We start from the raw sequence: 105,711 nt of genomic DNA on the forward strand, positions 1-105,711 counted from the left end.
CGTACACCAAAGTAGGAAAAAGTTATTAGCGGCAGAAGACGGCAAAATGAAGATTTTTTTTTTGTAGAGGAGGTTTTAATTTTTGTAAATGTATGAAAACATTATAAAACCTTTACAAATTTGGTATCCCCGTGATCGTACTGAACCAAAGAATGAAGTAGACATGTACTTTGGGGCGCACAATGAAAGCTGTAAAATCCAAGCCCACAAGAAATGGCGCAAATGCGTTTTTTCATAATTTTCGCTGGATTCTGAATTTCTTTCCCGCTTCCCAGTATACGGCACTGAATATTAAATTCCACCACTATGAAGTGCAATTTGTTACGCAGAAAACAAGCCATCACACAGCTCTTTACATGGAAGATATTGTGTGACAGTGGCCTAAGGGCCTTTGGTTAGGGCTCTTGGTAAAAGTTTCCATGTCCCTGTGTGCTACACACTCAAAGAAGATCTTCACAAAAATAAAACCAACATTTTAAATAAAGGATATTTATTGCTGCACTTTGCGCTCCAAAATGTGTCACATTACTGGGTTTTATTTATTTATTTTTTCAAAAAGTATTCCAAAGGGAGATCAACAGAACACAGGAATAGGCCTGCAATGCATTGCCCAGCAAAGCGTTGGAGGCTTTTTACAAAACAGGCAAACTGAATACATTTGGTAACTGAATACGTCATCTGCAAAAATTTGTTTCACAGGAATTGGATAAAAGAAACAGATCTCTGGAAGCACTGTGATGGTTTACATCAGGATAAACATAATAAAAATACTACACTAAAAAAGTCACGAGAGGACAAGTGACCTAATAAAATCTGTACCTACAGTACATATCTAACACATACTCTGCAGTAACTATCCTAAAATTTGGCCACTTGAGATAATAAAATATAAAAGTACAGTCTGTAAGAAAAATATGTGTACAATAAAAAGACCTTCAGGGAAATAGAAACATTATTAAAGCAGTAAAAGAGGTCATTGCCATCAGGCTCATCAGCTATTAGCATTAGTCAGTGCATAAATATGTATATTAGTGCAAAGTGCCAGGATTGGGTATTTATACATGTATTAAATATTTGCTGATGTTGGTAGCACATGGTATTTTTTTAGAGTCATTCGAATGGAACCCAATTGCCGGTTGATCTTTTCCAAACGATCTTCTAAACTTTCCTGAAATAAACAGAAATGTTAAAGAAAACTGTAATAGTTGTTCATTCCAGTTAACACTAACAAGAAAAAGAAACCTTTTTACTTGAAATAAAGAATAAGAATGCAAGCACCATCTATAAAACAGATATACTAAGCACAAAGCGAACACTGCCATTGCCATACACTACAGTTTTTGTGAAGTTGAATGAAGTCTGCCACGTCTGTTTGTTTATTGTGTGCTACATGTTCGCATTTTGTTCTATTATGCTTGAATTGTATACATACACATACATACCTGTAGAACAAAATGCGAACATGTAGCACACAATAAACAAACAGACGTGGCAGACTTCATTCAACTTCACAAAAACTGTAGTGTCATGGCAATGGCAGTGTTCGATTTGTGCTTAGTATATCTGAACAATATGAGGCAATTGATAAAAATACAGTTTTTTTTCTATAAGATTAACATAAAATGGGTTTTTACATAAAAGTATGATCTCAATGACACTTCCAGCAAGACTCACAGTACAAGCCGATACCAGAAGTTATGATCACAGGGCAGCTTAGGGGAACTTCCACAACCCCAAGCAGTTACAAATGTATACACTATCCTGCAGATAGGAGATACATTTTGTTTATGGGAAAATGATAAAGAGTGGGATAGTAATGCATCACCTTTATAAGTTAGGAATAGGTTCAAAGAGGTCTTTCTTCTTGTTTTTTTTTTATCAAGGTCAAGTTATTGAATAATAAAAAAACGTGTCCTTTTAAGAAGCATTTGTAAATAATCCTAACCTATTTTTGGGCAACAAAACACAAGAAAAGACAGATAATGCAGAAACTTCAAACTTCAGTAAGAGAAGTAAAAAAAGGACTGTTTTTACTGTTTATGCTGTGCAATACATATATTTTAAAAGAAATGACTTGATTAAAAAAAACAAGATAAACAAAAGAAAAAACTACCTTTGTGGCTCTCATCTTCAGGCTCAGTCTCCGACCAGTGCCTGGCATTCTGCTAAGGGCAGCTTCAATCTGCGGCCAAAGGCAAAGTACATACGGTAAGTACATATCTAGAATGGCTAAGGATGTCTATAGGCACAAGATTTAATGATCACATTTTCACCCATCCTTAGCATAAAAAATTACCCTGCATAAAAAAAAATTTACCTTCTCAATTTTTTGTTTCTGTGTGACCCTTCTAAGTTACATTTCTAGAGGAGAACAGCTGCTTCCACAATTACAGAAGGATCAGCAAGCTCCCCTAATAGAACATGTGGAGAAGGCAAGAGCCAAAACCATTTTCATAGATTGTTGTGATAACTATCATTAGTCATCTATACAGTCCAGAAAATGGAGGGAACACAAATGAATGTGATTTTACTATGTAATCCAGTCACCAATGCTGGACATTTTATGTTAAAAAGTAACATAAAGCTAAAATACAGGAATGGGAGAAGATCAACAAAAACAGCCTTATAGAAGATCCATCAATACACCAAGCACTATACCTGTTTTTTCTCTTCTGTTAACTCGTCAAAAAGCCGTTCTGTATCAGAAATGGTTTTCATCCTCTCGTTGTATGTGATTTCAGTCTCAAATGGTGGTAATAATAGAGGAAACGGTGACTCACAGCTATTATTCGAATTAATGATAGTCTTTTGCTTCACTGGAAAAAAAAGAGACCACATGGAAAAAAAACCCCAATGCGTTTCAGTTACAATACACCTTTGTGCTCAGTATTGGAATATTCTTATTTTAAAAGTTGTTACCGTATATATATATGAAATATTTAATTGGAACCCGTTACCATGAAAACACATTGTTAGCTGATGGTAGCATGTTATATAGCAGAGAATCTGAGCAGACTGAAATAAAGTTTTGTGGAACATATACAATATTACCTGTATTTATCGCAGTTAACCCCTTCCCACATATTCATTTTTGCATGTACTGAGCTTTACAAGGGCTTGTTTTCTGTGTAATAAATTACTGTATATACTTGAATACAAGCCGACCCGAATATAAGCCGAGGCCCCTAATTTAGCCACAAAAAACTGTGAAAACCTATTGACTCAAGCATAAGCCTCAGGTGGGAAATGTATTGGTCACAGCCAGGATATATCTAGTCATTCCCCTTCCCCTCTAGTATATAGCCATCCAGCCCCTGCCCTCAGTATATAGCCAGCCCCCTGCCCCAGCAGTTAGCCAGCCCCCAGCCCCTGTGGCTGGCCAGCCCCCAGCCCCTGTGGCCGGCCAGCCCCCAGCCGCTGTGGTCGGCCAGCCCCCAGCCGCTGTGGTCGGCCAGCCCCCAGCCCCTGTGGCCGGCCAGCCCCCTGCCCCTGTGGTCAGCCAGCCCCCTACCCCTGTGGTCAGCCAGCCCCCTGCTCACACAAAGCACATTAAGCACATGTCATGAAAAAAAAAAGGAAATCTTGCTATGATATATAAACTTGTTCCAAAGAAGATATAATTTAAATAATAGCAGAACAGAACTGCAAAATTAGAAAGTTCTAAATTGGAACAGACATTTGTCATAAGGTTACCTTCTGGGTCTTCTAATGAAGAAAACTGCAGTCTCTTTCTTGGACTTTGATTTTTAGATGTTGGTGAATCAGCCCAAGAAACATCAAATCTGCTTTAAATAATATGTAAGAGGTTATGAAAATTGTTTTCAAGGTATAAGCAATGTATAAATTCAAAGTTTCAAAGAATCACCACCTTGTCACAGTGTTATCTTCACCGTGTAACAACTGGCTTAATCCTGGAGAGAGGTTTTCACTTGGAGAACGCTTTGGACTGTATGTTATAGACAACGGTGTTAACATTAATTCACGTTTTGCTGCAGAAAAATATGAATATGAATTAAAAATATTAGACATCCCTTTATTATTCCTATGCATACAATCTAAGAAAAAGGGAAATTCACTGAAATACCCTTACTTGGCGTGGTAACAGACTTGCGATTAGAAGGTGGAAGTGAAGAAGATCTTGGTCCATATGAAGACTGCCTCTGGCGTTCTTTACTTTTCTCAGGAGAACCTCGGGGGGTGCAATAACCACTAATACCCATAAGATGTCTTTTGGAAGATAGTTCTGTAATGTAATGTTCAAAGTGAGTCACATAATATCTCATAGAACATATGGAAATAGTGCTGTAATCAATTGATACCTTGCTGAATTGAAGGGGTTGTCCAAGAGTCAAAAAACAAACAAACAGCGAGGTGGCTGAAAAGGTGCGGTGAGAGGGGCTGAGGTGGCACAAAAATAAAATAAAAATGTATTTACCTTCTTGTTCCCTCCAGTTGTCCTGCGCCGCGGTCCATTTGTGCCCTGTCCCTGCTTGTTTACAGGGGCAAGGAAGCTCTGCTCAGACAGCACACCCACCCGAACCCTGTCCTAGAGCTGTATCATGCGCTGGGATATGGTGATGGATGGGCGTGCCCGGCCACCATCTGAGCAGAGCTTTCGTGCCCCTTTAAACAAACAGGGATAAGGCATGGAAGGACCGTGGAGTGGAACACTGGAAGGGCCCGAGGAGGTAGGTACATATTTATCTATGCAGCCTACCCCCCCACCTCGCTAATTTTTCTAGCTCTCTGACAACTCCTTTAACTTTACAGTCCTTTTTAATTACTTATGCACTTGAGAAATCCAAAATGGATATTGCAGATTTGATCATATTTTTCTCCCTTTCTTCCTGATTTTACCAGTGTGCATATATAAATCTTCCCTCCCTACTCACATAGACAGTGGATAGAAGAGGAGAAGCTAATCAAGCTATTTATTTAACTATTTTATACAGTCATATAATAAACTTATCTACTCGCAGAACTGAATTACCAAGTAGAATATTCTCCGATGCAGTAAGGAGTTAAAGGGGTATTCCCACAAAGACAAGTTTCTTATATGTACTCAGGATAACAAAATAACACATTCTCTAATTCACTGTTTGTTATTAACAAAAATGCAGCATTTCACAGATATAAGTCCAACCTTTCTCTATCAGTCCTGCTGTACACAATTTCAGTTGCCCCTAGAAACGACCCTGAAACTTCTCACTTAGGGTCGGGTGGCCACCATCTTGGATTCCTGTGTGAGATTGTGCAGCTAAGATTTCTGTTTCTTTCTGCTGTGTGCCTTTAGCCATGTCCCCTTGCTACAGAGACAGAGACACTCACTGATCACTTCCTGCCAGGAGAAGGTGAGCAGAGAGAGAGCCTGCAAACTACAAGCTACAAGGAGATAAGTGATCGGGGAAAGGGGGAGGCAGGCACATATCTGTGAGATGTAGCAGTGCTCACAGTGTAAGCCTCTGTGTAATCTCATGCATCTCTGATCTGTCTCATCTATGAAAGTGTATTTACACCTTATACCCTGATCATCTAACCACATTGTCACCCCACAGAACTAGATGGATCATGATGTGTCTGCTTTGAGAGACCCCATCCACACCCTGGAATATTGCACTGTGCAGCCGAGGGAGTAATAGGAGCTAAAACAGCAATACAATTGTAAAGTAAGGGGTTAAAATCATCTTTATTGTGTTAACATCACTAGGGGATTGAAATGTGAGAATTTTCTTTCATGAAAAAACCCTTTAAAGTTTATGCTCCTTGTCCTAATCTAAGGGAACAGAAGAAAATTTGATACTTAAGATTTTTCTTTTTTGAAGTATATTCCCAGTTTCAAATGCAATATTAATTTCTAAAATAATACATTGTTCTAAATAATTATAATGTTATATGGAGCATACATTAGCAAAGACTTACGATGAATAGCACCATCTTTGTTTGTAAGAGCACTCCAAATTTTCTCCTTTTCATAATCCCTCAAGGCTTTCAGAATAGGACTTTCCTCACTGTTGCTGTCTTCTGGTTTAGGTTTAGATGTCAAGATATCATGCACTGAAACCTTTTCTAAGGGTGAATGGTATCTTAATAAAAATGGAAAAATATGAGTCAGGGACTTGTGAAAAAAGAGAGAATAAACAAAACAGTATAATTTTATGTAACAAAACTATAATGAGCAATAACTTCAGAAACAAATTGTAGCCATAGAGCCGGAGCAAGACTATGAAGTGACAAGTACTTGTCAGATGTACTGCTCCAAGGTCCTCTCCTGTTCTGATCCCGGTAGTGTACAGCACCAGGTCCCAGCACAGAGAACAGGAGAGGAGCGATGAGATGTATTTTATCATTTGTTTGTCTGGTCAGGGGTCTGTATAATGTCTATTTTGGTTGATCTGGGATCTCCATTTTAATTTTATGTTTGTCTATATCTGCGGTCTCTATTATTATTCTTTATCTACTCTGGGGCTCCTATTATTATATTTATCTACCCAATTATTATTTGAGTCTTCATTACTACAAATGATCTGATTGGGGGGGGGGGGGAATTATTATTTATTGCCAGTCTGGGGTCTACATTAATATTTATTGTCTGTTCTGCAATCACTGACTGATTTGGCTGGTGTCTACATTATTATTAATTGTCTGCTCTTTCCTGATCATTGTTTGTTCCATATTTATAAGCACACCCAAAGTATGTATTATTTTTACTTGCCTGTTGAAGGATCTGCTTTAATATTAATAATCTGGTCTGGGCCTTTATTATTATTTATTGTCTGGTGCTAGGCCTGCATTGGTTATTGTTGGACTACAGAATTGTTATAGTGTTTTGGGGGGTTATTTATTTAATGGTCTTTTATTGAATTTTGAATTTAACAGTACACAAACCATTATAACATTGGACATAAGCACTCAAGATAAAGTAACAAGCACATCCATGGATCTCAGTGAAAGGAACTTAACTATGTAATACCATTAATATATTTCCCCAGGTAGTAAACTTCCCTAACTAAAAAGCATATCAACAAAAGACAAGGATACAACATAAAAAGAATGGAAGGGGTAGGGGTACAGGTACCACTAGCAGATCTCATTCACACAATATGTGTCAACGGTCAGCTTTGCGTCTCCAAAAGTCATCCCAAGGGGCCCAGATGAGGTCAAACTGTTCCAGTTTGTTACTCAGTACAGTTGTTAAGTGTTCCATATTACGGACGTCTGCCAGTGAGGGGGAGGCCGTTTGTTTCCACTTTGAGGAAATGAGACATTTTGCGGCTGCAAGGAGGTGTAGCAACGACCCCGTGGGGTGTTTACCTAAAGTTGTGGGGGTAGGTATTTTCTGGTTTAAAACCAACTCTATTACTGAGCTCACCATCTTCCAATAGCCAGGAAACATCAGCCCCCTGGAAACCACACCGCTGACAGGCGTCATTTGTGGCAGGGTAGATTCTATGAAGTAGAGTGGTAGTGTCGTACCACCACGTTAGTAACTTATATTAGTTGGGGTAGTGCCATAGAATTTTAAGCTCATAGGATAGCTATACAGTACCAGGACCAGGCATAGGATTAGCCTAATATATATATATATATATATATATATATATATATATATATATATATATATATATATATATATATATATACTAAGCCTCTTAGTATATCTGGTGGAATGTGGAGGTTAAGAGGAAAAGAGAGAGCTTGTGTATAATTCGTGGATTAATTTCCCCCTATGTATTTGACAAAAGGACAATAAATTCCAGCTACAAAACACTAACCTGTTTTGTGTATAAATAAGGTCTTGTTTTCTCTCCATCTCTTTGGCTTTATTGTCAAGCGGCTGGCCAGCAAAGATAGAACACTCTTCTTCAGAAGTCAAATCCTTACAAGCTTCCACACTGTATAAATTATCATACATACGTGTATGCAATATTTCATTACTTTAGAAATAAAAAAAAAAAACAACATGAGACAAAAAGTTCCCTGATATGACCAGTCTTCTATTTAAATGTGAACATGTTTTTGCTGCCCAAATTTTGGGGCTGTGTCTGTAATGTAGCTGCAAGTCAAAAATAAGCACTGCTTCTCTGTTTACTGACAAGGGGACTGCCAAAGATGGCTGATTGCAGAGTTCTACTATCTCTGAAATTCCAATGAAAAAGAATGAAAAGATCAACCCCCTCAAACCTGCTGCAAACCGATGTAATAGTACGCCGGCGTGTGGCAAGGGGTGTATGGAGTGGGTTCAAACACAAACACCTCTTGTTAACACCAAAGGGTGTTAAACCTTTACATGCAGCAGGCAAAGCTGCCAGCAGTATGTAACAACTGGTGGCGCATGAGCGCCCCCATCTTGGCTGTGATTGTCTCTTGGCTGTTATAAGATTTGTCATTTGTGCTGCCGCCTTTGTCATTTGGCAACTCATAAAAGTTTTAATAAAAAGTGATCAAAAGGTTGTACAGTCCCACAAATGCCATGAATGTTAACAACATCACACCCTGCAAAAAATGACACATTACACAACCCCAAAACCCCCAAAAAGCCAAAGTATGAAAAAGTTATTAGGGTCAGAATATGGCAATATGAAGAATTTTCTTTTCATAAAGAAAAAGGTTTTCATTTTTTTAAGGAATAAAACCTATATATACGTTTGGTAACCCCATAAATGTAGCTACCAAAAGAAAAAAGGTGAGGTGTCATTTTTAGCAGACTGTGAATGCCATAAAAACAGAGCCCACAAAAAAAAATGGTATAGAAGCTTTTTTTATCCCCTTTAAGTTCACTGCATTTGTATTTTTTTCCAGCTTCCTAGTACATGGCATGGAAAATTAAATACCACCAATAGGAAGTACAATTTTTTACACAGCAAACAAGTTCTGTACATGGGAAAGTTATAGATTTTTAAAGGGAAAGAAAAAATGAAAACTCAAAAATGAAATAGGGAATCGGTGGGAAGGGGTTAATTGCTCTTTGGAAAGCTGTACACTTGCATTTTAAACGTTTTCTTCAATTATATAAAACATACTAATCACTATATATTTACATTAACATGTACATATAGTGCATAACAAAGGTAAAAAGTACTTACTCTGGCCTGGATGACCACGGCTGATCTTCACTTATAGGATGACATTTTACGGTGTTATCATGCTCCAGTTGTTTAATTTCTGTTTCCAGCTTTGAAACTGTCCTGTTGCACCCAAAAAGAGAACAAGGTCACTCTAACAGAGATTTAGAGAGGTAGCAGTACATAGTCCCAACTGCTGTCACCTAAAGTTCCTAACAATTTGATAAAGATCTAATTTGTAGTGCTCAATGTAAAATGTACCTACACAATTTCTTTTTATTGTACAGGGTATTCCCATAAACTTCTTAACTTACAAAGAGAGCAATAAGCGCTCTCTACATCTGTACAACGATAACATTTTCCCAGCAATGTGTGATCCAGTAATGGTCAACAAATAACAATAACTAAAAACTTAAAGGGGGTCCTCCAGTAAGAACATAGGATGGGTGGGGCTTCATGGATCACAACAACAGGGTTCCTTTGTACTCTGAAATGAACAGAATGGTCCTGGCTTCTATACTTATCTCTATGATAAAGAGATACTGAGCTCAACTCCCTAGAGATGAATAGAAAAGACGCAGCTGGAGAAACCCTTAAAGGAAACCTACCACTTGAAGTGGCAGGTTGCAGATGGAAATACCGAGCACCAGCTCAGGGTGAGCTGGTGCCAGAGCTGTATCGCGGTTTAAAACACTTTTTAAACTTTATAGCCGGCGCAGGGAGGTACGCGCTCGGCGCTTACCATGCGCACGGCTCTCCTTCACTTCCTATGTAGCCGTGCGCACGGTCGCGCGCATGGTAAGCGCCAAGCGCGTACCTCCCTGCGCCGGCTATAAAGTTTAAAAAGTGTTTTAAACCGCGGTTTAAAACACTAACAAAAATAAGCTCCGGCACCAGCTCACCCTGAGCTGGTGCTCGGTATTTCCATCTGAAACCTGCCACTTCAAGTGGTAGGTTTCCTTTAAATAAAAATATGAGTAAAAACTTCAATAATTCCCATTGCGGACACTAATAAGACACTAATAACATGAAGTTTTCTTTTGTTGTTCTTTTTTCTTTTTTACCTTCTGAGCTTATTCACTTCATCATGTGCATCACATAATTTATTCTCTGTTATGCTTAGATTATCCTAAAAAGAAAACACCATACACATATAAATTTCACACTGTGTTAAAGCCGAATGTTGCAATTTTTACATGCTTTATGGCAGCAAAAAATTAAAAGAACCAGAGAAGACAAAAAAAGGGTATGCAATTTTACCAATTTTAAAGAGGTTTGATTTTATGGTATTCATTGGTAACCCCTTTCCGACATTTGGCGTAATAGTACTGCATGGCGGGAGGTGCGTTCCTGCAAAATGCAGTACTATTACGTCAAGCCGAAACCCGCCTCTAACACCCGCGATCGTAGATTTCTCCGATTGCGGGTGTTAAATCCTAACACGCCGAGGTCCATCTGTATTACACTGTGTAAGGTGAAGAATAGCTTGAACAAGCGATCAGTGGATCGCTTGTTCAAGCTTACATGTAAAAGTGATAAAAAAAAAGTTAAAAACATTTAATAAAAGCATTTTTTACTAAAAAGAATTAATTAAATAAAGTTAAAGTCCCCTAAACACAAGCAAATCGCCAACAAAAACCAAATATTTGGTATTGTTGCGTCCGTAACAATCCGTACAATAACTCAGAAACATTATTGGACCCGCTCGGTAAACACCGTAAAAACAAAACCCGAAAAACCTGCCAAAAATGTACATTTTTCATAAAATCTCTTCACAGAAATGTTCTAAAAAGTGATCAAAAAAAGTTATGTGCGCCAAATGGTATCAATTGGAAAGACAACTCACGTAAAAAATAAGCCCAACCAAAAAATATTAAAGTTACGTCTCCGAAAAGATGGCGATGCAAAAACAAATGAGATTTCCTCTATATTAGTTTTTTTCCAGTAAAATTGTAAAAATAAATGAAAAACTATATAAATGAGGTATCGTAATCGTAGTGACCTATAGAATAAAGATAATATAGTATTTTTAGTGTACGGTGTACGACCCCCAAAAAATACAAAAAGAAAGGAAACCAAAATTGACAATTTTCTTTTCACCCATACATTCAAGAGTTAATAAAATCTCATCAATAAGCTAATAACCCACTAAAATGAAGTATTTGTAAAGTGCATCTCATGTCGCAAAAAATAAGCCCTTATATGTCCAAATTGCCCAAAAAATAAAGATTGTATAGCCAATAAAAAGTGACAATGCATAATCTGCTCTGAATGGCGCAGCTTCCCTTCGATGCCCTGGCGTGTGCCCATACAGCAGGTTACCACCACATATGGGGTATTATTATACGCGGGAGGGATTGGGTATCAAATTTTGTGGAGCGTTTTGGTATTTTATCCACTGAGAATTTGTACATTTTTTGAAAAACACATTAATTTAGCCAAAACAAATGTTACTTTCAAAATTGTATCCGATTTTGTTTTAACCCCTGTAAAACAATTAAAGGGTTAACAAACTTCATAAAAGTTATTTTACATACATTGAGGGGTGAAGTTTCTATAATGGGGTAATTTATGGGGTTTTACTTTTATGTAGGCCTCTCAAAGTGATTTGAACCCTGAGCAGGTCCCTCAATAGCAGGATTTTGCGTTTTTTATGAAAATGTGAAAAATCGCACCTAACGTTCAAAGGCCCATAACATCCTACGAAAATAAGAGTATGCATAAAAAACCATGTCCACATAAAGTAGACATTCGGTTAATGTTAGTTATTACGTTTTTTTGCTGTTATGACTATGTATGGAAAAAGTAGAAATTTTTCCAAATTTTCACCAAATATCTGATTTTCTCATAAATAAATGCAAAACATACCACCAAAATTTTTCAACTAACATGAAGTGCAATGTGTCACGAGAAAACAATTTTAAAATCACTTGGATATGTTAAAGCGTTTCAAAGTTATAACCACTTATAGTGACACAGGGCAGATTTGAAAAAATGGGCCGTGTCAGGAAGGTGAAAAGTGGCTTTGGCGTTAAGGGGTTAAAGCCAACATTTCACAACACAAGTGTTTTTATATTTTTAGATTTCTTTTAGAGCTGTGTAAAGCCTTTTTGCGTGGGATACCTGTAGTTTATTGACCCCAAATTAATGTATGTATGACTTTTTATTGCTTTAAATTCAAGGCAACAAAAATATGTGACTAGGCCAACATCTTATCTGCCACATATGGTTTACTAGCTTAAATGTAATTTTTGTTAAAGGGATATTCCAGGCCCGATCTTTTATTTAACACACATTACTTGTTCGGAAGATAGTTAATATGTATCAAAAATGGTTAGGGGCATGTAAAAACCTTTAAAGATATATTTAGTAATATAAAGATTTGTAACTCTTTAGTTAGCATAAATAACTAGTTAGTATAAATAGGAGGAAAAAATCTGAAGTAGAAGTCTCTTGCCTTTACTCTCTCATGTTCCTTTCCAAGTGATTCATATTCCAATAAAAGCTGAAAAAAAAAAAAAAAAAATTAAATGGTCATCAAAAATCTATTTAAAAAAACTTAATTTGTTTGTGGCTAGCCATATGTCTAGGCATATGTCCCTAATTATATGGACAGATAGGCAACAGTTTAAAAAATTATAAGGGCTTAGAAAGGTTTCAGTTACGAGGAAAGATTAATAGAATTTTAATTTAGTCTAAAAAAAGAAGACATAGGTCTAGACACATGATGTGTATAAATATATGAATGGTCCACATAATAAATATGGTGGAAAGTTGTGCCAGGTTAAATCAAAAGACGAAAAATATGGTGGAAAGTTGTGCCAGAATAAATCAAAATCAGAAGACGAGGGACCACATCTACGCCTGGAGAAAAGAAGGTTTAAAGTGGTGGTCCGACTAATAAAAATGTAGGTGCCGGGTTGTGGAGGCCTTTTTAAAAAAAATAAATGTGTACTCACCTGCTCCGGTGCTCCTGGTGTCCAGGTGTATGTTTACCGGGGGACGGAAGCTCCCCTCCGACAACTTCCAGAAAGCCAAAGACAAACAGGGGCACAGCTCTGAATACACGTTTATTCATTTTTTTTTAAAAACCCTCCTCAACCTGGCACCTAAATTTTTATTAGAGTTCGACAATCCCTTTAATCTCTGGAGAGGACAAGGCTTCTTAACTGTAAGAACTGTGAATTTGTGCAATAGCCTGCCTCTGGCGCTGGTCACAGTAGGGACAGCAGAGAGGTTCAAGAAGGGTCCAGATGCCTTTACTGCTGGTTCTGCTATAATATAGGATGTTACAGGATTAATCTTTTAGTGGACCCACAGACGTCTTTGATCCTCATCAGGGAAAAAAATGTTTCATCATCAGTGAAAATATACGCCAAAGTGAAAACACCCATAGAAATTAGTGGCTATGTTAGGCATCCGTGGAAATCACTGAAACCACAGATGTGAAAAACAGAGCCAATGTGAAAGAACACTAAGAGTTTGATGTTTACCATGATTAATGCCAATTCACTGCAAAACAGCTCAGTTTACTACAATTAAGATCATGCAGCATAGCTGAGACCGCACATAAAATATAATGAATACATGTAGATGTCATGCTCTATATGTAAAGAAGAAGCAGCATGGAGACATAAGTGGAGACACAGGGAGAATGAACTGCACATGCGCCACCTGTACAGCACTGAACTACAGTATGGTGTATGTTTAACAACTAGCATGTGATTTTTGTGAGGTCTAAGCTGCACAATGTGACATTTTCAAAAATGACATGAGATGTCATATGTTCATATGAGATATTTATTATGGAGAGTTGGAGAATTGGGCTACTGTTTATACTTTCTTTGAATATTCATACATACATGAATATGAAAGTAACAACTTTTTTCAAACACCTTAAAAAGTATAAAAATTTCTGCAAAAAGAAAAATGACGACTTTCAAAGGAGAGGCTGATTTAACTTACATCCTGAAACATTTTATGCTCTTGTTTTATCCGTGCTTCTTTGTCATCTGACTGCCTTATAGTTTTCTGAAGAGATTCTTCAACTTCTTTGAGTCTGGACTGTAATCTGCTGACTGCATTTTCTTTTTCTTTGCTCCTTGCTCTCATTTCTTCAATTTGTTCTTGTAAATCCTTTGAATTGGCATTGGCTGTATGATACTTTTCCCTCCATTGTGCCTAAGAAATTGTTACACAATGTTTTTCAATAACCAATATATAAAAATAGTTTTTTTAAAGCTGTTTTAATTTGATTTTTTTTTTTTATTTTCCATTCATGATAATGGTTGCCATCTTTTCTGGTGATATGCTTTACAGCAGCAACAAGGATATAGTCATTAATGGTCTGGAGCTGACTCCAGGTCTATGGAAAGGTCTTAAAAAAAATCATAAAAAACTGTACATACCAGTGCTACCACACAGTGCTACCAACCCCTAGTGTCAAGCTGCTAGTTGAGGATAGCATAAAATGAAATTGGGTCGCATGTGGCACCCCGGCAGTATATTTTGAACCCCTGATTTTAATAATTTTGAGCCATTTGGATAAAGGCAAACAATTGAGGGAAAATACCATGGGTTATAATTAGAGATGAGCGAGCATTAAAATGCTCGAGTGCTCGTTACTCGGGTCGAACTTTTCCCGATGCTCGAGTGCTCGTATCGCATAACGAACCCCATTGAAGTCAATGGGAGACTCGAGAATTTTTCACTGAAAGAACACATTGAAAAAACACTAAAGAAGAACACATTGCAGATGTTTGCAGATGTTTTCACTGAAAGAACACATTGAAAGAACACAGTGAAGAACACATTGCAGATGTTCCGTACATCAGCTAACTTATCGGAAGACACGAGCGCCGAACGGTGTTCTTCACAATAATATGTGAAGAACATTATGTGTGAAGAACACATTGCAGATGATTGCAATGTGTTCTTCACACAGAATGTTCTTCACATACTATATCGTTATACATACATATCGTTATCGAGCCGGTGAGATACTCGTCCGAGCATCAAGCTCGGACGAGTATACTCGCTCATCTCTACTTATAATGATTTAAGTTTATTATTTTATGAAACAGTAGAGGAAGTATTAAGCCACTAAATAATTGTTAGGCTACGTTCTTTTATGAATACGTTTGTTGTATACATGAGGAAAGCTCCTGGCGTATACACTGAACATATCCATAGACATATTCCGGACAGATATCGCCCCCTTCTCCATCTGCTCCGTAAATGTCAGATTCTGCTGTGAAACACATTTTGGAAAGAGGCAGCATGATCTGTCTTTCCATCCTGCTTCCTCCTGCTGAGTGATATAAACACCCAGTGTAGGCCATAATAGGCTAAGGGGAGACAGATACAACAGTTTTGCATCCATCCCTGGCCTACACTGGCCATATGCTTAAAGAGGTTCCCAGTGATGTAACTGTCCATATAAGGACAGTTACATCACTGGGGAAACACCCTGAATATTGTCAGCCGCAGGGAGGGGGTTGAACTAGATGATGTATACAGTAGGATACTTCCTAACCCTCTGTTGTAAGGCGATATTGGGAATCCACTCAACATATCCTTACAACAGAGGGCTAAAACGCGGTGTTAATGTAGCCTAATGCTGTATGAAGATCTTGTACAACATAACTGGTTTCTTTTATATACTTACCACTTGTATTTCCAGTTCACTATTTTTGTTCTCAAGTACATGGATTCGTTTGCTTGCCTCTGTTAAAGCTCCTTCCATTTGGACACATCTATATAAATAAAGAAGCCCCATAGGTTAAATTTTACATACATATAACTAAGACTTAATAAAGGAATCACCAGCTTGTGATAGCACCATAGCAACAATTGGCTCCTAGATTTATGGTATAAAAAGATGTTTTTAAGATTCCTTAAATGTATTATTTGCTAATGTAAAATCTTTCTCTTGAGAAGCTAAAGTGTTCATGTAACAGTGACTTGGATTTTTACATTGTGCTTCTATGTATTAATATTTTGTATTGAAAAGTGAACCATCATCTAGTTAGGCAAACAGATGGAAATTATCATCAAAATAACATACTAGACAAAGTCATTACCGCTCAGTCAGACTGTTGATCTTCATAAGCTGTTCAGCTGAAGTGGATTTGTTACTGAGAGCAAGTTGTTGCTTTAGATTACTGATCTCCGATTCATAGTAGTCTCGTAAATCTGCCAAGTGTCTTGCATGCTTTTCCCTTAAACTTCGCCGTACACTAAGAACACAAACCAGCATTACAATGACCAAAAATATGTTTCTGATGTTCGACATCAAAATGCATAGCAAGAAATTGTGATTATTCCCGCGACCATGCCACCTCCACGCCATTTGGGGGAAGAGGGGGGTGTGAAGGGGCGTTGCAGCTGGCAGAGTGGGCCGGGACTGCCTGTTCCTGCACATTTTCTAAAAGCCTGAGAACATTCGCCCCTAAATGTTCGCAGGCTTTTACGCAAAACTACGCCAGGTCGGACCTGTGGTAGTTTTGTCTGCTGGTTCTGGTTGGCCATTATATACATTATGATGTCTAAGTTTCTGCTGTGGTGGCAGGGAGGAGGCTTTATCATATGCTGTTAAATCTCCTCCAATTTGTCTGAGACCAACAAAGATTCATCATATAATTTTCTTACATTTCTGAAAACATATGAATGTGTTTTCCTACACAATCAACAAATCTGTTGGGCTATCAACAAATGAAAGTACATGCTGCATTGGATTTCCCTGACGGACTCTTGTCCTCCTTTTTCCTTATTTTTTTCAATAAACAAAAGTAAATGAATATAAATTCAGCAAAATTTAGTGCTGAAAAAGCCCCACACGTACCCGAGAGTCCTCTTCTCCCCGTAGCACCTATTCGGTTCACTGGCACTTTGGTAGATGCACGTCTATATACGATCTGCAGGCACAGAAACTATGACACGGTAGTCTGATGTCGTCATACTTTGTGTGTCGGCAGATCCCATAGATGTGCATCTGTCGAAGCACCAGAGAGGTGCTACGAGGAGAAGAGGGGCGAGCGCCAGGGGTGAGCGCCGGAGAGTGAGTACTTTTTTAAGGGGGCATTCTGCTGTATGTTATATTAATTGGGGGCACTCTGCTGTATGTCATATTAATTGGGAGCACTCTGCTGGAAATTGTATTAATGGGGGCATTCTGCTGGACAATAAATTAATGGGCGCACTCTGCTGAACATTATTTTAATGGGGGCATGGTAGATTTATACTCGAATCAATACATTTTCCCATTTTTTTGTGGTAAAATTAGGTACCTCGGCTTACACTCAGGTTGGTTTATACTCGAGTTTGTATGGTAATAGAAATCTCAATCAAACCAGTATTTGGTGTGAGCAACCACAATAGCAGTGATTTCAACCACAATAGGTCTGTCCAGGACTACATGAAGCACCAGAAGTACTTCTTCAAGATGTTTGGAACAACCTTACTGCCAAGTTCCTCTAACACCTGTGTGCAAATCTACCTAGAAGAATTGATGCTGTTGAATGCTAAATTTTGCTTATTCACGTACCCACAAGTGAGTTTGGTCTAAAAACGACTTGATGTGTGCACTTGTGGGATTTTCTGGTCCAAAACTCAAATCATTGAACTGAAAGACATGTGCTGTGTTCTAATTTAGTGATTTGAGGGTGCGGTCACACATACCGCTTTGCTTCTGTTTAGAAACTGAATCAAAGCACACAGGGGCATGCCGTGGCCAGATCCCATATGCATTCCTGTATATATATATTATATATATATATGCATTTGAACGGTAACCAGCACCTGGTGTCTTGCATTTAGACAATACATGGAAACGCATATGCGATTGGGATGTGGTACACCCCGTGCGCTTAGATTCGGTTTCTAAATGGAATCAAAGCGGTACGCGTGACTCCACCCTAAGGCCCCATTCACAAGACCGTTGTGGGGATGTATATCTGGCTGCATATTTGCGACTGGATATGCATCCCCACAGATGGCTATGGTAATCCGGTGGTGGTGTGTCACCGTACTACACCGTATACAGGGAAAAGCTAGGGCATGCTCTATCTTTCTTCGTGTGTACGCCTGTGCAGTACCGTTTGCTATGGAGAGGGGAGGAGTGAGAAACACTCACCCCTCCTCCTCTACAGCGCGCCACTGTATGCTCACCCAGTGTGAATGCAGCCTTGGGCAAGAGCACAAAGCTAAGATTCTCAAACTTGTTTCAGGACAATAGGCTTTATTTACATAAACAAATAAAGATTTTCTCAAATAATTAGGACAACCATAAATCTCCAATTTGCATATTGTTTCAAAGCTACCCCTGCCATCGTTTATTGATATATCATTTACACTCACCGGCCACTTTATTAGGTACACCATGCTAGTAACGGGTTGGACCCCCTTTTGCCTTCAGAACTGCCTCAATTCTTCGTGGCATAGATTCAACAAGGTGCTGGAAGCATTCCTCACAGATTTTGGTCCATATTGACATGATGGCATCACACAGTTGCCGCAGATTTGTCGCCTGCACGTCCATGATGCGAATCTCCCGTTCCACCACATCCCAAAGATGCTCTATTGGATTGAGATCTGGTGACTGTGGAGGCCATTTGAGTACAGTGAACTCATTGTCATGTTCAAGAAACCAGTCTGAGATGATTCCAGGTTTATGACATGGCGCATTATCCTGCTGAAAGTAGCCATCAGATGTTGGGTACATTGTGGTCATAAAGGGATGGACATGGTCAGCAACAATACTCAGGTAGGCTGTGGCGTTGCAACGATGCTCAATTGGTACCAAGGGGCCAAAAGAGTGCCAAGAAAATATTCCCCACACCATGACACCACCACCACCAGCCTGAACCGTTGATACAAGGCAGGATGGATCCATGCTTTCATGTTGTTGACGCCAAATTCTGACCCTACCATCCGAATGTTGCAGCAAAAATCGAGACTCATCAGACCAGGCAACGTTTTTCCAATCTTCTACTGTCCAATTTCGATGAGCTTGTGCAAATTGTAGCCTCAGTTTCCTGATCTTAGCTGAAAGGAGTGGCACCCGGTGTGGTCTTCTGCTGCTGTAGCCCATCTGCCTCAAAGTTCGACGTACGGTGCATTCAGAGATGCTCTTCTGCCTACCTTGGTTGTAATGGGTGGCGATTTGAGTCACTGTTGCCTTTCTATCAGCTCGAACCAGTCTGCCCATTCTCCTCTGACCTCTGGCATCAACAAGGCATTTCTGCCCACAGAACTGCCGCTCACTGGATGTTTTTTCTTTTTCGGACCATTCTCTGTAAACCCTAGAGATGGTTGTGCGTGAAAATCCCAATAGATCAGCAGTTTCTGAAATACTCAGACCAGCCCGTCTGGCACCAACAACCATGCCACATTCAAAGGCACTCAAATCACCTTTCTTCCCCATACTGATGCTCAGTTTGAACTGCAGGAGATTGTCTTGACCATGTCTATTGCCTAAATGCACAGAGTTGCCGCCATGTGATTGGCTGATTAGAAATTAAGTGTTAACGAGCAGTTGGACAGGTGTACCTAATAAAGTGGCCGGTGAGTGTATAATACTATAACACCAAGAAATAGTATGGCAAGTTTTCTCTCACAAAAAATCACTTATGAGAATATATCTGGAGAAGCCTCACAGGTCTTCTCAAGGGAAAATATTCCCCTAAATCAAACAGATATAAAAACAGCGTTTCGGAATTTACAAAAAACATATAGACAATATGTAAAATCAATGTGGGAAGTAGCCAGTTTTGATACATATCTGAAACAAAACTTGGTACATAAACCATTTGAGGACCCAGTCAGATCTCTTTCCACAATTTGGGTTTCAGGACAATAGGCTTAAGACTTTATTTTTTAAAGCATTTTTACTTTTCAGAAACCTAAAACTTGTGCTCTGTACTGTACTGTTTCTCTGCAATAGATGATCTAGATGTATAATCCTCAGGCCGCTATTTGAAGATAAAGTATTTTTTGTATGAATTCAGTGAGAAAAAATTAAGGCATCAGAACTGATGAGTAATCAATTTGAATATACGAGTTTTTAATGCGTTTGGATCAATAAGCATTGTTTACAGTACATAAAACTTACTTGGAAAGCATGACAGGATGGTCCATTGGATAGACACCAGGGGAGCCAACCATATTATTCTCTGTGGCAGGTGAAGGCGATTGAGAAATTGGCGATGAAGCCAAACTGTTTGCTTCATCCTCAGTACAGTTCATAATTTCATCACTACAAGCATCTCCATGACACAGCTTGTAATTTATATTATTCTTCAATTTGTATCTGGTAGATTTCCAATGCTTATCACCTGCTGCCTGGGGAGACCTATTTGATGAATCACCCAACAATGATGAACCATTAGAAGCGGTCTCTTCATCATCCTGATGGCAAGGAGGATTTTCTAAAATGGAGTCAGGTGTCACAGGAACTGTGTAGTCCTCACTGCACGGAGTGCCATGTGTATAAACTACTGCAGAGTGGGGAGGTTTTCTGTGCAGCGTTGGATCCAATGTCAATACCTAATAAAAAAAACAAACAAAAACATGTAGGTCTTATATTCTAGATATAAAAACATCTTTTACTGCTTTTTTTTCTAACAAATATGTACATGCAAGTCATCGGGTCAGGGAAAAATTACAGAATGCAAAAGGCGTCCATTTTTGACAAAACATCAATAAGAAAAATTCAAAAATCATATGGTCTTTTTTTGGGGGGTACAAAACATATTTTTTGGAACTATCGATAAAAATCATGGAAAAATGGACATTAAAACAAATAACATTAATTAAAACATTGGAAAGTGAATGTGAATCAGAGATAATACTGAACCAAAATACATAAAGGCCCCTGAACATGGCAGATAATCAGGCAAACAAATATATGTAAATATGTACATTTAGCATGCACGGTTTACCATTTATATTAAAAAGTTGGTCATTGTTTACCAACAGTAACTGCATGAGGACATCCCAATAATAATAATAATAATTTGCTTTAAACCTGTGTTCTCTGAGGATATGTTCAAATGAGAAAAAAATAAAGACGGAAAACATCTGCCATGGCTGGTTGTAGGTTGGCACTCTGAGAAGCCTTATGCAATAGGCTAAATAGTGTGGCCACCCACCCTGGTTTCAGAGCCGTTTCAGACACTGAAACCTGAGCAAGAAGGAGTAGGATGCTTCATAGACTCTAATTAAAATCAGCAGAAAGCAGATTTGAGGAGTTTGGAGGCTTCTTTTTTAGTATTTTTTTTTCAACCAATAACAGGAATACATACCATATATACTCCAGTATAAGCCGAACGAGTATATGCTGAGACCCCTAATTTTAGCACAAAAAACTGGAAAAATCTATTGACTCGAGTATAAGCTGAGGGTGGTAAATGCATTTGTCACAGCCTCCGCAGTATATAGCCAGCAAGCCCCCTGTAGTATATAGCCAGCCAGCCCCCAGTAGTACATAGTCAGCCAGTCCCCAGTAGTATACAGCCTGCCTGTATACTGGCTGGGCTGTGCACACGGAGCTGTCGCGGACCTACAGCTGGCAGGAAGAAAGAAGAGGTGCTGCACACGGAGCTGACCTGCCGTGGACGTGAAAATGGAAGCGGAGCTGCCAGGGCCGTCGGAATGGTGAGTACTGAGTTTAATTTTTTTTTTTAAGGGCTGGCAGGCTATTTACTACTGTGGGTTGGCTGTAAACCACAAAGGGCTGGCAAGCTATATATTACACGGGGCTTGCAGCACAAAAATTGTGCTGAAAAACCCGGCTTATACTCGAGTATTTACGGTATTTCCTCCTTATATGCCACAAATATGATTCTTATGCTGCGACAACAACTACAATAATATTGCACTATACACAGACCTGCAAATGGGATTTTTACCTCAGGAGGATGAGTGTGCTCAGAGGGAGACAGAGGTTCCCAACCAGAGAACTGATCACGTCCTCTTTGTTTTTGATGATAAATATCCGTTAGAGATGGTATCCTCATTTCCTTAGCCTTAAACATTCACAACAATAAAATATTAAGATTAAAAAAAGTAAATCAATGGAATGCACTGACACATAATCTGAATAAAACAGACTTACCGTAAATAGGTTCATAAATATATTAGTGCAGCGGTATATGATGAACACCCCTCCAGCACCGCGGGGCAACTGCAGAATTAGACATTCACCGCAGCCTGCCAGCTTTCACTTATGAACGTTTGCTGCCTCTACCAAATGCAAACGGCAGGAATACCCTACACAGTCCAACTCTGCCCCTGCTGTATCCAATTTACTCCCACTCAGTTGTGCACTAGTAATTGCAATTATTTTGTGGTTTGCATGCCAGAAAAATGGCATAAAATCTTAAAAAATGTCCCCCATTGTATGTGTTTAGAATGACTATTTTATTATTTAGTTTTTTGTTTAATTTAGTTTTCTCTTAGTTCAAACTGTCTTGTAGTAAAAGCACTGCATTAAGGACATACTTTAAAATATCACAAATTTGTAAATGTATAACAATGATCAGCATATAAACCAGCAGTCATCATACGCTACACTTACCAAAGAACTCTCAAGTGTTGGTTTATGGAAAGTCATCAAGTCTCATTAGATATAAACTATAATATAGCAAAAGAGCACGTCCTTTGTTTCTTGCCCTGGTAGAAATCCTACCTGTGATCTAATATCTGTAAAAGGACACATGTGCCTGTGCTACATGTAATGGCATGATTTGGATCCCCATTAATTTTTTGATTCCTTAAAGGGGACCTACCACCACAAATCTACCTATAAAGGTAGATAGGGTGGTAGGTGGATCAATGGGGCGTGAGGATAGCCCTTTTAAGGGCTAATCCTCACGTCCCCACACTTTTTTGTTAACTTTTATTAAACTTTTATGCAAATTTACTTATGCGGCTACTGGGGCGTGGAGTAGCCGCATCTGAGGTTACACGAGGCGGCTACTCCACGCCCCGGTAGCCTCTTTTCCCCTCCTACGCACCATCTTCGGCGTGCAGCTCCGTGTAGATGGTGAGTAGGAGGGGAAAAGAGGCTACCGGGGCGTGGAGTAGCCGACTCGTGTAACCTCAGATGCGGCTACTCCACGCCCCAGTAGCCGCATAAGTAAATTTGCATACAAGTTTAATAAAAGTTAACAAAAAAGTGTGGGGACGTGAGGATTAGCCCTTAAAAGGGCTATCCTCACGTCCCATTGATCCACCTACCACCCAATCTACCTTTATAGGTAGATTTGTGGTGGTAGGTTCCCTTTAATTTTTATACAAAAAACTCAATTATTATAAAAGATTAGATCTGCACTTCAGAATTTTTAATTAATCCACTTTTCTCTCCAGGATACTGTATACAGATTACATACCTCTTTGGGAGAAAGCAGTTTTGAGAATCCAGTTTCAAAGTTTTCAGGTAAGGAATGGTACATCTCCTTTTCATCCATCATCCAGTATGTAAACCCTAGTAAGAGAGCAAATATTTAGTCTAAACTATTGCAATTTTGATTTCCCCCCAAAAAAGTACTTAAACATGCATCTAATTCAGTTCAGTGCCAATGACATATTTACCAGATCCAGCAGAAAATAAAGAATTTGCACTTTCTGTCCGATTGTTGAGGTAAAATGTATTTGAAGAAGCGTCTGTGTATTCAAGCTGAAAAAACATTAACACAATTAAGAGAAAAATCCAGAGTAGGGATAGGAAATATGCACATGTGACAAGAAAACATGTCATATACACTGCTAAAAAAATTAAGGGAACACTTAAACAACACAATATAACTCCAAGTACAGTAACTCAAACTTCTGGGAAATCAAACTGTCTACTTAGAAAGCAACACTGATTGATAATCAATTTTACAGGCAATTAGCAAGACACACTCAATAATGAGCTCCAGCAGCCACAAATGTGCATTATTCTGCACAAACGGTTGGAAACCGACTCCATGAGGATGGTATGAGGCCAACACTGTGCGGGATATATGGCATTTACCAAAAGATAACTTGCAAACTTGATACAACTGCATTTTTAGAAGAGACAATTTCGTAACATCTGCCCTGAAATAATCATGCCTCAGTGTTCTGCTACTTAGAAATGCTTTTTTAAAAAAGATTTTATTTATGCATTTTAGAATAAAGAACTATACAACAAAACAAGCAAATGGCAATGATTCATTGTACATATTGCAAAATAACACACATGTGCAACGAGAAAAAGACAGTACATTAATGGCAGCCAGTAGAAACTAAGGCAATAGCCCCAGTGGGGACAGATAGAATGCACCACCAATAAAAATACATAAACACACACAACAAAATTGTAATGTGTCATTACTGGATAATTTTTCTCCTGTTGTGTGGGTAGGTTGTGGGGAAGGTGTGTATGTATGTTTTGGTGAATGTGAAAGGGTGCGTTCACACGTTCAGTTTTTCAAATGCAGTTTTTGAAGCCAAAAGCTGGTGTGGATCACAATTGGTGAGAACATATCAATAAGTGAAGCTGCCCCTCCTCTTTTTTCAAGCCGCTCCTGGTTTGGACATCTAAAACTGCAGCAGAAAAACTGAACATGTGAATGCACCCTTACACATTCACCCAAACATACCTCCAGACCTTCTCCACAACCTGCCCACACGACAGGAGAGAAATTATCCAGCCGTCTCAGAGATCTTCAACCACCGTTTAGAAATAATTAAAAGTAATGACGCATAGAAATTTCTAGAACGTCAAAACTCTGAATGGTGCAGATAAAAGATTTTTAGAAGTATATTTCCTTAGTTATTAATAAAGCACTAAAGTGTATACTGTATATAATGAGCACAATGCTTTTCAACAAACGCGGCTCCTTCCTCTTTCTTTAAGTGTGTACACTGGTCTATATTTCGGAGTCTCTCACACTCCTAGCGATCACCATACATAAGTTAGACTTAGACCACCATCAAAATTCGTTTATAAATACTTTATAGTTTAGCAAAACATTAACAACGGTACATTTGGCATAGGTACTTCACCCCTCTTCGGTTACAGCATGCCGTAGTCCAGATAGAAAGTCGACACTTAATTTTCCATGGCTTCCACTGAGACGCTGAACGCCAGGTGAGTCCTGTGACGTTTCGGAGGGAAGTCTGAGGAAGGAGGCATGCTGTAACCGAAGAGGGGTGAAGTACCTATGCCAAATGTACCGTTGTTAATGTTTTGCTAAACTATAAAGTATTTATAAACGAATTTTGATGGTGGTCTAAGTCTAACTTATGTATAATGAGTACAATGAAATAAACAACTTACTTCTTGCTCAGAAGGTGATTGCAACTCAGCTGAATGAGATGGAATCTTCTCCATTTTGGTAAACTTTTTACAAGTGGTCCTTTTGACCTTCTGAGCCCAGGTTGTTAGTGATCTGAAAATATGAACAACAAAACACATTGAGACACCTGCAAAAAGGGTCTTCAGTAAATATGAATACAAATTGGCCCTGAAGAACAGACAAGAAGGCCATTGATGGACCATTAGCATATTCAGCAACTATCACAACTATAAGCTGCAGCCACACGTACAGGTTTTCAGATACAGTGTTTGACTGTTGATATTCTGGCGCTAATAACTTTTTAATACTTCAGTGTACGGAGCTGTGGTCATTTTGTTCGACTTTTGGTGATGTTTTCAATGCAGCCATTTTTAGGACTGTACGTCCTTTTGATCACATTTTATTGATTTTTTTATGTTTCTCAAAATGGCAAAAAAGTGTCATTTTCGACTTTGGACGCTATTTTCTGTTACGGGGTTAAACACAGTGAAAAAACGTTATTATATTTTAATAGATCGGGCATTTTCGGAAGCGTCGATGCCTAATATGTTTAGGAGTTTTACAGTTTATTTAGATTTATATCAGTTCTAGGGAAAGGGGGCTGATTTTATTTTTATTTTTTAAATGTAATTTTTTTTCTTAACTTTATTTTATTTTTACTATTTTTCAGACTCCTTCGGGTACTTTAAACCTTGGGTGTCTAATCTATGGCAGTATATGGGAATTTCCACCTCATTCATTAAAATGTGCAAATCGCACATTGTAATGAATGGGTTAAAACGAGGCAGCCTCGGGTCTCCGGTAGTAGTGCTATGATCCAGCATAGATACCGCTACTCCATAAAGACATTCATCTGAGCAGATACAAGCAAACATTACCATTGCTGCATTTCTTTTATGCGGTTGCCCGAGTCACCAACATCATCCATGTGAATGGAGCAGGGGCTGCACAGTTTTGCAGCACAAGGTTTTATAGCTCTTGCAGTAAATTCAAAGTTATCTGGGGAGCTTCAGCTGGATGCATGCATGATTCATTGTTCACATTCAGGGTGGGTTAACATGTGGCGTTTGGATGTGTCATAACGCGTGCAATGAAACACATACGTCAGGACAGGTGCAGCAGCACGCGTGCGTTTTTAAATGTTTCAATGCATTTGGCTACTCTTGAAGCGTTTTTCTTCATCGCTGTAAGTGAAAGCAGATGTGAAAATGTTTCCAGAGTAGCCAAACACTTTGTAACATTTAAAAACGCATACGTTTCGACGCACACAAAATGCCACGTCTGAACCCACCTGGAGGGATCTTTTCCTTTCATTTATGTGTGGAAAACTTTTATGCACCTGCTTAAGTTGCTTCCCTTCATGTGAGGAACTTCAGTGTTGAACTAACTGAAGTGTTATGTGTATACTTGATTTCCTGTACAATAATACATTGAAGCACAACCATAATGAGGCCCATAGTTCTCAACTTCTTATATGTTGGATCAGGATCCTACAAGAGTAGGATTCAGCACAAGCAGTAAAGGTCTGATAAATTCCCTAGTGCCGTGAAAGCATATTAACCCCTTTAACGCAGAAGCCACTTTTCACCTTCCTGACACGGCCCATTTTTTCAAATCTGCCCTGTGTCACTATAAGTGGTTATAACTTCGGAACGCTTTAACATATTTTAAAATTGTTTTCTCGTGACACATCGTACTTCAGGTTATTTGAAAAATTTTGGTGGTATGTTTTGCATTTATTTATGAGAAAATCAGATATTTGGTGAAAATTTGGAAAAATTTTAGATTTTTGAACTTCAAAATGTTCTACTTTTCCCATACATAGTCATAACCGCAAAAAAACGTAAAACTTCCATTCACTAAATGTCTAATTTATGTGGACATGGTTTTTTATGCATACTCTTATTTTTGTAAGATGTTATGGGCCTTTGAACGTTAGGTGCGATTTTTCACATTTTCATAAAAAACGCAAAATCCTGCTATTGTGGGACCTGCTCAGGTTTCAAATCACTTTGAGAGACCTAAATAAAAGTAAACCCCATAAATTACCCCATTATAGAAACTACGCCCCTCAACGTACGTGAAACAACTTTTATGAAGTTTGTTAACCCCTTGTTTTACAGGGGTTAAAACAAAATCGGATGCAATTTTGAAAGTAAAATTTTTTTGGCTAAATTAATATGTTTTTCAAAAAATGTACAAATTCTCAGTGGATAGAATACCAAAACGCTCCACAAAATTTGATACCCAATCTCTTCCGTGTATAATAGTACCCCATATGTGGTGATAACCTGCTGTATGGGCACACGCCAGGGCATCGAAGGGAAGCTGCGCCATTCAGAGCAGATTATGCATTGTCAATTTTTATTGGCTATACAATCTTTATTTTTTGGGCAATTTGGACATGTAAGGGCTTATTTTCTGCGACATGAGATGCACTTTACAAATACTTCATTTTAGTGGGTCATTAGCTTATTGATGAGATTTTATTAACTCTTGAATGTATGGGTGAAAAGAAAATTGTCAATTTTGGTTTACTTTCTTTTCGTATTTTTTGGGGGTCGTACACCGTATACTAAAAATATTATATTATCTTCATTCTATAGGTCACTACGATTACGGTGATACCTCATTTATATAGTTTTTCATTTATTTTTACAATTTTACTGGATAAAAACTAATATAGAGGAAATCTCATTTGTTTTTGCATCGCCATCTTTTCGGAGACGTAACTTTAATATTTTTTGGTTGACAGAGCTAGTTTAGGGCTTATTTTTTACGTGTTGAGTTGTTCTTTTCAGTGGTACCATTTTTGCGCACATAACTTTTTTAAATCACTTTTTAGAACATTTTTGTGTAGAGATTTTATGAAAAATGTACATTTTTGGTGTGTTTTTCGGGTTTTGTTTTTACGGCGTTCACCGAGCGGGTCCAATAATGTTTCTGAGTTATTGTACGGATTGTTACGGACGCGGCGATACCAAATATGTGGGGTTTTTTGGCGATTTTGTGTTTTTTTCACTTTATTGCATGTGTATAGGGAATATTTGTGTTTAGGGGACTCTAACTTTATTTAATTAATTATTTTTATTAAAAAATTATTTTATGCAATGTTTTTAACATTTTTATTAACTTTTACAGGTTAGCTTGAACAAGTGATCCACTGATCACTTGTTCAAGCTATTCTTCACATTACACAGTGTAATACAGATGTATTACACTGTGTAATGTAACACACTGAGCATGCTGCGCATGCTCAGTGTGTTACAGCCGGGTCCTGTCAGAAGGCAGGGACCCGGCTACAGGAAGGAGGATCGCGCAGCCCCGGGGTAAGCGCCGCGGGGGGGGGGGGGGGTTTCAGATTCTTCTGAAATGCCCCTTGCACGCCGCGGTCAGCGCGACCGCGGCATGTCAGGGGTTAACACCAGCGATCGGAGAAATCTCCGATCGCGTGTGTTAGAGGCAGATGTCGGCTATAATATATAGCTGACACCTGCAGCTTCTGGCGGAGCTCCTGAACGGAGCCGGTGCCAGAAGCATGACGTAATAGTACTGCATTTTGCGGGAACGCACCTCCCGCGATGCAGTACTAATACGTCAAATGTCGGGAAGGGGTTAACAAACAGTGTATATAACGGTTTTGTTTTTATTTGATTCTGGATGTGAATATTCATGTTCCTTATTTTCCTAAATAGATCTGCTCTGTTACACAGTCCTAATTCATTCTTTTAAATGTTTGGCATTTTGTGTTCTCACAAGTGCCATTTCTATGCAGGATCATATACATTGTAAATTGCACAGCATTTTTATTATGTACAATATTTATTAACATAAAAGCGATTAAAACCAGATGACATGCATGTGCACAACTTACCTGTTTGGCTGATTGCTGTTGCAGGTAGAACTTTTATCACAGTTTACAAGGGATTCTGAATTCTCTGACGAATGTCCCTGGGAGGGAATCAGATGACGTATTGCACCAGGTAGCAGCAAGGGTTTTTCACTTTCTGCATCAGCGTGCTTTACATTAAGGGAACCTATAGATTCAGTCCTGTTTTCATTCAAAGTCTGTACTGTAGGCAGCCTTGTCTCCCTTGAGGTATTTTGACTAAAGCTGCTCAAACCAGCGTTTGGCTCAGAGGCAGAATGTGTTCCATAGCCACTGCTGACGGATGTGTTCTCCAAAAACTGCTCCTGTGTAATGAAAGCTCTTTGACGAATATCAAGTTCTCTCAACAGATGGAATGGGTTGCTCAAGTTCTTCCCTCTTTCTTCCTCCTGTGTATGCAGCTCACCCTGAGGTTTTAAAGAACGGGTGTCATATGGTACAGGTAACACATCATTGGCAGTTCCACAACTCCTAGGAGAGTTGCCTCCTTGTAAATAGGCCAAGTGCTTAATTTCATCTCGAATTAGCTGAAAATAGATAGCAAAGTACAGAAAATATTACAGGAGAGTCAAAAATGCTTAAATGAAACACATACACAAAAGACATAGTCACAATAGTTTTTTCATGTCACATTAAATTAATTTTTCTGCTTTTTTTGTTTTACATTTTTCTGCATGTATTTACTTTAGAAATGTGAACAAAACTGCAAAGAATGCTGACAAGCCAAGAAAGAGGTCACTGAAGCAGAAAACTTAACCTTTCTATAATCACTTAAGTATAAATGAGCACAAACCAAAAGACTATACAGTGCCCAGTGGTCAGAAGAAAAAGGATGGAACAAAAAGAGTTTGTGGTTGTTCAGAAGAAGTGCACTTGAAAATGTCATATTATAGTAAAGCGGTTGGGCACAAATAAGAAAATTTACCAGGGTAAGGGTTACCCTTATTGTATTTACCCTGATAAACATTCCATTCCTGTCCGTCACAGCCATGGGTGAAGTGACCCACTGACAGCTAATTTCAGAACTTCCTGTGACCTCTTATGTTGTGTGAACTTCTGGTGGATCAGTGCACTCATTAATAATTGCATGCCCCTTCCGTGAACGTCACTGCTTAGAGAGACATGCAGATATCCTTGGAACAGGAAGTCCTGAAAGTGGATACCGGGGAGGTCACATTACCTGCGGCTCTGATGGGAATAAAGAGAAGTGTTTATTAGGGTACAATAAGGGTGACCATATTAGAGTATTATACTTACTTACTGGTAAACTTTCTTATTTATGCCCAAATCATTTAATGAGGACAAAATGCAAGATAGATTACTATGGAAGCCTGGAAAAATATTTTGTCTAACTGTAGGATGTTCTGTGTCACTATGCAATGGAAAGTGGGTGCTAATAAGCACAAAATTGTACATACTTAATGGATCCCTAGCGGACCTTGCTTCTAATAGGGAAAGAGTTCCAATTTTTTTCTATCACAGTCATCATCCTGGGGCAGGCTGTCTACATATGCCCTGCTAATATGTGTGATCTTTTGTAAGACTAACTCATCATCATATAAGTACTCTTTATTAATACAGGCCCTCTACACAGTGCAATGAAACCTTATATTGTTGCTTTGTGGCTATTTATAAATATCAAAATGTGAAATGGAAATCAAATTAAATGCAGCACTAAAATAACATTATAGTATCGCAGGTTTGTATCAACAATAATTTCAATAGCAAAAAGTAAAGTTCCTTACCTGTAGTTGATGGTTGAACTGCTCTTGTTGGGCATCTATCTGTTCTTGACACTGCCTTTCAACCAGCTGAAATAAATGCAACCATTGAGCCTAGAACAGAATTCAGAATACTGAATGTTCCTGATACAATGCTATATCAATGTATCATTAGATTCAATGCTATATCAGACGAGAGACAGCAGCAGGACAGGAGAGTGTTACAAACAGGGCCACGGCACTGAAGGGAGGAGGCACAGGACAATGGGAGCGCCAGAGGTAAGCATACGATTATTTTTACAAGCCCTTTAACACTCACAATAATAAAGTAAAGAATTTCTCTCCAGTTGAAAGCAGTGGAAAATTAATCTACTGTTACATGTAATGTGTGAACCAAGTGCACGCCAAGCAGTCTTTAAAAAGTGTTGGCCACTTTTCCAGGAATATCTACCATTCTACATGTGTTGGGGAGGGGGGTCAAGTTCCTTTGTTATCCCAACTCCTCAAACCACAAGCCATTCCATGTTCTTTGCAGCTTGCCTCCAGCATAAACAAATTGTATCTACCTGTATTCATGACACAAAAGTCCTTGTGACATCATTCCCTCCTATTTCCTAGCCTTAAAACTAATAATGATCTGTAGTTAAGAAACTAACTTAACCCCTTTAAATAGGAGGGGCATAATGAAGTTTAGAAGCCCCAGAACTCATGAGAACTTGGGACCCCTTATCCTCTTTCACTAGCAAAAGTAGTGAAATATATGGCTAGCTCCATGATACTCTGTGCTGCCAGTATATGTACAAATGGACCCTGTTTTTCCGATTGGTTGTGGTCCAGACAGTTATGGAATATCCTATATCTATAACATTTCTAATACCTCACAACTCTTCCTGGTTTCTGGATCTATCTGATCGCTGACAAACAAGTTTTTTGTGAACTCATCGCACTGTGGAGAACTTTCAGGCAGATTTGCTCCTTTGCTTGTTTCACTCCTAAACTCCAACAAAAAAAAAAGACAGAATAAATACTTTATTAATGACTGTATAAAACATATAGAACCATGTGCAAACATCATCACGCCTCCCAACACACCATTCATAATGCAAACAAACCAGATAAAATAACTGAACATAAATGGTAAAGCTACATTTGTAGCAGCCTATTTAATTATTACATTAATTAAAGGAAACCTATAAACAATTGTCTAGTGCAAGTAAAAGAACAATGCTGCAAGTGTCTGTATACTAGTTACTGGATTCAGTGTAGCTGGAAGCCTTAACATTAGTGAGTATTTGAGGTTTTAATCCTCCCATGCATGCCTGCAAATCCAGTACTTAAAGTCATAAGGGGCATTTCCATAAAAAAATGGAGTCAGGAACTAATCATTGAAGCAAATTCTGTAATGCTAAATGATAACCCTGTCACAGTTCATAAATCTTCTTCCTGTTCCCACAGTGATGACCCCAAGTAAGGCATAAGCATGCCTAACAAAAATAATAACGATAAGGCTCACAGTTATTCTAGCAGCATAAACGGATTCAGTGTATTGTCATCTGCAGCATTTATTTGCAAAAGTTGATGACAAGTTCACTTGGCACATCCAAATGCGCTTTCCCAGCCCAAACTACAGCTCCCTGCCCTGCACATGCCCGCTCTTCCCCCTCCACCAAACACCCCCGCTCCCCATTCCCCATACAACCTGCAGCAGAAAGCGAACTCTGCCCACCACGACCAAAAAAGCAAGTAACTTTATTTGTATTTGTGCATATATATATATATATGCTGTAGTGTAGTGTATATGGCGTGTATGTATAAATGTGTATATGGTGTGTATGGATATGTATTTATGTGTGTATGGATATGTATATATGTGTATATTTGCTGTATGTATGTGTACATGCTGTATGTATATGCTTTATATACTGTATGTATGTGTATATATTCTATATGTATTCGCAGTATTGGCGTAGAAGCCCTGAAATAATTGCAAATGCTAGTTTATAGCTAGCACTTGCGATTATTTTCCCCAATCCCCACCTTCACGCCAGTGGGGCGCGGCCAATGATGAGTGGACATCACCTGTCCCAGCGCATGTGCAATCCCTGCAGTTGGTGAATTTTCACATGTGAAAATTTGCCGCCTGCATTTATTTCTATGCCAGGCCCTGCCAAGGACCCCGCCTCTTGATGGCGCTGTAAGGCACAGTGTATGAACTGTGTCTCACCGCACCGAGAGCGAGCGGGCAGCTGTGCATCAAATTATAGAACAGGTCCTATTCCAGTCCCTTCCTGTCCCAATTTGTGGTGCAGCAGCTCATTTCATATGGACATGGGTAAGAAAATAAGGGTTCAATTTTCCCTGTTTGCAGCTTGTAATGCACACACAGTCATGCCCATGTATGGTAAAGTAGGGAAGCAGTCCTAAATGTACTGTTCAACTAGAACCTCATTTATACAACCTTGGAAATGGTCTAGTTTTTTTTTACAATTGTTGAATGCCATATATTACCCATTGGTGTGATTCTCAATGCTGTCTTTATCTGATGGCTCTGCAGATACTTGGGCTAATGCTGTAACATTTGAAGCTTCCATGTTCATGTTTCATTAATATTCAGGTACTGAACACTACAACAAAGTAAAAAAAAATCCAGATTTAAGCAGCAGGATCTAGAACAAAAGCTTTTTTTTTTACTTTACATTGTAATTGTTACCCAGTTCATAAAAATAATAATACAAAGAATACAAAGTGTTCCAAAATAATGAGGTCACAAAACAAAACCACAAAATACCAAAGTATCAGGAATTTCAAAGGGGTTCTGATGTGCAGACGGTTATTGATACATACAGCAAACATATTGTAGGGTGTATGATAAACTGCAACACAACTGCAAGGGCAAAACTACGGTATGTTTAATCAAGTGTATGCCTCTTGTGATGCATCCCATAATTTGATTTAGGCTTAAGTAGGGTCTAAAACATTGCAATCTAAAATAAATTTATGCAAGTTTCCATTGCAAGGAGTTTATGTTTTGCCTTCATCTTCATTGTAAAGCATTTCAGTGCATTTTCACTAACATTTTGTTGAAATTAAAACATATCGAAATAGATAACTTGAAAAAAGAAAAATCTCTGTTCACTCCTTAGTTACAGTGGATACTAAGTTTGGGAAAATTAAACTGCAGTCCACCTATTGGAAACTAAATTCTCATTGGATATCTACACTCACCGGCCACTTTATTAGGTACACCATGCTAGTAACGGGTTGGACCCCCTTTTGCCTGCAGAACTGCCTCAATTCTTCGTGGCATAGATTCAACAAGGTGCTGGAAGCTCCTCAGAGATTTTGGTCCATATTGACATGATGGCATCACACAGTTGCTGCAGAGTTGTCGGCTGCACATCCATGATGCGAATCTCCCGTTCCACCACATCCCAAAGATGCTCTATTGGATTGAGATCTGGTGACTGTGGAGGCCATTTGAGTACAGTGAACTCATTGTCATGTTAAAGAAACCAGTCTGAGATGATTCCAGCTTTATGACATGGCGCATTATCCTGCTGAAAGTAGCCATCAGATGTTGGGTACATTGTGGTCATAAAGGGATGGAAATGGTCAGCAACAATACTCAGGTAGGCTGTGGCGTTGCAACGATGCTCAATTGGTACCAAGGGGCCCAAAGAGTGCCAAGAAAATATTCCCCACACCATGACACCACCACCACCAGCCTGAACCGTTGATACAAGGCAAGATGGATCCATGCTTTCATGTTGTTGACGCCAAATTCTGACCCTACCATCCGAATGTTGCAGCAAAAATCGAGACTCGTCAGACCAGGCAACGTTTTTCCAATCTTCTACTGTCCAATTTCGATGAGCTTGTGCAAATTGTAGCCTCAGTTTCCTGTTCTTAGCTGAAAGGAGTGGCACCCGGTGTGGTCTTCTGCTGCTGTAGCCCATCTGCCTCAAAGTTCGACGTACTGTGCGTTCAGAGATGCTCTTCTGCCTACCTTGGTTGTAACGGGTGGCGATTTGAGTCACTGTTGCCTTTCTTTCAGCTCGAACCAGTCTGCCCATTCTCCTCTGACCTCTGGCATCAACAAGACATTTCCGCCCAAAGAACTGACGCTCACTGGATGTTTTTTCGGACCATTCTCTGTAAACCCTAGAGATGGTTGTGCGTGAAAATCCCCGTAGATCAGCAGTTTCTGAAATACTCAGACCAGCCCGTCTGGCACCAACAACCATGCCACGTTCAAAGGCACTCAAATCACCTTTCTTCCCCATACTGATGCTCGGTTTGAACTGCAGGAGATTGTCTTGACCATGTCTACATGCCTAAATGCACTGAGTTGCCGCCATGTGATTGGCTGATTAGAAATTAATTGTTAACGAGAAGTTGGACAGGTGTACCTAATAATGTGGCCGGTGAGTGTATAATTGATAATCAGATAGATACTTGCAATTTTTCCTGTAGTTATAGAAATTCTTTGTGACTTATTAAAGTCTACCCTGGGAGGCATTATTAACAGAGAAATAATTAGGAAAAAGGGTCTTTCGAATCCCCCAGTGATGTTAATAAATAAAGCTAATTTTTATACACTCAGGATAACAAAATAACACTCTAATAAAATATTAGCAAAATACAGGATTTTGCATATATAATTTTTAATGTGGCAGATTCTGCTCATGAAGTGTCCCTCTAAGCAGACACTTCATTATTCCTCTGTGCTATGAGATGCTGTGTTCTGACAATGTGCTTAGATTATCATATTACATGGTTAATTTGGATTTAGCTTCTGAACATTCTTCTAGCATCTGACACATAGAAAAAGAGAGATGAGAGATCCATGAGATAAAGAGCTTATCTTATCTATAGTTTGTACAGTAAACTCTGCACACTGCTTGCTGGCAGGAAGTGCCTGTGTCTGAGCTGGTCTTGTAACAGAGGAGGGAGTGCAGGATGCAGAGATCACTGCAGTGTGCAGAAAGGAGAAGCTATTCCTGCCCGACCATAGTCGAAAATTTACACCAGGACTGAAAGAGACAGGTTGAAATTATAAATGCGAAATGCTGTATTTTGTCAATATTGAATTAGAGAATGTTATTTTATTGTCCTGAGTATATTTAAGAATCTTGTCTTTGTGGGAATACCCGTTTAAGAGAATCTGAGGAGGTGGTGCTTTAAGAAGTTATATAATACACATTTTATTAATAAAGCACAGCAGTAGGTGTTCTTTCAGGAACACGTCCAGTTCTATGAATTAGGGAAATCGGAATAAAGACTGACATCAATTATTACAAATCATCAGGAGTATCAAAAAATATTGGCAATTAGAACAGGTAATGGGAAACAAATTGTGAAGTAAATTACAGATGAATTTGTTGTATGCAGTATTTTTCGGACTATAAGGAGCACCGGAGTATAAGGCGCACCATCAATAAATGCCTACTAAAACGTCTAGGTTCATATATAAGGCGCACAGGAGTATAAGGTGCACCTGATTATAAGGATGAATAACCAGCAGGTGGCATACCTGTGCACGGTTCAAGGCAGCTGTTGTCTGTAAGTATGGTTCATATATAAGGAGCACTGGACTATAAGGCGCACCTTTGATTTCTGAGAAAATCAAAGGATTTTTAGTAAGCCTTATAGTCCGAAACTTACAGTATTATAAAGAGATATATAGGTCACAATCGGGTGTCTCCAGTGATGAGATATATTAACTGGTTAGCGACCGCCCGCCGTGTTTTCACGGAGGCGGCCGGGTCCCCCTGCATGGAGAGGGCTCACGGGCTGAGCCCTCTCCATAGCCGGTAAGTCTTTGCTGCATATTGCAGCAAAGACTTACCGTGACACCCGCGATCGGTGCTAGCTAGGGTTAAAGTACCCTAGGGAGTCTGAAAAATTGTAAAAATAAAAAAAGGTTTAAAAAAAAAATTATAATTAAAAAAACTAAAAATTCAAATCACCCCCTCTTTCCCTAGAACTGAAATATAAATATAAATAAACAGTAAAAATAATAAACACATTAGGTATCGACGCGTCTGAAAATGCCCGATCTATCAAAATATATTAACGGTTTTTCACTGCGTTTAAGCCGTAACTGAAATTGCGCCCAAAGTCGAAAATGGCACTTTTTTGCCATTTTGAAAAATATTAAAAAATCTATAAAAAGTGATCAAAAGGTCGTACAGTCCTAAAAATGATATATTTGGAAATATTATTAAATGTCGCAAAAAATGACACCACCCACAGCTCCGTACAAAAAAGTATTAAAAAGTTATTAGCGCCAGAAGATGGCAAAATAAAAAAAAAAATTCTGCAGGAGGTTTTCATTTTTGTAAATGTATAAAAACATTATAAAACCTATACAAATTTGGTATCCCCGTAATCGTACCAACCCAAAGAATAAAGTAGACTTGTCATTTGGGGCGCTCAGTGAAAGCCGTAATATCCAAGCCCACAAAAAAATGGCACAAATGCATTTTTTCACCATTTTCACTGCCTTTGGAATTTTTTCCCCGCTTCCCAGTATGGCATGGAATATTCAATACCATCACTATGAAGTACAATTTGTTACGCAGAACAAGTCACACGTCTTTACGTGTAAAAATAAAAAAGTTATACATTTTTGAAGGTCGGGAGTGAAAAATGGAAATGGGCCGGGTCCTTAACCGGTTAAAGGCCCCTATTACAGCAACAGAGTTGGAGGAGACATTAACATTAATAATACTAAATTCCTCTTGAGGATTAGATGGTTTTCCAATAGTAGTTAATAGGAGATATAAGAATTTTTTCTTTCTTGTGAAGGTTGTGTTAAATGTGTAGATTTTGGAGGTTTATATTTATGTAGTTATTTATACTTTATAGAGCATTACAGGTGTATATGTTTTATATGCTGGTATGCGTATTGTGAAAAATCTAACAAAAATCTAAAAAAAATTAAAAAAAATGCCTAGCATAAGGATTTTAAGAGCTACAAAACTAATCTCTGTTTGGGGGTTAAATTAAATATAAGATTCCCCTTTAAACATGGTTTGAAAATAAGATTTAATGATCCTTTATATGGTCACTATTACCTTTATCTAGAAATACACACAGAAGCTCAATGTGGTGGTGCGGTTAAGATTTATTGTGGCAGCTATCTACGGTCCCGAATGCCAAAACATTAAATTACCTCCATTGATCTTCACAATGCGAATGTGGAAAAGGCCTTTAATAGCCTACTTTATTCTGTTCTTGGCTAAATATCTGATCCCCTCGAGACCTTTACAGGTCCATACGTAAGTTTTCATGTGTACACTGGACATCAAAGTTAGGGAACACCACACATTTTCCTAAATGTCAAGGTGAAATCCTATGTGAATATATCCTAATATGAGTAAAATAGCAGTATTTTAAGCTTAATTTACCCCTCACCGACATGTGACGTCACATTCTGGCTGCGGGGGTATGGAGAGGGCTAACGGGCTACGCCCTCTCCCTACAAGGTGGGCGTTTGCTGAATATTGCCCTGTAAATGTTAATCTTTTAAAGAACAACAAAAAAATATATATATTAGATAAATGAAAAAGAATAGTGATCAAAACTAGATAACACTTTCAAGTACCTGCAAGCTATTTTTGTTAATTTGGCACCGTTCCAAAGTGATGCTCAGGCAACAGGTTGTCAGGATGAAGCCCAATGGGGTTACTCTATCAGCCATGGCAAAATGGCCATGGTCAATCCAAGTTTGTGATTTCTAGACAATAGCATCTTTACAAAACCACAAACTGATTCAAGTCCCCCTAGAAGGTAGAATCTCCATGGGTAATAGCTTTAACACTATAGATAGAATTGCATGCAAGTTCAGCAATGAACAGGGTAGGGATCATCATCGGAGAAATTGGATTAAAAGCTCACTCTACAGCAGGGGCCCCAAAATGTTTCTATCTGGCCCCTGTCGCTTCCGACCAGAGCCTTATCGTCATTGGCGCTCTTGGAGTGCCAGTGCCGGGCCACCAGATCCAGATTTATTGGTTGGGGGCCCCAATAGCGCCAATGTTTAGGCTCCTTTTGCAACCGGGCATATGAAATAATTAATGGTTGAGGGGCAGCATAGGAAATAATGTTGCCCCCCCCCCAACATTATTTCCTATGCTGCATATGAAAAAATGGTGGAGGGGCAGCATATGAAATAATTACTGGTGGGGGGGGGGGCATATGAAATAATTAATTATGTTGGGCAGTCTAGTAATTAATGGGGAGGAGGGAATAATATTCAAATATTAATGGGGAGGGGTCCCAGTAAATTTAATTAATTAATTCATTGGGCCAATATATAAAATAGTTCACAAGGGGGTGCAGTATATTAAATAATTAATTGAGGGAGGCCCAGTGTAATACGGAAGGGGTCACATGTACCGCTATTTATTTTTAAACTTTAGTCCGGCCCTCCAACGATCTGAGAAGGACAGTGAACGGCTCCTGTGTAAAAAGTTTGGGGACCCCTACTCTACAGTGACAAACCTGTCATTAGCAGAAAGAATCAAAAGGCTACACTCACCTTTCCTGAGAAGCATGTTCTGTGGACAGTTAATTTTAGTAAAGAAAGGAGATTTCATTTATTTGGATCTGATGTCAAACATCGGAAAGACTGAACCCAGTGTGTAAAGAAGTAAGTATATGTTAACCCTTAAAGGACTAAGCCCTTTTTTTTGTTTTGTTTTTTACTCCCCTAATTCCAAAAGCAATAACTTTTTAATTTTATGTTTACAGAGATGCGTTGCGGCTTGTTATCTGGGGAACAAATTGTACTTTTTAGTTGAACCATTTAATATTCCATGCAAATTATTGGAAAGCTGGAAAAAAAATTCCAAGTGCGGTGAAATTGGCCAAAAAAAAACACACATTTGCTGTATTTTCTTGTGGGCTCTGCTTTTATGTTTTTTATTCTGTGCTTCAAATGACACTTCCTCTTTATTCTTTGTGTTGATACCATCATAGGAATACCAAATTTATACTGGTTTTAGTAGATTTAAAGATTAAAATATTTGCCATTTTGCCAAATTCTGAGGCCAATAATTTTTCACACTTTGGTGTAGGGACCTATGCAAGATGTCATTTTTTGCGGTATCAATTTGGGGCCTACATGACCATTTTTATGCAATTATTCATGCATTCAAAAATGGAGAAAAAGTGGTGATTTAGACATTTGTGCGCAATTTTCAGCTGCAGTGTTCACAGCCACGATGATCTTTTTTATATTTTGATAGAATAGGTATTTTGGGATGCGGCGATATCTAACATGTTTATGATTTTTACTGTTTATTTGAAATGGTTTCTAGGAGAAAGGGGTCATTTAAATGTTTACTTAAAAAAAATACTATTATTTCAGACCCTCTAAGGTACTGATTGTTTATACTATAAACATCAATACTACTGTACTACTGTATTATACATGGCAAGGCAAGTCTATATGAGACTGAAGACTGCCATGGCAACCAATCGCCACCCTTCGATGATGTCATGGGTGCGGAAAGGGGTTAAAGGTGGTGGAGTAAGTGTCATGGTTTGGGGAATGTTTTCAACAGCAGAAGTTTGACCTCTCATACAGCTACATGGCAGAGTGAATGTAAGTGTGCAACCTTCTACAACAACACGTTGTTCCTTCCTTGTGTTCTTCACTCAATCACTTGGCAAGATAATACTCCCAGTCACATAACTAAATGGGTAAAGCACTTTCTTGAAACAGAAAATATTGAAATGGCCAGCCCACAGTACAGATCTAAATCCAATAGTTACAGAACTGTGTAAGAATAGAAGACTAGAAGAAGAGTGGATGTGCTGAAGTCATTCAAAGCAAAGGCCTGTGCAGTACCTAGCAACTGATGACTATTATAACCTTCTGAGAATTTCATTATTATCTTTCTCTGTGCTATAGTCATTACTGTTCTCTAATTACGATCATCACATTGTTTGCAAAATAAAGGTTTTGTGTTGATTTACTTTAGTGATTTAGTGGCAGGGTGGACCTCTTACAAAATCCATAAAATGTTGATCAATGGATGTCTGGTAGAAATCTGGTGATCATACAACGTTCTCTAATTACAATCTCCAGTGTACATTCTTTCATTAGGGGGTCTTCGCTTTCATACCCAGACATTAGGTGCCCACCACTGTGTTGTTTTTATCTTACTTTGTTTATTGCTTGAAACAGTGTCCTGTAGGAGTTATACTACGTGATGTAAACAAAGCCTTACTGGAATGGCAGATAGCACAAAACAGCACTACCCAAATGTATCTACAGACCTACTGCAACCACACTGACCCCCACACATGGCTCTGCTGCCAGTCACACCAGCACTATATACATTACTATTGTTCTGCCATCACAGAAGTCTTTGTATAACCCCCAAAACCCTCCTGTGGGAGGCGCCACTGCTAGGACCGCTACTCTCTGCTGCCATTGGTCAAACAGCTGTTATTCTAGAATGTTTACAACCGCGCTGCTCTGTGATTGGACATCACACACGTCAATGAGCGTATTTCCCGCCCCATACTCCGGCTGTATAGTGTAGATGCCGGCGGGAAGAGGCGGACGTGTCAGTCATATCTAAGGTGTTCTCCTCTGTGGCTTTCCTAATATTTCGGGCCATATAGTCTTTTATGTAACACTCTAGGGGTCGCTAGAGGGCAGCGGCTGCTACTGTCACACACCGTGTCGCTGCGGCACCGGCAGAGCAGTCACGTAACGAGCGGTGTACATGCGATAACTGGAAGCTTTCCTCGTATCTCCAGACACTGTGCTGACGCGTCCGTCACGCCGCAGCCTCTACCTACAACTTGTAGGACAGCCCGCATCTGCTGACCGACATGGCAAGGACAATGCACTGTGCAGCGCGCCCAGCATGCGGTAGAGCCCTCAGGGCATTCCCTATCGCCCATTCAAGAGTTAATTACGTGTGACTGACCTGGCTAGCCCGTGCCATGCCGAGTCGCTGCACCTCCAGCCATCCTACCGTCATGTAAACATTGTCGTGTTGTCAATAAAGCTAGACGGAGCAGTCGTCACTAAGGGGGCGGTGCGAAAAAGGAAGGTCGAGCTTATTGGCTGCTGGGCAGATTTCAAATGTAGGACAATGCAGGGCAGCGCAATACATGGACACTGGACAGAGCTATGTGTGTACACATGTGTAACATACAGAATATGGAATTCTGGAAACTTCATTAGTGTGGGGTTTTTTTAACAGTTGTCGCCCCTTTTATTAACCCCTTCTTTCCCAGTAGCTTTTCAGTTGTTGTTGTTTTTTTTAATTCTAAACGTCCCACATTCCAAAGCATTTACAGAGCTGTATAAAGGCTTATTATCTGCCTGGTTGATTGTACTTCCTAGTGGCTATATTTAACCCCTTAACGACCTGGCTGTTTTTTCATATCCATTATTCACTCCACACCTTTAACAATCTACAACTTTTTTACTTTTCCATGTAAAGAGTAACAAATTGCACTTTATAGTGATGGTATTGAATATTCCATGGTGTGTACTGGGAAGCGGGAAAATAATTCCAAATGTAGTGAAAATGATGAAAAAACGCATTTTCTTGTGGGTTTGGATTTTTACGACTTTCACTGTGCGTCCCAATGACATGTCTACTTTATTCTTTGGGTTGGTACGATCACGGGGATACACAATTTGTATAGGTTTTATAATGTTTTCATACATTTACAGAGCTGTTGGTGGTGTAATTTTGTGCGACTTTTGATGAGGTTTTCAATGCTGCCATTTTAATAGAATTTTTTATATTTTTCGAAACATTTTTTACTTTGGGGGCTATTTTCCGTTATGGGGTTAAATGCAGTGAAAAAACTTTATTAGACTTTGATAGATCGGGCATTATGATTTTTACTGTTTATATTTATATTAGTTCTAGGGAAAGGGTACTTCCTAGGGTATTTTAACCCTAAGTTGCCTGATTGATGCTACCATATACTGCCTTACTACAGTATCTCAGTATGTGGGGATTTTCCTCCACATTCATGAAAATGTGCAACTCGCACATCGTAATGAATGAGTTGTAACGAGAAAGCCTTGAGTCTTCGGAAAACTGGAGGCTGTCATGGTGACCGATCGCCTCTCCCCAATGACGTCATAGGGAGCGACGATCATCACCAAGATGGCCTATGCACCGCCATTTTTTTTAAAGTTGCGGCAATCACCGCAATGTGCAGCAAAGACTTAGCGGCTATGGAGAGGGCTCAGCCCGTTAGCTCTCTCCATGTACCCGCATCCAACTTGCGCCGTACTATTATTGTGTTAGTCGGTAAGGGGTTAATATTATATCCTGGAAAGCTTGAAAATAAAGTTTCAAGTGTAGTTGAGCTGATATAAAGTAGTAGTTGTGCAATTTTGTTCAAAGCTTTGTATTTGCAGTTTTCACTGTGCAGTTGCAGTGACACAAAACTCTAGCAAAGAAAACTCTTTGCACCCCCATATTATGACAGCTGTAAAGCTTTTCTAACCGCATCATGAAAGCATGTATAGGGCATTCACAGCTCCAGGATCAACCCCGGCCTCCTACCACCCAAGTGTGACAAGTTCAGGGGGTGCAGATAGTCTCCATTTTAACCCCAAGGTCAGATTGTGTCGCATGCAATAGTTTTGTGTCGCAATTGAGCCGGGTTTCACGCGACACAATAAACATTTAGATTTGTACCGCAAGCCAAGCATTTACATACATCAGGAAGAAGGTGAACTCCGGCTGACCTGAGCGGGAAAGCGACACATGCAGGAAATTGGGCCTTCAATCTTCATGAATCGCCGCAGCGTTCATCCTCGTCGGACAGTCCGGATCGGGGATTGCGCAGGGCCTGGGTAAGTAAATGAACCCCAATATCTGTGCAAAAACAAAAAAAAATTACTTCATTGTAGAAAAAACTGGGTAAGTTTTTCCTTTAACCCATTCTAAATATAAAAAAATTGGGGGCCAAGGCAATGTTTTTTTGGAACAAACAAGCCAAAGTTAATACTTTTTTATAAAATCTCTGGTGTTAAAATCTCTGGTATTTGGGTAATTTTCGACTGTTGTGGTTCCCCTGGGCTGGCTGGTTATATACTAAAGGGGGTTGGTTATATACTACACTGGGCTGGCTGTATGCTAAATGTGGCTGGCTATATACTAAATGGGGTTGCTATATACTACTGGGGGCGGTCTGGCTATATACTACTGGGGGAGGTCTGGCTATATACTGGGAGCTGTGACCAATGTATTTCCCACTCTCGGCTTACTTAAAGGACACCTGTCATCAGGTCTCTGCCACTAGTCCTGTCACCTCTACCTGTTGGAGCAGCTCACAAGGATCCCATCCCAGCCTTTATCTAGTTATTTCATACATTATTCATTGTAAAATCATCTATTTTTTATCATGTAAATGAGGCCGTCACATGGTCAGAGGCAGTGATGTCACCCCTGTTACCCCTCCCCTCTCCTCCCCCTGCTCATGTCTGTGTGTAATGTATAGTAAAGCATGGCTAGTGTGCGTGTGTTGCATCTTCTAACATGCTGCATCCTCCTAATATACAGAGACACAGACATCAGCTACACATGAATCTGACATGTTCTGCTATAACATGGCTGCAGCCTGGAGCTGCTGTATCTCTCCTAAACACACACACATGCACACACAGGCTGCAGGGGGCGTGTCCACCAGCACCAGGAAGCACATCATTATACAGCCTCACATCATTATACAGGCTGTCAGTCATGCACTGGGGGTGTGGCTGTGCCTCCCACTCATGAATAGAGTGGACAGCTTGAATATGCTAATGCTTCATTGGACATTTCACAGGTCATTTGCATACAGCTTTAGGACCTCATTGCTTAGGTTTACAGGCATGTAGAGGGACAATGAAGGGATAGAGGCAATGCTCTCTAATGGCAGTTTATGAAAATATATTTAGTTTAGGGGGGTTATTTTGCATGACGGGTTCTCTTTAAGTCAATAAAACTTTTGACCGGATATACGTCCCCCATAGTCATCTCTGGTGCCTGGGCACAATATAGTGAGCACAACATGTTTTGCGCTGTGGACGCAAAAAAGAACATGCTCTATCTTTGGCCATAAGAACAGCCAAGCAGTACTATTTTCTATGTAGAGGGGTGAACAGCGCTCACCTCTCCTCCTCGCTAGTGCGCCCGACATGTGCCCACCCGGCTGTATCCATGTGGGCACACGTTCGTGTAAATGCATCCTAACACTGTATACGGCTAGGAGTAATGTATTTGCATTACTGAAAATTTCATACTCCTCAAAAATGGTAAGAGGAGTATTATTACCCTTCTGTAAAAATGTTAATGGGACCTGTGTGGCCATCATTACTTTAAGAATTGAGGGTCATTCAGTACTAAAAATTGGAAAACTTTGAAAGTGTCCTGAAGTGCAGATGCAAAAACCATAAAAGCGTTACAGAGAAACTGGCTCACATGAGGACTGCCCCAGGAAAGGAAGACCAAGAGTCACATCTTCTGCGGAGAATAAGTTCATCTGAGGCACCAGCCTCAGAAATCACAGGCTAACAGCAGCTCAGATCAGAGACCAGGTCACTGCCACACAAAGTTCTAGTAGCAGACACATCTCTACAACTGTTAAGAGGAAACTGCACAGCAGGACTTCATGGTACAATAGCTGAAACCACTGCTAAGGACAGGCAACAAGCAGAAGAGATTTATTTGGGCTAAAGAACAAAAGGAATGGACATTATACCAGTGGAAATCTGTGCTTTGGTCTGATCAGTCCAATATTTGGTTCTAGCCACTGTCTCTGAATGAATGAATGAATGCTGAATGAATGGACCTGACCTGAATCCAAGTGAGATGGTTTGGGGTGAGCTGGACCGTAGAGTGAAGGCAAGAGGGCCAACAAGTGCTAAGCATTGAACGGCACAGTGACTTAGTGGTTAGCATTACAGCTTTGCAGCGCTGGGGGCCTGGGTTCAAGTCCCAGGGTCAAAATCTGCAAAGAGTTTGTATATTCTCTCCAGGTTTACGTGGCTTTCTTCCGGGGCCCCTTGTTTCCTCCCACACTCCAAAACATACTGGTAGGTTGATTAGATTGTGAGCCCCATTGAGGACAGGAACCGATTTGGCAAGCTCTGTGCAGCGCTGCGTAATCTGTGTGCGATGTATAAATAAAAGAATTATTAACGTATATATTCTAGTATAAGCCAAGTTTTTCAACACGCTCTGTGCATACCTGGCTCCGCCCTGAAGAAAGAAGAGACCATGTTGTGGAGCTGCCGCGAACATGGTGATAGAAGAGGAGCTGCTGCGAACATGAAGATAGAGGAGGAGCTGCCTGGGCTGTCAGAATGGTGAGCACGGAATTTATTTTTTTTACGGGCTGGCTATGTACTACAGGGGGGGCAGGCAGGCTATATCCTACAGGGGGGCAGGCAGGCTATATACTGGGGCTGTGACCAATTCATTTCCCACCCTTGGCTTAGATTCGAGTTGATAGGTTTTTCCAGTTATTTTGTGTTAAAATTATGGGTCTCGGCTTATACTCGGGTGGGCTTATACTCGAGTATATACAGTATTATTATTGGGCATCTCTGGGAACTCCTTCAAGACTGTTGGAAGACCATTTCAGGTGACTACCTCTTGAAGCTCATCAAGAAAATGCCAAGAGCATGCAAAGCAGTAATCAAAGTAAAGGGTGGCTACTTTGAAGAACCTAGAATACAAGACATATTTTTAGTTGTTTTACACTTTTTTGTTAAAGAGAACCCGTCATGCAAAATAACCCCCCTAAACTAAATATATTTTCATAAACTGCCATTAGAGAGCATTGCCTCTATCCCTTAATTGTCCCTCTACATGCCTGTAAACTTAAGCAATGAGGTCCTAAACCTGTATGCAAATGACCTGTGAAATGTCCAATGAAGCATTAGCATATTCAAGCTGTCCACCTTATTCATGAGTGGGAGGCACAGCGTGTGTGTGTGTGTTTAGGAGAGATACAGCAGCTCCAGACAGCCATGTTACAGCAGAACATGTCAGATTCATGTGTAGCTGATATGGAGGATATTAGGAGGATGCAGCATGTCAGCAGATGCTGCACACACACAAGCCATGCTTTGCTATACATTACACACAAACATGAGCAGGGGGAGGGGTAACAGGAGTGACATCACTGCCTCTGACCATGTGACCAGCCTCATTTACATGATAAAAAATAGATGATTTTACAATGAATAATGTATGAAAAAACTAGATAAAGGCTGGGATGGGATCCTTGTGATCTGCTCCAACAGGTAGTAGTGACAGGACAAGTGACACAGACCTGATGACAGGTGTCCTTTAAGTGTATAATTCCACATGGTTTCCTCATAGTTTTGATGCACCGACAACACAATTAATAAACGAGTCATAAATAATTGATAATGGTAGTATATAATTCTTTCTAATGTACTTAAAGAGAAACTGTCATTTCAGAAAAAAAATTTATATTGTGTGGGGGGGGGGGGGGAGTGTTGTGAACATTTTTTACTTCATTAAGAAATCGGCTGCAATGTGCTCCTTAGTTACAATGTTGCTATGGCAAATCTGTCTACCAGATTGAAGACAGATCTCTCTATGCTCTCCTGTTTGTTACACAGCTGTCAGTGTTAACCCTTTCTGCTCTCTCCCTGGCTGAAGGGAGCTCAGAGCTGTTTAACCAAACACAGTGAGATTAGATGTGAGTTCATGCAGTCTCCATAGACACACACTCTACAAGCTGGAATATGGATCTCAATGGGAAGGAATATCTTGATTTTTTTTGTTTTTTTTTGTTAACAAAGTATATTAGATAAATATTAAACATATCAACCTGCACACAACATAAAAAAATAATCTCAAATGACAGTTACTCTTCAAACCGATAGTGGAAGTTAGAGGAATTTGTCAACTGTGTAATACAGCTGAAACCTGCCTGTATGGAGAGAGCCCTCTCCATACAGCCCCAACCGCAGCACAATGTACTAAAAAATCGCAGTGCACAAAGGGGTCAAACCATGTCTTTATTGAAAAGTTTTAACAATTAAAACCAGCTGTTGAAAACGGACAACAAAAGATGAAAAGGGGGAGGGAAAAAAGGAGCAGGAGGACACATGGCCGTGTAGTGACTGCAGATAGAAGACAAAAGTCCTAGGACTATAGAGGGGTGGCAGGCCAGGTTTAAAAGAATTTGTGGACTTTCAACTTCTTTATAATTGAGCCCTCAACTCAACCCATTCTGAGCAAAAATACCAAAAACAGAAGTGGATTGGAGTAGCCAGGCCCAACCATGTCTTTAGTAGGGATTTACGGATAGCTGCAGATATACAGAACAATAGCTTCTTATGTACCCCAGGAACTATATGGAAAGTCTCTAGCCAAAAAGGGCTCGGTCAGAGGTAATTAGAGCTTTGTGAATGTGTGTTCAAAGAGATGGTGTCTGTCATGAAAGAACTGGATGATAAGGCAGGAGCAGAGGCTGTGGTACATGTAAGCCACGTCTGCAATGTTGCATCAACATGTTACTTGGTATTTTTGAAATTGAATATCAATAATATAAATTGAATACCAATACTAACTTGCATCAGTCATACCAGTGTACTCGGCACAATAAAGCAAAAGACAACCTGTAGAAACAATAAATAATAACATAGTACTGGCTTAGATATATCGCAGAGAGAAAATGGGGTGGCATGCGGAGGACAAGTACCGTACATTTATGGCAGAAAGGTGTCATGCTGGAAAGTTGTTTTTTTAATCAGATACATTTTTATTTGATTTTTTTTTTTTTTTTAACACAAACAAATAGTCATGCATTATAGCTTAATCAATAGAATGTGAAAAGCTGTACAAGTATTACACAGTATATATTACAACTTCAATCACCCACAATAAAACAGTATAGAAAATATTTTGCAGTACAATGACCAAGAACAATCCCCCCCCCCCCCCATCCCAGCAAGCTGGACTTCTAGTATCTAAGATTTAAATGGATGACACAGGGCAAAAATCAGCCAGTGAGAAGAAGGTTTAGGGAGAGTCCCATCAGTCGTCCAAATTTTGGAGAATTTTTCAGGGCGGGCTCTGAGCTTATGTACCATAGAGAGAAGGAGGGGTGATCCCCTCCCCTCTCCACAGAGATGCATGGCGCATGGCCATGCATACGGGAAAGATAGGATGTGTTCTTTCTTTTCCCCGTGAACGGAATGGTACATATCGCTCCATGCGCTCATTGCCACACATACTGTACATACCGGTTGTGTGAATTCAGCCTAAGGATGGATTCACTTTGGTGTGTGTGTTGTTTTCCCATTGCACATTTGTTGCGTGTTGTCTCCGTTTTGCTTCTGTTTTGTCTCTGCATCCGCAAAAAGAGAAGGTTTATCATTAAGAGATTTTGTGGTTGTGGGCACTCTCAAAAAAACGGCTTCGGGAATTAATTATATATAGTTTTTAATTTCTTAAAAGGATAGAAAATACAACAGACAATTAATTTTAAAAAAATGCAACAGACCATACAGTATTATAGACAGATTACCAATTGTGGGTACATATGTATACTGTAATGTCCTAGACACGAGGATGCAGGGACCTAGTTGGTCCTTTTCTATTTGGTTCTTGAAGTACTCCTCCTCATGGGAATAGTATTACGTACAAATTCAAATACGGTATGTACATATATGCTATAGTATCCCGAGCAAGTCCTAAACAAGAGGATGTGGAGACCTGGTCGGTCCTTTTCTATTTGATTCTTCTAATACTCTTCCTCGTAGAGAAAAGATAGATATACAAAAAAGATGTACAAAGAAAAATTAAAAATTCATGTAAAAACACGTTGATGTAAAAAATATACACTCACCGGCCACTTTATTAGGTACACCTGTCCAACTGCTCGTTAACACTTAATTTCTAATCAGCCAATCACATGGCGGCAACTCAGTGCATTTAGGCATGTAGACATGGTCAAGACAATCTCCTGCAGTTCAAACTGAGCATCAGTATGGGGAAGAAAGGTGATTTGAGTGCCTTTGAACGTGGCATGGTTGTTGGTGCCAGAAGGGCTGGTCTGAGTATTTCAGAAACTGCTGATCTACTGGGATTTTCACGCACAACCATCTCTAGGGTTTACAGAGAATGGTCCGAAAAAGAAAAAACATCTAGTGAGCGGCAGTTCTGTGGGCAGAAATGCCTTGTTGATGCCAGAGGTCAGAGGAGAATGGGCAGACTGGTTCCAGCTGATAGAAAGGCAACAGTGACTCAAATCGCCACCCGTTACAACCAAGGTAGGCAGAAGAGCATCTCTGAACGCACAGTACGTCGAACTTTGAGGCAGATGGGCTACAGCAGCAGAAGACTACACCAGGTGCCACTCTGAGGCTACAATTTGCACAAGATCATCGAAATTGGACAGTAGAAGATTGGAAAAACCTTGCCTGTTCTGATGAGTCTCGATTTCTGCTGCAACATTCGGATTGTAGGGTCAGAATTTGGCGTCAACAACATGAAAACATGGATCCATCCTGCCTTGTATCAACGGTTCAGGCTGGTGGTGGTGGTGTCATGGTGTGGGGAATATTTTCTTGGCACTCTTTGGGCCCCTTGGTACCAATTGAGCATCGTTGCAACGCCACAGCCTACCTGAGTATTGTTGCTGAACATGTCCATCCCTTTATGACCACAATGTACCCAACATCTGATGGCTACTTTCAGCAGGATAATGCGCCATGTCATAAAGTTGGAATCATCTCAGACTGGTTTCTTGAACATGACAATGAGTTCACTGTACTCAAATGGCCTCTGCAGTCACCAGATCTCAATCCAATAAAGCATCTTTGGGATGTGGTGGAACGGGAGATTCGCATCATGGATGTGCAGCCGACAAATCTGCGGCAACTGTGTGATGCTATCATGTCAATATGGACCAAAATCTCTGAGGAATGCTTCCAGCACCTTGTTGAATCTATGCCACGAAGAATTGAGGCAGTTCTGAAGGCAAAAGGGGGTCCCCACCGTTACTGGCATGGTGTACCTAATAAAGTGGCTGGTGAGTGTATATATATATTCTCACTTTATGAATAGGATTACCGTATATACTCGAGTATAAGCAGAGACCCCTAATTTTACCACAAAAACCTGGGAAAACTTATTGACTTGAGTGCGTTTGATAACTGACAGGGTGCAGGGCCCTACACCTGTTCGAATGAAACGGAGTCCGATTTTAAATATAGATGTTACTATATACTTAAATTTAAACACTCACTGTTGGTTGACAAGTGCTGGTATGAATACCTCTATCTTCGTGTCTCCGCTTGTGATATACGGGAATGACCAAACGCAGTGTGGGGTGTTTGTTGGCTGTTTCCCTCGTGTTTGATGTAATGGCGTCTGTGAATGCCGTCCAGGAAAGCCGTCTGAGGATGTTGTCACACACGTTCCTATTCCACTGAGCGGCTTTTCTTTCTCGAAGTCCGGACTGGGTGACTCCAATCATGCGGCATACATAGTGTCGCACTCACCGGTAGGTTAAATCGCATTGACCGGTGTATTAAACAATTGGTTTTAATTCTTTAGCGTTTTGTAGGTATATGTTATTCTATTGCAGGGGATGTTTCCCAGATTCAAAATTTCTTTATACTTGTCGTTGATGTGTGAGTGAGTGATAAGTTCGGTTCTGTAAGAGTGACTGTTCAGATTATTGTAGCTAGACGCGTTTCGAAGCGCGATGCTTCTTCCTCAGTAGCTTTTTGTTATTAAAACCTCCTCTTTGATATTCTTTGTTATACTCTTGGGCAAGCTTTGTCAAGCTTGACAAAGATTCATTGTGAATCGAAACGTTGCATTTTTCTATGCCTGTGTGAATAAAGGTTTAACCTTTTTTCATCATATTGGAGGCTGTGGCTTTTTCTCATCTTTATGTGTTAACACATGCATTTACACATACCTTTTGGCAACATTACGTTAACAGTTCTGTTTAGTAAACATAAGTGTTAACAGCAATGTATTTAAGCAAATTTCCTCTTGTTGTATTGCATTTCAAAACACAATGGAACCCATGTGGGACTGCAGCCTTTAACTACAGTATTTTTCGGATAAGGCGCACCGGAGTATAAGGCGCACCATCAATAAATGCCTGCTAAAACGTCTAGGTTCATATATAAGGAGCACCGGATTATAAGGATGAATGACCAGCAGGTGGCAGACCTGTGCACAGTTCAATGCAGCTGTTGTCTGTAAGTGCGGTTCATATATAAGGCGCTCTGGACTATAAGGCGCACCTTTGATTTCTGAGAAAATCAAAGGATTTTTATAGTCCAAAAAATACGGTATATGCACTATAAGCACATTAGCTCACATGAGTTATCTTCATTGAATGGTTCATAGTGGTCAATTGACCAAGAATTGCCACAAACGACTTAATTTGCACGTTGCAGAGGGAATCTTCATGCCAATATCGTCTCAAGAAGGGGAAGGGGAACATCAAACACTGACTCTACTTTTAAATTTTATTGATGCTGTAAACATAAAGCGCTCTCAGGTGAAAGATGCCCTTTAATATTTATGCACAAACTACAGGCAGAAGTAATTTAGTAATTCACTGGCAAGATGCCATTTCACTATGGAATACTATAACTGATATGAGAGCTTTTTCATGTGGAAAATGCTGCATTTTCAAGTCATAAAGTCTCCTGTGCTGGCATTCTGCAGTACAGTTACAAGGTGATTAGTCAAGGCAGGTTGTGCTATAGTCGTTTCATTGTATTTCCTTTTCTGTTTAGAAACAAATATGTTACTTGCTCTGCAGCATATTCCTTCAGAAGTTTTTTATTCTCCCCAGAAGTTCTGTATTTTCCTATTTTCATTGGAGTGGTAACAAAAATAAGGCTGCAATAGTGTTGCATTTTATAATGGTAACCATTTGCATGCGTTTCCCTGGATACGCATTCCGGCAAGCCCTTCCCCATTGCACTTTCCATTGTAGTCAAAATGTATATAAAAAAAAAAGGAACATGACCACATGCTGGCCTTTATGTCCTTGTTTGCGGCCCAGAAGATATTGGCAGGTGATCGCTGCTCATGCTTCCTATGTCCATTAAAAATCAATTGCCAGTATAAAAGCTCCCAGCCGTTCCGATTTGGCAGGAGACACACATGGTGCTTCACCTCTTCCCCTAGGTCGGAAAATGCAATTTCTCCCACCTCAAGTCAGCTTCAGAGCCACACATTCCAGCATGAAGAGAAAGCAGGACTACTGCTTTTTTGTTTAATATGCTGCAAGAGGAGTACAAGAGGGGCCACAATGTGATAGGAAATAGGAGGAGATGGGCGGAGGAGGGAGAGAAGAGCCACAATGAGAGAAGGAGAGGGTACCACAATGTGACTGGGAGGATGAGAGGGGTCACAAAGTGAGAAGGAAGGAGGAGAGGGGCCACAATGTGACTGGGAGGAGAAGGGCCACAATGGTGTTTGAGGGGGGGGGGGAGAGGTTCAGAAAGCTAAGGCATTGTAAATATTTTTTTTTTTTTTTAATACACAACATAGAAGGAGGAAAGAGGCCACAATATGAATGGGATGGAGGGCAGGGGTCACAATATGACAATGATGACTGGGAGGAAAAGAGGGGCCACAGTGTGAGGGGAGAGGAGGAGAGGGGCCACAATGTAAAGGGGAGGTAGAGAGGGGCGACAATGTGAGCGGTAGGGGGATGAGACAGCCACAATGTGGGGGGGGGGGAGGAGAGAGGTTCAGAAAGCTAGGACATTATAAGTATTTTCGAGCGGCAGGAAAAAGTAGCAGGACTGCTATGGTGGAACAGGGGAAAGGTTGTTTTTTTTTCTTTGTTTGATACACAGCAACAGAAGGTTTAAAATATCCAGGGCCCAAGCCCCGGATCTTCCAGGAAAGCAGGACACTCATCCTGCTGTCCGAGCAGATTTCCCCACACTCTTCACCATCTGTGTCCTCTGGACGTAGATTGTGATGAGTTTTGTAGTGGAGAATGGAGCCATCAGCTCCTTTCTCTACTACAGAGAGCAAGGGACACTAATGCCATCACACATTGGGGCACATTTACTTACAGGGTCACCGGAGTTCACTGAAAATGCATTGTCCGTCTAAATCATGAATGTGTCGCTTACCCGCACTTGTCCGACAGAGTTCGGCGTTTCTATGGAAGCGCCTGTGATCGAGAACGAGCCACATCGGTGGGTGCGGCTTTGTTTGCGTTTGCAAATGCAGACAAAGCGGCACGTGTGTCATCAGCCTTAGTAAATGAGCCCCAATGTCTCTTGCTTCAGACAGCTATAGGTGGCGGGAGCAGGAGACGTGAGGTGATGATGTCGCTGCGACCACATCCAGCTGTACACGCCAAGAAAAGAAAGGAAAGATCTAGGTGAGTATAACAGTTTTTTGTATTAAAGGAAATCTAACGTTTGATTTCATGCATTATAAACCAAACATACCTTGAGAATGCTGTAGCTACACTGAAGCATATCTTGTTTAATCCCTGAGCTGAGAGGTTTTGCTGAAATTTTTTTTTATAAATCTTGATAATGAGGCTCTGTCACTTCTGTGCTGGGGCTCAGAGCTTCTCCTCTCACATTCACTACTCAAGTGAATGATACAATCACTGTGTTGTGCCTGACAGGCAGGAGAAATCAATTGCTGCACCATCCCCCCCCCCCCCCCAACTTCTGTGTATGAGTCAGCTCAGGTTGGACAGTTCATGAAGTTCTGTGTAACATGCAGTATGAAGGTAAGCCAGCTTTTTCAAGATAATGAATGTTATAATTGTATTTTCAGCAAAAACGCTCAGCTCAGGGAATAAACAAGACTTCTGCATCAGTGTAGCTACAGCATTCTCAGAGTATGTTTAGTTTATAATGCATGAAATCAAATGGAAGCACTGTGAAGGGGAGGTACATTTCTGTTGGGGGGCTGTGTAGGGCACTTTACTGGGAGGCTGTAGGCACATTTTGGGGGTCTTATGTGGAGGACATTATTGAGGGCTGGGGGGCCATTACTGGGGCTGTGCGGAAAAAAATAGCAGCCATAGAGGACATTACTGGCGGATGTGGTGGACATTGCTGTCAGCTGCGGGCATGTTACTGAGGGAGGTGGGGACATTACTTGCGGCTGTGGTGGACATTATTGAGGGCTGTGGAGACATTTCTTAGGGTGCATTCACACGTGGCACTAGCGTAGTGTTTACGCAATGTTAGCGCCCAGGGGTTTGATCGCATATTACTGGGAGCTGGGGGGATATGGGGACTGAGAAAAAACTCGGGGCTGTGTGAGGACATTATTGGGGACAAAACTGGGGGCTGTCAGGACATTACTGGGGGCTGTAGAGACACTTCTTTAGGTGCATTCACACGTGGCACTAGCATAGTGTTTACGCAGTGCTAGCACCCAGGTGTTTGATCGCATATGCGTTTCCAGTGAAATGTATGCGATCGGTAACCAGCACCCGATGTCTTGTACTCTTTAAACAAAAGGCAAATGTCACGTGTGAACTTAGCCTTGCAGTATTTTGGGAGAGTTTTAGTGGTAGCAGTAGGATAACACTGTTACGGAACCAAAATGCAGGGACAATGAAGAACATGAGATGACTGTGTGGTGAACTCCAGAGGGAGGACAAGTAGCTGGAGAGGAGACATGGTAATGCCGGATCTAATGGAGAAGATGGAGAACAACTATAGTTTGAGGACACGTTACCTGCAGTCACTGGATGTAACAAATAGGGATTTCTCCTGTGTTTTATGTAGCTGCATACAAGGAAAGTTGTTATTGGTTGTTATTATGAGTGGGTTATATACAGGAGTGGGCATTACTGAAAGTGTGAAGTGCCCTGGGTCTTTTACCACCCTAGCAACGCCCCTGACTACAACACACAGTTCTTTAGGGGTTTCACTTGAGCAAATCTGACACTAACCAGAGATGAAGGCATTCAATTTTGATGAATCTCAAATGATGATCTATTATAGACAATAGTTCTAACAATTTTATTAACGCTTACAAATCATAATTTTGATTGCTCAAAAACTAGCAAATTATGATGATAAATTGATACCTCACAACTATGGGGCTAGAGAATGAGGGACAAAATGGCTGGCACACTGCAGATATTTTCATGCCCTATGCAAAGGCTAACCTGCCCCTTGTTCCACCCCCAAGCACAATAAAATATGGCCTCACAGGTCTGCAGACAGTATAAAGCCAACCCCCTTATGGACCCATATAATACTCCCTAATACAACTCAGAAACATATAATGCCCCCTCTTAATTTAATCTTCCTCCTCACACTGTTGTCCCTCTCTTCCCCCATCCTCACATTGTTCCCCCTCTTCTCCACCCCCTCACATTGTGGTTTCTTTCCTCAAGATTGATATTATATTATGCTTGTGGGCGTGAAACAAGAGGCAGGGTAATGGCCATTGTTTAAAGGGAACCTGTCACCAGGGTCCTCATTTTTCACTAATGACCGGTTGCAGAAGCTTATTACACATGCAGTGCAAATCTGCCTTTTCTAAGCATTTGCATTACAATATAATTGTGCGTTATAACTTACTCTTGTTCCCTGACAAAGTCCTGGGGTAGTCACAGGGGCTGGGATTTGGTTCGGATACATTTCAAAAAACCACATGCGCCTTGTCTGTGTTACTCCTCAGAGCTTGGCCCCCACCTTTTGTGCTCCTGTCTAGCTCCTCCTCCTCCTGCTTCTTCTCAGAGGTCACAGCCTGTTCAGCCTGACATCAGTGGGGGAGGAACAAGCTGTACAGGAGCACAAAGATGGAGACAGCCTGCAGCTCAAACAGGTCACATGTTGTTTTTTGAAATGCATCCAAACCAGAGCCCAGCCCCTGTGACTACCCCAGGATTTTGTTAGGGTTCAAGAGTAAGTTATAACACACAATTATATTGTAATGCAAATGCTTAGAAAAGGCAGAGAGGCATGTTTGCACTGCAGGTGTCATGGGCTTTTACAATCTGTGTTTAGTGAAAAATTAGGTCCCTGGTGACAGGTTCTCTTTAAGGTTGGTAGCACACGTGGCGTTTTTAACCTTAATTAAGATAACTGGAAAACTGACAAAAAAACAATGCGTTTTTTAACGAACTGCTTAAAAGGGGGTAAAAACGGGTTCAAAACCTTCACGTATGCCACCACCCTTAGGCGTAAAATTATTTGCAAAGCACCGATTCTTTTGTCTCTCTTTCCATACCATAGGGAGCTATGCTGAATTAACAATAAGACTTTATCATCATAATTTGTTTTTGAGCATTCAATATGATCATTTGTCAGCGTTAATAAACTTTTGCTTACCATTGATCATCATTTGAGATTCAGCAAAAATGAATGCCTACAGCTCTGTTAGTGTTTGATTTGCTCCAGTGAAACCCCTAAAGATTAGAACTGTGTGTTGCAGTCATGGATTTTACTATGCTGCTATGTAAATTCATTACAAGTTAGAATATGGGTCGTTATATCCCCATAAACAAATCTGCTGCTATCAGTTGTTCATGTAATGAATGCATATTTCAAGATATCTCACGACAAATAAAATTACATTTCTGTCGGTACACACACCTTTAAGTGCACGTATGTCTCCTTTGAAGGTGCCATTTTGGGAAGTTACATTACGTAAGAAGTCAATGCTGAGTGGTCCTCGATAAAATGGCCGCCGGTAGAGCCGCTATACCCAGGGACTCGTGACACTCGTTTGTTTCACCCCTCACTGAAAAGAGGTAGGAACTGCAGTGTTAACGCATGCGCTGTGCAGGTCACCTAAGTGTGGTATGTATATACAAGCTCTCATTGGGACAGTTTGTACCTGAAAGGTGATTTAGGTCACAGAATCGCTTTTTCAGGCGTTGTATTAATGGCTTGTCACTTATTTTCCTCCATTCTAGCCATGTGCCCTGTTATCACTGCATCGCGAGAGTACTCTCCATCAGATACTGCCGTAGTAAGGGGAGATACTGTATGAAAGTAGTGCGGGCTGAATGTGGAGCTGTGCCAGCCAATCATGTCTCCGCTGTCACTTCCAGCTATTGTCCTCTGTCTTATGTACCCTGCGCATTCAGCTGATGTGTGTGGCCTTTGTGCTGAATATATCCATTTAAAGGGGTTGTTATTAGCATCAACATTGTAGCTATTGCATCATACAATTTACATACTAGTTATACGGCAGGGAAGTCAATGGAAAGTTACATTGTTATGTAATGTGCCCTTCTATGGGGAGGGGATGATGGGCACATAACCTGGATATTATGTGTGCACATCATTCCTGTATAGCGCCAACATGTTCAGAAGCGCTATTCATGTTCTCATTCGCTGCCCATAACAGGGCACACAATCTAGTTTCTGAAGGAAATCAATAATGCAATGAAATAATTGCTAGCTTCCTTTCATCTTGTTAAATATACAAAAAAACACTATAAAAAGGCATTATAAGGTAATTTGAACTCAGAATAGTACAAATATAGAACTACATCTGATGGCTGGTTCAAGCAGCAACAACATTGTTTAGTAAATTATTTATTACATTATTTTATATTGTTCCCTTATAAAGAATGGCTGGACCATTATACAACCTCTTGTGTCACCCCCTCATCCTCATAGTCTGTAAGCTCTTGTGAGCAGGGCCCTCACTTATATTGTTCCATATGACTGTTTGTTCTTAGTAATGTAATATAGTTGTATATGTCCCCTATGATTTGTAAAGCGGTACGGAATTTGATGGCGCTATATAATTATTATATTTTTATTATCCCACAAAAAACCCTCCTGTGTAGGAAGATTGATATGACCAACTGCAGCAAAACATATAATTTTCAAAATGCAATTAAATCCTTTGGGACTTATCAGAACCAAGGCTGTCCAAATTTTAAAGGGGGTTTCCCATGAATCAAAGTTAGTCCCTATCCACAGGAGCTGACAGAGATTGCTGAGGATTTTGTCCCAGAGCCTTTATTTTGCGCCTGTTCCAACAGATTTACAGAGGGTTGGTGCAACAAAAACCTCAGTTTTCCGACTCAAGGGGGCATGAGGGGGGGCACGATGGGTGTGGAGTGGGCTGGCTTGAGTATTCCTGTCCTGCACACTCTCTTAAATCTGTGGCAGGAGCAGGGCCTTTATCATATACTGACATTTTATAAATGTTTCCTCGTGGGCTTCTCCAGACATGAGTTTTTTGTATACTTCGTGACTTCATTGGCTGAAGGAGATTCCATGATACTCCACTTTCTCTTCCCCCATCCCCCAACATTTAAAATAAGCATAATATTCTCAATAGATTGCAGGCTTATATATAGACTTATCGAGGACATATTAACATGACTATAAAAAATCTAGACTGGGACTATGCAGCTGTAGGAGTGGAAAGATGGCTGCAAGACTCCCCAAAAAGTCATCAGGGACTGGAAATGCCTTCTTGCTGTATGCACTGTTTACATAGATATTTTTACTCTGGAGTAATTGTCAATTAAAAGAAAATAATATGAAATGCCTGCACCCTATTTGAGGCAGAATGTGTAAAAAAAAAAAAAAGACTCATATAGGGACATCTAGGCAGGCTTCTAGGCCTACTCACAGTGAAACCCTCTGCGTGTCCTTATATAAAATCAAACAACACAATACAGAATAAGGCCTCATACACACAAACATTTGTGCAAAACGGGTCACAAACAGGCTGCATCGAGGCTTAAACATAAGACTTGCTCTACATTTTGCGGCACAGTTGTGGTGTGGTGAGACATAGTGCATGCACCGTGACTGGGCACAAAAGAAGTATATGGATGCACAAATGGTGGCTAGCTCACGGCCAAAAAATACTTGTGCATGAAGGCTAAGAGCTGTCTCTATAAATATTGTAATTGCTGAAACTTTCATTTCAATTTTTTTTAATTTACTTTTTCTGGATATTAGGAAAAAAAGATACTAACATAACCTGAACAGAGCTTTGTGATCTGTATGCACTGTACAAAATAAACCTCATATGTGTTTGGTCCTGAACTGAGAAAAATGGCCTAGCTGTGAACCCGTTAAATGGTGTTTAATAATGTAAGCATGCTCATTATATAATAAGGACAATCAAGCATGTTCTGAATATTTAAATTGTAGCATCTTAGAACATATTTATTATTAATAGTAGTTGCCTCTTCTTTTACAGATGTTTCCAATCCATGTCTACTTCCATTGTCTTTTGTTTGTCTAAACTGCTGTCTTGGAAACCATGGATTCCTGGGAAGCAGCTTCAATTCTTAAAACCATGGACTGTGGGTATATTAACCCAGAGAGAACTGACAAAAGATACATCCTCGGATTTACTTGAACTTAATGAGAACGACTTGGAAGAACAGTTTGTCCGCGGACATGGCCCTGGAGGACAGGCTACAAACAAAACCAATAACTGTGTTGTATTAAAACATATTCCTTCGGGCATTGTAGTGAAGGTATGGCAACAGTAAATGCGAAAATGGTAGTTCACATAGGGCAATTTACTGCTGTGCCTGGAAGCCAGAAAAGTCCTTAATTAGTTCTTTTTCTATGCCTTAAAAAGATGTCAAATTGTAACATCCTTTTGTTCTTTTTATATTTGAAACTAAATCACCCAAGAAGAGCATGTTCATTTTGAAGGTCAAATTTGCACTGTGAAGCTGTGGTGGGGCTTTCAGATTTCTCATATTTTGACAGCATTGCACAGAACATTGCATTCAGAAATTCAGCTGTCAAAAATATTTAAACTTTGATGGACGGAGGCAGATCATAATTTTATAATTGTTTGGTGCAGATTTTAATTACATGCAATGTAGCCAGTTCATTATCCTAAGTTCAGGGGATAGTAAAGGAAGTTATGCTGTCATTTGATAGTTGTGCTTAGTATTGCAGCTCACTTCAACGGGACTAAGTAGCTACCAGGCAGATGATAAGTTAAGATGCACGAACACTGAAGATTTACAGGCTGTTACAATGAGAATAACATGTCTTGCCCAACCCCCTGCTCTCTTTCTCCTTCCTTTGCCTGTGTAAACTAGCATCAGTAGGAAGTGTCATGGGAGGGAAACCTGCTATGCTCATTGTAACAGCCTATGAAGCTATAGCACTGAAGGGCTCTAGAATGGTGCCCCAGGGCCCTTCAGGCTCATTAACATAATTATTAAATTTGAGTTTAGAATGAGGCAAAGGATAACACAGTCTCGGTGCCTGGATATATGAGTAAGTGTATCTGGTTTGTAATGATCGATTTTAAAGGTAGATTTCTTGTAAGTAAGTTCCTCTTTATGTTTTTCTAGTGTCACCAAACAAGATCAACAGAGGTGAATAGGATAAGAGCTAGAAGAATACTTCAAGAAAAAGTTGACCTTTTCTATAAAGGAGAAAGCAGTGATATCTTCAAGCATAAAGAGGAGGCAGAACGTAAAAAACAGGAGAAAAGGAAAAAAGCCAAAGATAATTTGGAAAAGAAGAAACAATTCAAAGAGAGGCAGAAATTAGACCTTGAAGAATAAAATGGTGTACTGTAAGAACTACCTCTCAAGACACAAATTGCAATTAGATTGCAAATAACAGGATTGTTCACCCACTGACCCAAAAGGGGAGATTTCTCAGAAGTGTCTCAGGTAAAACTGTTCCAGTTGTCCATGGAAACCAATCAGAGCTCAGCTTAAATTTTATAAACAGCTGTGGGAAAACAAAGACTGAGCTTCGATTGGTTGTCATGGGCAACTAGAACAGTTCTGCTCTCAGACACTTCTGATAGATCTCCCCAAAGTGACTGAAAATACAGATACAAGACTGTTGGGTTTCAATATGTCTGATCCACTACCTGAAGTATCTAGCATAGATGCCTTAATCCTATAAAGTGCAAATACACATTCACTGAGCCAAGAATCCATGTGTATAGGCCCACGTTTTTCAATGTACTTGTGCCTTTTTTTTCTTTTCTCATTTACTTTCAAAATTGTGTGCTGTCTGTTAGATATATCTATTAACAATATCTGCCATGCATTACAGTTTGTGGAAATAAAGTTAGTGTGGCTTACTGCTTGGCGAGGATTTATATACCTTTTATGATTTTCACCTTTCTAGAAATTAACAAAATGCGAGCGGTTTAACCCCTTCCTGCATTTGGATGTTCAATCTCTTCATATTCATTGGCTGTTTGCTGCATAATGTAGCTAACAACCCTTTGGTTGTTAATTATTTAATGCCATCATCACGCTGCACCCCATGATGTCATTACGTTTTGTCAAACTGCCACCATGACAGCCAGGAGTTTGTGTTGAACTCCCAGGCCTGTCTATAAGCAGTATGGGTAACGGTCTGTGATTGCTGCAGAATCCCAATATACTGCACTACATTCCCTCCAGTAAAACGGACTTCAAGAATACAGTATATGATCTATCCACCCTTATTTAAAGAGCATTTACCACCAGGACGAAGGATTGTAAACCAAGCATACCAACATACTGGTGTGTTCCCCCTCTGGCAAGATCTGTTATTCTTTAAGCTTCCTATGCCCTTATTTTTAAGAAAAAAAGCTTTAAAAATTATGTAAATGAGCCTGAGGGGCTCCAGGCGCCATTAACACCTATGTAGCCTGGAGTTCCTCAGGCTTATTTGCATAATTCTAAAAGCCTTTTTTTGTAAAATCCAGGGCATAAGAAGCTAAAAGAAGAGTAGATAGTATCAGAGATGGCAAACACCAGTATGTCAGTGTGCTTGGTTTACAATCCATCATCCTGGTGGTTAAAGTCCTTTAAGAAACCGTATATACATATGTATGATAGAATCGAAAAGTTGTATAGGTATTAGTGCTGAAACAGTCTGACTATCTATCCTACTGCCGAATTACAACAAACAAGTGACTTTACAGCAAAAGAGTAAAATAAAGAAGAAACGTGGGTCTATTTTTCTAGTGATTTGACTTCTAGGGACACTCTATACAGTATATTCTGATGAAGTATTCATAGTATTATAGTAAATAAGGTTAGAAAAGAAAGTTTAACATGTTAAATTAGTCAAACAAGTATATACCATTCAGATCCTTAGTGAAAATAAGCTTTATTACATCAAGTAATAAATACATACAAAGATGCAAATCCTTAAACGTCATTGTTTTTTTTTCACTGACACAGCCTAATGTGATATGCAATAATAACCATAAGATAGATACTTCAATCTACCTATAGAAAATATAGTTGTGCCCTTCTTTGAGATTAAGGAACACGTGCATGTTGGATGGTTAGCTGAGTGTATACATGCAGATGCATAGGTCAATGATACAAACCCATAAAAAAAAGGAGATTCTAAACTGTGATCGTATCAAAACTGAAATCCTCTTTCTCATAATAATCAGGCAATGGTTAAAATAGGTGGTCCCTAGAGTATTTTTTTTCCTCTCAAATTATTTTTGTCCATGGAGCAAATAAAAATAATCACTGCCTAAGTGCAAGGGTAACTTCTAACAACACCAGCGGTGATCCACAGCCATTCCGCAAGCATCAGAAATAAGCCGTAATTGTCTTTTTTCTGATGTGTTTTATGCCACAATTTTGCTGTAATAGGGGGAAGAGCTCAACCTTTACATTGCAATGATTGATTACAGTACATGCATTCTCAGGAATAAGTGACATATCTCTTATTTGCTGGGGACCAAAAGTCTGTAGTGCGTTTCCGCTGCAAATATTTTTCACAATGTGTGTATGGGATTGGCATGGATCCCATTCACTAGAATGCTACTGTAATATGCTGTGGATTAATGTGCAAACCGGTACGTAATACTGATGGCGTACAGATAGCTTAAGAGTAAGGGTGATGCCACACATGGCGTTTTGAAACCGTTTTTGGTCCGTTTTTAAGCAGCCAGTTAAAAAACGCATCCGTTTTTTAAAAACGCATGCATTCTTTTAAAACGCATCAGTTTTTGACAGGTTTTACCAATTATCTTAATTAAAACTGGTCAAAAACTGATGCGTTTTCAAAAAACGGATGCATTTTTTAACGCATGCGTTTTTTAACGGACTGCTTAAAAACAGACTAAAAATGGGTTAAAAACGCCATGTGTGGCATCACCTTTACTGAAACTTAAACTAGATATTCTTAAAATCTGCTGACAGGACCCATAGCTTCTTCAGGGTCCTAACATGCCCCGGAGCACTTGAAGCTCATTATCATATTTTTCACAGCCTTAGCCTGCCATCTGTTTTTCAGGGATCCTCAAACTATAGTCTATAATATATGATTGCTGGCCTTAGGTCGGCGGCAGACGTGGCGTTTTAAACCCGATTTTGGGCAGCTTTTAAGCAGTCCATTAAAAAACGCATGCGGTTTGGACCCATTTTACCAATTCTGTTAATTAAAACGGGTCAAAAACGCACACGGTTTTTTAACGGACTGCTTAAAAACGGCCCAAAAATGGATCCAAAACTCCACGTGTGCCGCTGGCCTTACTTTGCGATACATTACATTGAAATAAACCTCAAATCAAACAACTACTACATTTTTTTGTGCAGGGATTCTGGTGTTTAGTATTTAAAATTCGGTAGTATTTAGTATATTGCCAAGATTTACTATTATGCTTAGTTTGCACTATATGACAAAATTGTGACACTACTTGGGAAAGTGTTTTTATTTCTGTTTTATTCAAAAAGAAAAAAAAACAAGATTCTTGATTTTTGTTTACAGACCAAGATTTAAAAAAGTTGTCTCCACAAACAAAGCTGTTTCTAATGCAGTTTTTGAATTATGTGTGTACCCAAATACAGAGTATTGTTTAAGTTTTTTTTTAGCTTCCAACTGAAAGGAATAGCACTTTCAGCCATGATTTGTTGTTAACATAGATAAAAATTCAGATTTCAAATGTTATTTAGAGCTCATGTAGATGTTTTTGGAGTGCTAGAAGTCCAAAATGGTTTGGGAAATCCTTTCCTATTGTCATCGATGTGTAAGTGACCCAATATTGCATTTCTTCATGTGCAGGAAATCTTAGAGTTAGGGTACTGTTACACAAAACAAGTGTTAAATAGAATGATCAGTTATTTTTCACTTACCCATTGACTTTAATGGGCAAGTTTTTTTGCACGTCTTGGATCATAATACAGACAGTCCCTGAATGAAGGACTTAGACTAATTCTAGTTACAGACAGACAGCTCTGCCAACTAACCTCTCTGGATGCTTTAGTCCCAGGCTACAATGATTAGAAGTAATGTGCCTGTAATGAAGATTTATTGATAATCCTTGTTCCCTTGACTGCATAAAATTTTGAAAATCCAATTTTTTTCTTTCTGGAATTACTATTATAAAATATACACTTCCGATTTACATACAAATTCAACTTAAGTAGAAACTTAAAGAACCTATCTTGTATGTAACCTGGGCACAGATACCATAAAAGTGCGAAATAGTGACCAAAATGGACTGTATCTTGTTGTAAAAAGAAAATTCTATGCAAAACGTTTATTATGAGTTTTCTGTCTGTTCTGACAAAAGTGTAAGGCTATGCAGGAAAAAAAGCGTGGCTTAGCTGAAAAAGGGGGTTTGGTTTACAATTTCCCAATAATCATATAAAAATTCTGCCTAGTCTATACAGTATAGAAATGCACAAAATGCATCCTCCAGCATCAGTCACTGATAAATCTGGCAGGTGTTTAGACTGTCTCGTCTAGTTTTGTCAGAACCATAGATAAAATTTAATTTTTCCACGACAGTTCTCATTCTTCAATATTATTGCAAATCCTGTAGATCACTAAACAAAAAAAAAAGTATGCATGCAAGCTAAACAACCAAAAGTAGCAAAAATATCCTAAACAACATAAAAAAGATGGTTAGCTACTAGAAAAGTGTGGCGGAAGCATTTTGGCCAAAGGTTGACGGACTTTGACCAGGTTGTTGGTCCTTTTAAAATTTGTGGGCCTATTTATGTTTTTTTTTCAGTTTGCACAGCAATTGTATGCATCATTTTTTAAAGAGGACTTTCTAGCATGTTAACTGATTTGCATCCAAGCAATGAGTGCCGTCAACTTGAGCACCTAGTATGATAGTTGTGTCTGGTGGGGAGTTCTGGGTTATAGCAGATAGGCCGGAACCACCTACCTGACAGTATAGAACCTAGCTACTTGTGCTACAACTAGCAGCACTGAGTGCTCTGCAGTAATCAGTGGAGTGACATTTATTAACGAATACTAAGCATTAGAGCAGGTGAAAGGTCCTCTAAGTTCTGTTCATACCATTATTAGGGTAGTTGTCCCTGCATACATAATATGTTATATAACTTCTCTAATCAACTGAATAAACAGTCTGTTCACTCCAAAACTGAAAAGAAAACCTAGAAGTCGATCTTAAGTTGCTTTGTCTTAAAAGGAAACATGGTGGTCAAGATTGCAAACATAAAAACATGCGATCTTGTGAGATCAGCACAAGTTAATAAGTATCTAATAAGAATGCATAAAAGTTGAGAGAACCTGAATATTAATGTACAAGAAAGATGAACAAAATATATAGTAGCTTATGATGCAAGATAGTTATGAATTTCCTTGGACTCTTGGAAAAAGAATCAGAGAGCCTTCAATACTTTGCTATACGTGGAAATTCTGTTTGCTAGTAAAAATTGCATCTCGTGTTTAGCAGCTTTACAGTACATTAGAGGGATCTCCAGAAGTAAGTAAATCCCACTGGCTAAATATTCAGAAAGACTGCCCTGAAGTTTCAAAAAAAAGAAAGAAGAAAATCCGGAATTAGCTTTGTATGCTTCGTGGTGGTTGCATTCGGCAAGGCTAGGATCTGGCGTTTCGCTCTGTCTCAGCCAAACATTCTCGTACCAAACCTCTTGCATGAATGATTCCTGAGGAAGAAGAAAAATGTACAGTTCTGAACAATATATACAGAAAATCAGCATATAAGTTATGTTTGTTTTTATTTGTTTTTCATTTTTTTAATAAGTGCAAACAAAAGTACCCAACGGACCTTACTAACCAAACTACTGTGTTTTGGAAATTTATTTTTAAAGATTGTGTATTTTTCGTCTATATTTTTGTGACATTATATGACTTGTACTCTTCTTTTCCAGTAGTTCACATTTCTGCAGCCTCTATGCCAGTGGTTCTTAACCAGGTTCTAACGAACCGTAGGGGTTCAATGAGTTTGGCGGAGCCTCCACCACACAGATCAAGACACACACATATTTCATTTATCACTAAAGAAGGGTTTGGTGAATGTGCATATGAAACTGGTGGGTTCAGTACCTCAAACAAGTTTAACCCTTTCACGACCGGGGGTGCGTGGGGGGTGCATGGCGCCACCATCACGCTCCCCGTGACGTAATCGGGGAGCAGCAATCCATCACCATGACAGCCTCTGGTCTTCCGAAGACCCGAGGCTGTCTAGTTTTAACCCTTTCATTACAATGTGCTATCAGCATGAATGAGGAGGAAAATCCCCATATACTGCCATACACTAGTATGGCAGTATATAGTAGGATCAATTGGACAACCTAGGGTTAAAGTACCCTAGGGAGTCTGAAAAATAGTAAAAAAAAAAATAATAATAAAAAAACCTAAAAATTCAAATTACCCCCCTTTCCCACGACCTGATATAAATATAAACTGTGAAAATCACAAACACATAAGGTATTGCCGCATCTGAAAATGCCCGATCTATCAAAATATAATGAAGTTTTTTCACTGCATTTAACCCAGTAACGGAAAATAGCGCCCAAACTCGAAAATGGCCCTCTTTTGCCATTTTGAAAAATATACAAAAATCAAAAAGTGATCAAAAGGTCATACAGTCCTAAAAATGGCATTGAAAACTTCATCAGAAGTTGCAAAAAATGACATTTCTACACAAGTTTTTAATTTTTGTAAATGTATGAAAACATTATAAAACCTATACAAATTTGGTATCCCCATGATCACACCAACCCAAAGACTAAAGTAGACTGATTATTTGAGGCGCACCGTAGAATCCAAGCCCACAAAAAAATAAGGTTTTTCACTGCATTTTGAATTTTTTTCCTGCTTCTCAGTACATGGCATGGAATAATAAATACCATCACTATGGAGTGCAATTTGTTATACAAAAAACAAGCCGCCACACAGCTCTGTATGTATAAAAATTAAAAAGTTATAGATTTTTGATTTCTGGGAGTGAAAAATGGAAATGAAAAAACAAAAAAGGGCAAGGTCCTTAAAGAGTTAAGAAGCACTGCTCTATGTGTACTTTAAATATGAGTTGATGGGTGGATACCTAGCTTCTGTAGATCAGCTCCTCCCCCCTCCCCCCCAAATATGTAATCTGACAAATCTGTAAGCTTCCTTGTGCTTCACTGCCAAAATGTAGCCATAGGATATATTCACAGGTCAGTGAAAATCAAATGCAAATATATCTTTATTTAATTAACAGCACCCAATGAAACATGAAAATGTATACGTTGTAGTAAAGAAAAATAAACGCCACAAAAAAAAAAAAGTGCAAAAAAGCGTAAACATTTTTTCAGGCTTTCTTGAATGCTGCAAGAGTCATTGTGTAGACTAATAGATTTGTGAGCACACATCATCAAACAATTTATAGCCAAAATCGGATTCACACATGGAAAAACATGATGATTTGGAGCAGAGTCTGGGACTAAATATGAGTGTAGTAAGGTCTATGTGATAATTAAAGACAATGAGGGGAATTCATTTAAACTGGAGTTTTGAATGCCAATCCTAAAATTTCCCAATGGCACTTTGGTGCCTATATCTACCAGAGGCTTGGGCTTCTAAGTAGATATGGTTATGGGCACAATCTTCGCCAGGTCGCCTCCCCAAAAAAGGTGTACAAGTCAGAAAAACAGTGAAACTGAGTGGACGGGGAGATTTATGTGCCTTCTCTGCCAGTTTTCAGGCATAAAATAATTTCCCCAATAGATCTCACTATAATGGAGGAGGAGGGTGCTTAAAGGGGTTTTCCCCCTTTAAGCATAAAGGTAAAATAAAAAGTTATAGAATTTTCCGATATACTTTCTGTATCAATTCCTCACGGTTTTCTAGATCTCTGCTTGCTGTCATTCTATAGAAAGCTTCTCTGTTTACTTCCAGTAGACAGAAATCTGACCATGGACATATGGGGCAGATTTACTTACCCGGTCCGTTCGCGATCCAGCGGCGCGTTCTCTGCAATGGATTCGGGTCCGGCCGGGATTCACTAAGGTAGTTCCTCCGCCGTCCACCAGGTGTCGCGCTGGAATGCCCTGAAATTCACCGGCCTATACCTGGTGAAGGTAAGTGTAATTTTCGCAACACATTTTTTTTCTTAAATGCGGCGGTTTTTCCGAATCCGTCGTGTTTTCGTTCCGCCACGCCCCCCCGATTTCCGTCGCGTGCATGCCAGCGCCGATGTGCCACAATCTGATCGCACAGCTCTGATTATTCTTTGTGTTATAATGAGCTGTGCACCTGAGGGACCATGGTCAGATTCCTGTCCACAGGAAGCAAGCAGAGATCTAAAAATCAGTGAAGAATTGATACAGAAAGTATATTGGAAAATTGTCTAACTTTTCATTATACAAACAAGATTAATTTGCTGAAATGGGAATACCCCTTTAATGTGGCCCGTGTAAACGGAGATCTAGCAAACTACAAAATTAAAAGTATTTGAGAAAAGTTACCCTAAAAGCTCTAGGCATTAGTGGCACAAAGCATTGTCGCCATTCCAAGCTATGAAGCCCATTAACTTATTGTTATTTCTACAAATAGTATACAAGCATTTGTAGTATATATGAAAGCCAGTGTAGTAATAACCTTTACAATCTTACCTCGTTTTAGTCTCTCCATCGCACTTTTACTACCAGCGTAAGTTGGTCGGATTTCTTTACCTAGCTCTTCTATGATGACCAGGAGTTCTGCGTACTTACTTTGGGGGACTTGATTACTAGATGTACCCTGTGACAATAAAATAATGTTAACAAAAATGTTTACAAAGTTATATTAGTACTATCAAACATATAGCCAATAAAATCCAATGTTATCTTTGTGCTATTTATTATTCCAGACATAAGAATAATGGGTTACCATTAAAGAACATCTACCATCAGACTTCCTCATGGTAGATTACGATTACTTACTGTCCCGTCCCCGCATGAAGCAAGCTTTCTTATAACTTTGTGTGGTCGCACAAAGAATCATTTTATTACACATTCAAATTAGCCTGTGGTGCTCTGCCGAGTGTCACCAGGCTTCGCCATAATAGAATTTATTCACCCCTCTCTTGCACTTGCATTGGGCAGCGAGCTGGCACTGCCTTCTTGCTGCCCAGTACAAGATTTGAAGAGAGAGCCAGTGATGCCACCAGCTCTAAAAACGCTCTCAGGGCGGTATCAGTCTCCCCGAGGCGTGATTTATTTATTATATTATGGCGGATCCTGGTTATACTCTGCAGAGCACCACAGTCTTGGGAAAAGAATTTTATTACATATCCAAAGAAATGTGACCATGCTACACAAGGGAACAGGACGGGGAGGTAAGAAATAATCATCTATCCATCAGGTAATCTGATGGTAGACGTCCTTAAAGGGGTTTTCCCACAAACAAAAGTTAGGTCCTATCCACAGAATTGGGCCTAACTTGCTGATCGGACCCCTTGTTTTAGTGATCTGTGGAGGGGTCTCATCACTGAGACCGCCACAGATCACAAAAACAATGGGTCCGATGGGGTCCCACGTGCCGCCTTCGGATCCCTGGTCGATCCATCAGACTAATGGAGCAGACAGTAGTGCATGACCGTTCTGCTCCATTAATCTCTATGGAGCTGATGGAGATCGCCGAGCTCAGCCGTGTGGATAGGGCCTAACTTTTCTTCGTGGGAAAACCCCTTTAAAGCTTCAGTATGTTGGGGTCAGTTTAGTATCACAAGATAACACCAAATCAATGTAAATATTATTTATTTGGATTTGGGTAGCGGCTGCAGTTTTCTAATCTTTTTTTAGAGTAGTAAAATGATTAAAGTATTGGAAAGAAACTTAACATTAGATTTGACATCATTTTTATATTGTGGGTGTATTGTTTTATAGTGTGCATCTTTGGAGGCTGCATAAGCAAGTTTCTTATCTTTCTGTGTGTGTTTAAACAGCACTGGCAGTGAGGATTAACCCCTTTACTGTCATCTTTTGTTTAAATATAGTGCTCATAGCATACTACAGCCAGGGAAAGAACAGACAGGGTAAATAACATGTGTTTAAACAATAGGAGAAGAGATGAGAGACCCATCTTTCATTCATGTAGACAGATTTGCCATAGCAACGTAGAAGTAACATTGTAACTATGGAGCACTTTGCAGTCTGATTCTTTACAAATTAAGGCTACATTCACACTATACATAGACGGCAATGGGTGCACTGCACCATACCGGAGCGTTACGGTGCGGCACACGTGTGGCATCGTACCGTTCCGAGGCCGGGAGACAGATAGGACATGTACTTTCTTTCTCTGGAATACGGTGCCATGTTTGCCTATGGAAAGGGGTGGGGGTGAGCAGCACTCACCTCCTCACCCCCTCCTCCTCCTCTCCCCGGCACATGTTAGTGTGAATATAGCCTAAGGATAATTTCTTAATGAAGTATATTTAAAAAATGTTTACAGCACTCCCCACTACACAATATCAAAGATTATCTGAAATGATGACTACACTTTAAATAATAGGAAAAATAAAAATGGGAAATACTGTATGTTCAAAAATGATTCTTCCTTGGTGGACTACACCCTTAGAACTGTATTAACTGAACAAACTGTAATAGAACCCATCCAGAATAGAATTCTAGATTAACAAAGCTATGAGACTATAGCAAGTATAGAACAAATTTCCATCCTTATAAAGAAGAAGACAGGTCCAAAAGAAGACAAACGTTTGTTGCAATTTTATGATCAGTATTTTACAATTAACTATCAATCGAAACATCAGCATTGAAATCTGAACAAGAAATTCAACCTCATTTGTTCCGATTTTCAGCGGGGTATTTGATGAAGATGCGCATCTTGTATCGCCTGACCATAAACTTACCACAGCACATGGTCTCAGGTGGTAACAAGGGTTGAATAGATTTCTTTTTATTATGCTAGTCATACACACTAGGTATCTCTCCCGATCTCCAGGATTATATCCTGACTGGTTACCGTATATTGTTTACCTTGAGATAAGTGTCGCTTTTATCTGTTCCCACCATACTGTATGTTTACTGTGGTATTGTGTCAAACAGTGGGGCAGTTTTTATTTTACCTGTGTATATCCTAGAGATGGAGGTCCATAATCATTCACCAGCTGTCTGTATTGTGCAGATGATGCCATGCTAGTAGAAGGAGAATGTGCACTTACAGCTGCGGAAAAACATACAGTGCATTGGGAGTAAATCTTAGCATAAAAATAACAATATCAGTGATTCAGATGATTTAAGAGATGAATAATGTGTGTACTAGTAATCAATTGTACCTGCTCCACTAAAAAAAACCATGAAGTAAGGTCCTTGAGGAGTTAGACTGACCACAGAGGTGCCCTATGAATCAAGGACTGTGCAGTCACAGACCAACCACAGTGCCAAGGACTGTGAAATATGATACATGGAGTCCCATCTTCTGCATTTTGGTCAGTACGTAAACCTGGCCAGCACACAGGCCCTTCTTCACAGACAGAAAACTGATTGCATGCTGGCGGGATTTCCTGGGCCAAATCTCGGACCACTGGACTAAATTGACCTGTTGAGTCAGTCAGTCTAGTAATACATAGTTCAGTAATCATGCCAGCACGTGGTCGCTCATGGACAGGAGGCCTCAGGATTTGGTCTATTTGGTGGGAATGTTGCTTTTAAGTGAACCGCTCACCAGGTCTCCTAATGCAGGTCCTCCTCTGCCTGCTCAATGCACATAACTGGAAGAAGGGAGGGGTGAGGGAGTTGGATGAGTGTGGAGGAGAGGAGACTGATACAGGCACGCATGAGCTGCAGCTGCTCCCCCTTCCCTGGGATTCACCACATGCCACTGGCAGGGTGCCAGGTAATGTAAACTAAAATATTATAAACTACTGAAATGATTCAGAATGCTGAGAAATTCATTTTTAAAATCAGCATAGCATAGGCCAGTGATGGCTAACCTATGGCACTGGTGCCAGAGGTGGCACTCGGAGCCCTTTCTGTGGGCACCCAGGCCTTCACCAGAGAAGACTCCAGGTATCTTCCTGCAGTCCCAGACAGCCCAGGACTTGCTGTGCACAGAGCTATTTTAAAGTGACAGCTCTACCTGGGACTATTTTCTGCTTTATTGGTGTCCTCAGGTGCTGGTATCAATGAAAGCTGTGACAGAGAAGGGAGTATAAATCACAAATTAAATTTCTGTGTTGGCACTTTGCGATAAATAAGCGGGTCTTTGTTGTAGTTTGGGCACTCAGTCTCTAAAAGGTTCGCCATCACTGGCATAGGCTATTGGAGCCTGTCACCAGCTAAGAATTACATTCCAGGTGACGGCTGCACCCCTGGGGGTCATTTCCACTTTATACTTCTTTTCTCCACTGTAACTGGGTTATCTTTAACAGCAATTCCACATTGGGATAGATGTCATCAACAGAGCTGAAATGGGTCTAGACCCAATATCGTCCCATGCAGGATACACATGACTGCTGGGTCCTACTGAGGCACCAACCCTACATACTGCTCTCCCAGGAGAAGACAACTGCCTATGATATAAATATATCATGGTAGTTTTATATGGCTATGGTATATTGCTATAACAGGATACTTGTGGTGTACTATGAATTTCTCTTTTTATAATGGGGAACTATGGAATACTCATCCCACTACAAAGGCACACTTTTGCTTCTCCCAATCACATATGGGATCTAAAAGCTTGCGGTTGAGAACAAACATGTGGTGTGCCGATAAACAATGCAGAAACGTGTGGTGCTTGTTCCCTCACGCCGCTGGGGCAAGATCCACCCTGTTGTCCTTGAATTGCGTTTCAAAATGTGAATGCAGCCTAACAGTCTAGGACAGTGGTTCTCAACTTTATTATGGTTATGACCCCTTTTGGACCCTTTTAAAGGTGTCGCCTAAGACCATTGGAAAACACATATTTTCTATGGTCTTAGGAACTGAGACACCGCCACTCCCAGAAAAGACTTGCTAAAGTCCATACTAGCAAACGTAGAATTAATGGCATCTATGTCTTGTAAAATGCAGATACCATTGATAGGGAAGCGCAGCAGAGACAGTCACGTGATTACGTCATCTGTAACAATTAATTGAGGGATATAAGGGGAGACCTTTATATTTATTCAGGGGTGGTAAATAAGGGTGTGGTATAGATGTATTGGGGGGAATATATATAAGGGGCTGCTGCTGCACCCCAATATAAATAGAAAGCATCTACCTAATACTTATAAAGTACCTCCCTTACAATTTTAATAAACTAATTTTATGGTTGGGGATCACCACAACATGAAGAACTGGTTGTTTACAGGCGCTCCCCTGATACAGCACCGAATATAATGCTGTACCACACCACAGAAGTGGACACATGGGAGCACCTGCATCTGTAAATAAACAGTGGCACAGCAGGGCTAAGGTGCGGGACAACAAGAGAGCAGATGTCAGGCGAAGGGGTTTTTTTTTTTTTTTTAACAGCCCACCCCCAAATATATAATTGTTTTAAAGCCCAGACAACCTCTTTATAGTTAGGGGTTCAGTATTAGGGAGGTTGAGCACCGCTGGTCTAGAAGAATCCGCTACATTCCACTAGTGTGTGGGACAATGTGGTCCTTGTGCAAAAAAAAAAATACAAACCAGAGTTCATGTCAAAATAATGCCAAAATGTAAAGAAGTTTATGAAAGTTTCTGTGTCACTATGTCTCATTGCATTGATAATTATATGGTGCTGACATGACACTGCAGTCACACATTGCATCTCAAAACACATTGCAACAGCTGAGGAGAGATTTGACTCATTAAACTGCTGTTAACACTTGGGTTTACAAAACACACACAACAAATACACAAGTTAATGCAATGTTAACAGATCCGTTAACAGTTGCGGTTTTTAAACGCAAATGTTAACAGCTGCTTAATAAGGCAAATCTCTCTCCAGCTGGTGCAATGCATTTGAAACGCAATAGTTAGACGCGACGTGTGACTGCGCCCTTGGAGCGTGTTTGCATGTTTACCACGTTTGGCGGGTTTGAATCTGTTTTTATTCATTCGTGGAAGTTTAAGCAACTGTGAAAATGTTGCTACAGGATTCAAACCAGCCAAACACATGGTAAACCTGCAAAAACGCATGCGTTTTCAGTGCATTTAAAAACACACCAAGAACTAACCAAGGACGACTCCCTAAGTGACCAGCCAAAAACTAAGCTCTGTTGCTATGAAGGTGAAGTAGAGAGCGCCCTGTCTTTGTGATATCGCATGGACTGGGCAGATCACGTGCGGGAGAACAATAAGCAGCACATTCCCGGGAAGACGTAGACAATAAATGGTTAGTAGTAGTAGTCAGGGGCAGGACTGCCTCCCCCCTCCTATTCTCAGTGATTAGAAGCGCCCTGCAGTACCACGAGCGGCCAGCAGAGGTCTCCGCCAGGCTCGCTTGTTTCAGATCAATCAGCAGCCCTGGGGAGCCGATCATGGAGACGCTGAAACGGACTTGATCAAAGGGCTCCTGCTGATCCATGGATGCCGCGCCTGTCACCGGGGCCACGGACTGGCCGCCCGCCTCCCCCAGAGCCGCTCCGGGAGCGCCGCTCTCTCGGGCCTGTCCTCCAGCCGGCGAGGAAGCACGCTAGTGCCAGGATGTGACCTTATTCCACCGGCCAACACATCAACTCCAGGCTGGGGCTCTCCCCAGGTATCTCCATCCACGTCCCTCCTCCCCAGTCACCCGGGCCTGAGCCCCGGTCTCCCCCTGACTAAGTTGCCCACTCTAAGCGCTCACTTACCCGGAGCCCCGTGGTTGCCGTGCAGCTGTGCGTTCAGGTTGGGCTTGTAAGACATTCCCAGAGACATGACTGCCGAGAGGAGAGCAGATCACCCACAACAACAAATAAAATGTCCTGAAATCCACTGAAGCGTCTCTTGTCTGTCTCCCTCAGACACTTTTTGTTGTTTACAGCGGCGGCACCGGCAAATATGGCGTCACTTGTACTGACACCCACAATGCAATGAAGACTCCAGACACCATGTCCCTCCACAGACCCCCAGTCACCCGCACCCTGGGGGGCTCCAGCCCAAAATTCACCTCACAGATGTGCTTTTTGTAACCCTTTCTTCTGATACAGACATTTTCCCTGCACTAGGCTCACGCTGGCGGCTCATTTACATTGCAATTTCTGCTTTTGTCACCAAACTTACACATTTTGTCCAGATTTAAGAAATGGAATTTTTTTTTTTTTATTGAACTTTTCACAACTTTTTTTTTCCCCCAAGGTAGATATTTTTTGTTCTCTTAAAAAAAATTACATTTTGAAAATGAGGAGTTTTGGAACTTTTAGTTTTATTTTTTTTCTTTAAGTTTTTTTTTTTTTTTTTTTGCTATTTTATATAAATGTTAACATTTTTTATTGGACTAGTATTGGAGACCACTAATGTTATTTTGTGTAAAATTATGCAAAGAAATATGAGGTAATTTAGATTTTAGATAATATTTTAAATATGTACTTTACTGATTTACTAAAATTTATTTTTTTTAATTTTTTTTTGTGTGAAGAGATTGCAGGACAGTTTTGCTCCATAAGGTATAAAATTATTCAAAAATATAGACTTTGAGCTTTTTATCCAGTTATTGCTGAAAACGACTTAACAAGATCATAGATGTAGTATTTGTGTCCTGAAAGACCCCCGCATCTTTACGTATTCTCTAAAGCCCCCAAGGGAGAAGTCAGATACAATTCCTTGTATGTAGCTGAACATATTGTGAGTAAATCTAGATTTCCCCATCCTGTAATGTCATTCATTGTGGTGAAATTGCACATTATTGTGAGGTAGTAAAATGCCTGCTCCTTTATTCCGGAGGTTCCTCGTATACAGTGTGAACTAGGTTTATGTCTCGGATGAATGATTTTGTCAGTATTAACAGCCATTTTGTGACGTATAGGCTCAGAGCAGCTAATGTGACTGGAAGAGAATAAAAGAGAGCAGAAGATGGATGTCAGCAAAGAGCAATCACTGCATAATCTTCTCTTTATGTAACCTGTATGGTGGGGCATTCACATGCATCTCATTCAGCTGCCGTGCAGACATCTATAGCAGCAAATAGGTCAATGCTAAGCACAGGATTTCTTTCACAATTTTACTCCATGTTACACCAGGAAATGAATATTGAAACATGTATAAATTGTATTCCAGGCAAATCACTATTGTCTTCAGTGTTTCCTAAGTGTAGCTAATCTGTGCAGAGCTCATGTCCTCAATGCTTTTGCTCTGGGTTCTTTGTGACTATTTTCCCTCACACATCCAAGTGTTTAGATTCTTAAGTGTTGAGATTACAAACAGCGGAATTTAATGCAGATTTCTGTTGGAAAATCTGTATCAAGTTCCATGTGTCAGTATTTAAAATTTAGAGGTGCCCCCCATTTTCCAGTAAGTTTCTACCCCAAAACCTGCATAAATAGAGGGCATGCTACTTTTTTTTTTTTTCCTTCCCCCACTGGGCCGTTCCTCAATGAAATGCATAAAAGGTGGATTTAGAAACGGGGTTTTCAGGTGGCAAATCTTTATCAAAACCCACCTTGTGAACTGGATCACAGAGTTTTTGGTAGCCATAGGGCAGTGATGGCAAACCTTTTAGCGGCCGAGTGCCCAAACTGCAACCCAAAACCCCCTTATTTATTGCGAGGTGCCAACCAAAAATTAAAGCAGTAACTTATTGCTCCCTGTTCCTCAACAACGTTCGATCATATTGGCCTCATGAGGACAAGATGTAAAATTTGTTTCATTTAGCTTCTTTCCAGTGTCCCTCTGTACACAGAGAATAGTGGAGCAGCAGAAGGTCATCCAAAGATAATTTGCCCCTGTCTACTCATTCTCCTCTTCCTACATTCCCAAGTAGCGAAGTAAGTATCACTTTAATATATGACTGAAAGCAGCATCATTTAAGTTGCTTGGAACTGCAGGAAGATTCTTTGAGTCCTGTCTGGTGTGCTGGGGTGATGGCCCGAGTGCCCACAAAAAGGGCTCTGAGTGCCACCTCTGGCACCTGTGCCATAGGTTCGCCACCACTGCCATAGGGGATGCAAAACTTTCCAATACACCTTTTCTTTGTGTAATCGCTACAACTGCTTTTTGGCTCACATCTAGCCTACATCTGTGCATTATCGGGTTGCAGACTACAGGCTTGCAGTTGCCTTTAAGGAGCCGACTGTCTTATTATTATTGTATGAGTGTCTACTTGAGCCGCTCAGTAGTTACATTTATACTGTGTTAGCCAATTCAGGGCAACCACAAACCTATGTTGTTAAATGACCCCACCAGGGTTAATGTGCTCATCCCCCAAAAAAACAACCAATACTCAGTCACCCCACAGCAACCACAGTACCCCTAAAGATGCTACAGTACCCCCCCCAGAGCCACCTTAGTGTCCCCCCACAGATGCCAAAGTCCACCCCAAAGCTACTGTGAGTTCATCTACAGTGCCCCCCACAGCTGCCACAGGGAACCCCATAGTAGTCACAGTGCACCCCATAGATGACATCACGTCTTCCAGCTCCAGAGACGGCACGTACAGCCGTTGTCCAGAGGAGTAACGAAGATGAAGACCGCTGCATCAGAGGGTGGGGAAATAGTTACCCCTATGCTGCACTCCTGAGTAGGTGCAAGGATGTTGGCTGGATATCACATCCGGCCAGCGTGCCTTTTGTTTGACACCTGTGTTATAGGTGCATCATATAAATGGCTACATAATTAGGAAAATGAATTCTAAAAGTCAAGGTGGGGCATGGAGAAAGCGCTGTTTGTTTTTGTTTTTTTTGTGTTTTTTTTTTTTTTTCTTTTTAGAAGGCAGATTTGGCTGGATAAATTTTTAGCTGCCATGACGTATTTGAAGTTCCCCTTAGGTGCAGGTCAACATCTGCAAATGGTTTGTATATTCTCTTTGTGTTTTGCGTGGGTTTCCTCCCACACTCCAAAACATACTGGTAGGTGGATTAGATTGTGAGCCCCACTGGGGACAAGGACTGATTTGGAAAGCTCTGTGCAGCGCTGCGTAATCTGTGTGCGCTATATAAATAAAGGAATTATAACAAGAATAGAATCCCCTAACAAGTGACCTCATTTTGGAAACTATACTAAACTATACCCTCTGTTGAATTTCTTGAGGGGTATAGTAGGAAAATTGCTCCTATGATTGTTTCACACAGGTTTTTTAAAAATGCACAGTGAAATTTACAAATAATCTTTTCCAATTATTGCCATGTTTTCCATTTTACTAGGTCTAAAAGAGACGAGACTTCCCTTCGTTCCCTACACAATTTATTATAAATATGTTAATACCCAAAGGGAAAGAGCACTACTTTGCTGGGTAATTTTAAGGTGCTTAACCCTGAGATACCATAACAAAGGAATCCCCACAGAGGCGGTAAACTTTTCAGGTTATTTACTAAGCGGTATAGTGGCCATTTAGACCAAACGGGTGCTTTTAAAAATGAATGTGAAAAGACTGTTGGCGAATTTTTACCTTAAAAATGCACCAAGAACTCTATTCATTTTGAGCCCTGTTGTATTAAAGTCTCTTTTAACAATTTACCGTGCAGATGCTCTGAATCGAAATGTAAAACTAAATCCCAACCAGTGACTCCATTTTTTAAATTACACCCCTAATTGACTCTATTAAAAGAAATACTGAGCATTTTTACTCCACAGTTATTAATGACTGCACAATAACACATATTGTGCCTTCTTCATGCAAGTATGTAAAGTCAGCTCTCAATTTATTATGTCGTGTTTCTAGATTTAAAGGAGATCTACTATCAGATTTACTGATGGTAGACTGCCCATACTACCTTACTTGCTCTTTCTTTTATCTAGGGGACATCCATATTCTTCTAAAAGAGACTTTATAAAAATGTGCAGATGAGCCTGATCCTGCCTTCTTCTTCACGTACAGCAAGTGCCATTGTGATATATAGGCGAGACCAGGCTGCAATGAACAGAGTAGTGCCGCGCGTATATTATCAGATGGGGGATCCAAGAGGCCCTTCAACCTATGTCACTGGAGAGCCTCTTGGCGCCGTTGTTCATCTGCATATTTTTATGCAGCTAAAAAGTTGGATTAGAAAAATCAGACTGTCCCGGACATGAGAACAACAATGCCAACCCCTAGATAAATAAAAGAGCAAGTAAGTTTGGGCAGTCTACCATCGGTAATCAATGGTATATGTCCTTTACCAAACAACGTGTGGTACTAAACTTATATCTAGTAATATAACAGGCTCAGGAGTGAAATACAGCAATGCACTGTAGATTTTTGTTTTGTGTTCTGGGCATGTAGTGATGGGCTTGCAGGCGCCGAACCTGGGCTTTATGTGGTTTGTATTGATTGTTGTTAAGGTTTTATTTGTATTATGTTTTATTCAAGTCATGTTGTAATCGGTGTACATATTGTATATAGTGGGGTTTGGGACATAGCGTTAGGTTGGGAGGGGAGTGATGGTGGTGGTACTTATGAACTGACCTTGGGCACTGGTCTGGACTACTTAACGCAAACTTTGGACGTTAGACCAGTGTCTGGGGGGAAGGGGAGGGTGCGGGTGATGGATTTAGTTTAGTGTAGTATTATGTGTATTCTCTGTTTGTTATTATATATTTATAAAAAAAAAAAAATGGGTGTGGGGTGGTTTGTTATTAGAGGTTGTGGGGTGGGTTTATGTATATTTATGGTCATTTATGTTTATTTGTGGGTGTGGCTTGTCTTTGTTTATTGGTTTGGTTTAGGATGTAATAATCGGTTGGGTGGGGGTTGTGGTATTTGTTGTATATTCATTTTGGTGTATTGTAAGTTATTGTTTTTTCTAGGTGTGAATGTGGCTGGACCATTAGGTAAGATATTGTATATATTGTATATTATGTTTGGTTTGTGTTATGTTTTTTACTTTTATATAGATATAATTTTGACCTCAGGAATGCTTTAAAATTTTAAAGCACAGCTTATGGTGGAAACTGAAAAATGAAGAACCCTTATAGTGCAAACCAGGCAATAAATTATATGTCATCTCAATACAATAATCTTGTGAAGCATTACAATCTTGAATGAATACAAATAATTGTGTTATCTAAAGTAGACACTGTTCTATAGTGTATGACCAGGCCCCAAGAGGTTTACGGATATAACTCGGAGAGAGAAGACCCCAGCCTTATCTACTTGCTAGTAATATCTGCTCACTAATGCATAGCGACCACATAACACACAACAAACTAATCCACTACTATGCACATTAGAATACAAGGAAACCTGTCAGCAGGGACCTAATTTTCCGTTACTCCTGCATTTCAAATATGATTTTTTTTCCTATTTTAAGCATCTGCATTACAATATAATTGTGTGTTATAACTTACCTTGCACCCTGACAGAATCCTATTTACTTCTTGTTTGTGACTTGTCTGTGCTGCTCACTTCTCAGCTCTCAGCCCCCACCTTTGTTTTCCTGTACAACTCCCCCACTCCTGCTCCTTCAAAGAGCTCATAGCGTGGCGAGCTGACATCAGTGGGGGAGGGAGGAGCTGTACAGGAGCACAAAGATGGGGGCTGACAGCTGAGAAGTCTGCAGCAAAGAGAAGTCACGTGTTGGTTTTTGAAATGCATCCAAACCAAAGCCCAACCCCTGGGACTAAACAGAGGATTGTGTCCGGGTGCAAGGTAAGTCATAACACATAAATATATTGTAACACAATAATACAAAGCAGAAACTCATATTTTAAATGCAGCTGTAATGAGCTTCTGCAACCTATTTTTGGTGAAAATGAGTTTTTTAACAGGGTTCTTGACATCATCTGAACCAAATAGGTTTACAGTGTATGCTCAAGTATAAGCCGCCCCGAGTATAAGCCGAGGTACCTAATTTTTACACAAAAAACTGGGAAAACCTATTGACACAATGTTATAAATATGGCCAGGGTAGGGGGGCCTTATACTACTGAAATCCCCCACTTCCCTCCAGCCTCATCCCAGTTAGCCTAAAGTGTTATCTAACACTACAAAGGCTGCAGAGGAACCAGGGGGCCTGGTTTCAAAGCACTACCCCAGTCGCTGCGACTCTGAGGCTTCCCTCCAATTTTCAAACAGGAGACAGAGTCATAAAACTCTTAGATCAATACGTAGATTAGGGACAGTTATGGAGTTATGATCCATCTCAGCCCAAAGGCAACTACATTATTGGATTTCTTATTGTCAGGGGATCACAGTTTACCAATTACTGAGGCTCTAGCACCCTTTGGTCCAGGACCATAGCAAGTGGGTTAGGTTTGGTATCCGTGCAATCCAGGGATTCACCCAGATCCAATGATATCAGAAACCTGACCATATGACTCCCCCTTGTGACCTCTCCAAGGTACTGGAAGTAATACCAGGTAAAGGGACCCATGACTCCTCCTGGGGGTAGGCAGAGGTGTGTCTTCATCTAAATATCAGACACCTCTGATGCTCCTTGTCGTTTGTTTGGGAACCCATTTTAATATCAAGTCCGGATGAAGATCTTAAGGTGTGGAATATCTGGTTCCATTAAGCCCACACATAAGGTAACTAATTTACTGAACTGCTGACACTTGTAGTGCTACCTTTGTATTTTGTACTCTGTTTAACTGTATATGTGTATATATATACAGTTAGGGCCAGAAATATTTGGACAGTGACCCAAGTTTTGTTATTTTAGCTGTTTACAAAAACATGTTCAGAAATACAATTATATATATAATATGCTCTGAAAGTGCACACTCCCAGCTGCAATATGAGAGTTTCCACATCCAAATCAGAGAAAGGGTTTAGGAATCATAGCTCTGTAATACATAGCCTCCTCTTTCAAGGGACCAAAAGTAATTGGACAATGGACTCTAAGGGCTGCAATTAACTCTGATGGCGTTTCCCTCGTTAACCTGTAATCAATGAAGTAGTTAAAAGGTCTGGGTTGATTCCAGGTGTGTGGTTTTGCATTTGGAAGCTGTTGCTGTGACCAGACAACATGCGGTCAAAGGAACTCTCAATTGAGGTGAAGCAGAACATCCTGAGACTGAAAAAAAGAAAAAAATCCATCAGAGAGATAGCAGACATGCTTGGAGTAGCAAAATCAACAGTCGGGTACATTCTGAGAAAAAAAGGAATTGACTGGTGAGCTTGGGAACTCAAAAAGGCCTGGGCATCCACGGATGACAACAGTGGTGGATGATCGCCGCATACTTTCTTTGGTGAAGAAGAACCCGTTCACAACATCAACTGAAGTCCAGAACACTCTCAGTGAAGTAGGTGTATCTGTCTCTAAGTCAACAGTAAAGAGAAGACTCCATGAAAGTAAATACAAAGGGTTCACATCAAGATGCAAACCATTCATCAATTCCAAAAATAGACAGGCCAGAGTTAAATTTGCCGAAAAACACCTCAAGAAGCCAGCTCAGTTCTGGAAAAGTATTCTATGGACAGATGAGACAAAGATCAACCTGTACCAGAATGATGGGAAGAAAAAAGTTTGGAGAAGAAAGGGAACGGCACATGATCCAAGGCACAGCACATCCTCTGTAAAACATGGTGGAGGCAACGTGATGGCATGGGCATGCATGGCTTTCAATGGCATTGGGTCACTTGTGTTTATTGATGACATAACAGCAGACAAGAGTAGCCGGATGAATTCTGAAGTGTACCGGGATATACTTTCAGCCCAGATTCAGCCAAATGCTGCAAAGTTGATCGGACGGCGCTTCATAGTACAGATGGACAATGACCCCCAAGCATACAGCCAAAGCTACCCAGGAGTTCATGAGTGCAAAAAAGTGGAACATTCTGCAATGGCCAAGTCAATCACCAGATCTTAACCCAATTGAGCATGCATTTCACTTGCTCAAATCCAGACTTAAGACGGAAAGACCCACAAACAAGCAAGACCTGAAGGCTGCAGCTGTAAAGGCCTGGCAAAGCATTAAGAAGGAGGAAACCCAGCGTTTGGTGATGTCCATGGGTTCCAGACTTAAGGCATTCGCAACAAAATATTGAAAATAAAATATTTTGTATGGGTTATGTTTATTTGTCCAATTACTTTTGAGCTCCTAAAATGTGAAGTGTTTGTAAAGAAATGTGTACAAATCCTACATTTTCTATCAGATATTTTTGTTCAACCCTTCAAATTAAACGTTACAATCTGCACTTGAATTCTGTTGTAGAGGTTTCATTTAAAATCCAATGTGGTTACATGCAGAGCCCAACTCGCAAAAATTGTGTCACTGTCCAAATATTTCTGGCCCTAACTGTATATCTATTGTATGTACTGTATGTATGTTCTCGTTCAACAAATCTAATGTCAGTTGTAAACATGCTACCGGGTTGTTTCCTCGCCCTATATTATCCCGTTACAGGCCGGGCTTATATTAAAGGAGAACTGGTGACAGCTTACTTGGGTTGATAAGGTTCTGTTTCACAGAGTCTAGAGAAAGGGGTCTTATAGCCATTCAGGGTTGTGTTTTATTGTTGTGCCATATCAGAAGTTGTGTTGACAACTTTAAATCACTTATTGCGCCTCTCAGAACCCATGTGTTCTGGGAGTATCGTAAAAGGATAATTAAGTGACCTTGCGTACCCTTCAGGGGTCCGAAACGTCATGATTTCCTTCACATTGATGGCAGGGGTGGGATCGAGATAAGTGTGTGGGATCTATACTCCCAGACACTAAAGATAACCAAAAACAGTGTTTGTGTCTAGTGCTGAATTGGTTTTAAGATCCCAACACAGACAGAGTGCAATTACAGTAAATGTGTGAGGTACATCAAGTGAAGTTCTTTGTTAGTTACCAACAGCTGTAATAATAATAATCTTTATTTATATAGCGCCATCAAATTACGTAGCGCTTTACAGCTGTAAGAATGGTCGGTAGAAACAAAGGCAGGAAGAATGCTGCCAGTGCTGTGGACATTACCGAGGATGATGAAGTTCCACAGATGAACCAGGATGAGGTAGGGATTGTTCAAGGCAAGGGGGGACTCTGCCAAGGAGCCAGTTGCCAGTGGTCAGTCCCACATTGGACTGCCACTGCCCGCACACCCACATGATCTGATGGGCTTGGTGGACATCTTGCAAGCTGCCTTGACCAGTATACAGGTGGGGAACCATGCTTCATATGAAACCCTCATGGTGGCTGCAGAGCGGCAAGAGCAAGCAGAGGCTATAGAGTGGCGAGAGAAAGCAGAGGCTGCAGAACTGAGCGAGCGAGAGAAAGCAGAGGCTGCAGAAAGGCAACGGGAGCGTGAACACCAGCTGAAGGTGCTCCAGCTACAACAGTATGCTCCTAGTCCATTGCTGCCGGAGAAACATGTCCCAAAGCTGCGGACCGAGGACTCTCCCCTGCTGGATAAAGGTACTGACTTGGACACTTCTTTGCTGAAAAACTCGTCAACAGAGGGACGAGTTTTTCGGAGGGAAGGCCCTGGAAATATTTGGCTATTTGTCAAGATCACCCTGACTTAAGGATATAAAGCAGGCTCTTGTCCATCGGTACAACCTGACCCCTGAGTCCTACCGGAAGAAGCTCCAGAATTTGCAGTGAGGTCTGCTGACAGCTGCACTGACCACAAGAAGGGCCTCAGAGCAGTGGAACTTAGGACTGGGACTTGCCACCTTTCAGCAGCTGAAAGAGCAACTCTCCATCAAGCAGTTTTTGTGGAATTGCACGGAGGAATTACAGCAGCACATTCGTGTCCAGAAGCCAAAGGATGCTTTGGAAACAGCTGGCCTAGCCGATAAGTACAGCAACAATCAAACTCCTGGAGGCCATGAAACCTGCTGGCTGGAGAGGGGGTAAGGCTCATACAAGCCCTGTTACCCCTGCACCCAAGGGGCACCTCCCATGCTCCCCTCTCCACATCAGTGGGTGAAGCCCATTTGTGTCCTCTTTGCAGACAGCCAGGACACTTCAAGGCCATGGGTCCACAGCGCCAGAAAGGCCCAGGACCGGACTTGACACCATCTCTTGTTTTGTGTGGGGTTGGTGGGAGGTCCCAGGATAGTTTGCAGCCCGTCACCATAGGCGAGGCCATGGCCATGGAACAGAGAGACACTGGATCTGGGTTGACCCTTGCATGGCCTGAACTGGTGTCCGCACAGCATATGATACCCGGGAAAACCCTCACTGTTTCCGGAATTAGAGGAACTGAACCGACACTGCCCATTACCAAGGTGTTTATGGACTGGGGTACGGGGAGAGGAGTGAGGGAGGTGGGTGTGTCATCTAACATTCCTGTGAGTGTCCTGCTAGGAATGGACTTGGGTCACAGTATGTGACCCCAGAATTATCAGGGACTGATCCCTCAGACAGCAATATCCAGCCAGCCGCTGTAGCTGATACTGTGATTGATGGTTATGACAGTGATGTTGATTATTTTCAATTATATTAATGTGTGTGACCTACCTACTGCCAGGAATGTGGGGGTGGGTAGGGTCATGGGTTTCACTTTGCCCTTGGGGGAGGGGACTATCCAAGCAGAGCGTCAGGCTACTATAGGAAGTGGTTTGTCAGCCTCTTAATACCTGTTGTCCTCTGAGACTCCTAATGTAGGGAGAGGCAGGGGTCTAACAGCTGCGAGGAAGGGCTTGCAGGGGAGCATGGGGAAAATACCTGGACTAGTTAAGCGTTCAGGTATGGACTCCATGCATAGCTTACCCCCAACTGGACTGTGTCAGCATAGGGACTGTCCGTTTGCCTTGGTGACTGGGTCAGAGGAGGAGAGAAAGTGGACGCTACCTGCAAGTCGGAGCGTTCTAACCAGTCAGGGTTTTTGGATTTTTGTACTGGAATTTTTACTTGTTTTTTTTTTTTTTGTGTTCATCGTTTAGCCCAGGGGTCAGGAACCTTTTTGGCTGAGAGAGCCATGAACACCACATATTTTAAAATGTAATTCTGTGAGAGCCATACAATATGCACATGCCCCCCAGTAGATAGGTAGACATGTCCCCCAGTAAATTTCCCCAGTAGATAGGTAGCCACAGCACATGCTCCCCAATACATAGCCTCTGCACAATTAGCTATGTAGTCATAGCACATGCCTCCAGTAGAAAGGTAGCCACAGCAATATGACCCCCTAGTAGATGGGTAGTCACAGCACATGCCCAAGGTAGATGGGTAATCATAGAACATGCCCCCAGTAGATAGGAAGCCACAACAAATACCTCCCAGTAGAAAGGTAGCCCCATCGCATGCCCCCAGACCCCAGTAGATAGGTAGCCACAGCACATGACCCCCCAGTAGATAGGTAGTGCCAGCACATACTTTTCCCCCAGTAGATAGTTGGCACCAGAACATGCCCCAGTAAATAGGAAGTCGCAGCACATACTTTCCCCCAGTAGATAGGTAGCCACAGCACATGCCTCCCAGTAGATGGGTACTCACAACACATGCTTCCCAGGCCCCAGTAGAAAGGTAGTAACAGCACATGCCCCAGTAGTCAGGTAGTCACAGCAAAAAAAGGGAATACTCACCTACCTGCTCTCCCTTCAGCGGCTTCTCCTCACTCTCGCGCTCTTCTCTTTGACCCAGGTGCCGCTGCCATCATTGCTTAGGCAATGGCATCTGGGTCATGGAGAGGAATGGATGCTCTAATTTACTCTATGACACAGACGCTATCACCTAAGCAACAGAGCAGTGCTGGCGCCTGGGTCACACAAAGGACGGAGGTGGTAACATCCCTGCCTGCATCCAGTGGTCATCGCTGTGTATGTCTTAGATGTACACACTGCCGATCCATGTTAATTAAATGATTTGTCTGAGAGCTGGATGCAGCCAACAAAAGAGCCACATATGGCTCCCGAGCAGTAGGTTGCCTACCCCTGGTTTAGCCTAATAATCATGTTATCTTTATTCTATGGGTCGATACGATTAGGGGGATACCATACATGAATATATTTGCTTACATTTTACTACATTTGTCAAATAAAAATGTGGGGAAAAATCTATCATTTTTTGCATTGACGTCTTCCAAGTGGCAGAACATTTTTACTTTTTTGGCTATGGAGCTGGTTGATGGCTTGGTTTTTTTTTTTTGCGGGACATGTTGTACTTTGCACGAGTATCATTCTGGAGTACATATGTTTTTTTGATTTTTTTTTAACGGCATTCATTGTACAGGTTCAATAATGATTTACTTTCATTCTACGGGTTGTTACGGACGCGGTGATACTATATATGTGGGGTTTGTGTTATGATTTAGACTTTTTTGGGGTTATATGTCTCTATGTTATGGGGCTTATGGGCATTTTTATTGATTTATTACTTTTATTTTTTATTGAAATATGATTATTTAAATCAAAGGGCACTGTATTGTATGTAAGTTATTTTAGGAGATTATCTATATAATTATGGTGCTGTGTATATACATTTAATTCCTAGGGGTGTTGTGTATAAATTTGTGGTTGGCACAATGTATGATACAATTAAGGGGCATTGGATTGATATATATAATATAATTTAGAGGGGTGGAGTACAGAATAATTTGGTGCAGGAACACTGTATAGAGATGATGAGCAAATGTCACATTCTTTGGTTCTGTTTTGTATTGAATGTATTATGTATTCCCCTCTCCACCTCCTCTCCTTTTCAACTTGGTAAAATTACTCTACAAGGATATTACTTTATTGGCCAACTCTTCATGGATTCTGACTCCTAAATTAGGAGAAGGACTCACTAAATGTTGAAGTGAACTGTGGCTGTTATTCAGGACTAAAAAGAACCCAGTGGGTAACTTGGGTCTCCTCCTACCCCCTCCCCTCCATTCCCTTCTCTTTACCCTTCTTTCCCCCGCCCATCCCTCCCTCCTCCTGGTCCACGACCCAGTGTTGGTGCTGTTGACCCTATGTTGGGGTCTTATTTTCTCCAAAAAAAATCTATGTGGGGGTCTTATTTTCACCTATGTGCTTCCTGGTGCTTGCGCCCCCTGGAGCCTGTGTGTAAAAGAGAAACTCCTATTCGCATGACTGACAGCCTGTATAATAATGTGACACTCCTGGTGCAGGCTGCCTCTTTGGTTCTGGTTGTTCTGCCCCCTGCAGCCTGGGTGTATACAACTGCTACAGGATGGAACCCATTTGTATGGGAGGAGAGATCATGTCAGGCACTATACAATACATACAAGGCAACAGATGGGGTTGCGATAGCCACGATCCTGGCTGTTTAACTCTTAACCCCTTAAGGAAGCAGTTTTTTTTTTTGCTCATTTCTCGCTCTCCACCTTCAAAAATCCATAACTTTTTCATTTTTCCGTGTACAGAGCTGTGTGAGGGCTTATTTTGTGTGTAACAAATTTTACTTTCCCGTGATGTTATTTATGCCGTGTACTGGGAAGCAAGAAAAAAAATGTGGAAAAATAGAAAAAAAAACTGCATGTGCGTAAACGAATGTGTACGAAAAAGGGAAAAAAAAATTTTGTGTACGAAAAAGGGAATTTTTTTTTGCCATCTTCTGACGCTAATAACTTTTTCATACTTTGGTGTACGGAGCTGTGTGATATGTTATGTTTTGCAAAACAAGCCGACATTTTCATTGCTACCATTTTGAGGACTATGCGACATTTTGATCACTTTTCATTAAATAGTGTAAAAGTCGCTTTTCAGACATTTGGGCGCCATTTCCCATCTTGGAGGTCACCGCTGTTTTTATATTTTGATAGATCGGGCATTTTGGGACTCGACGATACCTAATGTGTCTGTGATTTTAACTGTTTATTATAATCAGTTCTAGGGAAAGGGGGGTGATTTGAATTTTTAATATTTTATTAATTTTTTACTTTTTTTTTTTTTTTTCACTATTTCTTAGACCCTCTAGGGTACATTAACCCTAGATGGTCAGATCGTTCCTACCATATACTGCAATACAACTGTATTGCACGTCAACTGAGTTTTTTGCACTTCATTCATTACAATGAGCCACTGGCTCATTGTAACAAATATGCAGAAACCATTCAGTCTCGGGTCTCGGGCCCAAGGCTGTCATGGCAACTGATCACCGCCCCCCACCCCCCCAGATGACGTTCAGGGGAGCGACGATTTGACGACACCTGGTGGTGCCCATGCTTTCAGTGCCGCCGGCGACAAAGAAGTTGACACCCGTGATCAGACCGCAGATCAGACCTGCTTAGGGCCATTGTCTTGTTGGAAGGTGAACCTTCAGCATAGTCTGTAGTCTAGAGCATTCTGGAAGAGGTTTTTACAACAGGATATCTCTGTACTTGGCTGCATTCATCTTTCCTTTAATTGCAACCAGTAGTCCTGTTCCTGAAATTGAACACCCCCCCACCCCCACATAGCTTGATGCTGCCACCACAATCTTCATCTCATCAGACCAGAAATCTTACTCCTCATAGACTTTCAGAGTCTCATAGTCTTCTTGGAGTCTTTCGTGTGTTTTTTTTTTTTTCTAACTGTATGCAGGCTTTCATATGACTTGAACCAAATCAAACTGAAAGATGCCCAAGACTATATTTATTATATAAACCAAACAACCAAAAGCTATATAACAAATACCAAATACACAATCCGGAACAGAGGTCTTCTCTCCGTTGCGGTTTACTTCTTTGTCTGAACAGAGGTCTTCTCTCCGTTGCGGTTTGCTTCTTTGTCTCCGCCCAAACCAGATACTGCTTATCCGATCAATCAGGTGTCTGTAGAGCATTTAATGTGTGTTACTGCTTTGTTTTTAATTACACCATGAGTAAGGCTTAGACAAGCTGAAACGCTTAGGTTTTTTTGTGCCTACTTGTACTCCAATGTACGATTTTAAAGAATGCGCAGAGAAGACACAGGACAGAAGATGGCTGCTGGTCACATGTCCACATCACATGTCCTGCACCTGCCTGGGCAGGTCATTTGATCACCACTATGTAGTCGGTTGGTTGCAGTGCATCCAGTGTGACTTGTGTTTTGGTGATGGCAGTTACATATCATTACACAGTCTGTTACATCATCACTGGGAGCAGAGCATAAGAGGGAGGAGGAGTTACTCAGAACTAAAGGATCTTGGGACTTGTAGTTTCCAGTGGTGGCCATTTTGGTGATAACTCCACCTACTTTAGAGAGGCCATAAAATTTTGTGAATCATAAAATCAAACTATTTAAGCTCCATTTTGTAACTAATGACATAGAGTTTTGTTATATTCATTTATTTATAGCATCATGGGTTTTTGTATCAGATGTCCATATTCCGGGAATACCCCTTTAAATATTAACTCTCATCAATAGGTATAGTAATATGTATTATTTAACCTCATTTTTCACTAAAGACCGGTTGCAGAAGCTTATTACACCTGCAGTGCAAAAGTGGCTCTCTGCCTTGTCTAAGCATTTGCATTACAATATAATTGTGTGTTATAACTTACCTTGCACCCTGACAAAATCCTGGGGTATTCACAGGGTTTGGGCTTTGGTTTGGATGCATTTCAAAAACAACATGTGACTTTGCTGTGTTACTCACTCCTCAGATTTTAGGAGTAGCTGTACAGGAGCACAAACGTGGGGGCACACAAACACTATATAGATATTTAATACTTAAAGGGGTTATCCGGGTGTTAAAAAATACTGAGGGCCGGGCTGGGGTGGGCTAGTTAAACAAAATAAACAACGCTGAGAGATGGGGACGGATGGGAGGAGCCAGCCACATTGCGGACCGGAAGCTCCCTGTGCACGGTTTCTGTGCCCCTGTAAGCAAACACGGATCAAACGGACCGCGGTACGGGACATCAGCAGCGCCGGAGGAGGCAAGTACATGTTTATTATGTTTAACTAGCCCACCCCAACCTGGCCCCAAGTCATTTTTAACAGCCGGATAACTCCTTTAATTTATAAATAGCCTACAATAATTTCCACACACTTATACAATTATCACTATGCGAAATAATGGATTTAGAAATATACAAATGAGTATAAAAGAACGTGTTACCAGATTAGCCAGTATAAGCCTCTCAAATGTAATATAACAAACCAAAAAAGAAAATTACAGAGGAAATTACAGAAATCAATGTAAAAAATAATCTTTATTGAATGCAACACTGCAGTAAAATCAGTACTAAAAGCAGTGCATATCAGAAGAAACAAAAGAGAACAAGCCAGGTAATATGTCCATGATTAAAAAATTGTCATAAAATAGGATGCATAAATAGAGTATTGCCGTATGTAGTACTATAAAATATCATATGGCATCTGCCCCACAGAGGGGTTTTGCTCCCAAATCATGTAAGGATGAAATGACCGTTTAAACAATGTAATATTAGATAAAGTAAGGGGCAAAGATGAGGACTATATACTACCTCGTGTTCTGCCCCAACGCGCATTTCAACCACTGCTGGTCTTTGTCAAGGGGTGACGCCAGATAATTAGTACCAGGTATAAAAGCCAACTCAGAATCAATCATATTCCGATAAATGATAGACAATGGGGCACATTTACTAAGGGTTCCTGACTATTTCAGGTTTTTTTTAAAGTGGGTTTTTTTTAAGTGGCCGACTTGCATGCGACTCAAATCGGGGGGCGCGGCCAATGGACAACCCGACTGATTCGGACTAAGCGCGGGATTTACAATTCAAATTGTGTCGCAAGACAATGCACTCACATACACCGGGAAGAAAATTCTTGAAGAATCGCAACGAACTTCATCCTCGTCGGAGGACGCACCACGGGGATCGCGACAGGACCAGGTAAGTAAATCTGGCCCAACATTTAGCTCACCTGTGTGTAGCTCACCTGCGCATGATCGACTGTATGTGTTTTCCACCAGAGGTAAGGAGGGGCACATGGCGTCAACCAAGGCAGAACAACATCCCAAAGTCCGGCCAGAGACACAGTGGCAGAATGAGCATGCGCACAAGGGGCGCTCACACACTGCTGATGAGCTTATAGTACCGCATGTACTCGAGTATAAGCCGAGTTTTTCAGCACAAAAACGTCGGGCGTCGGCCACTTGGCACACACTATGATGTCAGCGAGCGGCTGACGTCATGATACCAGTGACAGACCGCGCCGGGACATGGAGCTGATGCCAGAGCATTGGTTTAATCCAATTTTCAGAAGTTTCGAATTTCAGGCATGAAATTTTCTGAAATGACGAGGAATGGGTTTGAGATTGTCGATCTGGGAGGAATCAATTGAAATGGCATTAGAGATGTCATTCACATGTTTCCTTGCCCTTCCACGTAACTCACATGTGGTCATACCAATGTATATTTTTGAACAATGGGCATAGTAAATTACAGCCTTTGTGTCACAGGAGATGTTCCAAGTAATTTTATACTCACAACCACCTCTTAACCCCTTAACGACCTTGCCCTTTTAGTTTTTACACTTCCATTTTTTACTCCCCACCTTAAAAAAATCTATAACTTTTTTATTTTTCCACGTAAAGAGCTCTGTGAAGGCTTGTTTTCTGCGTAACAAATTGAACTTCATAGTGAGGGTATTTAATATTCAATGCCGTGTACTGGGAAGCGGAAAAAAAATCAAAATACAGTGAAAATGGTGAAAAAACGCATTTGTACCATTTTCTTGTGGGCTTGGATTTTACAGCTTTCCCTGTGTGGCCCAAATCACATTTCTACTTTATTCCTGGGTCGGTGCGATCACGGTGATACCTAATTTGTGTAGGTTTTATAATGTTTTGATACAATTACAAAAATTAAAACCTCCTGTACACATTTTTTTTTTTATTTTGCCATATTCTGTCGCTAAAAACGTTTTCATACTTTTCCTTTCGGAGCTGTGGATGGTGTCATTTTTTGCAACTTTTGATGACGTTTTCAATGCTGCCATTTTTAGGACTGTACGACCTTTCGATTACTTTTTATAGAGTTTTTTTATATTTTTTAAAATGGCAAAATGGACTTTGGGTGCTATTTTCCGTTACGGGGTTAAACGCAGTAAAAAAAGTTATCATATTTTGATAGATCGGGCATTTTCGGACATGGCAATGCCTAATATGTATATGATTTTTACTGTTTATTTATATTTATATCAGTTCTAGGGAAAGAGGGGTGAATTAAATTTGTAGGGTTTTTTATGATAATTTTTTTTTTTTCTTTTAACTATTTTTCAGACTACCTAAGGTACTTTAACCGTAGGTTGTCTGATTGATCCTATCATATACTGCCATAGCACATTGTAATGAATGGGTTAAAATGAGACAGCCTCGGGTCTTCAGATGAGGTCATGGGGAGCGATCTTTTTGAAGCCGCTGGCAGCGGCTAGCACCAAGTGCGGGTGTTAACAGCATGGCGGCGACAGATGCGCCGAGTTCCATTATGTATCTGGTGAAACACCTGAAAATTCTGCCTGACACAGCTTGTTTGATAAGGGGATGAAGTGCTGTATTTCCTCTCGCGCTCCAGCGTCTGGGGTATAGACAGTTGAAAGTTGCGCATGAAGACATTGGTGGACGCTGTGGAGGATCGTGGAGGCGAAATGGACAGGAAACAGCAGGGGCAGTATGCATGAATGCCTCTGAGGCTGCCCAATCTTGGGATGGAGCTGGCAGTCCGCTGCCAGGCGAGCTTTCGCCTGTCCAAACCAGGCGGGGGCTACAAACAGCACTTCTAAGAACCTTTTGTATAAGATCAAGTGTAGTACTGTTCTTATTAGTAATTGGCTTGGTTATGGCGGTTATTCAGGTTGAGCTTCTTTCACCTGGTGGAGAATGGAAATCCTGAGAAATCCAGGCTTTATTCATCTTGATAAGCGTCAGCCTGTCAGCGCTGTCAGTCGACAGGCGTGTATGCTTATCGGTGATGATGCCACCGGCTGCACTGAAAACCCGCTCAGACAACAGGCTAGCGGCAGGGCAGGCAAGAACCTCCAAGGCGTACAGCACCAGTTCGTGCCACATGTCCAGATTTGAAACCCAGTAGTTGTAGGCAGCTGTGTGATCATTTAGGACGATGGTATGGTCAGCTACGTACTCCCTCACCATCTTTCTGTAAAGGTCAGCCCTACTCTGCCGATACTGGGGACAGGTGACAGTGTCTTGCTGGGGTGACATAAAACTGGCAAAGGCTTTGTAAAGCGTACCCCTGCCAGTGCTGGACAAGCTGCCTGCTCGCCTACTCTCCCACGCTACTTGCCCCGCAGAAGTACGCCCTCTGCCGCTAGCGCTGTCAGAAGGGAAATACTGTTTCAGCTTCTGCACCAGGGCCTGCTGGTATTCATGCATTCTCACACTCCTTTCCTCTCCAGGGATGAGAGTGGAAGGATTTTGCTTGTACCGTGGGTCCAGGAGAGTGAATAATTGGTGCTGGAATAAATTCTTTGAACGCGAGGGTCATGGGATAGGCAGCTTAGCATGAAATCTGCCATATGCGCCAGAGTACCAACGCGCAAGAATTCACTCCCCTCACTGGCCTGACTCTCCATTTCCTCCTCCTCCAACTACTCTTCTTCTGCCCATAAACGCTGAACAGTGAAGGACTGAGCAATGCTCCCCTCTTCTGTCTCGCCAACATTCTCCTCCTCTTCCTCCTCATCCTCCTCCACCTCCTCCGATATGCGCTGAGAAACAGACCTGAGGGTGCTTTGGCTATCAACAAGGGAATCTTCTTCCCCCATCTCTTGTGACGAGCGCAAAGCTTCCGACTTCATGCTGACCAGAGAGTTTTTCAACAGGCCAAGCAGCGGGATGGTGAGGCTGATGATGGCGGCATCGCCACTGACCATCTGTGTTGACTCCTCAAAGTTACTCAGCACCTGACAGATATCAGACATCCACGTCCACTCCTCATTGTAGACTTGAGGAAGCTGACTGACCTGACAACCAGTTCTGGTGGAAGTTGACATCTGGCAGTCTACAATTGCCCTGCGCTGCTTGTAAACTCTGGATAACATGGTTAATGTTGAATTCCACCTCGTGGGCACGTCGCACAACAGTCGGTGAGCGGGCAGTTGGAGGCGGCGCTGTGCTGCCCTGAGAGTGGCAGCACCTGAAATGCGCACAGATGCGCCGCACCTTCGTGAGCAAATCAGACAGATTGGGGTATGTCTTGAGGAACCGCTGAACTATGAGATTTAACACATGGGCCAGGCATGGCACATGTGTCAGTCTGCCGAGTTGCAGAGCCGCCACCAGGTTACGCCCGTTGTCACACACAACCATGCCTGGCTTCAGGTTCAGCGGTGCCAGCCACAGATCAGTCTGCGCCGTGATGCCCTGTAATAGCTCTTGGGCGGTGTGCCTTTTATCGCCTAGGCTCAGCAGTTTGAGCACCGCCTGCTGTCGCTTAGCGACGGCACTGCTGCTGTGCCTAGAGCTACCGACTGATGGTGCCATGCCCACAGATGAGGAGATGGAGGAGGGGTCGGAGGAGGAGGAGCCATGGTAGGCCTGAGAGACCTGGACCGAGGTAGGCCCCGCAATCCTCGGCGTCGGCAGTATATGACCAGCCCCAGGGTCAGACTCGGTCTCAGCCTCCACCAAGTTAACCCAATGTGCCGTCAGCGATATATAGTGGCCCTGCCCTGCAGCACTCGTCCATGTGTCCGTGGTCAGGTGGACCTTGTCAGAAACGGATTTGGTCAGGGAACGGATTATGTTGTCTGACACGTGCTGGTGCACGGCTGGGACGGCACATCGGGAAAAGTAGTGGTGGCTGGGGACCGAATACCGATGGGCGGCAGCCGCCATGAGGTTGCAAAAGGCCTCGGTCTCTACCAGCCTATAGGGCAGCATCTCCAGGCTGAGTAATTTGGAGATGTGGACGTTGAGGGCTTGGTCGTGTGGTTGGGTTGCACTGTATTTCCTCTTGCGCTCCAACGTCTGGGGTATAGACAGCTGAACGCTGCGCATGGAGACATTGGAGGATCGTGGACACGAAGGTGTGGTTTTCGCACGGGAGGTGTTTGGGCCGGGGTCCTGGGCAGGGGGCTCACTAGCAGAGGCAGTAGATAACACAGGGGAAGGAGCAGTAGTGTGCCCGGCCGGAGGTGAACGGCCTTGGTTCCATTGAGTGGGGTGTTTAGCATTCATATGCCTGCGCATACTGGTGGTGGTTAAGCTGGTAGTGGTGGAACCCCTGCTGATCCTGGTGTGGCACAGGTTGCACACCACCGTCCGTCATCTGGTGTTTCTTTAAAGAACCTCCAGACTTCCGAAAATCTAGCCCTTACCACGGGAACTTCACTACGTGAAACATTTGGCGCTGATGCACCAGCTCTGGCTCTGCCTCTCCGTCTGGCCCCACCACTGCCTCTTCCAACCTGTTCTCGTCGAGGACTCGCCTCCGTCTCAGAAGCACTGTGTTCACCTGGCCTATCAACCCAGCTTGGGTCTGTCACCTCATCATCCTCCGATCCCTCAGTCTGCTCCCCCCTCGGACTTCCTGCCCTGACAACAACTTCACCACTGTCTGACAACCGTGTCTTCTCATCGTCCGACACCTCTTTACACACTTCTTCCACTACGTCTACAATGTCATCATCACCCACAGACTGCGACCGGTGGAAAACCTGGGCATCGGAAAAGAGCTCAGCAGCAACCGGACAAGTGGCTTGTGACTCTGGGAAGGGTCCAGAAAACAGTTCCTCAGAGTATGCCGGTTCAAATGCCAAATTTTCCTGGGAGGGGGCAGACTGTGGGGAAGGAGGCTGAGGTGGAGGAGCTGGAGGAGTGGTGATTTTGGTCACATGGGTGGACTGCGTGGAAGACTGACTGGTGGACAAATGGCTAGAAGCATTGTCCGCAATCCACGACATCACCTGTTCGCACTGTTCTGGCCTCAACAGTGCTCTACCACGAGTCCCAGTAACGAGTCCCAGGGAGTGTAGCTCTGCGGCGTTCCCCTGCTCACTCATCAGCAGGTGGTGTCTCACCCCGCCCAGGACCACGGCCTCTGACCCCTGCAGTAGTTGGACAACCCACGCCCTCGTCCTCTACCCCTACCCCTAGCCCTCGGGTTAATCATTTTCAAAATTAAAGTGTAAACTGTAAATGTGGTGGGGTTTTTTGTGGGTTTTTTTTTGGGTTTTTTTTATTTTTGTGTTTTTTTTTTTTAACAAAACGATCAGAAGAAATCACACAGCAACCACAGAAGATGATGATGATTGCTATGGCTAGTTTCTAACCTACACTGACAGCACACAACAGGATTTTGTGCTGTGCCTGTGATGACTTTCAGTTGTGAAAAAAAAATAAAAATTGGCAGACAGTGCCTAATTAAATTAAACCCCTAATAAATTGTCCCACTTAGGTATTTGAGATGGATATGTGTGTCACTAAGAGCTAAATAGAACGTTCGCAAGTCTCCCTGCAAATTCGTCACAATATGGCACTAGCTGCACTACCAGTGCCAGCAAGGCCAGCCACAAGCAAATAAAAAAAATATAAATATTCTAGCCCTAACAAGGGCTGTTGGGTTCTTGTAGACTCTCTCCTGCCTAGCAGTAAGCTAATATAACACCCTAACGCTATCCCTGCAGCAGCAGCAGCAGCTCTCTCCCTAACGACTGTTCACACGACTAGGGATCCCACCAACATCCAAACCAACATGTGTGCGGATGTTAGGACTTTAATACTACTCTATATCCCAAATCGCGTACTGTTTATAAAAGTAATTTAATGATGAACTATAATTGTGCACTTATAACCTATCTATCTAGAAAAGCAGAACATATTTGAACTGCATGAAACCCTCCACCCGATTGCCGTGCAGACCAGATCTTTCGGACAGTGTCGGAGAGGTGGATGCAACCTCTGGCTGCCCGGCCTCTGTGCATCCTGCAGCTGAACTCCCTCTCATACTCTAAAAACGTATAACCAGAGTAGAGGATAACCCATAGGGTAGGAAATGCAGCCGCTACTCATTAATGAAATGTCCTTCAGCAGAGACCCCTTTACTGAAATTTACACAGCAGGGCCTGCCTTTACTGAGATGTCCACAGTAGAGCCCCCATTTACTGAAATGTCCACCTGCAGGGTCCCTCATTATTGAAATGTCCACCAGCAGGGTCCCCCTTTACTTAAATGTCCACCAGCAGGGTCTACCTTTAATGAAATGTCAACCCAGATGCTCCCTACAATATTACTGTTATGTCCACAGCCAGGCTCTCTTCAAAAAAATGTAAAAAAAGCTATACTCACCTTCCGGCTTCTTCTCCTGACCCGCAGCTCCATCTTCCCTGTTTTCTGCCGCGTCGAGGCCCCGTGATGCCATAGTGTAAGGGCCCTTGCGCCTCATAAACAATGACTTCACGCAGCCGCGACACAGCCACGTCATAGTGATTCGCCCGGGCTGGAACACCAGAAGCCGGAAGGTGACCATAGGTTTTTTTTTAAGACTGATGGTGGATATTCATATAGGGCCTGGGTATGATGATATCATAGCCCCAGGGCGGTATAGGCGGGCGCCCATGGCCTTTGTCCCTGGGGCTATGATCAAGCAAGAAATAAAAATCACAGTTCCCTACTGGTAAGTACACAAAACAAAGAATATATTGGAATTTTAATTCTCAATGTTCCTCAAATAGAAAAAAATTGGTTTGAATCTGAGAAAGAATATAAAATTGTACATTACATCAATTGTAAGACTGAGTCAGTGATCTATTATATACGATGTACGTGTGATAAAATTTATATTGGCATGACAACCAGAGCTTTGAAAGTTTGAATTTTAGATCATGTTTGGTATTAGGTTAGCAAGGGGTGAGATGAGAATACAGGTGCAGTAAAAGATGTAAACAAACTACAACCTATTCCATTTTCGGGAAGTACATGCATGCAACCCTAAAGGGCTAAAAATACAAGGAAAAGATAGAGTTTGCTTAAGATCCAGAGGGTGTGACATAAAAAAACCCCTCCTTGATACAGTGCAACCTAAACCTAAATGCGGCTACCAGCTTCAAATCCTTTTTGTGATGTATTTTAATTGTATTATTTTGTGTGTCGTTGATGAAATCTTCCTTGGATCCCTTTTAATCTCAATGTTAATATATATGAGTTTCGGTTTTATATAATATGCAGCATATGGCTGTGTGTATGTAACCTAATATGTACATTTTCCGGAGAGTGTACTGGGGCGTGGGGTAGCCTCTTCAGGGAGTGGGACCAAAGGCTATTCTACACCCCAGTAGCATCTGTGATTCCTACCTACCTGGGCGTTCATTGCTCCATCAGAGCTCTGTGCATGTGCAGTACCTCTGGCATTCGTGCAAACATGCACAGGTATAGCAGCTCTCCCATAGCTACTATGGCAGCTGCAGGCTGGTATTATTGGGCTGGGTAAACCCAAAAACTGCGGTCTCCCCATCCCAGTAATGTCAGGCTGGTTACAGAAAATGGCAGGGGTAGGGTGGAGATTACGTTTTTTTTTATTGAACAAAAGCAACATGATCACTCCCGTTCTTATATACACAGATACAATAAAGCAGCAGCCTGGTATTACTGCAGTGGGAAAGCCCATAGTTTTTTGAGCTTTTTGAGCCCAACAATACCAGCCTTCATCCACCCCAAATAAAAAGATGGTAATTAAAAAATGGTCAAAGACTGGATTGTATCCAGAGCCCCTTGTTGTTGTGGGTCTAGGGGTAATGGTAAACTAGTTAGTATAAGTTTTTATGAATGGCTAACACTAAGCCCCCAGCCTAAGTGACAGTCTATTAGATAGCCCCATTCCGAAGGTTAAATTCAAGTTAAAAATGCCATTTAATTCAAATTAATCATGGTCATTGATGTAGTAGCCCACCAAATACATGGATCTGAAACACAAAAGTTTATTTAAGGGAAACTGTCAGCGCCATTTGGGACCCTAACCTAAACCACCCAGCGGACAATATGGACAATATGTCTCACATCACCCCTACATGGTCATAAAAACAAAATAAAAACATTTATACTTACCTTTCTTTCAAGCCCCCAGCAACTGCGCTTTGCGGCTAGTAAAACCAGCGTAGTGGACTCCAGCTTCACTGCGCAAGTGTCATAGCTACAATGCATGCAGTGTCCCAGCTTCACTTCCTGCAACGCGAGAGGAGGAGTGGGATTTACTGATGCAAGTATCTTTTTTTTTTTTTTTTTTTTTTATTGCAGCCACTGAAAGCTTATATACAGGTCAATTTGGGCCCAGCAGAGGAGACATAAATACCAACACATCTATATACATCAATTTTTTTGGGTGACACACGTAACTGAAAACAGGAGGTGAGAAAAGAAAATTCTGGGAGACTGGATGGATGGGTTAATGGTAGTATGAAACCGCCAAATCTTTTTACTTACATTCCAGCAACAAAGAAAGCCTGCCCCCCACTGGACCTCTGGCGTCATTGCTGACTTGATCTCTTACTATGATTAAACCTCATGAAACCTCTTGATCTCCTGGTACTTCTCCAGCCTCCCTCCTTCCTGTAACTTTGTTTCTGGTTGAAGCTGTAATTTCTGGAGGGATGAAAAATTTTCATCTTAGAGCTAGGAAAGTCTCTTTTCCTATCCTGACACCTTCTCTAATTCCGCTCCAGAGAGGATCCGAACATGAAATCTCCATCACAGGGGATATTGCAGATATGATTCTTGGAAGCAACATCTACACCCCAATTCTTAAGACACGGGGTTTATGTGCCAAATGTGATAAACCTGAAGATCTTGTGGATAATCTGAGGGCATCAACTGATGCATCTGATAGGAAAGCAGAGGCTTAAAGGGGTATTCTCATCTTGGCATTCTCATTCAGTTTCATTCATCTTCCATATATAAACATTTCTTCAATTAGATGATATTAAAAAAAATGTTCCTGTGTGAAGATAATTTTCCATAAATGTAGTCATTTTGTCCCTTAGAAACGAGATAGCTTCCTCGGATACGGCCACCTCTGCTGGAGTGACTGCACAAAGAAACAAAAGGTTATTGTATATAAAATGTCCGAGAGTTACTAAATGACCCCCAGCCGTCCTGTGGTAATGATTGCTGAATCCTGGCGGTCCGGCAGGACTCTATAGAGCAAGTCTGGCCACCGCTGCCAGAGTGTGACGTGGTCGTATCCGAGGAAGCTATCTCGTTTCTAAGGAACAACGTGACTACATTTATGAGAAATTATCTGCACACAGGAACATTTTTTTTATTCACATCCAATTGAAGAAATGTTTACATATGGCAAATGCATTTAATTAAATGTAAATCCCCTGATGAGAATACCCCTTTAACTGTTGCTGTGAGGTGCCTTCTTTCACTTTATTTTCCAATTGAGTTAACCACAATATATGGCGATCATAGGTAAAAGAAAAAGTCTGTATCAGCTCACCCTGATTCTTGCATATTGCACCTTCAGAGTCTGTTAAGAATACCTCCTGGATCTTGGAGTATGAGGATACAATAGAATACAGAATTATCCAGCACCAGCTTCGGCATATAGCATAAAGCACACTTTATTGAAGAATTTTCTTAAAAATCTTCAAACATAGGCATCGGTTACACATTGTATTTTTCTTTGTTTCTTTTATTACGATGTACATTCTTTTATTATGTCAACCGAGCAGTCAGAATTATTTTAATGAATTGCACAGATACTTTTATATAGATTAATATATAGTACTTGTATGCTTAAAGGAAACCTACCATTTCAAATGGTAGGTTTAAGCTGTAAACACCTAGCACCAGCTCAGGGTGAGCTGGTGCCGGTGCTTAGTTTCGCTAGTGTTAAAACCGCGGTATCGCGGTTTTAACACTTTTTAAACTTTATAGCAGAAGCCGCTTCGGCGCTGCGCGCGACCATGCGCAGTTTAGACTGTTCCGATCATACGCTGAATACAGGAGATCTGGTATAGGAGGAAGGAAGTCTATCCCCGCAGATCCTACATTCCCGATTCTTTGATTTATTAGCGGCCTTCCCACTAGGAGTATCTGTCCTCTACAACATAATCACAGAACAGTAATTAGGACCAGTTTAAAGGCTTAAAATGCTTAAAATGGGTACTCCCATTACAGCAAATTAATGTTATTGTTTGTATTATAAAAAGTTATACGACTTTACAATATACTTCCTGTATCAATTCCTCATGGTTTTCTAGATCTCTGCTTGCTGTCATTCTATGGGAAGCTTCTATGTTTACATCCAGTGGATAGAAATCTGACCAAGGTCACACAGCGCAATCAGATGTGTTTGTTATAACGAGCACCTGACATGAGCCTGAGGGGCTCGGGGCTCCATAGGTGTTAATGGAGCAACAAACTTTCATCCTGGTGGTAGATGTCCTATAAGTCCTAGATTTCCTGCTCCAGGGGGCGGATCCCTCTGGCCGGGTGCAGTCGTGGTCTTGGCGAGAGGGAAATTAGCAGTATCCTTTTGTCCAAAAATTTAAAACTGATACAAATTTGGTATCCCCATGATCGTACCAACCCAGAGAATAAAGAAGATATGTCATTTGGGGCGCACAGTTAAATCGTTAAAAAAAAAAAAAAAGTGCATTGCATTTGGATCACCCCCCGATCACAGTACACGGCATGGAATATTAAATACCATCACTATGAAGTGCACACAGAAAACAAGCCATGACACAGCTTTGTACATGGAAAAAAAAAAAGTTATAGATTTTTGAAGATGGGGAGTGAAAAATGCAAAAACAAAAAAGGGCTTCGGCAGGTTAAGCTCTTTTCAAACTTGTTTAATGGATTCAGTTCTTAAATCAAAGCAAAAATTATGTGCCAGATGTGTCAGAAGATTGACTACACTGGTTTTAGAACAATGTGGTAGGCTCAGTTATACTGATGGGCAGGGCCGGCGCTATGGGTAGGCAAAGGTGGCAATTGCCCAGGGCCCCCAGGGAGAAAGGGGAGAATCTCTTCTTTCAAATGAATCTTGAATTTTGTTTCTAGGTGCTATGGATCCAGAGATATTCAGGTTTAAAGTGAGAATATCAGTTGCCATTTTTATATATAAATATCACTTCCGACGGCAGTTTAACAGTTAATATCTCCGTTTTTCTGCATTTTAGAAACACAAATTTAGATTCATATAAAAGAGGAGACTCTCTTTTTTCATAGGAAAAAAGAAGTGAGGTTCTGTGAGTCACAGAACCAGAGATAGAGCCCCCTGAACTGTCTCCCCATATCCAGATTCTTACCCATCAGGCTGCAGGGAGAATTAGCTGCACACAGGAGCTGCTGCACCTCACAGATAATGGCAATAGTCACTTTATATGTTACTACATTTTGAGAAGGGATAATATCAACTAATATTCATGTTTTTAACCCTTCTCTATGCAAATCTAAGAACACACTTTGGGCCACATGTATCAATCGTTTTTCTCTGTTGTTTTTGCGCTTTTTCATCCAGGCGCACCATTTTTTGTGCCATTTTTGCGACTAAATGCGACTAAATGCTAGCTGCGCAGCAAAAAATAACCAGCTTTCCCTCATTTATCCTAGCAATCCAGATGTTTTGATGCGCCTAATGATATTCATCACTTGCGACTTTTCATTTAGGCGCAAAAACACTCCAGCCCGGAGCTGCCGTTAGAAGAAAGCACTGAGCCCCTTTGCAGAACAGCTAATTTCTAGCAGAAAAGCCCATCCAGACACTGCAGACACTAGAACAGATCATACAGACATGAGACACTCTGCAGACAGGAGCTGCAGACTCTATTTACACTTCATCACCTTCTATTTACAAAACATTCTGCAGAATCCTGAGCTCAAAGCAAGAGAGAAGAGAACGTTACAGAATGTTGCAGATAGTACTGACAAGTGTCCCCTGTGTAATTGTGCACAGTATCACCAATGTGTCTGATGAGGGGGATACTGTGCAGAATTACAGGGGTGCAGCAGGAGACCAACACTGGGGGATCCCCTCCAGGAGAAGCCACTGCTGAGGAGGTCACTGGGTGCTGGGTGTCACACACCTGGGTGCTGCTGTGAGTGTTATCTTCATTCTGGGCTGTGGGAGAAGCAGAGAGGAGCTTGTAGCAGGATCACATGTAAGTGCCTGAATCTAACATTACGCCTAAACTGTGTTAAAGTAAAGTGATTAATAAGAGGCAGAAAATATACTTATCACAGATGGTTGTAGCTTGTGATAATTCTGGCAAAACAGTGCGCCAGAATTTAGGCGCACAAAAGTGATAAATGTGGCCCTTTCTCTCTTATTCCCTTTTATTTTGTGATAGTTTTTTTTTGTTGGGAAAATTGACTGATATGATGAACATTCAATCCTCTTCGCCTAATGTGACTACACCACGACCAGAACATGTCCATAAAGTTATATGTAACACCAAAAACACACACATGTCCTGGAATAAAGTTTTTATTTCCCATCATCCTCCATTATTTACACCTATGTTATGACGTTCTCACTCTCATTCTTATGAAGCGCAGAGGGTTCTGTTATTGTGCAGCTAATACAATGGCGACATCTAAACGTGACTTTTATTATCTCATTAGAGGGGTTTATGGATATATAGTTATTTATTTGGGTTACCATTGTGTAAGGAACAGACAATGGTACATCTGTGTGAATTTTCTGCAGTTCCCTTTGCTGCATGTTTTGGTGAATATACACATGTGGGGTCTGTATGC

General features: G+C 41.0%; 3 protein-coding genes across 9 annotated transcripts; 1 reads left to right on the plus strand and 2 right to left on the minus strand.

Annotated features, from left to right (window-relative positions):
- Positions 1-482: 482 nt before the first annotated feature.
- Positions 483-42,063, minus strand: MPHOSPH9 (M-phase phosphoprotein 9). 6 transcript variants are annotated; one of them, XM_072144285.1, is made up of 24 exons: positions 41,950-42,063; positions 33,506-33,621; positions 31,875-31,989; positions 31,022-31,111; positions 29,262-29,803; positions 25,369-25,480; positions 23,655-23,739; positions 23,453-23,547; positions 21,971-22,087; positions 20,173-20,606; positions 16,145-16,300; positions 15,730-15,817; positions 14,028-14,243; positions 12,520-12,567; positions 10,127-10,191; positions 9,084-9,185; positions 7,773-7,892; positions 5,920-6,083; positions 4,091-4,243; positions 3,869-3,989; positions 3,694-3,782; positions 2,659-2,816; positions 2,114-2,182; positions 483-1,168 (listed from the first exon to the last, which is right to left on the minus strand). In XM_072144285.1, exons 2-24 carry the CDS (start codon positions 33,592-33,594, stop codon positions 1,067-1,069), a joined length of 3,330 nt encoding a protein of 1,109 aa, XP_072000386.1. In that variant the 5' UTR covers positions 33,595-33,621; positions 41,950-42,063; the 3' UTR covers positions 483-1,066. The 6 variants fall into 6 exon arrangements, with proteins under 6 accessions (XP_072000386.1, XP_072000380.1, XP_072000351.1 ...); XM_072144279.1 differs by having other exon boundaries at positions 484-1,168; positions 7,773-7,934; positions 31,022-31,087; XM_072144250.1 differs by having other exon boundaries at positions 484-1,168; positions 7,773-7,934.
- Positions 42,064-57,625: 15,562 nt separating this feature from the next.
- On the plus strand, positions 57,626-62,070 carry MTRFR (mitochondrial translation release factor in rescue). Of its 2 annotated transcripts, none has more exons than XM_072144297.1 (3): positions 57,626-57,754; positions 60,181-60,463; positions 61,304-62,070. In XM_072144297.1, the coding sequence occupies exons 2-3, from the start codon at positions 60,194-60,196 to the stop codon at positions 61,517-61,519; spliced, it is 486 nt and encodes a 161-aa protein (XP_072000398.1). In that variant the 5' UTR covers positions 57,626-57,754; positions 60,181-60,193; the 3' UTR covers positions 61,520-62,070. The 2 variants fall into 2 exon arrangements, with proteins under 2 accessions (XP_072000398.1, XP_072000396.1); XM_072144295.1 differs by having other exon boundaries at positions 57,667-57,803.
- Positions 62,071-63,057: 987 nt separating this feature from the next.
- CDK2AP1 (cyclin dependent kinase 2 associated protein 1) lies at positions 63,058-76,232 on the minus strand. Its single transcript, XM_072144298.1, has 4 exons — positions 75,958-76,232; positions 72,262-72,359; positions 69,806-69,932; positions 63,058-66,853 (listed from the first exon to the last, which is right to left on the minus strand). Exons 1-4 carry the CDS (start codon positions 76,022-76,024, stop codon positions 66,786-66,788), a joined length of 360 nt encoding a protein of 119 aa, XP_072000399.1. The 5' UTR covers positions 76,025-76,232; the 3' UTR covers positions 63,058-66,785.
- Between the last annotated feature and the right edge of the window lie 29,479 nt (positions 76,233-105,711).

Source organism: Engystomops pustulosus, chromosome 1 (genome assembly GCF_040894005.1).
Source record: "Engystomops pustulosus chromosome 1, aEngPut4.maternal, whole genome shotgun sequence".
NCBI classification, from domain to species: domain Eukaryota; kingdom Metazoa; phylum Chordata; class Amphibia; order Anura; family Leptodactylidae; genus Engystomops; species Engystomops pustulosus.

What these genes read in the sequence shown, in the direction of transcription:
- MTRFR (XM_072144297.1), top strand. Translation starts at nt 60,194, where the DNA reads ATGTCTACTTCCATTGTCTTTTGTTTGTCTAAACTGCTGTCTTGGAAA. An exon ending in CTTCGGGCATTGTAGTGAAG is followed by an intron (nt 60,464 to 61,303) that starts GTATGGCAACAG and finishes ATGTTTTTCTAG; the next exon opens with TGTCACCAAACAAGATCAAC.
- MPHOSPH9 (XM_072144250.1), bottom strand. Translation starts at nt 33,594, where the DNA reads ATGAACATGGAAGCTTCAAATGTTACAGCATTAGCCCAAGTATCTGCA. An exon ending in ATTGAGAATCACACCAATGG is followed by an intron (nt 31,990 to 33,505) that starts GTAATATATGGC and finishes GTTGGAGTTTAG; the next exon opens with GAGTGAAACAAGCAAAGGAG. An exon ending in CATCCTGTCATGCTTTCCAA is followed by an intron (nt 16,301 to 20,172) that starts GTAAGTTTTATG and finishes TTGTGTTCTTAG; the next exon opens with TGTACGGCGAAGTTTAAGGG.
- CDK2AP1 (XM_072144298.1), bottom strand. Translation starts at nt 76,024, where the DNA reads ATGTCTCTGGGAATGTCTTACAAGCCCAACCTGAACGCACAGCTGCAC. An exon ending in CGGCAACCACGGGGCTCCGG is followed by an intron (nt 72,360 to 75,957) that starts GTAAGTGAGCGC and finishes GTTTTTCCGCAG; the next exon opens with CTGTAAGTGCACATTCTCCT. An exon ending in GATGGAGAGACTAAAACGAG is followed by an intron (nt 66,854 to 69,805) that starts GTAAGATTGTAA and finishes CTTCTTCCTCAG; the next exon opens with GAATCATTCATGCAAGAGGT.